The sequence below is a fragment of the Vigna angularis genome, chromosome 4 (genome assembly GCF_016808095.1).
Source record: "Vigna angularis cultivar LongXiaoDou No.4 chromosome 4, ASM1680809v1, whole genome shotgun sequence".
NCBI classification, from domain to species: domain Eukaryota; kingdom Viridiplantae; phylum Streptophyta; class Magnoliopsida; order Fabales; family Fabaceae; genus Vigna; species Vigna angularis.
The window spans coordinates 15,223,983-15,353,895 of record NC_068973.1 but is presented as its reverse complement, the minus strand read 5'-3'; the positions used below and the strand labels follow the sequence as shown (position 1 = coordinate 15,353,895).

At 35.8% G+C, this 129,913-nt stretch overlaps 7 protein-coding genes, 1 non-coding gene and 1 pseudogene across 19 annotated transcripts in view; 3 read left to right on the top strand and 6 right to left on the bottom strand.

The window, feature by feature from the left end:
- The window catches only part of LOC108331464 (uncharacterized), a 13,719-nt gene extending 8,416 nt beyond the window's left edge, over positions 1–5,303 (bottom strand). Inside the window, exons 1-2 of one of the 5 annotated variants that reach the window (XM_017566154.2) lie at positions 4,827–5,299; positions 2,095–2,227 (exon numbers count right to left, since the gene is read on the bottom strand). The gene's annotated coding sequence lies outside the window, so the exon portion shown is untranslated. Of the gene's footprint in view, positions 1–2,094; positions 2,503–4,826 lie in introns of those variants that run through there. The other 4 variants (XM_017566155.2, XM_017566156.2, XM_017566153.2 and 1 more) reach the window with 4 other exon arrangements.
- Positions 5,304–8,844: 3,541 nt separating this feature from the next.
- On the bottom strand, positions 8,845–34,336 carry LOC108332108 (uncharacterized). Of its 6 annotated transcripts, none has more exons than XR_008248187.1 (11): positions 32,897–34,336; positions 30,610–30,725; positions 30,415–30,510; positions 29,715–29,802; positions 28,575–28,662; positions 28,418–28,456; positions 28,222–28,282; positions 27,870–27,959; positions 27,260–27,318; positions 27,064–27,156; positions 8,845–9,186 (listed from the first exon to the last, which is right to left on the bottom strand). XR_008248187.1 is itself a non-coding variant. In XM_017567227.2 (9 exons), exons 1-9 carry the CDS (start codon positions 33,165–33,167, stop codon positions 9,112–9,114), a joined length of 924 nt encoding a protein of 307 aa, XP_017422716.1. In that variant the 5' UTR covers positions 33,168–34,335; the 3' UTR covers positions 8,845–9,111. The 6 variants fall into 6 exon arrangements, 4 of the variants coding, with proteins under 4 accessions (XP_017422716.1, XP_052731607.1, XP_052731605.1 ...); XR_008248186.1 differs by lacking the exon at positions 8,845–9,186 and adding an exon at positions 22,975–24,197; XM_017567227.2 differs by lacking the exons at positions 27,064–27,156; positions 27,260–27,318 and having other exon boundaries at positions 32,897–34,335.
- A 3,215-nt stretch (positions 34,337–37,551) lies between these two features.
- Positions 37,552–56,441, bottom strand: LOC108329852 (uncharacterized). Of its 2 annotated transcripts, XM_017564205.2 has the most exons (12): positions 56,216–56,441; positions 56,028–56,076; positions 55,168–55,283; positions 54,386–54,462; positions 53,590–53,669; positions 53,311–53,371; positions 46,094–46,161; positions 45,926–46,007; positions 39,056–39,139; positions 38,855–38,932; positions 38,384–38,503; positions 37,552–37,858 (listed from the first exon to the last, which is right to left on the bottom strand). In XM_017564205.2, exons 3-12 carry the CDS (start codon positions 55,259–55,261, stop codon positions 37,673–37,675), a joined length of 930 nt encoding a protein of 309 aa, XP_017419694.1. In that variant the 5' UTR covers positions 55,262–55,283; positions 56,028–56,076; positions 56,216–56,441; the 3' UTR covers positions 37,552–37,672. The 2 variants fall into 2 exon arrangements, with proteins under 2 accessions (XP_017419694.1, XP_017419693.1); XM_017564204.2 differs by having other exon boundaries at positions 56,028–56,441.
- Positions 56,442–62,966: 6,525 nt separating this feature from the next.
- On the bottom strand, positions 62,967–65,176 carry LOC128196209 (uncharacterized). Its single transcript, XM_052876444.1, has 4 exons — positions 65,159–65,176; positions 64,635–65,038; positions 64,074–64,142; positions 62,967–63,768 (listed from the first exon to the last, which is right to left on the bottom strand). The coding sequence occupies exons 1-4, from the start codon at positions 65,174–65,176 to the stop codon at positions 63,609–63,611; spliced, it is 651 nt and encodes a 216-aa protein (XP_052732404.1). The 3' UTR covers positions 62,967–63,608.
- Positions 65,109–67,354, top strand: LOC108330408 (uncharacterized). The gene is made up of 3 exons (XM_052875644.1): positions 65,109–65,691; positions 66,760–66,852; positions 66,991–67,354. Exons 1-3 carry the CDS (start codon positions 65,382–65,384, stop codon positions 67,125–67,127), a joined length of 540 nt encoding a protein of 179 aa, XP_052731604.1. The 5' UTR covers positions 65,109–65,381; the 3' UTR covers positions 67,128–67,354.
- Positions 67,355–68,368: 1,014 nt separating this feature from the next.
- On the bottom strand, positions 68,369–72,827 carry LOC108332147 (uncharacterized). Of its 2 annotated transcripts, XM_017567310.2 has the most exons (6): positions 72,388–72,825; positions 70,784–71,804; positions 70,560–70,681; positions 69,580–69,726; positions 69,306–69,486; positions 68,369–68,728 (listed from the first exon to the last, which is right to left on the bottom strand). In XM_017567310.2, the coding sequence occupies exons 1-6, from the start codon at positions 72,625–72,627 to the stop codon at positions 68,541–68,543; spliced, it is 1,899 nt and encodes a 632-aa protein (XP_017422799.2). In that variant the 5' UTR covers positions 72,628–72,825; the 3' UTR covers positions 68,369–68,540. The 2 variants fall into 2 exon arrangements, with proteins under 2 accessions (XP_017422799.2, XP_017422798.2); XM_017567309.2 differs by having other exon boundaries at positions 70,560–71,804; positions 72,388–72,827.
- Positions 72,828–84,132: 11,305 nt separating this feature from the next.
- On the bottom strand, positions 84,133–90,156 carry LOC108331384 (uncharacterized; annotated as a pseudogene).
- A 25,346-nt stretch (positions 90,157–115,502) lies between these two features.
- On the top strand, positions 115,503–116,225 carry LOC108331109 (uncharacterized). The gene has a single exon (XM_017565736.2). The coding sequence runs from the start codon at positions 115,503–115,505 to the stop codon at positions 116,223–116,225; it is 723 nt and encodes a 240-aa protein (XP_017421225.2).
- An 11,428-nt stretch (positions 116,226–127,653) lies between these two features.
- Positions 127,654–127,760, top strand: LOC128196407 (small nucleolar RNA R71). Its single transcript, XR_008248690.1, has one exon. It is a non-coding gene; the product is annotated as a small nucleolar RNA R71 (small nucleolar RNA).
- Positions 127,761–129,913: the final 2,153 nt, after the last annotated feature.

The following is a 129,913-nucleotide window of genomic DNA, read 5'->3' as shown; positions in this document are numbered from 1 at the left end:
CTGAAACGTTGTGAGGCGGATCATTCAGTGTTTTATGGTCACTATTCTCCTGACAAATGTGTTTATCTCATGGTGTATGTTGATGATATTGTTATTACAGGGAATGACATCACTAGAATTAATCAGTTAAAGAATCATCTGTTCAATCACTTTCAAACTAAAGATCTGGGTCGTCTAAAATATTTTCTTGGTATTGAAGTGGCACAGTCAAAAGAAGGTGTCATTATTTCACAAAGGAAATATGCTCTTGACATTTTAGAGGAAACAGGTCTGACAAATTGCAAGCCCATTGACAATCCCATGGACCCAAATCAAAAGTTAATGACAGATCAGGGTGAACCTTTCTCAGACCCAGAGAGATATAGAAGACTAGTTGGAAAACTCATTTATCTTACCATAACAAGACCTGATCTTTCTTATCCAGTTGGAGTTGTGAGTCAATTTATGCAAAATCCACATGTTGATCATTGGAATCCAATACTTCGCATTCTCAGATACATAAAAGGAAGTCCAGGACAGGGACTATTGTATGAGAACAAGGGAAACACTCGGATCGAAGGATATTGTGATGCAGATTGGGCTGGTAGTCCAATTGATCGAAGATCTACTATAGGATATTGTGTTTTACTTGGTGGGAACCTTGTATCTTGGAAAAGTAAGAAACAAAACGTTGTTGCTCGATCTAGTGCTGAAGCTGAATACCGATCTATGGCTCTGACTACATGTGAACTTGTGTGGATTAAACAACTTCTTCAAGAATTGAAGTTTTGTGAAAATGAGCAAATGAAACTGTACTGTGACAATCAAGCAGCTCTACACATTTCCTCCAATCCTGCGTTTCATGAGAGGACGAAACACATAGAAATTGACTGTCATTTTATTAGAGAGAAGTTGTTGTCAAAGGAACTGGTTACTGAATTTGTCAATTCTAATGAACAACTCGGAGACATGTTGACCAAATCTCTAAGGGGGCCTAGAATTCAATTCATATGTTCCAAGCTTGGGGCATATGACTTATATGCTCCAGCTTGAGGGGGAGTGTTGAAATGTAATATGTTTTTAGATATAGGCTCTGTAGGAGCCTATTGTTTACTGTTTATTGTTGATTACTGTTTTTCATTATTGTATAAGTATGTGTTTAGTGTGAAGATAATAATATGAAAAAGAGAGTTTCTTTCTCTTTCCCAAAGCTAACCAGAACCACCTTATATTACTTCTAATCTCTTACTCACTTTCACGTATCTTCAATGGCCCCCCAAGCCTCCCTCACTTACAATCTAAATTTGAACATAACCCCTGCACAAAACCACACTTCTCTTCCTCTTTCTCTTTTCAATAACCCACTACAACTCACACAGCCTCTCTTTCACTCTTTCCAGAAGACCCTTACTCACTACCCTACCACACTTTCACTTAGTACAAAAACCGAGACTCCTAGGTTCCTCTATTACGTCTTTCACGCATCTCTTTTCGCCACCCCACTCCAACTCTTACGTTCACACACTTCCTTCCAGTTAAACCCATTACCATTCTTTTCTTACTCTCCCCTTTTTTTTCATATACCATACTACATGGCACCGTAACCCTCACCCATCCTACTTCTCTACAACCCTTTCAAGTTTCTAAACCCACTTAAATTCTAACCATGTTTCCTCTCCATTCCTTTCATTCTCATTGCTCACAGACCACTCCTCTCAAGCTTTCTTTATTCTCTTCACAACAACCACATTCTCACATCCTCCCTCACATCACTTTTCATGCTCACACACCCCATTTTATTTCAACCCTAATCTCTATCTAAACATCAGGTAACACGTCCCACATAGGAGGTCCATTTCCCACTCCTCCTTCATTTTTGCAGCAACCCTGATTCACGCATCTAACCTTTCCCTCCCAAAAATTTCACGCACACTCTGCATCCCAAGGATACCCTAATGCCCACAGTTCTCAAGGAAAAACTCAATGTAACAGCCACAAAAAAAAAATATAAAGGATGCACCCAAAACAAAACCCCTCATGCATGTATCGAGTACAAAGATAATAGCCTTTTGGACTTCCCCAAACCCAGAGATATACCCTGATTACTCCCCTTACCTGGCTTCCAAGAGTTTGCTCACGATACACTTGCCTCTCTTCACGGTTTCACAGAGTAGATAGACTCCTCCTTGCTCACGGCTGCCGTGTGATCTATGAAGATTTTCTCCAAACGAATGTTTTTCCTAAAACCCTAGATATTAACCTAAATATAGTTTATAAATATACTACTAAAATATCCTCCAAATATCTCCCCCTTATCTCCTAAAATACTTCTGTTAAGATTTGTTTTCCCCCTAGCCTCTCATGTGCGTTTTATTTTTCTCTCGGGCAGTTCTACCGTGAACCCCGGTTAAATTTTTTTTAAACTTTTTTTAATTTAATTTTTTTACTTTTTATTTATAATAATAAATTACAAATTAAAATTTAATATTTCAAATTAAAAAACAAAATAAAAAAATTTAATTAAAAAATTTATTTGTTTTAATTCAATAATAAATAATTTTTTAATAAATATTTAATTAAATTAATATTTTTAATATAATTAAACATATATTAATATTTTAATTTATAAAATATTATTTATTAAACAAAAATAAATAAAACATATTAAAAATTAAAAACAAAAAAAAAAACTTAAAGAAAAATATGTTAATAAATACTGTTAATATATTCAATTTCACTTATTTATATATTAACCGTATTTTCAATCACGATTAACATAATTTTTTTAAGTTTTTTGTTTTTAATTTTATAATATGTTTTATTTATTTTTGGTTAACAAATCATATTTTAAAATTAAAATATTAATATATATTTAATTACATGAAAAATATTAAATTAATTAAATTTTTATTATATTAAAAAAACAATTTTTTGATTATTAAATTTAAATAAATAACTTTATTAATTTAGTTTTTTAATTTAAGATATTAAATTTGTAATATGTTTTATTATTATTATTATTAAATTAAAGTAAAAAAGTAAATTAAAAAAGAAATTTTAATTTATTTAATAGATATTAATTAACGAAGTAAAGACTTATGAACTATTTATATAATTAATATATTTTAAATAAAAAAAAAACTGATTACATGTCAAACCAATGATATAATTTTTATGATTGTAAAAATAATAAAATAATAAAGTTATATAGATATTCAAAGTTAAAATTAATCCTTGCAACATTTTTCCGCTTTTCCTACTTTCTTTAATCTTAATAAACCACTGCCAATGTTATACTAACCAATCAAAATGCTCCCAGTTTTATAACCCTGGACCCATTCTAATTAATATCAATCATACACCAATTATTGTATTCTAAAAGTTAACTTACCAACCCATTCACTTGTAATTTCCCAATGTTTCATACAATTATATCACCTTTATTAAAATAATTCCATACCAACCAATTCAATATCCTTTATGTCAATTCTTAAATTTTATAAGAGAGCATACATCATTTATATAAGCCATCCAATATTAATTCTGGACACTTTCTTCATACGTACACCACTTCCACAACATATTTAACCATTAAAATATAATCAGAATCTAATTCATTTTCTAGACTTGCAACCATTCGTAGCAGCAATTATACAATTCAGTATATCACATATACAATCACGTATAATGTAGGAATTACAAAAAAATCACAATTTCATATAGTCATTTTGACATTCGATACAATTAGACCTTTCATCAATTCAGTGACTTCTCCTATCCTACTATTCCGATCCCACATCAACCTGACATCTACTAACATTCCAACAAAACATAGCATTTCCATTTGCAATAATATATCAGAAAACACAAAACTGATCCTGCACAGAAAAGAACCACCCAATTCCATATAAACCCTACATTGATTAGATATCCCATTAACCCCATCCACACGTTGAAAGCTAAACATATGTTCATATCAGTTTTATTTATCGAAAATAAAATAGTACACATATTTTCATACCCCTAAGCCCAAAACATCCAATCCAGTTAAATCAGATTAATATTTCAGATCATACATACCCCTCTTTACTCTACGACCATATTCCATTTACCTAGTTTCAAGCAATTTTCAATTCTCATCCACTTTAATTAAATCATAATTAACACTGCAGCAAACTAGTTTCACCCATCACATTACACCACACGGATTCAAACACATAAGCTCTCATTCAATTAAAACCAGTTTCTAATAAACAACTCAAACTCATACTTCAACATGCCATTTAATCAACGTTAACTCATACAACAGTAAACGACACAATTTAATCACAATTCCCATCCCATAAATCACTTTCCCGTTCACACACTAATCATATCAAATCTGAACAACCATGTTAGACTTAAATAACCACTTCATATATAGATCACAGTTCATCCAATCCCCCACATTTCATCCCATAACGGAAACTATAAAAATTGACCAGCAGGTACTACTAGCAACAAACTATTTTTGGTCACACTACAACCATTTCACACATATATTCAATCACTGAACAAAACAATCAGAATTAGCATATTTCTATACTACCTCTTCTCAGTGTTACATATTTCCAACGTACCTTTCTATGTTTTGACAGCAAACATAGGTAAGAATTACTCATATTAAAACACCATAACGAATTTGAGAAATGTTAAACATAATCCCAAGCTAACATATACACCTCACCCAAAAACTGAGTTGAACCCCCTGTTATTACCATCAACACAGAGACCAAAACAAGTTTATACATAACAACATCAACACGCACTTAACCATTCACAAGAAGTTAAAGGTCAGCTCCACATACCTACTTCGAAACCTCCCTACAATTAAACCCTCGACCCGAAATTCCTTCAATCGCCCTTTTGTTTTTCACTCAACCTTCGTGCCTTCTCGTTCTTCCGATTTCGCTTCGTCTCACGTCCTCCGCACTCTCCACTTGTTGATTCCTAAGGTTGGTCTCTTTGGCAGAAGAAGAATTAAAACAAAAGGGAAGAGAAGAGAAGAAGGGAGGCTCTCGAATGGTGATGGGAATGAAGCTAGGGTTCCTCGCGTTCTCCCTCTCGCAGGGTTTCTTCCTTCTCCCTTGCCGCCCACTCTCTCCTTTGCCCTAGGGTTTCTAAGGTTTGAAGGAAAAATTAAAAACTGAAAAAGAGCAGATTCGTGATCGAAAAAAGGTTTTCTCCTTCCCCAACTCCTTAGCCCGAAACAGCTTTTAAAAAAAACAAACAAATGCAAATAAAAAAAAAAAACACAAGACATTGGTTTTTGGTTCCCGCCAGATTCGAGAGTACGTCCACCACACAATTTCGTTACTAGTATAGCCATTTAATATCTTTTTAAATTATTCTTATTTTTCAAATACCATATTTTTAATATTTTTAATTCAATCCATTGATATATACTCATCATACAGCACTTGCATACAAAACTTTTACGTAATTAAAATAAACTTTGACTAATTAACCTCGCGACTTTAAAATAAATTTCATCTCACTCATATTTTATTAACTAACTTATACATAAAATAACATTAATTTCCTGGGTTGGTAACAGTAAGAAGAAGAAAATTCGGAGATTTGTTAATATGACAGCAAAAACTGTGGATCGTGTTACCTCTTCTTGGCGAAGAGAGAGGAATTGCAGCTACAACGAGGGAACAGCAACCACGAAGTTGTGCACACATGAACTCTACTTATAGAGAATGTGTATGTAGCTAGTTATTAATTATTAAATTGTTAAATTAATATTTTAATATTTAGTTTCAGAAAATAAATTGGATTGAAATTTAAAAAAAAATTATATTACAGCATCTTATAAGATTATTTTAAAAATACTTTTTGGGTTTTAACTGTTTATGTCGTCAGAATTGAAAATGTTTGGAAAGATTTTATTCGTTTACAAGAGTCGAAATAATTTTAGAGTTTTTTAGAAAAATACTCAAAGTTATACCATGGATATCAAAACCATACAGAATTATAGTATATCATATTTTTGTAACGCATAATTATATTTTGAATTTATGATAAATAATTTATGGTGTGATATTTTTCATATCCATTTTAAAAAAAATTAAATCCATCTTAGCGCTAAACATGTTAAAAATGATAGATTGAGATAGATATTATGTCATGTAATGAATTAAAATTTCTAAAGATAGTTTTGTATAAAAGGTCTTGCAAATTAACGTAGAATTGTTATAATTATATTTTTAAGACTTGTTTGACTTTTAATGGATTTATACTGTAAGAATATAAAATATTTGAAAAGACTATATAAGGTATAACTTATAAGATACGAAAATATTCTACAGATTTTTTTAGAATAATCAAAATTACAAAAATCATTGAAAAAGAATAATATTTTTATAAAAAAAGTAAACTCAATATACTTTTAATCGGTAATTAGTTTTAAACTTATGCCTTCAAGTCCTAGGTATCTTTTCATTTTAACTTCTAGTTTAAACCATGGATTCAAAATTATAGTATTTATTCATTGTTAATATTGAAGATAAAGATTATATTAATTATAAGTCATTTAAAAAGTTATCAAAGAGCAAACACAATAATCAAATCACCTCTAAAGAATTTATCCTATTAAAAATTTACGTCTTAAAATATATTATAATATTTGTACATCACTTGTGATTAGTACATTATTTGTACAACATTATAGAATGTCATGAAATTCATTTGAATACTTCTTAAAAGCAATTCATCAAAAATTCTATGCTTGAAATGTATAAGATTTAATGCTGACAAACTTTTTACAGGATGTGAAAAAACCTAATTAAATGAAACCATATTTCATTGCCCTCCCTAAAAATCATAATTATTCTAATTGATTAACAAAGTTTTTTTTTCAATTATTTAAAAGTTTTGACTGATTAGGATGATAACTTTTAGTATAAATAAAATCTTTTAAACTGCTTTAATGTCACATTTTATCTTTTTATAAGGATTTATATACTGCTTCTGAGCATAGTCCCCTTCGCAATGATTTCCTGTTTAATCTCATTTCTGCTCATACTCCATAGCTTTTCACTGAAGATGAAAATAACTATCTACCAGTTACCCTTCTAATGAAGAGATTAAGAAAGCTGTTTTTTTTTATCTTAATGCTAGTAGTGCTTCTGATCTTGATGACTTTGGTAGTTCTTTTTATCATGCTTGCCGGGATAGTGTTAGTATTGATGTTTGCAATCTTGTCAAGCAATTTTTTTCTCAAAAATTGAATTTTGTCTCATATGAATGCCAATGTGGTTTCTTTTATTCCTATATTTCCAAGGACCGACTCTATTAAAGACTTCAGGTTTAAAATCATATCCAAAATTCTTGCTGATAGGTTGGCCTTGATTGCTAGCAGAATTGCCTCTTTTACTCAGAATGGCTTTATCAAAGGGCAGACAAATTAAATATTGTATCAGCATTGCTTCAGCAAGAAAGTTCAAGGTGGTAATGTATCTTATAAAACTGACATCAAGAAAACCTTTAACACTCAGATGAGATTTTCTTATATAGGTGCTTCAGCGCTTTGGTTTTCATCTTTTCAACTCATGAAAAGATTCTTCAGTCTGCTCTTTTATCAATTAGGATTAATGGTAATCTTGTTGGTTACTTTTCTTACAGTAGAGGGGTTTGTCAGGGGATTCTCTCCCCTCTTCTGTTTTGTGTTGCTGAAGAAGCTTTGAGTAGGATTTCTCGACTTATCAGTTCTCAGAACATGCTCCCAATGGTTGGTCCTAAAAGAACTTAAATGACATCTTTGTTTTCTGCAGAGTTAATTAGAGTACCCTAACTAACCTCATGAAACTACTGCATTCCTATGGTTCAGCCTCTGGCCAATGGATGAATTCAATTAAGAGTCTTTACAGCTGATTGTTCTTCTGCTTTAATAGGAGAGTTAATTGTGTTCTTGGCAGCAATAGAGGTTTTATACCATTTAAGTATTTATGGGTGCCAATTTTTGTGGGGACTCCTAAATCTCGCTTCCTTTAACCTCTTGCTAATAAAGTTAGGCTCAAGCTTGCCTCTTGGAAAGGGAAAACTTTGAATATGATGGGCAAAATTCAGCTGGTAAACTCTGTCATTATAAATGACCAGCAAACTTGCTAAAAGAGGTGGATAAATGGTTAAAAATTTTATATGGACTGGTGATGGTAGTAAGCAAGGTTCTGTCGTTGTTAATTGGAATCAACTCTATGCCAGCAAATATGAAAGGGGGCTGCAAGTTGTTAATTTTTATGTGGAGAATAAAGCTTATCTTCTTCAGTTGGCTTGGTATTTTGCTTGTAGCTCTATGCCTTGGATTTTTCTAATGAGATCATGGATTTTAAGTCCAAATACCCAAAACTTGCTTCATATAAATCCTGTTGAATATGGCCTGGTATTAATAATTGGTATGACACTGTTTTGGAAAACACTTCTTGGACTGTAGGTGATGTAAACCAAATAAAATTTTGGAATGACCCATGGTGTTCCGGAGGTGTATTTCTTTGGTGTTCCATATGAAGAGAGACCTAAACTCTCTGCTAAGGTTTCTGAAGTTTTGCATGGGTTTGGTTTGATCCGCCATATTTTTGTATGTTTTTTTCCTTTTGATATTTTTCATGAGATGGCAGATGGCAAATGAACTCTAGAATGTCAACCGAGCTAAGATGCCATAATTCATTGTGAGGCTTAACATGAATTTTATAAAAAATAAAATAAAATTTGCTTTAAACCCCTTATTAAATACCCAATCCTAAGTCTTTAATTAATCGTGAAATATATAATGCAAGTCATTAAGTCTAGGAAACTTTGTGTGTGTGACTTTAATTATGGATCCCAAAATCAGATGTATAAATTGCATTTCATCCTCCTGCACTGTAGGAATTTAGGACGCTCAATTCAAAGACAAACACTGATTCTATTGAACTAAAATTAAACAGTTTAAAAAGCTAAGTAATTGAACAAAACCTAATCTTCAGGGACATGAGCAACCTAAATCTATCAGACCAAACCAACTTCTAAACCTAATCTTATAGGCTAAACAAAAGACCTAGGAGTGACATCTTCACTTGACCAAAATTTCACCACCTTTTGAACTCACCTTTACTCATCATCAACCTCAATCTCTTCTGCACACCACCAAGAAACAGGGCCTAAACCATCATGATCTAACGAACCCTACAAAATAGAAACCATGATAGGTCACTATTCCATTAATGTGCAATACTAGTTAGGCATAACAATTTATTTTAATACTGCTGATTAAATAGGGTTTCATCCAATCTCTTCCCATAACAATGCCCAGAAGTTCAACTATAACTTTTTAGTCGTGAATAGAAGAGAATAAACTATTTTTCTCCTTCAAGAATTTTATTCCATAATTAAGATGTTGTGATGCGTATGACACAGACAAAACTAAGGTGGAAGCACGAGGATAAATAATAAAGGAAGCCCTGAAAAGAAATCTTTTAAGACGAGGGTATGATCCTCTACAAAAAATATGCCCCCCCTCAAAACAAGATGTTCGCAATGAAGAAATTAATAAGTCATTATCAATTATGCATAACAATACATTATAACATGATATAATAAAAACATCCTAAATACATCAAAATGAAAGAATAAAAGAATGATTTGTACTTATAATAAACCTCCAATCTGAAAAACTATAATAGAAATATCTTAAAAATACAAAAAAAAATAACAAGACAATGTAAAGATGCTTAAATTTCCCATCACAGTAATATAGCACTACTATAATGTTCATATATACATTGCATCTTTTAATATGTAATACAGTTGGACCATGCTTTTCTTTCTAGTTTTAAGCATTCATATATACTTTGCCCCTTTTAATATGTAGTACACTTGGACCACCCTTCTCATCTTTCTCTCTAGTTTTAAGCATTCAAAAAATTCATGGTTGTTAGATGTTAAGTTGTGTGTTTCTGTTTATTGGGCTTAGCCCATTCTGTATTTAGGGTTTAACCCTTATCTTACATTATAAATAAACTACCCTATGTATATGCTAAACACATAAGGGAGATTAATCAAGTGATTCAATATAATTTCATTTCACATGGTATCAGAGCAAGTTCTCTGATCCTCTTTTGGTGATCCTCTTCTGGTGGTCTCTGTTGTCTGCCGGCGGTCAGCCGCCGTGGCCGTCGGCAGCCCCTCAAATTTCAGTGGGCAGTCCTTTCTGTTCTTCTTAAATCTGTGCCAGTCGATGCCAGTCAGTACCAGTGCAGCCAGTTGCCTCTACCGTCGACCATCGCCAGCCACTGTCCGCCGCCAACCTCTGTCTGCGGCCGGCCATCGTCTCTGCCGCTGCTGTCGCCGTCGCCACCGCCGGCCACCGTCACAGTTTCGACGGGTGACCTGCGGATCTGGACCGTCTCTTCGAGCGACGGCCAACCACGCCGGTTTCGAGAGCCACTTCTCAGTCACGCGTCGCCACGCAGCGCTTCTTTCCGGCCAGTCCGTCGTCGCCGCCGCCGCCGAACGTCGTTTGCTCCGGCGAAGTCAAGGGTTAGGTGCGCCTTGAGAAGCGCAACCCAACCCTAGTGGTCCCATCCTCCGAAGCCTCCGCACCAACTGTCACGTGCCGCTTCTTCTTGGCCAGTCTCAGCCACGTGTTCTGCACGCACCGCCTTCCCGGTGTCGGAGTTTCACCGCGTCACTGCAGATCGTCTCGCCGAAACTTCCTGAGTGTGTTTTGGTTCCTGTTTCTCCGTTTTGTTGGCTTGGGCTCATACCTAGGGTTTTCTCCCTCATGTTTTTGGAACTCTAAGTCTCTTTTCTTCTCTAAGTTTAAAATGGCTTCTTCTACTGGAAATCGGTTTCACTGCTAAGGATGTTGATGTGACGGAATGGAAAGGGGACATTCTAGCAATGGGTGTTACGGAGAAAGATTTGGCTAGAGATGAAAAGTCTAGGTTTGAGAATGTGATCTTGAGCAAGATCGACTCAAAATTTGATTGTCCAGGCGCCGTTTGCCGCTGTCCAGGCAACATTTGTCGCTGTTTGACATCGTTTGTCGTTGTTTGGTGCCATTTGTCGTTGTCCATCTAGCACTATTTTGCCACTGTGAGGAGTTGTAGAAGTTTGTCACCATCAACTTCTGTTCCCGACGTCGTTCGTCATTGTCCGCTGTCCGCTGCCGACTACCGTCCGCTGCCAACCACTGTCTATTGTCATCCGTTGCCGTCTACTGCCACAGTTTAGTCCGATGACTAGTGATCTGGATCGCCTCCTTGAGCGAGAGGACTAGTTCTCATCTTGGTGCCGCCATGTGCGCCACATTTGTCCGTCATTCGTCTCCGCCATTGTCACATTATCTCTGGCGAAGTTAGGGGTTTTGTGCGTCTCGAGGAGCGCGGCCCATCCCTAGTCGTTGCCTCATTCTCATCTTGTCACGCACAACTTCTCTTCGATAAGCTTTCGGCGCTTGTTTGTGTTAGGGGTTCTGAGAAGAATTCCTAACCAGCTCTCGCTCTAACTCAAACACCACAATCAAGAATAGGAGAAGACAAAATAGAATGAATGGTATTCACAACAAAGAATCACGAATACAATGTATCTAGGAGCTTAACCTCCTCCACCAGGTACTGAGACCGGTCTACACAAACAAAACTACTCAACAACCTCCTGAAACACTAAGAGTCCTAATATATAGGCCCATTTTCCCGCCCTCTCACTTAACTGATTAGCAGTTAAGTAGTTACGAAGTAGTTACGTGTTATGTTTCCCCTTCCTCCTCTCATATACTCTCCATGTCCTAACATTACTTCCCCCCTGGAGATTAACCTTGTCCCCAAGGTTAAAGTCGGGAAACTGCTCCTGCATCACCACCCTATCCTCCCAAGTAGCGTTCTCCACTCCTTCATTCTGCCATTCAATTAAAACTTGCTCGCGTGGGTTTCCTTCCTGTTGCTAAACCCGGCTACTGATCACCCTGCTTGGCCAACATGTGGGTCCATGTACTTGTAAGTCAGTTGGCAATTCCTTCTCCACTTGCTTCGTTCCTATTGCTAGTTTGAGTTGGGACACGTGGAACACGGGATGTATTCTAGCATTCTCTGGTAACTGTAGCTTAAACGCCACCTCCCCTATCTTCTGAAGTACCTTAAATGGTCCGTAGTACCGTGCTGCCAATTTTGGGTGTAGTCTTACCGGCATAGAAGTTTGTCGGTGTGGTCTAATTTTTAAATGCACCCAATCATCCACCTTGATGGATACTGGTCTCCTTTAACGATTAGCTTGTTTCACCATCATGTCTTGCGCCCTCTCCAAATGAAACCGGAGTTGCTGCAAGGCTTCATCCCTCGTCTGCAACTCTTGCGCAACTGCCTCTACCATGGTCTCCCCTGGGATGAATCTGGTGATTGCTGGTGGTGACCTGCCATAAACTACTTCAAATGGCGTACACTTGGCCGCACCTTGATAACTGGTGTTATACCAATACTCGGCCCAGGGAAGTATGGTGCACCAGTTCTTTGGCTGCTCCGAACAGAAGCAACGTAAATATCCTTCCAGTACACGGTTAAGTGCCTCGGTCTGTCCATCGGTCTCGGGGTGGTATGCGGTACTCATCTGGAGACGGGTTCCCTGCATCTTGAACATTTCTTTCCAAAAGATGCTGAGGAATAAAGGGTCGCGATCACTTACTATCGTTTTCGGCACCCCGTGCAACTTAACAACCTCCTTTACAAATGCTTCAGCTACAGTTCGCGCCGTGTATGGGTGTTTGAGAGGAAGGAAATGACCATATTTGCTTAAACGGTCCACTACCACGAGGATGGCGTCGTTCCCTCTGGACTTCGGTAGTCTCACAATAAAATCCATACTGATGTCTTCCCAAATCGCTTGGGGAATCGGTAATGGTTGCAACAGACCTTGGGGAGACGCTGCAAGGTACTTGTGTTGCTGGCACACTAGGCATCTTGCCACATACTCCGTCACGCTCTTCTTCATCCCAAGCCAGAATAACGATTGGGCCATCCTCCTATACGTTCGGTACACCCCCGAATGCCCGCCCGTCGGGGTCGTATGAAACTCAGCGAGCAGTTTTGGAATCCACTCAGACTTCGCTGCTAGGACCAGCCGACCCTTGTAGTGTAGCCGTCCATGCTCAATCGTATACGCGGGATGCGTGTTCGGGTCCTTGGAGATGTCCTCCTTGATCTTCTGCAGCTCGGCGTCTTCTTCTACCTCCCTGATTACCTCTTGGAAATCTCGCCAGTACGGTCGCACTACTCCCATTAATTCGACCTCCCCCTCTTCTGATGCCGATTCATCCTCTTTCGCTCGTTCCTCCCTTTCTCTTCGTGATAACGCATCAGCTACCTTGTTCGTGGCCCCCGTTCGGTATATGATGTCGAAGTCGTAGCCAAGCAACTTGGCTATCCAGTGCTGTTGGGCCTGCGTCGTCACCCTCTGTTCCAGCAAGAACCGTAAGCTCTTCTGGTCCGTATACACTACAAACTTCCGCCCCAACAGATAGGGTCGCCAGTGCTGTACTGCCATCGCCACCGCCATGAGCTCTTTTTCGTATATTGATTTCCCCATATTCGCACCCGACAACGCTTTGCTATAATACGCTATCGGCCTCCTCCCCTGTGACAGCACCGCTCCAAGTCCTCCGCCAGACGCATCGCATTCCACCGAGAACGGCTGTGTGAAGTCCGGCAATGCTAGCACCGGCACCGTCGTCACTGCAGTCTTCAACTTCTCCAGTGCTTCCTTTGCCGCCTCGGTCCACACAAAGTTTCCCTTTTTCAACATCTCCGTGAGGGGTTTCGCTATCTTCCCATAGTCCCGAACGAACCTTCGATAGTACCCTGTCAAACCCAAAAACCCCCGTAATGCCTTCAGTGTTTTGGGTTCTCCCCATGCGACGACCACCCCGACCTTTTCTTTATCCATCTTGACCCCTTCCTCCATGATGACGTGCCCTAGATAGCGGATTGATCTCTTCCCAAACTCACTCTTCTTCCGATTGGCCACCCATTTCTGTTGTTGTAGTCGGTTCATCACTTGCTGCACATGCTCCAGATGTGCCGCCCACGTCGTGCTGTAAATAAGAATGTCGTCAAAGAAGACGAGCACGAACCTCCGGAGGTATGGTCTGAATAGGTCATTCATGGCGTTTTGGAAAGTGGCGGGGGCATTGGTGAGGCCGAACGGCATCACCAGAAATTCGTAGTGCCCCGAGTGCGTTCGAAATGCTGTTTTCTGAACGTCCGCTTCGCTCATCCGGATCTGGTGGTAACCGGCCTTGAGGTCCACCTTCGAGAAATAACGTGCGCCTTGGAGCTCGTCCAACAATTCTTCAATCACTGGGATCGGAAACTTATTAGGGACGGTGGCCCTGTTCAACGCTCGGTAATCTATACAGAACCGCCAGCTCCCGTCTTTCTTTTTAACGAGTATGACAGGGCTTGAGTAAGGGCTTACGCTCGGCCTTATAACGCCTGCATGCAGCATGTCCGACACCTGTCGCTCAATTTCTGTCTTCATGACGTGTGGATAGCGGTAAGGGCGTACGTTCACCGGGTCCGTGCCTTCTTTTAAGACAATCTGATGCTCCTCCTTTCTATTAGGTGGCAAGCCCTGGGGTTCCTGAAATACCCCTGAATAATGCCCCATAATTCCCTCCAACTCCTCCTGCTGTTCTTCTGTGATCTCGTCTTCCTCTCTCAACTCACTCTCCACACTCCACACCAAGGCCCACCATCTGTCTCGCTCAACTTCAACAATTTCTCAGGTTCGATCACCCTCCGCTCCAACGCCGGATCGCCCTTAACAACCACCCTTCCTCCGGCATGCTTGAACGCCATAGTTGAATCTCGCCAGTTGAGTGTGATTTCACCCAACTTGGCCAGCCATTCGACCCCGAGAATCATGTCAACCCCTCCTACCTCGAAAAGATAAAATCTCTCTTCGATTTCAACGTCCCCCAGGTCCACTTTCACCTTTGGACAACACCCTCGGGTTCCCTTCTTATGGCCGTCTCCCAAGCTCACCTGGTATGGTAGGGTGTCCTCCTGTTCAAGCTTCAGCTCTTCCACCAATTGCTTGCGGACGAAATTATGACTGGCACCGCTGTCAACGTTTCTCCCCTTGACTCTGCCCTGCAGTTTTAGCGTCTTCGGTTGCGTCAGCCCTCCGGCCGAAAACGCTGAAAGCTCCATGCCTCGACCTTCCGTTTCGGCCTCAATCCCCTCTGTATCTCCCTCTTCATCTTCGGCAAGCAGCACCACTCTCAAACTCTTTTCCGGGCATTGGTGGCCCGGACTGAAGGGCCCGCCACAGCGGAAACATCTTCCTTCCTCTCTCCGCTTTAAAAACTCTGGGTAGGGCAGGTTACGAAAATTCCGTCCCCGGTTGTCTCCTCCGCCGAACCCGCCCCTTCTCTCCGATTCATTCCTCGATGCTCCGTCCGGTCTCACCGACCCCACACTCTCTGTCGTAACGGTTCTCCCCGGCACACTCCTTGTCGTCTCGGCTCTTGCCACCACTGCCCCACCGCCGGCGGATCGTCCCCATGATTGCTGGTTCTTGGCTCCCGACCACCCCAACAACCCTAATCCCCGAAGCGCCTCCTCCACGCCGCGTGCGATTCTCACTGCCGACATCAGATCACGTGGGTCATGGGGTCTCAATTGACACCTCAACTCCTCGCGCAATCCCGCCAAAAAGTAACCCAGTAACTGCTTATCGGAGAACTCCTTCGTCTGTCCTGCTAACGCTTCAAACTCCCTCACGTACTCCTCTACAGTGGACGTTTGTTTGATCGCTGCCATTCTTTCAAAAATTCCGCCTCGGTGCCTACTCTCGAAACGGATTAACAACGCCTCCTTGAGGCCATCCCAAGTTCTGTTACTCGCCTTATCCTTCCAGAACTTGAACCAATATCCGGCGCTTCCCTCCATGCTAATGTGCGCCAGTTCAACCTTCTCCTCCTCCGCTACCCTTTGAATCTCGAAAAATTTCTCCGCTCTGCTGATCCAATTCAAGGGGTCGGTACCCTCGAAAATGGGTAATTCCACCCGTCGTCTCCAATTGGGTAAACTTCCCGATCTCTCCCCCTCACCATTCCTATCCCCCTGATCACCGCACTGGTTTTCCCCATTATGGTTTACGGACCCTTGACTTCCAGCGGAGCCTTCCTCGGTTTGCCTGTTGCGCACCCCCATCATCCTTATCAGTTCTTGAATGTCTTTGCGCATGGCCATACATTCTTGCCGATTCGCCGCGGTTTCCGCTTTCATCCCATCCACCGCCATTTCGATGTGCTCCAATCGTCCCTCAACAACGTTCATTCTTCCCTCCATAGCACCCTCGCGCCTCCACACGGATCCGGCAGGTCGGACCACTTTGTTAGGGGTTCTGAGAAGAATTCCTAACCAGCTCTCGCTCTAACTCAAACACCACAATCAAGAATAGGAGAAGACAAAATAGAATGAATGGTATTCACAACAAAGAATCACGAATACAATGTATCTAGGAGCTTAACCTCCTCCACCAGGTACTGAGACCGGTCTACACAAACAAAACTACTCAACAACCTCCTGAAACACTAAGAGTCCTAATATATAGGCCCCTTTTCCCGCCCTCTCACTTAACTGATTAGCAGTTAAGTAGTTACGAAGTAGTTACGTGTTATGTTTCCCTTTCCTCCTCTCATATACTCTCCATGTCCTAACAGTTTGTCACACTTCTTGTTTGTCACTGTCGTTTGATGAATAAAAGAGACCATTAAGATCTTCCACCTTCACGATTTGTCATCGGCGGCTTCATCATTTCCCTCGTTTGTCATGAGGGGGAGTATGCTTCCAACCACTGTAGGTCCCCATCACCTCGTCAGTTAGTGATGGCAGTCCCTGTAGTTTTGTCGCTACCAGCCACTACAGGCCCCATCAGTCAGTGATGGCAATTTAGTCCTTACAGGCTCCATCAGTCAGTGATGGCAATATAGTTCCTACAGGCTCCATCAGTCAGTGATCGCAATTTAGTCCCTACAGTGAGGGGGATTATCGTTTCAAGACAACACTGCAAGTCACATAAATATGGGTGTAGTCCCTGCAGTTTTGTAGATTTCAGCTACTACTGTTGATCCCGTCACCCATCCATCATTGATGAGGATTTAGTGTAGTCCTTACAGTTTTGTAGCTCTTAGCTTTCAGCTACTACTGTTGATCCCGTCACTCATCCATCATTGATTGGGAATCAGTCCTTGCAGTTTGTCATTGTCCACCACTGCTCTCCTTCATCCACTTTTGAAGTTGAAGTTTCACAAGCTGTTGTTAGTCCATCTATGTTTGCCTCACACTCTTGAAGACAAATCATCTGGTTCAACACTGATTTCATCTATTCCAAGCTTAGTACATACAATCTGTATGCTCTAGCTTGAGGGGGAGTGTTAGATGTTAAGTTGTGTGTTTCTGTTTATTGGGCTTAGCCCATTCTGTATTTAGGGTTTAACCCTTATCTTACATTATAAATAAACTACCCTATGTGTATGCTAAACACATAAGGGAGATTAATCAAGTGATTCAATATAATTTCATTTCACAATGGTAAAGGTAGTACAATTCGACTATACCTTGCATCACTCTTATGTGGTTTTAAGTATTCATGAACTAAGACAATTGTTGTAAGTCCTACATTGACTAAAGATAAAACCAAATTAAAGTATATAAGTAGATGCAAACCTCATCTTATAAGTTGGTTTTGTAACATTAGATTAGACTTAAAGTTCACTTGTTAGCATGGTATATGTAACATCCCAAAATACAGTGATAACCATAATCAGAATTAATTACATTTAACAGTAAAACGAGGACAAACGTTCATAAAATTACTAACGTTCACTTGTTTTTTTTTTTTTGTCTTCCAGTACGAGTACATAAAATTACTAACGTTCAGCCCTATTTATAACGAGGACAAACGTGAGGAACGCGACCAAAGAATTTTCCCTCCGTTCCAAAACAGAGTAGGATCGACTATAAGATAGATGGACGACCTGTATTAACATGGGTGCTTCGACATGGTCGGTCGACACAGATGGATGATCTGTATTATCAAGGGTGCTCGACACTGTCGGTCGACACAGATGGATGATCTGATAGCGTCCTCCTCGAGCTAGGTTGGGCCAAAGCACGAAGATGAAGCTATGGAGGTGGAATTTGTGCGGAAGCGATGAATATGGTGGTGGGCTCACAATTTTGGTGAGTATTTGTGGTAGGATGGAGGTGTTTGATGGATCTCCGGAGAGGTTGGGCCAACTCTAGAGAAGGGTGGTTAGAGGGACCTCATGGGATGCTCTAGCCTTGACTTGAGACAAGATATGTTTGCACACATTTTGGCATAATAACATTCAAATTCATCAAGTGATTTTACAAGGAGGGAGACCCTTCTATTTATAGAGAAAGGTGTCTCCTAAGTAGACAAGAAACCCTAAAAACTATCCACTCTTAAAGAGACATGTGGCAATCCTCTTTTACAAAGTTTCTCCACTCTTAGAGTGCCATGTGGCAATCCACTTTTGTAAAGTCTTCTCCACTCATGTGGTAATCCACTTTTGCAAAGTTCCTCCACTCTTAAAGTGCCATGTGACAATCCACTTTTGCAAAAGCTTTCCACTCTTAGAGTGACATGTGGCAATCCACTTTAGGAAGAGTTTCTCCACTTGGAAAGTGACACATGGCCACTTCCTTTTTAAGAAGTGTCTTCACTAAGAGCTTGCCATGTGGCCATCATGTCCCATGGTGGGACACACTCTTTTAAGCTAATATTACAAACCATACAATACTTGGCCCATTATACAAGGCCTAAAAATATACCCTATACTACTTGACCCTTAATACAAGGTCTAGAAATATTTCATGATAGCCCAAGTAAATAAGAGTTTAGCTCCTTCTTTTGGAAATGATTTTAATTCTTCTTGAATTTGTTTGGCCATGCTTCTTGTGATTGGACCCTTAGCTAGGAGTTTGTCATCATCCCCTCCCTCTTGAGAAGGATTTGTCTTCAAATCTTGAGGCTCTTCATCTTCATCTTGCTCCAAATCTCCTACAAAAGGGGTTAGATCACAAACATTGAAAGTAGCACTTACATCATACTCACAAGGCAACTCTAGCCTATATGCATTATTGTTAATCCTTTGAACTACTCTAAAAGGTCCATCACCACGAGAGTTGAGTTTGGACTTCCTTTGTGTTGGAAATCTATTTTTACTTAAGTGGAGCCAAACCCAATCTCCTTCTTCAAAGATCACTTCTCTCTTGCCCTTGTTACTATACTTGGCATATCTCTCAGTTTGATGTTGTATTTGTGACTTTACCCTCTCATGCATTTTCTTCACAAACTCAGACTTAGACACTCCTTCCTTATGAATGAAATCACTAGGATTTGGGAGAGGTATGAGGTCTAAAGGAGTGAGAGGATTAAAACCATACACAACCTCGAAAGGAGACATTTTGGTAGTTTTGTGAACCACCCTATTGTATGCAAACTCAATGTGAGGAAGGTACTCATCCCAAGATTTGTGGTTTCCTTTCAAGATAGCCCTCAACATGGTTCCTAAAGACCTATTCACAACCTCGGTTTGTCCATCAGTTTGTGGGTGACTAGAGGTTGAAAATTGAAGCTTGGTTCCTAGTCTAGACCAAAGTGTTTTCCAAAAGTGACTAAGAAACTTAGGATCTCTATCTGAGACAATGGTCCTAGGCAACCCATGGAATTTTACCACATCTCTAAAGAAGAGTTTTGCTATGTAACTTGCATCATCTACCTTGTGGCATGGTATGAAATGAGCCATTTTGCTAAACCTATCTACAACCACAAAGATAGAGTCAAATCCCCTTTGAGTCTTAGGTAGACCAAGTATAAAGTCCATGCTAATGTCTTCCCATGGGGATGAAGCAATAGGGAAAGGGGTGTACACACCATGAGGCATAGTTTTAGCCTTGGCTTGTAAACAAGCAATGCACTTATGACAATACCTTTGAACTTCCTTTCTCATGTGGGGCCAATAGAATTTCTCTTGAAGAATGTTGAGAGTTTTATCAACTCCAAAATGGCCCATGAGACCTCCTTCATGCGACTCCTTAATGAGGAGTTTCCTATGGGAACCTTGAGGCACACACAACTTACCCTCTTTAAACAAATACCCTTTGGACACATAGTAACCTCCTTGAGCCTTCTTTTGACAATTTGAAAAGATGGAGGAAAAGAAGTCATCTTGTTCATACAACTCTCCCATGTGATCAAAGCCAAGAATTTGTGCTCCAAGTTTTGAAAAGAGATTGCGCCTTCTAGAAAGAGCATCAGCCACAACATTAGATTTTCCTTTCTTGTATTTGATCACATAAGGAAATTGTTCTAGATATTCCATCCATTTTGCATGTCTCTTGTTTAGCTTGTGTTGTCCCCTTAAATATTTAAGTGACTCATGGTCACTATGAATGACAAACTCCTTGGAAACTAGATAATGTTCCCAAGTTTGAAGGGACCTTACAAGAGCATACAACTCCTTATCATAGGTGGGATAGTTGAGAGTGGCACCATTTAGTTTTTCACTAAAATAGGCAATGGGGTGTCCTTCTTGTAACAAAACTCCACCTATTCCTACACCACTTGCATCACATTCTATCTCAAAAGTTTTTGAAAAGTTTGGAAGAGATAAAATGGGTGCATTGGTAAGTTTTTCTTTGAGTTGCTTGAAAGCCAACTCTTGTTTCTCTCCCCACACAAATTTCACATCTTTTTTTACCAGCTCATTGAGAGGTGAAGCTATACTTGAGAAGTTAGGGACAAATCTCCTATAGAAAGATGCTAGACCATGAAAACTCCTAACTTCTCCTATATTTTGGGGAGTTGGCCAATCTTGAATGGCTTGGACTTTGGTGGGATCAACATGCACACCATGCTTGTTCACTATGAATCCTAGAAATACCACACTATCTTCACAAAATGTGCATTTTTCTTTGTTTGCAAAAAGATGGTTGTCCCTCAAGGTGGAGAGAACAACTTGCAAATGTCCTAAATGATCATGAAGACTCTTGCTATATACTAGGATGTCATCAAAGTACACAACCACAAATTTTCCAATGCAATCCCTAAGGACATGGTTCATTAATCTCATGAAGGTGCTAGGTGCATTAGTTAAGCCAAATGGCATCACTAACCATTCATATAGACCAAATTTAGTCTTAAATGCAGTTTTCCACTCATCACCCTCTCTTATTCTTATTTGGTGATAACCACTTTTAAGATCTATTTTGGAAAATATCATGGATCCATGCAACTCATCTAACATGTCATCAAGCCTAGGAATTGGGTGCCTATACTTAATGGTGATGTTGTTGATAGCCCTACAATCACAACACATTCTCCATTTTCCATCTTTCTTAGGAACTAACAACACGGGCACAGCACATGGACTCAAACTCTTTTGAACCCAACCTTTGTCTAATAATTCTTGAACTTGAGTTTCAATCTCCTTAGTTTCTTGAGGATTGGTTCTATAGGCTGACCTATTTGGTAAACTTGCCCCAAGAACAAAATCTATTTGATGTTCTATACCCCTGATTGGTGGAAGATCTTTGGGATCTTCTTTGGGAAACACATCACTAAATTCTTTCAAAAGTTTATCCAAAGGAGATAGACACTTGGGTTCTAGATTTGCAGTAATGCATGAAAGTGCTCCTTTACAAAAAAGGAGATAGGAAGGTTGCTCACAAAGGAGAGTTTTCTTCAATGTTTTCTTAGACAAATTTTTCTCCTTTTGAGTGACCTTGGTAAGAGCACTACTTTCCCCTTCTTCATGAATGCAAGAGTTGGGAATTTGCTCCCTTAAATCCTTATGCATGCTCTCTTCATTTCTCTCTTCATTCCTTAGTTTCTTCATTTGTAATTGATCCTCAAACACTTTAGAAGGTGGTAAGGGATGAAGAATAAACTTCTTTTCCTTATGGTGGAGAGTAATCTCATTAGTATGACCATTGTGTATAGTTTTCTTGTCAAATTGTCATGGTCTTCCTAATAGAATGTGGCAAGCTTCCATAGGAATTATGTCACAAAGTACTTTATCTTCATAGTTTCCTATTGAGAGCTTGACCTCCACTTGTTGGTTCACATTCAAATCCTCTCCTTCATTTAGCCATTGAAGTTTGTAAGGTTTAGGATGGGGTTTGATGGTGAGACCTAACTTTTCCACCAACCTAGTGCTACAACAATTACAACATGAGCCACTATCTACAATGAGAGAACATGTTTTGTTTGAAACTCTACATCTTGTATGAAAGATGTTTTCTCTTTGGGTTAAGACTTGGGGATTGGGTTGATTCTTGAGAACTCTTCTCATCATGAGGAGATCTCCATCACAAGGGTAGGAATCTTCTCCTTCATTCTCCTCCTCACTTGCACCTTTCTCTTCTTCTTCTTCACTACTATATGAGTCAACACCCCTTAAGATTATGATCCTTTTGGTGGGACATTGTGATGCAATATGACCTCTACCTTGACACTTAAAACATTTAATTTCACTAGTGCGCATGGATGATGATGATCCTTGATTGGGCTTCTCTTTCTCTTTCTCAAATTTCCTAGGGGTTTCCTCTCTTCTCACTTGTTTTCCCTCCCTCTTGTAGTCTTTCTTAACATATGAGTTTGAGTGGTCAATTTTCAAACCTTTTCTCAAATGTTGTTGCTCTACCTTTATGCAAATTTGTACCAAATCATTAAGATCTTGATAGGGCAACAATTCCACTCTATCTCTAATATCAAGATTAAGACCACTTAGAAATCTAGAAATTGTGGTTCCTTCTTCTTCCCTAATTCCCGCCCTCATCATGTAGAGTTCCATCTTTTGCCTATACTCTTCCACACTCATGGTTCTTTGTTGGAGCCTTTGGAGTTTATCCATAAGCTCTCTATGGTAGTAGGAAGGTATGTGTCTTCTTCTTAGAGCACTCTTCAAGTCATTCCAATATTGGACTTGAGGGGAATTGGAGAGTCTTCTTTCTCTCACTAGGGCAGTCCACCAATACATGGCATTCCCTTGAAAGCTTAAGGTGGCTAGGGAAACTTTCCTTTCCTCTATTATTTGATGACACTCAAAAAGTTGTTCTACTTTCATTTCCCAATCTAGGTATGCCTCAACATCTTCTTTCCCATGGAAATGAGGAAGGTCTATCCTAATCTCTCTTGGTGGTTGTTCACTCTCCCTTCTATACCTTCTAGGTGGAGGATGTTGGTAGAATTGTGCAGCAGTCCTACTATCTTGTTCAGGGTATGTGTTTTCTGTGGGATTTTTTGAACTTCTCCTTGAGTGACTCCTACTCCTACTTTTCTTTATCTCTTCTTGGACCTTTTCTTGTTTTTGGGCTAGAACTCTAAGTTCTTCTTCTAAGGTTTCAAGATATTGTTCTCTTTCAACTCTTTCTTTTTCTTTCAAAATGGATTCTTGCTTTTGCCAAAGTTTTAGTGATTTTAGTTCCTTGGCCATTTGTTCTAAATTTGGTTGGGCCTCTTCACTATAATCACTATCAATTTGGTAAGAAGGTTCCTTAGACATTCTTAAAAAAAAAATTCAAAATATGTAATGCACACACAAACTTGTATTTCAAAAGTAAATTCCTTTAGAGATTTAAGGAGGCAAAATAATCTCAAGTTCACTTCCAGGAAAGAGAGGAGAATCACTAAGGATCACTTAAAATCCAAGCCTTTCCTAGCCAAAGTTTACCTCAAGTTCTCTTGCACCAAACTTCTCAAATGGAATTAGGTTTGATACACAAGTAGACACACAATAAATTATAAGCAGTTAAAGACAACAATTAAACTAGACTATGCGGCCTAATGGTAAAGTTAGAAGGCACTTTGGAACCTTCAAACTTTAACCAATAAAAAACGTTTTCAATATGGTTTACAAGTCTTTGTTAGGATATGGGATTGAGTATCACAGACTACCCCAAGATACCTAACAAGGTTATGAGTTACAAATCCAAAAGCAATACAATTTTACAACTCAAAAATGCGTAATACAAATAAATAATGTGTGTTCCTCTCTAAAGTGTTTCACTCCTTTTCTTCTTGTCTCTTCCTCAAGGTTTCAAGGTCCAAAGAGGTCTCCGATCACCCGATATACTATGTCCAATTTCGTTTTTCCTCCAAAGAATATCCTACACCAAATATCAAACCAAATCCGAAAGGTAGGAATCCAAAGAGAATGCAAATCAAGGGCCAATTTGAACAATAACTCTTCAAAAGGAGTTATGTTGAGACAAAACAGAGAGTAATAAACAAGACAATCAAGAAAATAAAGCTTAAAAAAAACGAAGGCTAGGCACTCAAAAGAATTACCTAAAGAAAGGCACTAGAATAGATGAACAAAACAAAAAAACAATTAGAATAGAGAATTATTACTTCTTATCTTTACAAACACTGAGCTAATGGTGCACTATAGGCAGAGACAATATTTTGTCAAAAGTGTCATGTCCAAGTCTCATATCCAAGGGTCATGTCCAAGTGTCATGTCAAGGTATTATGTCCAAGTATCATCTCCAAGTGTCATGGTAAAGTCTCATGTCAAAGTCTCAAGTCAAAGTAACTTTTTTTTTTTCACTTTTGCTTTTGCTTGTACTTTTACTTTTTTTTTTTTTTACTTTGGCTTTTTACTTTTGTCTACACTTTTGTTTTTCAACACAAATTAGATCTGGACAATTTGTTTGGGTAGCTCAAAGTTCATGACTCAAAGAAAAAAAAATGGAAGAAATCTTACTAGAATCAAAAATAGAGCATGAAACTCAAAGAAACACAAGAGAAACTTAACTCTAAGAACTTGACAATGATCTAATGACAAGCATGAACTCAAATATGAAATAAAAAAGCACTCAAATGGATGTATATACTGTAATTTCGAAATCCCAATGGGACATATTTTTTTATGATTTTTGCAAAGCCCGAACTAAGAGAAAATGACATAAAAATGACTACACATGACTCTAGACAACATGGATGGAATTAAAAATAAAAAATAACCCAAAAATGACATTAAAACAGAACCAAATATATGAAGAAAGACTCAAAAAAAATATAAAAGCACGCCACACACATGTATATGGAAACTTAGTGGTAAAAACCGAATGGTTCCGCAAAAGAACAAACTAGAACCATAAAAATAACATGTATGAAAGTAGACTATGGAAGACAATAAAGAACAACACAATAACAACAAGAAATACACAAAGATAGGTAAAGGACCAAGATACTTAGCTCTTGTAGACCCAAAGCTCTTGATACCAAATGATAGCGTCCTCCTCGAGCTAGGTTGGGCCAAAGCACGAAGATGAAGCTATGGAGGTGGAATTTGTGCGGAAGCGATGAATATGGTGGTGGGCTCACAATTTTGGTGAGTATTTGTGGTAGGATGGAGGTGTTTGATGGATCTCCGGAGAGGTTGGGCCAACTCTAGAGAAGGGTGGTTAGAGGGACCTCATGGGATGCTCTAGCCTTGACTTGAGACAAGATATGTTTGCACACATTTTGGCATAATAACATTCAAATTCATCAAGTGATTTTACAAGGAGGGAGACCCTTCTATTTATAGAGAAAGGTGTCTCCTAAGTAGACAAGAAACCCTAAAAACTATCCACTCTTAAAGAGACATGTGGCAATCCTCTTTTACAAAGTTTCTCCACTCTTAGAGTGCCATGTGGCAATCCACTTTTGTAAAGTCTTCTCCACTCATGTGGTAATCCACTTTTGCAAAGTTCCTCCACTCTTAAAGTGCCATGTGACAATCCACTTTTGCAAAAGCTTTCCACTCTTAGAGTGACATGTGGCAATCCACTTTAGGAAGAGTTTCTCCACTTGGAAAGTGACACATGGCCACTTCCTTTTTAAGAAGTGTCTTCACTAAGAGCTTGCCATGTGGCCATCATGTCCCATGGTGGGACACACTCTTTTAAGCTAATATTACAAACCATACAATACTTGGCCCATTATACAAGGCCTAAAAATATACCCTATACTACTTGACCCTTAATACAAGGTCTAGAAATACTTCATGATAGCCCAAGTAAATAAGAGTTTAGCTCCTTCTTTTGGAAATGATTTTAATTCTTCTTGAATTTGTTTGGCCATGCTTCTTGTGATTGGACCCTTAGCTAGGAGTTTGTCATCATGATCTGTATTATCAAGGGTGCTCGACACTGTCGGTCGACACAGATGGATGATCTGTATTATCAAGGGTGCTCGACACTGTCGGTCGACACAGATGGATGATCTGTATTTTCAAGGGTGCTCGACACTGTCGGTCGACACAGATGGATGACATGTATTATCAAGGGTGCTCGACACTGTCGGTCGACACAGATGGATGATCTGTATTACAAGGGTGATCAACATGATCGGTCGACACAGATGGATGACCTGAGGTTCGGTTTGTGGAATATCAAGGTTGGTCAACTTGTCGGAAGGACCAGTTGGTAGAGTTTACATACAAGAATTCCAATGCTAGTAAACGACTGAGCACGGTAGAGAACACTATTTTTCATCAAGGGATTTTTCAAGAAAGGAGTAAGAGTGCTTGGTGTAAGACCGAGCACTACTCAATACGATGGTCATGTATAAGATCGACACTGCTCATTATGAGTTCTAAGTAGAAGACCGACATAGCTCATCCTCGACCAGAATTCTTCCCAAATGAAAGTATTCCAATTCAAAGAAATTTACTAGAACACCAAACGGTCAAGAACCGTTTAATGTCGGACGTACGTTATCATAGGGAAGTTTATATTCAAGTTTCACTTACATTCACTCATTTCTAAGCATGTATATTTCATATTTTTAAATACTCATATCATAGTACATTTCATATTCACACGTATCAACCATAACATACATTTCAACCAACATATGTCATATTCATTCAGTACAGCAACGTTCGATCGTGCATACTCAACCAGCATACATCTCATACATTCAGTTCATATCATGTTTACATACAACATACAAGTATAAATTAAATTACTAAGCTTCCCTTACCTGGATAGCAGTGTACGTCTAATGGTATAACTTGGACTTGCCCAACTATGGCTTTCTACCCTCCACGATCTTTCTTACGCTCTTCAACTAAGTCTAACCAAAAGAAACTCAGAGAACTCAGTTTATACCCTTGCATGCAACTGAATCTTAGTTTGCATGTAACACAGAAACAAGCGTCCAGAGTCGAGCGACTTACCGGTTACAGAACTTGGATCGGTTCGGTTCATATTGAAACTCACGGCGCAGGGAACGTTCCTACGGTTATGAATGTTGAACGGAGAAGAAATGAGTGAGTAACAGTAGAGAGAAGTTGAAGGATTTCTAGAGGGAAGGTGGAGAAAATGAAAAGTTAATATCTGAGGAAGAAGAAGAATGCATGCAGAGAGTGACGCGGACTTCAGAAAAGTCATTTTTGTTTAAAAACCAACGTCCGTTCTCTTGCTGCCACTTGTCTTCCACTACTGATTTAGGAACATTCCATCACGACACCTGGCAGGAAGGCAGAGAGTCTGGAAGTGCATTTTTAATGCACGACAGAAGAGTTTCTAGAGCAATTAAAGGGGATGAGACAGGGGATTAATGGTGCTCGTTTTTCTAGGGTCTTACAGTATAAGAGACATGATTTATTGCTTATCCTAGCGAAATTCATTGTTTGTTGGGTCTGACTAAATTAAAATATATAAGTGAGTGCAAACCTTACCTTATAAGCTAGTTTTGTAGGGTTGAGTTAAGTTTAAAATTCACTTCTTAACATTAATGAATAAAGTAAAGGCAAACAATGGTTTGATGATCAACAAAATACTTACAGTAACCAACATAGGTGCAAATGGCTTTGATTCTTTTGGTTGCTCGATCGGAATTTGTGGATAACTAACATTTTGAACACGAAATTTGATCTGCCATATTGGTATAAAAAATTTAGCTTATTTTTTTTCCAATCAGATCTGTCTTAAAAATTTGGAGCCCTATTCTAATCATGAAAATTCAGCCTCTCTGCCCCTAATATTTAAAAGTAAAGATACAATTTTAATAGAAGGCTGGTACAAATTTGAGGACTTTTAAAATCTAGAAACCTCAATTATTTAAGGCCTTATACAGACCATCTACTTTTACATTTCCAATCATATAGTTTAATAAAAAGGGCAAAGAATTGCTAACCACGTCAGTTTCTTGAATAGGATATTCTTGTTCGTTAAAATCCCAAAACCATACGCCTTTCCTGATGTAATTTGAATAAGAACAAATAAGCATAATGTTTATCATAAATAGCAGGGTATGCATTACATAAAAATAATAAATGGTAGTAAGGAATACTACTAATGGGAGATGTCGGCTGTTAGAAAAATCTCAGTACCTCAAAGAATTAGTTGTTGACTCTTCGCTAAAGGATACCCTACATTCAACAAAAAATAATAATAATAATAACAAAACAGCAATAATAACAATAAAAGATTGTTTGCATCCGGTTCACAGATAATCCAAAAAGTCAAACTAGATAGTGGAAACATCACCTTTTTCCTTGTTCATCCTCAACAAAGTGGTTTGGGTAGGGCATATGATGTGCAGGGACAAAAATATCATCAAAGAATCCAAGACTTACTGCCAGCCACAGATTCAGAATTATTAAGCAGGACTATCTTGAATAAATCAATATTTGACAATCAATTAACATTTCAGATAAAGCAGATATTGGATGGTGTTGTTTCATGATAAAAAAAATAGGTTGTTTTCATTGTCACATTACAGATACAGAAATACAAAAACTAGCTCTGGTAACAACTCCATCATAGAAAAGTCACATTATTCTTTTAGAACACACTTTTAGCGTCAATTAAATTCATAGTTATCGATCCTAATAGAATAGCATGATGACTGATTGTCAGGTTCCTAGATAGAGGAAACCAGGAAAAACCCACGGCAACCACCTATAATCACTGAATAGATCTTGTATTATTGATTCTAGGCAACAAATACAGCATGAATGCAGCCAAGGGACAATGTTCCCTTCACAAGATGCCAATGATCCTGCCAACACTTCTCCAAACTTTCAAAAACGCCCCCTGCATACAAAGACCCCCCACTATATATAGAAAGCCTCACTCCACCTAACAATCCCCTAACAACCCAACTAACAATTACTTCTATATATTTTTCTCTCCTAACATACAAATTACATATCCTATCACTGACATTCTGAAATTATTTTATTATTAATATTAATTAATTTATTATATTATTTGTTATCATTTATTTAGCCTTGTTACTAATAATTATTTAGATTATATGTTATATGTTACGCTTTAAATAGTTTATAATATTTGTTTTTCATTTATCTTGTTATTATAATATCATGCTTTAAATTAAAAGAGAAAGACAAACTAAGTTGAACACAAATTAAAGCCCAACCCAACAAACCAAAACATAAAAGGAAGAAAATATAAAAGCTTTAAGGCAATATTGACTATAAACAATTCGCTTCTCTAATCGGTTCTGAAAGTATTGTGCTACGAGTAAAATGTAACAGAGAAATGAAACAAAAGTAAGACATAAAAGTGATTCTTCTCCAGCAATATGCATCATAGAACAGTATTGAGGAACTAAATCATGCATGTCAACAGAAACAAAATCAACTAGCTAAAACAGAGACATACATTGTAAGCCATTAGAATCAGATGAAATAAGCCTTGCAGTGATAATTTCCCCCACAAATGGACGAAACATAATTATATTGAATACGACCTGCCAGAAATATTGGAACTTAGTTATTGCATAGACACAATTAAATATATAATCATTTCTGCCATCATACCGAAAGTAGTGAGTTAAGCACAACTTGGATAAACTTTACAATAAAAGGAAAAAAAAATAAAAAGTATGATGAATCAAACAAACTTCTTCCACAATTCAAAATCAATTTATGCACATTAATTTTGGAGAATTAGATGAGAACTTCTTTATAAGTCAAAGTGCATAAGTTGATTTTAACTTCCTGAAGTTAAATTCATTTTAACTCATTTTCCTTTATAAATACTTACAGAAAATTTTATCTAAGTATGACCTTACAATACGTCATAAATTGTAAATAAGGGATGCTAATAAAGTACAACCGTTTTGCAGGTTCCAGTATGCTGAAAAAGACTCATTACAACTCAATAGAATATCAACAATTTTGTGGCCATTAATCAAAATTTAAGGATTAAACTCTAGGTCAGCCAACAATTCTTTCCTAATAAAGTCAAACTACTTTGTTATGAGAAGCAAACATGACTTTTAAACATAAAAGTTTGGTTCAACTTTGAACTCTCATCACATGCAGGATAACAAGTTCAAAACAAACCCATGAATTCATACCGTATAGGTCGGAGCCCCATCACCTGGAAAGATAAATCCACCGTCAATGGATATGATATCATATACAGAAATGCAAAGGCCCAAGTTTGCTATAACCTGACATGATTATAGAAACCAAAAATGAAGCCAAGGAAATTAAGTCAATTACACAATAATGGTTCAATACGGAAACTGAAAACAGTAGCAACAAAAAACCTTATCTAAGAAAAGTTTTTCAAGCTCCATGTGAATGGCTTCTCGAATGGGACGAACAAGACGAGGAGGAGGCAGGGGCAATTTGTGTTCAATTTTACTGAGATAGAACATTGAGCCTGAACCAAATTACAGAATATTAAGGTCCAGAGTAGATACAACCAAAAAAGAACGAAAGTGTACATTGTGTTAACCAAAAGATCTAAGCTTATAGAAGATCGAAGTTCTTCTTATTCTGATTCTGTAGTAATGTAAGCAAGCTTATATGTGGTTTTAGCATATAACATGGGGGCTAGGGAGAAGAACATGAACCAGAACGTCCATATTGTAATCAAGGATTCAAAGAAAACAAAAACTTTACACATTTTAGTCCTAATACTTCATTGTCCAATCAGTAAGTGATTCCACAATGCCATTGATTATTGATTAAATCCTCTACCAGGATCTTGTAAACAAGTATCAGTGTTTAGTATAGTAGATCATACGAATAATTATAAAGGCAAAAATAAAATATAAAATAACAATAAAATCACAGGCTTGCAGAGAATTGAGGATGCACCAGGCTTTTTTAGGCACCATTGTTGAAACTCTGTTTGGTCGCACAAAAAGCCAACAAAACTTGGTCCCCACTAATGTAGCATAGGGCAACCAAGATATCAATCCTAGGACTCAGCTAAAATCAAGTTTTAAAGTGTAGAGTTAAGGTCTTTTTATTTACTAACTATTACTATTAAACTAGGTGGGGACAATTAAAATGAATGGAACTAAAAAGGATTGAACTATTAAATGCTGATTCAAATGTAAAACTGTATTTAAACTAATCCTATATGATGCATGGGAAATGAGAGAAAATAATTAAAGAATCTGTATTAAAATAAAGAAAATGAAATTTTAATATGAATCCCAAACTAGATTAAGGAATTAATGCTAAAAGAAAGGACCTAAACTAATGTAAATCTACTCATGCAAGCTAATAACAGAATCTGAACCTATATTATAACCTATTAATGTTGTGACTAAACGAACCTGGATATGAACCTGAATATGCAAAGAAAACAATGATGAATAAAAGAAAAATCATATTCCTATACGTGTTATGGAAATTTAGAGGTGAAGGCAAGGACTGTCATATCACATAATCAGAACCTAAAAACTTAAGAGACAATAGAAGAATCATAATCTAAATTCAAGATCAACTCAGTAGAAAACCAATCAAAAATGAAGGAATAAAGCAAAGAATGAATAAAATGAACTTGACACAAAACTGTCCTACATTTATTACAGCAGAAAAAGCAGAATTAAAGGAGAAGAAATGAATGAACATTGGTCAAAAACAAAACTCAAAATCAGTTTCACAAAGGATTTGAGCTAAGAGTTTTGATTACTCTTCAGAAGGAAATTATGTGAAAATAAGCCCACTTTGGGGTCTTTAAGTTCATGTTTCAGAACTTGAATGTGGTAATCTCACTCAATTCCCCAATCCAATGTAAACCTAACTCAGAATTTCGCCCTCAACAAACATCAGAGCCTATTCTAAGACAAATGAAACATCTACTTTTAATATTCTCACTTTTATTAACATGAAAAATCAAAAAGCAGCAGGGATGAAACCTAACAATTCAATTCTAATCTACTATACATTTAAGAACTCAGAAATGCAACCAATATAAACCCAACAACATCTAACTCCTACACATTTCAATCAAAACGAAAATACTAGATCAATAGGAATTATCAGAAACTATCTAAACAGAACTAGTATACTCTAAACTCAGGAAACTAAAACCTAATCTTTACAAATCGCATTAAAAGTAGAATCAATCATCATAACCTAACTACTTCAACCAAAAGCATCAAATACAACTGTAAACTAAATCTCAAAGCATCAATATAAAAGTGGAACTCTTTACTGCTAACAAATGCAATTAAACGAATTAACATCACAATTGAATAAAGAAACATACTGAAATCACATCAAATATTGAAATCAAACCAGAATCGTAATCGGAATAGAACAACTCCAACAAATCAAAGTTTATTACAAGTGCAAAAGAAAAGTACAAGGAGAAATAACCGTAGAAGCAAAGCCGAGCACGGGCTGTCACCACCTTGAGTTAACGCTACTCTACGAAAAGAGTCAAAAAAACCTAACTACGATATCTCGCTCACAGAACTCTCGCGAGTGGAGTGGAGTCTGTCAGCCTCCACCGTACAATACACACAAAAAGCTATTTACAAACCCCTCTTTTATAGGGTGAAAAAAAGAGGGAGAAGGGAAAAGGGAAGAAACCTCTTCGACGCTTCGCGCTCTTCTTCAATCGGACGCTTCTCCCTCCTTCTTGATCTTCAGCCCTTCGATCAACTTCTTTAACTTCGCCGGTTCGAACTCCGCACGTGCCTCCAGTCTTCCTCTGGGTAAGTGGCCCTTGAGCCCTAGAGCTCCACTTTCTCTTTCGTTCTCTCTCGTTTTCCCTTTTGCAAAATCCTAGCTCGAGGGCTCTTTGCCAAAATGAAGTCTCAGTGCAAAATTCCCAGGGAAACAGCAGCCAAAACACTGTCATTCCATTAACAGCAGCCCAATCTCAGCAACCCAATCCTAGCGGCCCAACTTGTGCAATGCAGAAGAGATTTACTCCCTCCACCACCCCATCTTCTCCCAACTTCAAATGGACATTCTCTCTCACCAGAACGACAACAATGCCACCTCGCGCCCCTTCACCTTCTTCGCTCCCACAGACGCATCCCTCTTCGCCCTCGACATGACTCAGACTGCCTCCACTTACATTGACACGCTCCGTTTCCACGTCGTCCCTCGCCGGAATTCTTAGCCCCCGATCCAACGTTTATCCTTCTCATTCTCCTTCGCCTTCGTCGGCGCAGTTGACTCCTCCGATTCGTTCAAGAAGCAGTCCTAACTCGCCGTCGAACCAACCAGTTCTTGCTCCAGTTCTGAATTTCGCTTCGTTGCGCGTTCCCCCGGTTGAGGCTCCGGCATCGACCACTTCGCCTGTTGGTTCTTCAGAAGAGGAATCTGAGTGGAAAGGTTATATTCCGGCAGGTTTGCCTCCGAGATATCCTGGTTCAGCAATATCACAGCCACCAGAAGGTTATTCCGACGCTTTGACTTCAGCTCCGGCGCCCTAAGCATTAGAAGGAATGAGAAAGTGTCTGAATCCCGTTGTGGGGTTGGAAGAATCTGACATGCAATGTCATTCAGCATGAATCGTACAGTTCAATTTGAGTGACACTCACATTGCCACTAAGTGGATATTGACATGCGTTTAAAAAAGCAACTCATATCCACGTCTGTTACAGTCTTACAGACTTATATATTCAAACCTGTGAACCTTCAACTACCACTGAGACGAAGCTTTCCCACCACCTTCTAACCACTACTAAGATTTGCCACTTCCTCCAATCATTGGAGTACCTTCTTGCACCACAACGAAGTTTTGTTATCTCCAACCAAACACACCATAATAACCCCACATTACATCACCACACTTTCAGCAAACAAAAATCACAGGGAGAAGAAGATTGAGAGGAATTTCATTCATATAGTGGTGGGTGGAGACATTAATGAAGTGATTCATTGTTGGGTAAAAAAATAAAAACAGAAATTAAATATTACTGAGAACAAAAAAATGAGAAGGTGCAGGAGTGTGGTGAGAACAAAAAAATGGAAAGGTGCAGGAAGCTGCTGTATGTGGTGGTGGAGGGAGTACAGAATCTGACAGCCTAATTTCAAAACAAGAGGCACTATTTAACTGTTGATCAGATGCAACCAGCCTAATCAATTTTGTTCTTAATTAAAAATGTATTTAATTTGTAAAAAAGAAAAAAAATGGATTAAAATTTCTTAAACGGTTTTAGTTTAAGGTGTTTTCCTGTCTCTCCAATCTTTTTAAGAAAATTCATTTTTAATTTTAATAAATATTTTCTTTTAATTTTTTCACATTCTTATTAAAGTTGTAATGCATCCCATTTTAAAATATGTGAATTTCGAAATCTAATTCATAAATTTTTTTAAAATTTTATTTTTAGATTTAAAACTTAATAATAATATATTTTAATATAAAAATTTAATATTATTTAATATAGGTTTTTATCTTAAAAATTATTAAAATAAAATTTCTACTATTATAATAATTATATTAAAAAAAATTAAAATAAAAATAGCAATAATAAAAATAAAAAAAGAAAAAATAATAATATAATCTGATTTAATATATTTAAATATATTAAATTATATTAAAATATTAAATTAATTTTAATATTTATTGAAATTAAAAAAAATTAAAAAAATTTGTTAATTGAATATGCAAATCCGTTAACATAATTTAAAATTTTAATATAATTTGTTATATTTAAATATATTAAATCTGACTTTAAACTATTATTTTTATTTCTGTTTTAATTTCATTATTACTCATATTTTAATATTTTAATTTTATTTTTTTAATAAAACTAATATAAAATTATAAATCATATTTTAATAATTATTAAAATATAAAAATACTATAAATAATATTAAAATTTTAAATTAAATTAAATAATTATAAAATATTAAATAAAAAGAAATTTAAAATTTCTTTATCGGACATCCGATCAAGAAGGTTTTTTAACGGATTGATATATGATAAGTTCATATGACCAAAGTCCTTCCTGCAATTAAAATCAGGATTCATCAGAAAAAAAAACATGACATTTCAACAATTAAAGAAATTAAAAACAAAATAAAAAAAGATTTTTATTAATTTTTTTTTAAAAAATGTCAATTTTCTAATTATTTACAAACACTAAAAATACATCTAAAAACTTATTTTTAATTAAAATTCTAAAAAACTAAAAAAATTAAAGAAAAAATCTAAAACTATCCTAATTCTAAACAATTAGAAACTAAATTGAACGCACAGGAAAAGACACAGAAAGTTATTATCCATTTTTCATGCGTTTGTACACTAAACTAATATTTGAGTCAATGGGAAATCTGTTTTCTTACTTGTCTTTTGTCTTGAACTTTCATAACATGTTTTTATAAAATCTGATACAATACGAAACCATGGATAGTGAGATATCTTGTCAATTATAAAATTCAAATTTGTTACTATTATAAAATAAACAATTAAAATAATAAACAAAATCAAATAATTTAAAATTTGATATTTTGTCAAATATTTTAATTTATTAATTTAAATATAATTTATTATTATTATTATTATTTAATAACTACTTTTTCATAATTTAAATCTTATTTTAATTTAAATCTTATTTTAATTTATTTCATATTTCTAAAATTATTTACTTATATTAAATTATTTTAAATATTTTTTTATCACATCAATCAAATCATTTAAAAATATTTCCCTCATTTCTCGTCACTTTCTCTTCATCTATTTCTATTTTCTTTTCTTCCTCTTATTTCTTTTCAATTATTCCCTCCATCCAAACAATAGAATTTGCATTTTTTTTATATCTGGCCACCACGGTTTTATTGATTAGGACTCACCTTCTCAATGCAACACTTACAAAATGGTTGTTTTGTTTATGTTCAAGCAATCTTTATAAAATTATTGCTTTATCCATGTTTAGATAATATTTATATATATACGTTGACTAATTTAACATTGTCTAAAGTTAAAAAAAAATTGTGTAATGACGTAAATAGTAAATAATATTTATGTTTTTAGAGAACTTAGGATAACATGATAAAATAAATCTTAAATAAATTTAGGCTTAACTATTAATTTAATTTTTTATACTGAGACTTTGTTTTGATATTTATATTTGTTTTTATCAATTGAATCACAATATTTGTTCAATAAGTTTTAAATTTAATATGATTTTTTTTCAAATTAACTTTAATTTTATTTGAAAGATAATCACATATCATATTAATAAAAGACTTAATTATTTTATATTTTTCTTTATTTAATTAACTTTTTATATTTTTTAAGTGGAGACAATGTAGTCTCTTTTTCACCATCATTGTCCTCCATAAATTCTAAGAATAAACCTAAAAGTCATAATTAAGTTTGTGTTTATCTTTAATAATGTAACATAAGAAAAGATTTTTTATATATGATATTGAATTTAAAAGAGATGATCTCAATGAAAACGTAATCGTATGCTCGCCTGCTAATGCTAATGATGTTAATACTAATTTGATGAAAAAGACCATATTATCTCTATTTAAACAATAATAAGAACTTAATTGAATTAAAAAATTATAAAAACAAAAATAAATTATGAGTTTAAATAAGAACCAAATTACTAATTAAGTCTTTGATTAGACTCATTTTCGAAAGACATTAACATCAATTTAACAAAACATATCACATTGACTCTATTTACTAAATATTGGAACTTAATTAATTAAAAAATAAATATAAAAAACAAAATAAATCAATATACATGTTGATTTGTTAGTGTGGAATTTATTTATATTTTTGCATATTTTGTTCATTGCATTTCAAGTCTTTTTCACTATTCTTGTAGAGATATATCTAGGGCTAAAGGTGCGAGCTTGCAATGACTCAACTTATTACATGCTTAATAACTCACCCTCTTATAAACGAATTGTTGAAATACATTTTAATGATAACTCTTCAGCTTCCGTATTAAAGCTTACAAAATGGACATACAAAAAGAAACAAAGACAAGAAACTCAAGTTCTATCATCAGATTAAGAAGACAAACCAGAATTCAAGACAAACTATTAGGCTCCACCTGTTATGTTCTATAGTTCTAACCAATGTCTATGTGACACATTTTTAAGTTTTTTTTTTATTTAGGATAAAATAATTTATGAATATTTATGTGTCATAAAGTTTGATGGGGACCAAGAATAAGTGGGAATCCACCACCACCTAATAATATTTTTGTTTGATTCAAGACATACAACAATGTACAAAATACTAGAGATGTTTTTTGTTGAGATATTGGTGATGTTAAATCTATAACATAAGTTGCATTATTTTCCATGGTTAAACATTCAACACTATATAAATGTTTTTGGCTTTGGATATCCACTTTTGAAACTAATTGTAACTATGGTCGCTCATACTTAATTGTGAGTAGTGCTTAGAACTCCAAAGAAAGGGTTTGTCATTGCAGAATTTAAGACAAAACCAGCTGAATTCAGCAGTGCCATGTCAACCTTTTCTTGAGAAAGATGCAAGAAGTCACCAGTTCTCTCAAAACCACATAGCTCAAGAAACTCTACACCTCCATTTAAACTTCCAACTCTATCCTGTTAAAAAAGCATGTATGAAAGAATACACTACATAAAAATGAGTTTAATTTCTATACACTATTGTCAACCAAATAAAAAATAACTGAGTATGACCATTGAAATAATTATTATATAAAAAAAAATCTTAGCAAACATGAGTTTATGATTAGATGATAGTATAAAATACTTTTTCTTTGTTAGTAAAGAAACTGTTCCACCAAAATTATATTGACGTCCTCACCTTAATGAGAATGTTGCATTTCTCAAAAGATCACAGTGATTACTAAAATATGAAAATAAAATTTCCAATGACCAATCAGAATGAGTCCAATGCAGGAGAATGGATCTACAAAGTTCATGATCACTGAGTGAAGGACTTGGCTATGTCTCAGATATGTTCTGCATGAATCTTCAAGACTGTATCTAGTATACCCTGAATCTTTAACTTTTCTAGCTAAAATTGTTTGATGAAACACGATGAACCTTACACTCCCAAAAAAAATATATGTTTTGTTTAGAAAAAAAACATGTCTTGATAATTACCAGGAATAATGGATTATTCAGTCGTATTTTCCTGTACTTTTCCTCCTTGGGATTCTTGGCAACATTTCCAACATAGATTAGTAGTGTTTGAAAGGCTCTTCTGACTCTTGCATCCTCACCCTAAAAAAAATTTTAGAATTGATAAAATAAAGACAGAAAAAGTACAAGCTCTTGATAGCAAGTATCATCTCTATCAAAAAATTAAGGTGGTCATTCTAATCTATATCAGAAAATTAAGGTGGTCAGTCTCATCTATGTCAGAAAATTAAGGTGGTCATTCTCATCTATATCAGAAAATTAAGGTAGTCATTCTAATTTTGGAAAGGAAATACAATACTTCCTGTCATTATTTTGAGTGATGTTTTTGAATGTCATGATAAAGTGCAAGAGTTATAGAATGAGCCTCTAATTACATTTTCAGATCAAAGATTAGTAAAATGTTTCATGGGAAAGAAGATATCAGTGTGTCACCTGATGGTTACGCTTCAGATTCCTCAGACATTCTCTTAACTGCTCAGTTTTTGTAGTTGTATAAACTGGATTTAACTTCTGCAATTTGAATTAAAGTCAAAATTATTGATAATTTTTGCCCCACAACAACAAGCTGAAAAGAGTTGCTAAAAAACAAGGAACTAGGCAATCATTGTATAATAAAATAGATCGTAACCATACCTTTTCCTTTTGTAGTTTAGTAGCAGATGATTTGATGGTTCCTTGGCCTTCTAAAGGCAATCCTTGTTTAAATTTTCTATTTAACTGTAAAGTTATACAAATATAGAGCCATTTTAGCATTCACAAATGCCAAGATGTATTTAGAAGAAAATTAGACTGCAACACTTTTCTACTGAACATGGTACTTTCTATTTGAGGATGAACCACCCTTTATTACGAAATTCCTTTATGCCAAAATGTTAAAAAATGGAAGTTTATCATATTATGATGTGTATCATGTAAAATGTTTTCAAAACACTACATCCACTTCTTCACATGCTTTGATGAATACTTAACTAAGAAAAACATCAAGCAAATTGCAAGCAGTTCTATCCAACATGCTTACATCTATGAGTGAAAAATGTGTTCAAATCCACTAAAAAACTACATTAAAATACTACTTCTGAGTTGACTAAGTTGCAAACACAACAACTGCAACCCTTGAACTGAAAAGCTGCACATTTCTTCCTTGAACAATTTTCAACAGGTCAAGTTTTTTGCATCATTACTGACATTTTCTTCTCCCTCGTTTCTCATAAGTCATTACACAAACTATTCCTTGATTGTGTATTTATAAATTACTGGAACTTGGAAAATTTATGATAGGAAACTAATTGTAACTAATTGTCAAAACAGAAATTTGGACAAATTCAACCAATTTCTTTGTCGAAAGATAGTCTCTTCAAAAGTTGTTTGATAAAACAACAACAAAAGTCTTATCCCATTAGCTGATGTTCAGTAAAAACCCTAAACAAAAAAATAAATTGTTGAGTTTGAGCTACATATCTTTCTGTTATATTCATTATAAACCACTAAACTGCTACGTTTCTGTCATTAAGGAAAATCTATTTCTGAAAACTGGTTGTCAGTTCCTCAAAAGCGTTAAAAACCATTTTCTTAAAATGGATGACACCTTGTTCCTGTTTTCTTCTTGGGTTGTACTTGTAGTTAAATCAACAAAATATACTTTTACACAAGAACGTCAGATAGGTTTCTGAATTGAAACCTATCTGATTCGCACAATCACACACTAAACAAACAGTAAAAGAGTATGAACTGTATAATTTTGTATAACTGCACAATCAACAACCACCAAGAGAGCCTAGTTCTCTCTCCACAGGATAGGAATAATCTTGTCTATACACGTATATAATTCAAAAGGTGCCTATTACTCAGATACATCAGCTCTTTTATAGGAGCTTTATTTCCCGCCCAAACTATGATTATAGTTATAACTGCCTAACGCCTCTCCCCCTCTTTATACACGTCCTCCCATGTTGCTCCCTCCTTCCCCCCTTCCTGCCATTCAACCAGTATCTGTCAGCTCCTTGTCCCTTTGTTTCTGCCTTCTGTCCAAAATCCCGAGTGGCCAAAACATTGGGCCCTCTGCTTGCAGTTCATTTGGCAGATTCTTCTCAACTTGTTGGGTGCCCACCACTACCTTCAATTGAGACACATGGAACACAGGATGGATTCTTGATGTTTCGAGTAGCTGCAATTTAAAAGCAACCTTTCCAATCTGCTGTATCACTTTTGTTAGAAGTGGACTTTAAGCCTAACTCAACCCCACAAAACCGGCTTGTAGGGTGAGGTTTGCACCCACTTATAAACTATGAATTAACCTTATCTCTAGTCGATGTGAGACTTCCAACACACCGCCCTCATGCCGAGGTATATACATCTTGAGAGTGGGATTAGACATTTTAATGGGTGGTTCGATAGCGGGTGGAACAATATGCCCAGCAACCAATAAATATCACTAGGTTAGGCTCTAACCATGGCTCTAATACCATGTTAGAAGTGGACTTTAAGCCTAACTCAACCCCACAAAACCGACTTCGATCATCACGTTGGGCAGCCATAACTGAGGAATCATCAGTATAAGGAGATGTCTCAGTGACTGGTTTGCTCAGTATACGCAAAAGAGCAGAACAAGTAGAAGTAAAGTTGGGTATGATAGGAGAACCCAAAATCTGATCACGGACATGAGAGAAATCATCAGAGAGTCCATATAATGCTAACAACATGATGAACTTTGATCGTTGTTCCAGTACTTCAGCAGGAGTGAAAGCAGGAGGTAATAGCTCATTAAAATCATGAAGGAGGGCATGAACTTTACCCAAATATTCTGCCATGGGACCAGGATTGCGTGGACCAATAACAGCGAATAGGTCCTGACAAACACCATAAAGACGCTGAGTGTCATTTCTAAATAACAACTTCGCTTGTGCTCATACTTCTCAACATGTTTCATATGATCAAAACATTTGTTTCAGTGAGGAGTGAATGGTGGACTTAATAACAATGCATAACTGGGCATCAATTTTCATCCAGCGAGAAGTGTCATCTGTGGTAGTAGTAGTCACATTTTGAGTAAGGTGATCTACGTACCCCTGACTGTTCAACCAAAGTTTGATGTCGGACGCCCATGTTGCATAATTTGTGCCATTTAACTTGTCAATGGACAAGTGTACATTCACATAATTGGTGTATATTGAGGGATCAGATGATGAGCCACCAACAGAGGTGTTTGTAGACGAGGAAGACGTAGTGGAGAGGGAGAAACCCTAAAATCCAAAGTGCTCCGATTGATGCAACGACAACAGATCCAGAAAGAGGGCGAGGAGGCGATCACGACGGTCCTGGTCGGCAGCGGAAATCTCCGGCAACGCGCCGGCACGTGCGGCGGGAAGCGGCGATGGTGCCAGCGACTGTTGCGACGGCACGTGGCGGCGCGTGGGTGGTCTGTTCGCCGCGATCTTTGCACCATGTTGGTCGCCCGGCCGAGATGATTCCGAAGGTGTGGTCGTCGGTCGATTTTGGAACTCCGGCGACGGCGGCGACGACGGCGACAACGACAGTGATGTGTGCCGGAGACCGTGGAGCTGGAACTAATCTTAAGCTCTAGATACCATGTGAATAATGGAGAAGATTGGGAGAAATATCGTGCTAATAATTTGGGATGCAACCAGGTAGGCATGGAAGTCTGCCTATGAGGCCTAATTTTTAGGTTCACCCAGTCATCGGCCTTAACCTCGGCTGGTTTCCTCTTCCTGTTAGCATATTTGGCCATCAAATCTTGCGCTCTTGTTAAGTGAAAACGGAGTTGCTTGAGTTCCTCATCTCTTGTCTGGAGATCTTGAGCCACAGCCTCTACTGCAGTTTCCCAGGAATGAAACGGGTGAGTGCAGGAGGTGCCCTTCCATAAACAGTTTCAAATGGGCTACATTTAGCCGCACCTTGATAGCTAGTATTATACCAATACTCAGCCCAGAGAAGAACTGTATTCCAACTTTTAGGTTGTTCTGAACAGAAACACCTCAAATAACCCTCCAATATTCTATTCAGGACCTCAGTTTGCCCATTAGATTCTGGGTGGTATGCAGTACTCATTTGTAGCTGGGTGCCCTGCAATCTAAATAACTCCTTCCAGAATATGCTTAGAAATAAAGGATCTCTATCATTGATGACTGATACTGGCACCCCATGTAATCCGACCACTTCTTTAACAAAAATTTCTGCTATGGTTTTGGCAGTGTAGGGATGCTTTAGGGGAACAAAATGACCATACTTGCTCAAGTGATCTACAACTACCAGAATCGCATCATGGCCCTGTGATTTTGGCAGCTTGACTATGAAGTCCATGCTGACTTCATCCCAAATTGCTTGCGGTATTGGCAAAGGCTGTAACAAGCCTTGAGGAGAGAAGATGCCAAATACTTGTGTTGCTGGCACACCAAGCAACTGGCTACGAAATCAGTAACAACCTTCTTCATTCCTACCCAATACATTGATTGTGCCACCTTACGATAGGTCCTATAGACTCCTGAATGCTTTCCAATGTTGGTGGTATGGAACTCAGCTATAAGCTTAGGAATCCATACAAAGTTGGAAGATAGCACCAACCTTCCCTTGTAGTGAAGTCTATCGTTCTCCAAAGTAAAGGCAGGATGAGAATTTGAATCTGCTCTCACTTCTTCTATTATCTTCTTAAGAACCACATCCTCTTCAACCTCCTTCAACACCTCCTGAAAATCCTGCCAATATGGTCTAGCCATGATAATGATTCTCAATTCCACCTCCTCCTCCTCCTTATCTTCTCCTTTTCTAGACAAAGCATTAGCCACTCTATTAGTCACCCCTAATTTATAAACAATGTCAAAATCATACCCTAGCAACTTTGCCAACCAATTTTGTTGATTTTGAGTTGTTATCTTTTGTTCAAGCAAATACTGGAGGCTCCTCTAATCCGTATGCACTACAAACTTCTAACCCAGTAAATAGGGCCTCTAGTGTTGGATTACCATGACCAAAGCCATGAGCACTTTTTCATAAATTGATTTATTGGGGGATCCATCTGACAGTGCCTTGCTAAAGAAAGCAATAGGCTTTTTGTTTTGAGTTAAAACAGCTCCTACACCACTCCCTGATGCATCATAGTCAATGTGGAATTGTTGCTTGAAATCTGGTAAAGCTAAAACTGGTGCAGTAGTAATGGCTTCCTTTAACCTGACCATAGCTTTTGCTGCTTGTGTCGACCATATAAACTGTCCCTTCTTCAACAATTTTGTCAAGGGCTTTGCAATTTTTCCATAATCCTTCACAAACCTTGTGTAATATTCTGTGAGACCCAAAAACCCGCTCAAGGCTTTAAGGGTCCTGGGTTCTGGCCATTCCTCCATTGCCACCACTTTATCTCTGTCCATCTCCACCCCTTTTTCTGAAATTAAATGGCCCAGGTATCTGATCCACTTCCTCCCGAAGTCACACTTCTTTACATTGGCAACCCATTGAGTTGTCTTAGCATATTCAACACTTGCCCAAGGTGTTTCAAATGCTCCTCTCACTCCTGATTGTATATAAGTATATCATAAAAAAATACTAGCACAAACCTCCTTAAGTATGCCCTCAACAAATCATTGATCATGCTCTGAAATGTAGCTGGCGCGTTTGAGAGGCCAAAAGGCATAACAAGGAACTCGTAATGTCCTTGATGTGTCCTAAAGGCTGTTTTCTGGACATCATCCTCCCTCATACGAATCTGGTGATACCCAGCCTTGAAATCTACCTTGGAGAAGTATTTTGCCCCTCTCAATTCATCCAATAACTCCTCTATGATAGGTATGGGAAATTTTTCTAGGATGGTGGCACGATTCAGGGCTTTGTAATCAATGTAGAAACGCCAGCTGCCATTCTTTTTCTTGACGAATATCACGGGACTTGAATAAGGACTAGTGCTTGGTCGTATGATCCCTGCCTTCAACATCTCAGCCACCTGGTTCTCAATCTCCTCCTTCATCACATGAGGCTATCTATAAGGGCGGACATTAACTAGATCAGTCCCTTCCTTGAGCATGATTCGGTGGACTATATTTCGGATTGGAGGTAAGCCCCTGAGCTCATTAGAAACCTCTCCAAAATTTGACAACACCTGCTGCAACTCCTCTGTCTGGATCCTTGTTAAATCTGGATTGGTTTCTGTGGTCTCTGGGTTTATCTATGCCTTTCCCAGAGTCCAAACCATAGTCACCGCTTCCACCGCTTTCATTTTCATTAATGCTTTCGGTTCCACTATTTTTCGTGCCAAAGTGGGGTCCCCCTTTATTGTTACCACCTTTTCCTCCTGTTTGTAGACCATCTTTAATTCTCCCCAATTAATGGTCACTTTCCCCAATTTAGTTAACCACTCTATCTCAAAAATCAAATCTACTTGTCCTAATTCAAACAAATAAAAATTCTCCAATACCTCTGTTTCACCTATATCCACTACCTAGAACATCCCTGCAACAGCCCCGTGTTTGTTTTTTTCGGCCATCTCCCAAACTCACCCGGTACGATGGGGTCTCTTCTACAGGTAAGCCTAGCTCCTCCACCAATTCTGTTGCTATAAAGTTGTGGCTAGCGCCACTGTCAATGAGGATCATCACTTTCTTCCTCCGAACCCAATCCTGTAACTTCATAGTTTTGTGGTGAGCCCTCTAGTGGAAAACAACGACAACTCCATGCGTTTCTGCTAAACTTCTTCCCCATCTTCTTCCTCTTCGTCACCGTCGACTTCATCTTCCCCCATGATCACCACCCACAAACTTCTCGCTGGGCAGCGATTACCTGGACTATAAGGGTTGCCACAATAGAAACGCAACCCCTCTTCCCTCCTTCTGATATACTCGGGATAAGATAGACTCCTTAATCCTCTTCCGTGGTGGCCGTCGCTCATGGTACTGCTCCTCGCTCTAGACGCTGCCGCTCCCTTCTGGTCGCCGCTGCACTCTCTGCTACCCTCGATCTTCCCGGACCCGGTTTGAACGGTTCCGATCTTGCTACGGAACTTGTCCCCACCTTGATATCACCCCACGACTATCCACTCTTGATACATCAGCTCTTTTATAGGAGCTTTATTTCCCGCCCAAACTATGTTACAGTTATAACTTCCTAACGCCTCTCCCCCTCTTTATTCTTTTTTCTCTTCCTTTTATAAACTCTCCATACTCTATCAACATCATATTTCAATTGAATGTATTGTCAAAAAATGATAGCAAAAGAGACAAAAAAGATTCACTTATTTGTCCATCTGTTATTGATTGTGTAGTTTATAGGAATTTATATAATACAATCTCCCTAAAATCAATGCAAATATAAGGTACTACAGTTCAACTTGTGTCTGTTAACTAACATGATGGAAAGGAATTTTAGCCTCCACATATTGATATAGTGGCATTCTGGGACTGCAGTAGAGACTATATTGATATGTGAAAATGAAATTGTCAACCCCAACATAGTTTATCAAAATTGATCACCCCTGGAGATATTATTAGAAAAGTAACTTTATACCTTATCCTGCTCTAGTTTCTGTAGAACTTTCTCTCTAGCTCTTTTCTCTTCTTCTTTTTCCGCTTTTCTCAGGGATAAATTCCTTATTATAGGATAGGACAACGTAAGTTGGAACAAATAATCTCCTTATGGAAAATGAAATGAAGCAACTAATGAACATTAATATACCGTTGTCTTTCATTTTCTTCAGCAACTCGCTTTGCTTCAAGGAGTCTCTTACCTGCTTGAATCCTCTCCTGCATTCAAAGCTATAAAAAGGTTATAAAAGTCCTATACTGGAAGGTTGGAATCACGCTACCTTTATGATTAGGGAAACCAACTTGTTCAGTGGATATAAATTCTTTTAGATACAATTTGCTCACACAATTAAAATAGATGAAAGAATTAACTATTACTTTTGGGCCAAATAGAAAGACTTATGTTAATCTACATTAGAACTTGAATTCTATTGACATAATATACAAAAGTGAGGAATGATTGACTTATTATCAATGGAATTCGCCCTCGTCGATATTTTATTAGGACAGCTTCGTCACATAAATTGTCAAATTTTTATTGAATGTTATGCTAAAACTAGTGAAGAGAAAGATGTCTCTACTTTTAAGTCAAATAAATGTATTAGATGTATTGCTTTTTATGTTAATTAGGGAAACATGTCTCTATTTTAATTATGTTATTTTTATATGTTCATTTGTATTTGGGCTTAACCCACATTCTTTTTATTATAAATACATTAGAGTATTTTTTACACAAGGGAGATTAATCCTATTGAATATAGTAAAACCTAAATGGGATTAATCTCTCTTGTGTAGAAAATACGAATAAGATACTATATTTATAATAAAGGAAATATGGATTAAGAATAAAATACAAATAAAGAATAATAACAAAGAAACTAAAGATAAAAGATAAAGAGTCAATGATTCCAATCACAATATAATGTCATATATGAATAAAAACTAGTAGAATGACAAGAACAACTTGAACATCATGGAAACAACAAGAAGGAAAGAATAAGAGAATAGGTGTGAACTAGAAACGAAACAAGATTAGAACATGAATTAAAGAACAAAAACTGAATCACCACTTGACTACTAAATATCAAGTTAAGAGTCTTGGAACTTCAATCTCAAAAGAGTTTTAAAATGCTCTGAAGCATTTATATATCAAAAGTGAATTAAAAAAGAGAGGGAATGTATATAGCCATTAAAGGTTTCCATGGTTGAAGTTTACAATAATAAAAAAGAGGAAAATTTCAAAAACTCAAATTCAAATTTGAAAATCCTAGATCAAGATCAAATATCAAGATTAATCCCATGTGTTCCAAACTTGTATCGCATTGGCCTTGCCTCTCCTTGAATGAGATAGAACATTATTATAAGTTTTGGGGCATGAATCGGGTTTGAATTGTTATCACATGCTTATTGCTTCTCTTGCACTCCTTGACCGAAATTGGTAGACTCTTTTTATCTTGATTGAAATGCAAAATAAGGCCAAATTAACCTAGACAACAAAAACTATTTGCACCTAAAAATTATAAGAGAAAGTTAATCCTAAGAATTACAAGTCCAAGAAATACAAAAGATTTGGTGGGCAAGAGCATCTATCGTTGTCATGTTTCTAGTTAATCTTCCAGGATTGATGTTTTCTTGCTCATTTTCTTCTTCCTTATTCACGCAAACTCATTATTCTCATAAGGTTTTGATTTTTTCTAAGGTTATGATCCAATCCTCCTCGCATGGTCGAGATCTATAGACTAGAAGAATACTTGTGCCAACAAAAATGCCTTTACTTCCTAAAATGTTATGCAAGGAGGAGAGGGATGTTCACTATTAAGAAACTCTAATGTAACTAGTTTTCTTGGTAAGCTAAAGGTTAGTTTAAAGCTCACCTATGGGAAAATCCTATTTAAGAATAATGTTTTCCATGTGCCTAATATCTGTTACAATTTGATGTTTTTATTTCAGCAAAGTATGTGTAAAAGATTTGAATGTGATAAAGTTATACTGTCTATATGTGGGGGTAGTAGTACGTGAATGTTATATAGAGTAATGCTAATTTTTCTATCAAAGTTTTTGAAAGGGAGTATCGCTAGCATTATTCATGCTATACATGTGGGTATTATAGTGGTGGTTACCTTTTGTGGAATGCTTTAGGAACTGAAAGAAAACTATAGTGTAAAAGGTGAGTGTGTCTACTCAATAAATTTATAGCTTGTGAGTGGTAGGCTTGGTGATAGTCCTCAATTGATAAATTCATCTTAGTGTTGATGTGAGATGCCTCTATGAGATCCTAAGTAAACTCTCTAAAGGTCAAAAGAAGTCTTTAAGCTCATTGTATGCTTTAGTGATGGCGCAAAATTCTTAAACACAACCTATTGCATGTCTCAATCAATACAAGCCTACACATTTATAAATTTTGTAGCAACAATCACAAATTGGAAAGAACTCATGCTGAGAAAATTATTTCATTTGTCTGTATTCATTTGGAAAGAGCACAACTTGATGGCACATGTATATCATATCATGTATGGCTTTCGAAACAAATGATGTTTCAAGTTAAATAAATGTTATACTTCTATATATATTTGATGGGTCTTTCAAGGGGATTTACCCAAATGATTCAACAACAATGAGACATGAGTCATAACCGACATAAAGGATTAACACCTTGTGCTCAACTTTTTTATATTTATCCATTGTGGAACTTAGACTCATACTTGAATTCCCAATAATCTTTCCCTTAAGGGTGAGTAGACTTATGATAGGATATAATGTGATAGGATATAATGTGATAGGATATAATGGATGCAGGAGAGAAGAAAAAAAATTAGGAATTAGTTGTTAGTTGGTTAGTTGGTTGGGGGGGTCTTTATAAGAAGGCAGGGAGGTCTTGTGTCAGGAGTAGCTTTTGATATTCATTGTATTGACCGGAGGTTGTTCCTGTGGAGGGAGAGTGCTCCCTTGAGAGTTAGATGTTGTACATTTGTATTTTGGTTCATCAAAGTAATATACAATATTGTTTTGTTTTGTATTCTCTGTGTGTGTGTACAGTAATAATCTTCCCCTTAAGGGTGAGTAGACTTATGATAGGATATAATGTGATAGGATATAATGGGTACAAGAGAGAACAAAACAAATTAGGAATTAGTTGTTAGTTGGTTAGTTGGTTGGGGGGGACTTTATAAGAAGGCAGGGAGGTCTTGGTCAGGAGTAGCTTTTGATATTCATTGTATTGACCGGAGGTTGTTCCTATGGAGGGAGAGTGCTCCCTTGAGAGTTGGATGCTGTACATTTGTATTATGGTTCATCAAAGTAATATACAATATTGTTTTGTTCAGTATTCTTTGTGTGTGTGTGTGTTGTTTTGAGTGATAGATAGATTTCCTGATCAAAGAAGTCTATCAAATTGGTCCGACCTGCCGGGTCATTGGGAGATGAGCATGATAGAAGGAAGAATGAAGGCTCTGAAGGGAAGGATGGATGGAAGAATGAATGCTTTGGAAGGAAACAACTATCAGTGTAGAGGACGGGGTTGACCAAGACCAGGAGGGGGATGTTGTTACCATTACATCAGGGAGTAGAGTGTCAAAAGTTGTTGTTTTGAGTGTTGATTGTTTTACAGAGAATTAGAGGGCAAGATAGAAGAGAAGAAAATACATGTGAAAGGGAAGACAAAGACGTAAACTGTGATGGAGACATTGTTGGTGTGGTTGTTGGGATAGATGCAAAAGTTGTTGATTTTAGTGGAGATAGTGTCGTAGGTGTGTGTGTCAAAACAGTGAAGGGGGAAGAATTGTTGAAGCCTGAGGTTAAAACAGTGGTGTCAGGGAGTGACCCAGCTGTGGTTTGGGTGTCCATGGGTGCATCCACTAGGGCTGTTACAAATCCATATCCTGAAATTACTGATGTTATAACACCTACAGATCTAGCTTCTAGCAATGGCCATAAAGGAATTTCCAAGTTTCTTGTAGAATCTTTATTAACTAGCCATCTTATATTACTCACAAGGGTGGAAGGTAAAAAGGGTAGGAAAGCAGTGCAAACAGTTTAAGAGCGAATTGCGATACTTGTGCTTTACAATGTAAGAGGTCACCAGGTCAGAAAGCAGTATAGAACAGTCATATGGTCCATGTGAATCTTGGAAAAGAAGTAGTTCTTATTAATGGAACAGAAGAAGTCAACAATTCTCTCATATCGTCCACCACCTAAGCCTCTAGACTTGAATTTACAAGCAGTAGCCAGTGGGTTCCCTTCATATGATAACACATTGATGAAGATGAGCCATGAGATCAAGTTTCACGATTCCAACCTTGAGGACAAGGTTGTTTTGAAACAGGGTGTAATGATAGGATATAATGTGATAGGATATAATGGGTTCATGAGAGAACGAAACAAATTAGGAATTAGTTGTTAGTTGGTTAGTTGGTTGGGGGGCTTTATAAGAAGGTAGAGAGGTCTTGTGTCAGGGGTAGCTTTTGATATTCATTGTATTGAGAGGATGTTGTTCCTGTGGAGGGAGAGTGCTCCCTTGAGAGTTGGATGTTGTATACATTTGTATTTTGGTTCATCAGAGTAATATACTGATAGGATATAAGGTGATAGGTGATAATGGGTTTAGGATAGAAGGAAGAGAAACTTTATAAATAGGGAGTGGGTTCTGTATAAGGGAGCATCGAATATACTTTGTGTAAAGTCAGGCATTTTAGCTTGTAGAGAGGGGTTATGCCCTCAGCTAGGGAGGTTATGCTCCCAACTCATTCTTGTAAAAAGGTCTTTTTTACTGTAAATAATACAGAAAACCCATTCTTTCTTTCTGTCTCCATCTTTTGATTGTGTTCTTGTCAGGTTCCAAACCCAGGAACCTAACAAATTGGTCTGACCTGCTGGATATGCTTGGGAGGGGACTTCCAGATCGAGACGCCGCCGGAATCGTGTGAGGGTGAAGGAAATTGCGGTTGATAGAATGAAGGCGCAGATAGGGGATTTGCGATCAAATTATGCAGCAATATGCCAAGATTATGCTGCAATACGCCAAGATTATACTACAATACGCCAAGATTTGCAAGAAATCATAAGGATGTTGGGTGGTCGAGGCCACAACCAGGACGACAAACATTGGGACCGGCAAAAGGAAGAGGAAGGGGAGAGAGGGTATGAACGCCATGAAGTGCAACCCAGCGGGGAGAGGAGAGTAGACTTAGCCATTTTCGAAGGGTTTGATGCGATGGGGTGCATCGCTAGGGCAGAGACAGTTTTTGAGACACAGGGGGTGAAGGAGGAAGAAAAGGTGCGTCGGGAATCCATTAGCATGGAGGGAAGCGCGGGCTACTGGATCAGAGCCTGGAAGTTGAAAGCCAAAAATCGTTCTTGGGAAGGTCTGAAGGGGGCAGTGGTGGTGCGATTTGGAGAACGGAACGGGGGTACCAGCTTTGAAAGGGCGGCAGCCAGTAAACAGTCGAGAACCACCAAAGAATATGTCCCAGCATCGAGCGTGAGACAACTGCCGGAACCGAACGGTCGAGGATTGCTGGATCCGAACGGGAAAGGACGGCCATAACCTAACGGGAAAGGACTGCCCGAGCCGAACGTGAGAGGACAGTCGACACCGAACGGACTAGGACTACAGGATGCGAAGGGGAGAGGACAGCCGGAACCGAACGGTTCAGCACTACAGGCTGCGAACCTGAGAGGACTGCAGGAACCGAACGGTATGGGCGGACTGAACGGTACGGTCGGACCAAACTGTATTGGCGAACCGAATGGTATGGGCAGACCGAACGGTAGAGAACCGCCAAATCCGAACGTGAAGGAACGGTCAGAATCGAACGGTATTACAGTTACATTCAGTGGCCGAACAATCTTACAGTCCAAACGGTCTCCCAATAAACTAACGAACGGTCTTACAATTAGAATGAAGACTGGGGAGGGAAAGGTGGATGGAAGAATCAATGCCGGGGAGAGAAGGGGGAGAGAACTTTTTGAATTTGAAAGACATCAAAGACCATTGCCTCAGGGCTTGTGATTCTGGAAAAGAGATGACCAGAGTGCTGGAAGCCATGAGATCGAGTATGGGCAGCATCCAGCGGGTTCCCTTCATATGGTAATAGGTTGATGAAGAGAAGCCATGAGATCGAGTTTTCCGATTCCAACCTTGAGGACAAGGTTGTTCTGAGGGGGGTGTAATGATAGGATATAGGGTGATAGGTGATAATGGGTTTAGGATAGAAGGAAGAGAAACTTTATAAATAGGGAGTGGGTTCTGTATAGGGGAGCATCAAATATACTTTGTGTAAAGTCAGGCGTTTTAGCTTGTAGAGAGGGGTTATGCCCTCAGCCAGGGAGGTTATGCTCCCAACTCATTCTTGTAAAAAGGTCTTTTTTACTATGAATAATACAGAAAACCCATTCTTTCTTTCTGTCTCCATCTTTTGATTGTGTTCTTGTTAGGTTCCAAACCCAGGAACCTAACATATACAATATTGTTTTGTCTAGTATTCTGTGTGTGTGTGTGTTGTTTTGAGGGATAGATAGATTTCCTAACCAAAGAAGTCTATCAACTTACCTAAAATTCCTGTCAGGAAGACTTTCAATACAAGGAATCCCCACATCTAGGATTTTTCACCTATATTGTACTCGCCTGAGACGATCACCAAGATAAATTGTCACATTGATGGGTTTTTCAATTTATCACAATGATTCAACAAAAATGAGACACGAGCCCAAACCCACGTAAGGAATTGACACCACCTTCAACTCAAAACCTTAAAATAATGAATTTATGAGTCTTCTTCCTTATAAGTTGCTTAATTTTCTCATATCTACCCAATGTAGGACTTCAACTCACTTAAATTCCCAACAATATTTCACATTTTTATGAGAAATTAAGCATCTTAAGAAAGGGACTCTAAAAGCTTCATGGATTTCTTTGAGAAAAACTGCAGTAAAATGGTATTTTGGTAAAAAGAAGGTTTAATGTTTGGTGAAGATGTAGTAAGAAAGGGAGGTAAAGGGTAGCACACATAGGAATGTTCATGATTTTGTTTGGAAAAAATATCTATATATGTGGGAAGAATAAGAAGTGTAGGTAGGCAATAATTAGGAGGAAACTGAGTGTTTTTTTGGTTAGAGGTGCAGTGCATCTGCTGAATTATATTTATCTTTTAGTTTATGCAATTATCTGCTCTTGTAAGGAATTAATCTACATTGTATATATCAGTAAAAATCAGTTTCTACCATATAATTTGTTGCATAATTCAGGTCACTGGCAATTGCACCATTTAATTTACATATATTTTTCTTATTTGCAATTTCTGTCCACTGCAATGTAAGGGGTACAAAGCAAAAAGCTAGAAATAAGCAGCTACTGTAGTTGAAAAAGTATACCTTCTCCCTTTCTCTCTCCAATCTTTTCTCTTCCTGCTCTATCCTCTTACGTTCTTGTTCCCTGCAACACCGAAATATTAGTAGAAAAAGGAAGCAGACAGAAGAAAGAGAAATATTTACTGGAATCATCAAATTAAAGCATCATATGAAATAATTGTTATCTTTAGTTCCAACATTTGTTAGACAATTTCAATATGTCAAAAAAAAAACAACTGCTCGCATAATACAAAGAACAAAATTTAACAACTTCTATGAAAATAGTGCGCAAGATCATAAAACCTTAAACTTTGTGCTTTGATTCTGATTTCTTCTGAGATGGGGAAGGACTCAGTTGACTCTACCTCAACATCTACATCTACCTTTAGAAATGTAAACAACCGAATAAAGTTAAACCATGCTTTTAAATTGCAACCCCAATCACAATTATGATTGTCATGAATATCTCCACAGCAATATAAAGCAACATAATCACAATATTGTGGTGTCAACACATGTTTCAACCATTCAAACCACAATATTGCAGTTACAATTGTGAATGCAAATTCTGTGAGGTTAATAATCAATCCTTGACTTGGAAAGCTAATCTGGATGAAACTAGGACATTGCAGAAATCTAGATGAAGCTGGGTTAACAAGTAACTTCTGTCACTCCCAGATCATCAACTTGAGTACAACTTTAATTTAAAAACCAAGGTATAGGTATGTGCTTGTTAGGAACATAACACTCGCATCTTCTTTCCCTGAATGATGCCACACCCTAACCATTTATTATATTAGGAGCATGAGGCCAATATGCATCTGATGAAAAATTAAAAGCTAAATTAAGTTTTTAGCTTCTGAAAATTTACATGAATCTAATGTGATTTCCTAATTTTATAAAAAAAAAAACAGTTTTGGTCAGTCAAATTCAGTATTTAAGGATAAGAATAATTTTTTTTTAATTTGTAGACCCAAAATAACTATTTTGAATTTAAGAAACCCAACCCGAAGTCATTCCAAATTATAGAGACAAAAATTGTCATTAAGCCACAATTAAATAATGAATAGTCCCAAAGAAAAAAGGGTGTATGATTCACCAATGGCATCTCATCAATATCAATGTCATTCTCATGATCAACTATCCAATTTATAGCATCCGCTAAGCTGGTATTACCTGGTAAACGAAAACATCTGTATCAGACAAAATATACTCATGAATGGAAAAATATCAAATCCTCAAGAACTTAAGTGAACCATAATACACAACTTTTCTATGATAGAAATAATGTTACCAAACTGTGTTGCTTTGGAGTAATTACATGGTAAAACTGTTCAGTGTGTACAATACATGTGAATATTTGAACTTTGAATTCAAAACTAAAATCTAACTTGAGCCACATTCTTGAATCTGCTGACTTAATTTTTCTCCTTTACAGTTTATCATTGTGTAGCAAAAAATTCATACAGACAAATGCATTGAACAGAATTGTCTGTATACATGTGCTTTGGAGTTCATATTATTTCAGTTTCCTTAATTGCAAATTTGCAACTGTTTGACACAGTCCAAGGTCAGGATTTAAAAAGCACTAAGTCATGTCACACAAAATTTACAGAAAACTTTGTCATCTTCAGTCAAAGCATTAATTTTTTTTTTCTTGGAAGAGCAAGCCTCGAGTGAATTTACACGGTACACTGTTGTACATCAGTTTCAATAAAGTTTTATATTGATGAAGTTCAGGTATCCCTTCAAACATTTGCCTCTAAGTAAGGAATAAAATAACCTGTAGAATAATACTAAGTAACTTCTAGCACATTAAAGTTAAACACGACACATCATTTTCAATCTACATATCTTAACTTATATAGTGAATCAACATACCAGAACAATGAAGTGCTCTGGTTGCCCGTGCCTTTGGAAATCCCATTACCTCAAGGTCTTCAAGCAGCTTTTCGTTCACTTTTGGAACAAACATTTTTATAAAATAAGATGATGGACTGCAAAGAAAAAAAAAAGTCATTCCTAGTAAAATCTAATGGTGCTTAGTGTGTTTCCTATACTCACTAAGACTTCAAGATTATGAGTAACAATGTGCTGAATGAATAAGAACTAAACACCATCACTTCTAAACAGATAAAGAAAATGAAAACCACCCTCAACCAACACAAATTCCTGGATGCATGGTTTTAATGTGATTCTTGTCGTGGCTGCCATGTGATTATAATATTCTACATCACAGTGGACGAATGTGATATTCAATTGCAATTATAATTTCATAGGATTGCAAAGACATTCAAAACCATGAATCTGTTAGGACAAACTTCTATGAACATTTCTTGAACAGAAAAATAAATAAATCAGATTTTGAGTAGTTATGTAAGAAAATTTCTACAAACTAACTTAAGCACAATGTAGATTTCGTATCAGTTTTATTCTTGATTTTCTCTTTTAGATGTCTTTATGAATAGGTTTTTCCAAACAAACATTATGTTTTGACAGACTAACAGATTTGTAGAACCACAATAGAGCACCAAAAAATCCCCTTTAAGCCATCCGACTTATCAGAAAACAAAAATTCAATGAATATTATTTTCAGTGAACTACACGTACGAAAGAAAATTGGTGAATAGAAGGAGGATTAAAAATCACGGGGAAAATCTTGCAAACTGAACTCTGACTTGTGACATTAAGCAATATTTAAATGAAAAAAAAAAAGCATTAAAGTTTGAGTCTTGAAATACCGTTTTCAAAAGGGTGTTTGGTGATGATGAGAAGGCAACTGAGAAAGCCCTGAAATGGTATAAATCTGCTCACAACTCTTCCAGTAATTTCAGTAAGTTCAGGCAAAACCCACCAACCAAGCAACTAAACAATTGAAATGCAATGGAAGAAGATTCTTGAACTCCAGAACTGGAGGAATGTGAAAAACCTGAAACCAAATTCTGTTTGTTTCTTTTGCCATCAACATTCTCATTCTGATTCTTTTTCCTTTTGGTTTTCTTGTTTTCTGGGAAAAGAACTTTGTGTCATGCATTGTGTTGAAGCACCCCTTTATGGAGTTAACTAGAAAGTCTAGAATAAACTTTCAAACTTCTTGGAGCTAACCGTTTACTTGCAAGAAGCTCTGATCTCTGCAGTGGTGGATTAGGCTGAAGTTAGGATAATTGATTTGGTTATATTTTTTTAGCAGTATTTGGATGCTGATCGAAGAATGGGGTAATTAATGAATTTAAAATATCTTAGGTTGAGTTAAGAGTTTTGGTTAGAAAATTTTGAAAGGAAATTAAAAATTGGTGATTTTTTAGAGTATTTTGATGAATTAAATTAGAAGGAGATTGGGTTTAAAAAGTTAGAACAGTTACTGATCAGGGTAAAACATGAAGTTATTGAATTACCAGTCGAATTAGTGGATGAACCACGTGAATAGGTAATTAGAAAATTATATTTAATAGCTAATATTCGTATTTTTATTATATTAAAACATATATAAATTTTTACTATTATGAGTAAATAATTTAAAACAGAAAAATAATATAATTTAAAATGTATATAATTTTGCAAAAATAGTATTCTAAATTAGCATTAATTTAAGATTGATTTAAAATTTGATTTTTATAGAAATATATTTTTATTGTTATCCCTTAATACAAAAATTAGATACTTCATATGAAAATAATCCATGGCATGAGAAATACATTCTGTTTAGATTATTATATTAAAATGTCATATTACAGTAAAATGTAAATTTTAAGTATACCTTTTAACTTTATAAAATTATATTTGTGTATACAATATCAATACGTTTAAGATAATCACTTCTCTACTTTATTACATTATTGATTTTCTATATAGGAGGACTTTGAATTCTTTTAAATATTTTTTCAACACAATATAATTGGCTTAATTACCTACTTAGTCCCCATGTTAGGAGGTAATTTTCTGTTTAGTACCCGGTTTTAAAAATGTAGGCATTTGATACCTATGTTTTGAAATTTGTATCAATTCAATCTTATCTAGTTAACGGCGTTATAATTGATGCGAGAAATTAAGGACGTTAATGAAGATGCATTCAAACATTTGATAGCTATTCCACCCAGGCTATCATTAACCTCCTTAATTTCTCGCATCAATTATAACGTCGTTAACTGGATAGGATTGAATTGATACAAATTTCAAAACATAGGTACCAAATGCCTACATTTTTAAAACCGGGTACTAAACAGAAAATTACCTCCTAACATGGGAACTAAGTAGGTAATTAAGCCCAATATAATTTAGTTATGTCTCTCTCTTGATGTACCTTTTCTGTATTACGATATCACACAATCAAAATTTATTTTAATAAAATTTATTATGTATTAAATCTCAAAAAATTTCCTATTGGATTGGTACAGAATATAAAATTTATATTTAGTTATATATTATAATTTAGTTAAATATCAATATTTATAAAGTTGTACTAATTTAAAAAAAAATATTTCAAATTTATTATAATAAAGAATCTAGAAAATCGTGTTTTAGATTGATAATGTGTTTAGATCGGTGAGATCAATTACTTTCATAATAAAAATTTAAAATATAAATAGAATTTTTATAAAAGAGTTTAATTATTTTGAAAACATATTATTTTTCTAAATTTTTTCCTTCTAAATTTCTTTCTCTTCTCTTTATATTTTCTTATTGTTTGTTCATCTTTCTGAAGATCGGAAACTGCCAAGAATTATTGAGATGAGTTCTCCACTTTTGTCTAATCAGTTTCTCCAATAGAGTAAGTTGTTATTTGTCCTTTTCTTAGTTTGTTTGTTCTTTCCTCGCATGTGATTCGTTTTGGCTCGCATGTAATATTTGAGTTTTCCTTGATAATCTTTGTTGATCAGTGGTCCTAATGGTGTGTCCTGATTGTGTTTGTGTTGTTCTCATAGGCAAATAGAGCTTCTTATCCGTCTAAGGGTGTTTTAAAGGTTCTTAAGTTGTTTGGTTGTCTTTCCGATAAGAGAAGTTAATTGAAAGTTTGATTTGCACGATTGAATTGTATGATGATATTTGATTTACTGAATTTGGTTGTTTTGGATGTTTGTCACGTGGTTTTCCTTGGTTGAATTTGTGTTGATTGAGGAACTTAGAATCTGCATTTAAGTAAGTTGGTATGTGCTCTAGCATTAAAAGTTATTTTTTACCAATGTACTAAGAAGGGAATACCAATTTGATCATTTGAACAATTTCCTTTTTCCCCAAATCACATAAATTCATCTGTTGATATATTTGATACAGTGTTAGGTCTGGGAGCATTTTAGCTCCAAACTGTTGAACGTCAGTTTTGTACCGTTGAGAGTAAAAAAAATGCAAATGCTATGACACCGAGCAGTAGGGCATCGCTAAGCGCTCACTAAAGGTTTGAGGCATTTTAGTCCTAAGATGTTGAGTGGTAGGAGGGTGTCGGTGAGCACAACTTTTTGTGAAAAGAATAGCATTGAGCGTTCGGACTATCGTTGAGTGCCACCTTACACGAAAGGTTTGGCACTGAGCAGCATGACTACCGTTGAGTGTCACCTTTTACGAGAAGGGGCACCACTTCTAAGTGCTAGTGTGCATGTTTGAAATTTCTTATTCCATGGTTGTTTGAAATATAATTGTGGCGTACTCTATGAATGTTTAAGTGTGTTATAGTGGTTATTAATGTATGATATTGTAATGATTATGAGTATTTTAGTTGTGTCTGACATAATTTCATGAATCTCGTGGGGAGATTTTATGGTGGTGTTTCTCTAGTGTGTATGTATTGATATAATTATTCATTATTGGGAGTTATCCTATCGTTCTAATAATCATCCAATCTCCACTAGATATGAGTAAAGTATGTAGTGAGAGGTGCAGGAAGTCATAATCTAGGGTTTTATCTTGGCCAAAGATGGTTGATAGACTAACCTTGTGTGTGGTAGCTTGAATGGGCGAGGTGTTCCACTACCACGAATGCATAACTCACCAGAGTCTCATATCAATACATGTATTCAAATTGTTGAGTCTAATATAAGTATTTGTATGTGCTATAGTTGTTGATATGAATGATTTATATGTGATAATATCTCTATACCTATTGTATGAATACTCTTTTTGTAATTAACTTACCCTTTCTTTTGTGTTTGTTTTTGTTTTTGTGTTCTTCTTGTTTGCAATTATCACTTTAATGGTGTGACCAGATGAGGATGTAGCAGTTGATTCAATGTTGGATAATCTCGTTATGTTTAAGTTTTCTTTTTGGAAAACCTTATTATGGTTTTTATCAGTGTAATACCTTTTTGTTGTATAAGACCGTTGTGAATATATTTTTGGTATTATGGTTATATTTTAGATAATTGTAATAGCATTATATATGTGTGGGCAAAGTTATGGAACCTAGACCACCCCCCCTCCCCCCTCCAACCTTAGATATGCCCAATCTGGCTACGACAATTGAGTATATGGCAATAGCCCTTCAATAGCAGAGTGTTGTCATGATGCAACAACATCAAATGGCCCTACAACTAATGAAAGCTACTAGGTTATCTTTTAAAGCAATCCAACAATAACATGTGGATGCTTTGAGGTAGTTGGGAAGGTAAGTTTGAATGAAGTTGATCAGTAGATGAAGGGTATGGAGTGGGATTTTTATATGAAGAGGTGTTCGATTAAAAGTAGATTGGCTTTTACATAATATATGTTAGCTAGAGAAGTTGTTCATTGGTGGGCTAGCATGAAGCTGATGCTATAAGAGATGGGATAAGTGATAACCTGGGAACTATTCAAGAAGAAAAGTGGGAGAACCGTCAGGGTCAAGAGTTGGGCAAGATGTGAGGAAGAAACCCTATCTAGACCTTAGTCTCAAGGGTTTAAAGGGAGTTATTCTCAGCAACAGTTTTAGAAAGGTTCTTATGGAGGATTGTTGATGAGTATGCCCTCATTTAGCCTTTAATATTGGATTCTTAATTGGTTTTTGTACTTTAATAGAATATTTTAATTAGGATTTGTTATAATTGGATTTATTTAGCATGAGATACAAAAGCATGTTAAAAATAGCTTTCTAGTTGCATAAATGTTCTTTAGATATTTTGAGACATGTTAGTACAACTATAACTAAGTTGAGCTAATTAAGGTGTGAAAATATATTGGGTAAAGTGTCATGACACTTTAAAGATAAATCCAAGAATAACAATTAATCAAGACCAGAAACGGACAATAAAAATTAGATCTTGCGGTTTTCCATATTTTTTCTACTAAAAGGCCTTTGATAATTGATAAATGTTTATGATTAAAGGCAATTTGGGGAAAATCTATCTTAAGATATTTTATTTGATATTTTTAAATAATTACCTTATTTAACTATATCAATAAATATCAAAAGATAATATTTGTCAAATCTTTTTTAATCAACAAAATATCTTTTCAAATATTTTTAGATCTTCACAACAATAAAATATGTATGAAGATATTTAATTATTTAGAAGATAATTAAAGGAGATTACATTGTCATAAAGAAGATTACAACAACAGAAAAGCCTGAAACAAAGCCTTTTCCAATTTCTATATAAAGAAACTTAGGGAAACACATTAGGAGAGTGATGAATGCATATTTATGCCCACATTTTATATTTAATTTCAAAAGTTTAGTGGAATAATTGTGCTTAAATGATTGATTTGAATAGGATTTGTGATGATTGAGTTTATCAGGTTTGGGAATTAAATAGGCTTAAAATGTAATTTTTAATTGTATAAATTATTTTGGATAATTTAATGTTTTGTTGATGCAGTTGTAATTAAAGTTTAAATTGCAATTTTGAAAAAGAGAGAAAGGGCTAAAGTGTAAATAAGGAAAAAATTTGGGCTTTTCTGCAATTTTAGAAAATTAAGAAGGATGTAAATGGAATTTAGGAGACAATTCAGTTGATATTTTAAAGATAATTAATTAAATATCGAAATATCAACATAAAAGATCTTCTAAATATTTTTATAATTATCTAAATCTTTTAATTATTTGGAACATATAAGATAAAAGATCTTATCAACAGAATATTCAGAACCCAAACCCAATCAAACCCTATATAAAGATAGGGGTGTTTCACCCTAAACTTCCAAACACTTCATCCTACACCTCCAAATATTTTAAAATGACAATTTTACCTATACTTTATTAATATTTAATAAACTAAATGGTCAAAGATTTTTTAGAGTGTCAGTTATTATTCAGAAGATATTTTCCTTTCTGCATATCTCTGCACATTTTGAAACATCTCGCATCTCACTTTCTATCGCATCTGACTTTCTCTCTTGCTTTCTTTTATTCTTCCCTCTCCTTGGTTGCACACAGCACACTCTAGCCACATACAAAAAGGGATCTTTAAGGGTTTAGGAACTCCCGAAGCAGCCTATGCAACAAAAAAGGAAGATCTTGCACTCTCTGCAATCACCATTCATAATCAATTCCACAAAAAAGTACAATGAAAGGAAGAAAGCAAGAAGAAAGAAGATGGGTACCTGAAAAAAAAGAGGAGGGTTGGCCACCGAAGACACAGTTATAAGTATGAATTTTGGAGAGAATCTGAGCAACTTCAGGATCATGACGCTGGCTGAGAGAGTGTTCGGTGGGGATTAAGAGAGTGATGGGTCGACGATAGAGAGGGCATTTGCAAGAGGAACAAGATGCATGCTACCACATGAGCATGATGCAATTTGCTGCAAAATGAAAAGGTTGCAAATTGATGGATGAAAGATTGAAGGGTGAAAAAAGAAAGCAAAGGAGAGGGTTTTGATATCACAAAAACCAGTGAGAGCAATTGACTTGACAAGGAATGTGAAAGTTGGCATGACAGTTCTTCATTAGTTGTGTTTCTCACTCTCCACCTCTTCTTCTTTCTTACTTTGCTTCCGAGATATATCTATCACAATAAATATATATTTAGCACACTACATAAATATCGGATCTCCATATCCAATCCTTCTTCCATCAGATATTGACATCTGATACTCCCTTCTCGAACTTTCATATCCAATAACATTATCACAATTTTATTTTTTCTAAAATATTTATATTAAATTTAAAAAATTCATAAAATTTATTTTTTAACAATTAAATTGGATATTAACATCTGATAACCTCTTTATCGAATTTTCATAACTAATACACATATCTTTAGAATTTTTTTTCTAAAATATTTTTATTAAGTCTAATAAATTCATACAAATTAATTTTTAACATTTATTTTTTTTAATTAAATTATAAATTCATACAAATTGATACATAAATTTAAAAATAATAATAAATAAATAAAAGTAATTAAATAACTAATATAATTAAATTTTATATAATATATCAAACATGAATCATATGGAGATCCGAAAATCAAAACATCGGATATCCACGTTCGACACAGCTAGAATCGTATTTTCATATTCAATACATACATGTTAAGTTTTTTTTTATTCTAAAATAGTTTTATTAATTTTAATAAATTCATAGAAATTAATTTATAATAATTAAAAATTATATAATTAAATTATAAATTCATACATAAATATAAAAATATTTAGGAAGACAAGAGATTATCACAACTGTATTTATTATCAAAAAATATAAATTAATAAATAAATAAATTATTAATTAGAAGTATTTTAAGAAATTGAAGGTGCGGGACGAAACATCCTAAGGCCTGATACATGTCATAGGGCTGAATGACAGATACAGAAAAACCCATACCATTGTGGGTATTATTATAGGAAAATGATACTTGAACAACCATTTTTGACAACATTTAGACACGTCACATGTGTCTAAATTTGAGTGGTCCACGTAGAAAATCAATTTGAAAATGAAATCTGACGTGGAAAGGGGGTGGGCAGGGTTTTCAAGACGTGCCTTTCAAATTCAAATTTGAAATTCATTTTTGGAAGAATTGTAGAGAGAGAAGCGCGAAGGTTGAGAGGGAGAGTGTGACCTAGAGAGAGGCCGAGAGAGTTGGAGAAAGGGCATTCGAGAGAGAGAGAGGTCCGACGGAGTGCTTGCCGGAATGCCGCCGGACAACGTTGAAGGCCGTGTCGGAGCTATTCAACCCCTCCAGCCGGTTCCGATTCACGGTCTTGGACTGGTCACGGTGGAGAGTTACAGTGGTGCAATGGTGATGAAGGAGCTAGACGGTAGTATTGAGGATGGCAATGGTGGCTGAGGGGGCTTGGGATGATGACGGCTGTGACTCAAAGATGGGTTCCTGGTGGTCCCGTGGAGGTGCAACCTGGTGGCTGATGAGTGAAGTGGTCACGGTATTTGGCGGGGGTCAGAGGTGGTGATTGAAGGATTATGCCGTGAAAATGGATAATGATGTTGGTGGTGGAGTTCGGTTTGAAGGAGCAACATGGTATTCTGCTAGAAAGTTCAACTGACCTCGCTCGGTAGGGTGAGACCTTTGACAAGATGAATCCAGCCAATAGCCACATAGACCAGGGTTTCCAATGAAACTGCAAATAAAATGTGACGTCAAACAATCAATGAATCCAAAAGAACATACTAATGGAAAGCTACATTGAGTTGAAAATTACAAGCAATAAAGATAAAAGATTCACCAAGAAATGGCCTAACCTACCAGGAGAAAACCTTGAAAAATTATTGCTTGTGGGAATAACACCAACTAAATTTTTGTAAGATACATTAGTATAGATTTTTAAGTCAATAACCAATCTGTTAGGTAAAAGTTATATGATCTTTCCAGAGAACTATAATGCTAAATTGTTCCAAAAGTAAAATAAAAAAAGATAGAACTTACATCAAAGAAAGACTAAGGCAATTTACAAACGAAGACACATCCTCAGATAATTTGTTCATTTCTAGTCTCCTGTGGAATTTCAAACCAATAGATGTGATTAAAACATGTAAGAACCGAAACAAAATTATCATTGTATCATGATTTGTCAACTCAAATTAACAAAATAAATCCAAGAACGACAAAAATAGTTTTGGGTCTATTCAAGCAATTAAAGAACTTGATCTCAATACTCTATCAAATCTAATGAACATATATTCTAAGCATAGTTTATGAGAAATTCGTCCATAAAAGACAGCATATATTGCAACAAATTTATGTATTTCTACCATCCAATGAATCAGTAGAATTTAAGGAAGTTGGTTTACTGGAAAAAGAGATTTGCAAGTCCATAAAATATCATCAACTTAAATTAACAAGAACTTACAAAGCAAACATTGAATAAGCAAGAAAAGAGCTTGCAAAGATATCATGTTCTGAAGTTGGATCGTGAATAGGGTTCGCGAATAGTTCCACCGGTGGCACTAAATCTTCTACACAACTTCAACCCACACTAAACCATACCTTGAAAGGGTCCGGCAACACTTCGACGACACTCCGGCGATGCTCCGGCGGCCACCGCAAGGGTCCGGCACAGGGAAGGAAGCGGGTGGGAGGAATCGATACTCAAAATGCGCCCTTGGTTGGCTAGGCCGGAGGGAAGACGATGCCGTCTTCGATTCGTCTGCCGACGCCGGAGCTGCGGCGACCCGCAATCCAACTGCCTGGCTGGGTGGAAGACGACGGACACCGACGGCACTACGACGGCACTGGATGGAGCGAAAACGGCAACGACAACGTCTACGGGCGGCGGATATCCGGCGAGAGTTGTGGTGGCTGGCTCGAAGGTTCGAAGGTTCGGTGCTCCGTGAAATGTTCTCCACCTTCTCTCTCTGAAAACATTTCAATCTGAAATTTTCGAAATAACCCTACAATTTGAATCTGCCCCCAATTCTCTCATTACCACGTCATTCTTTCATTTTAAAAAACAATTCCACGTGCACCAGTCACATTTAGACACGCGTCCAGTGTCTAAATGTTGTCAAAACAGGTTGTTCAAGTATCATTTTCCATTATTATAGAAAGCACTCACAGTAATGGTAAGTTCTGGAAATGGAAAGAAAGGGAAAGCTCGTAGGCATGATCATGAGTGATGATTTTGCATCACAGCCTGAACCAAACTTAGAAGCAACAAAGAACAGTACCCTCTGATTCTCTTGCAGAGTCACAAACACTGTTTGCTTTTGTTTGTCATTGTTGTGCTGTGTGTGGATGTCAGGGACAGGAAAGAACCCCAGAGAGATAACCATAAAGCTGCTATGCCCCTCTCTCTCGAAGATGACCCAAGTGGTGTGGGAGGACCAGAGAATGGACTTGGGCTCCATTTCGCGGGCCTTTGGGCTTGACCCATCAACACTGAGGCTGAACGGTCACTTCATCAGCAGAGGGGTGGACCTCATAGCTTCCTCCCTCACTTGGAACTCTCTTCTCTCTTTCTTCTCCTCCAAAGACTTGCCCACTGGCAGAGACCAATGTGATGCTCTTCTCGTCACTGGCAAGCTCTGCAAAGTAGGACTCAAGCGTATGTCTCTTCATTTTCACTTTTTTCTTTTTTTCAATTTTAAGAATTCAAACTATGGTTTCTGCTACTGACGCAAATTACATGTTTTGATTTGAATGTTGGTAATTTATTGTATTTCATTAAGGTATTGTAATTGGGGGTTTTCCTAGTTTCCCATGTCATGTCTTTATGTGTTCCTGAACATGCTTAGTCAATTATATTTTTTCAATTTTATTCCTTTCTGTTATTTATATTTTCTAAATAGGATGTGTGCTTTGTTTAAGAATGATGTAATTCTCCTTAGCTAAATATGGCTGTGATGATCAGGAGGACATGACTCTATATTTTCAAAATGGGATTGGCAAGATGATGGAAAGTAAGAATGCTTTGAACATTAAAGGAATTCAACTGGAAGCTATCTACTTGATCAAGAATAAAAAATTGAAAGAGAGCAGCCCAGGTACATAATTCAGTTCCATGATTATAAGTAGGTTTTATTAATAAATAAGTATATTTTCATTCCTTACTTTAATTGGGAGCCTGAGTGTTATCTTGCTTCTTAATCTTGTTTCCTCATGTTAATGTAAAAGAATATTGAAATAATAAAATTCACCTAATACTATTTTATATTAATCATAAAATTTCATATTATTTAAGACATGGATATATAAATGAGCATAATACTATTTTATATTAATCATAAAGAAGCAAGATGAATCTCATATTTTTAACAATTGAATACAAAGAAACAGTACGGGGAAATAAAATAAGAATTATGTCATCCAATTATGAAAAGATTAAATGACAAAGATTTAATTGAAAAATATAAAAGTTGAATATCTAAAAACTCAATTAAAAATACAAAAATTTATGAGAGACTTAAAACTTAATTAAATATTATAAATATCATTTTACAATTCTGTTAACACCTATCTATCTTCAAGCTTCTGGCTTTCATTAGTTACATCTATAAGTTTGTCAACATTTAATGTTATCTGATGAAAAGATCAGGAAATAGTTTTCAATTTATAAGTAGCTATTCTGTGTGTTGAAATTTTTTACTATACTTTTCTTTGCACTTTTCAAAAGGCGAGATTCTGAAAGGCCAAAGCTGCAAGAGAAAGGAACTATTGGAAGATGTCAACCTATTCAAGAAACTAAAAATAGATGAGGACAAGTCAGGCAAGTTCAGCATTCATTATATGGCATTGCTCTTGATTATGGGGAGTTCTGTCAACTCAAGCCCTCTCCCTTCCTAAGGAAAATCTCTTATATATCTACGACTGCCTCTACTTAACACATTTAATGGACTCTTCTCAGATATTGGAGATAAAATTGATGACCACTCTGGGAGCATTGCACGCAACCAGTTTACGTGCAGCTATGCAAGTAAGAATCTGAAGCGGATACGTGAAGACGAGGCAATTGTGGCAGCTAACTACAAAAGGATTAGATAAATTATGTCTCATTGGGTAGAAAAAAGAACAAAGTATAGTGCACATTTGCCATTTTGTTGTTAGTTAGCTTTTCTCTTCGTTTTGCCCTTTTTGGTAAACAATAACTGTACATTTGTTTATATGTATGATACGCTGTGAAAATATAAAAAGATAACAGATTCTGTAGAGCCAATGCTTCACAGGATGACAAGATTAAACCTTCCGAGTGCTAGGAAAATCAAATTTCTTGCTCAAGAATTGGGAATAAAGAATTATTGGCTACCTAATCTCTTTGAAAAGTTCCATGAACCAAAACTTTAATATCCCTTACGCATAAACATAAAACTTATAATCTTCTGAGTAAAAGTCAATTGATCCTAAATCAATGCATAGCGTTTTGATTCATTTGGGGATCTGAAAATGATGTCATTCTGGTTGGTTACTTTGAAGAGCTAACCAAAATAATATTAAGCTTTCATGCCACATTAACGAGATAGGTGCTCGATGTAGGGTATAAAAGTGCTCTCATGTTGACTCAGTTATTTTGAACTTCCATTTCAAACAAAGAGTAATAATATGTGTATACCTCTTAATTGGCTTGCTAGATCAGGAAAAACATGTTCGATTTATCGCTGCAAATGACAATCGTGAGATAATAGTTATAAAATATGTCTAATGTGCGGTGAAAGACAACAATGGTTTATTTATGGTCTTTACTTGGGAAATTATGACAAATGATGGAATATCCCACCAGTTTGCTTCAAGGATGGTGATCTCTTCAGTCAGTCAAACAAATCGGGATATGCTAAACACAGGTTGAATCCCCTTGTGGACAGACCTTCAATCCGGAATGAACTAGAGGATTCGAGCATTTTCCTATAATTCGTAGAACTTTTTTATGTCATTGACGTATAAGTGTTAACAGCAGCCATGGAGGGTACACCACCTCTTAACATGCCCAGTATGCAAGTTCCATTATATAAGTACGTGCAATACTTTGTGTAGGACAGTTACTGCTACTATGGTAGGAGACTTTTGCAAGATACACTCGTATAAAGAGGTATGATACCACTCCGATCATACCAAGATATCCCTTAAATAGACAGCTTACTGAGGTTTCTTAAATTCCTCTGGGAAAGCAATGTCCACTTACTCCCATCATAAAACTAAATCCCTGACCACAATGACTACCAATCATCAGAGTTACGAGTGCCCTCTAATGTGAAAAAGGGTATTGCACATTTTATTACTTAAAACCAATGGAAAATCAGAGGAATAATTTTTTTTATAATCAATCAATTAGTTCGTGTACATTGCTTTGGCCGACTCATGTATGAATGCAAGTACACAGGAAAGTGGAAGTAAGGTTTGTATTGTACATAAAATATATGCAATTAGACTATAGTACACGGAAAACTACCGGGTTGGAAGATATCATTGAGAGTAGTATTGCCATGCAATTGCAATTCCTGCAACCAGTAATACTCTGAGAATCAATTTTGGACTAACAAAGGATGATGATGATGACGATGAAGGGGACGTAGTTGATTCCAATGGTCTGCCTCTAAGCTTGGCAGATAATTTAGTTAGTACTCGACGAAGGAAAACAGCTTTGCTTGCATCTACAGGTAGAAAAACAAGAAACATTAGCAACATCGATTAGTTTGGTTATAGAAATAAGATATGTTGCCTATTAATCTTGGCATTTGTGAGGGGATGGGGGCTTTTGGACATTGGGCATTGGGAGATCCAGACCTCTGAAGTTCTACAGCTTAGGCACTGTGTTCAGAAAATAACTCCCTTATTCTTTCTAGCGAGATACCAGGTCTCTATCAAAATACACTTTAATAATGACGAAATATAAATATTCATATTAATGGATCACCATAACCAAAAAAGCTCAAGTAGATTAATCTACCAAAATTACTCATTTCTTTAGTTTGCTATTGAATTTGCATGTTTAGTTTGTGATAACAGCATGCAGTCATAAATAACAGAAGGTATTAGCCAATAATCTAGAAAACTGAGACAGAGAGCAAAGGGAAGCTTAAAGGATGAGGATACTTTTGATATTGACGGCTATCAAGGTAGGACTTCTTTTTTAATTACAAAAGCACCACGCTTGAGGATTACTCATTGTTGCAAAAAATTGATTTACTAATGTCTCAAGATGCAGACACGGCAAGAGCAGAGGTTTACCTTTGTTTTTCAAAAGTCTTTCCTCCTCTCCAACTCGTCTTCTGAGAACATTTACCAAAGATCCAAAATACAACGCAAAAACTGTGCATGTAATTGTGATGACATTATATGGCATACTGAAATCAGGAGTCGTCAAGGGTACAAGTAAAACTTCTGTGTAAGAGAGAACAGGACTCTTTTCCTGCAGCATCATAGATTTGGATAGTAAGAGGCATGACAAAGGAATATTATACGTACAAGTGTCATCAGAAGAAAGAGTGTAAATTCAAATAACCTGTAATTTAGACAACAGCGGTGACTTGCTTTGAGATTTATCATAAAATTGCAAAGCAGCATTGAAGTCAGGAAAGCTTATTATTGCGGATGGAATGTCGAATCCTTGATTGGCATCTGGAGGGTATTCATCAATGTGCAAGAAGCCCTATGCAGCCAACAAAAGCAAGTCAAATTCTATTTTGATATGAAGAAACCAATTTCCTATTCATCCATCTTAAAATGATCTTAAGTGAACATAACACAGGTAGTTTCCCATTCCAAATTTATGAAAAAACAATACAGGTATCACTTTTATGCCGTGGTGTCTCATATACTTCATTGTATGCTATAAACGGGTCAGCCATGCCCATTTAAGCACAGCTGCCAAAAATAGAAAGGGTTAACTGCACTTATATTTTACTGTCCTAGCCAATTTAAGTGAAGCCCATAACCTAAATGGGCAATTCACCTATACTCAAGTAGGGTCAGAGTTAAGCATGGCTTACTCACTTTCATCACTACTTCTAAAAGGTTGTATTACCAAATTGATATTTCCTCATTCCTCCTCCTGCTTTCATATACTATTAACAGCAGTCTAACTTTCATGCTCCCTCTGTTCCACAATGACTACAGTTTAAGGTTATCCACACGTGGTAAAAACAATAATAAATATACTTCCTTTTGGAATAGTTTTGCTGAAATAACCTCACTCATTATATAAATGCGTTACTTTCAATAAGAAAGAGAATGTAGATATTGGGAAGAAAAAAAGTAATGATCTATAGAAAAGTGAGACATTTAGTCAATTTGAAACTTCTTATTTTATGTGGCTAAAAACGCAGTCATTTTTGGAATGGAGGAAGTATAACATAATGAGTTCCTTATTAACATTTTGAGATGACTTACAGACATTAACTTAAATAGTCTGATGTCAATAAAAGAAGTTAGGTAAATATTGAGAGGAAGAATTACAAATGTAAGTAAAGAATTTGAGCAAACCTTGTCGAACTCTATACTCAATACAGCTGACTTCATTTCACAAGGAAATTGGAGGACTAGCTCCATCATCCCTGGGGATACTTTGTCTTCAGAAGGTGAAACACGCATTCTCTCAACAAAATCTGTGAGTACTCGAGGTCTTTCATCAATTAATAATTGCAAAGTATGATAATATACTTTAACATACCAAGGCACAACTTGGAGAACATTAACTTGCAACTTACATCTCTCTTCAATATTATTGGTTACAAGTCCCTGAGTCATTTCTGTTGATTTCAAGGATATTGCAATAGCACCCCTTTCGTTTCCACTTCCCATCAAAAATCTACTAGCATAAAAAGGTGCATGTGGACTGGACCAAACAATTGGATGCTCCCACGATAAGCCTAAATCAAATTGTTCAGTATCCTTGTAATCTTTGATTGGGTATTCATACAGAATTGAGGAGTCCTTTCCCAATTCTGTATGCACCCTTTTGGGAGTAACAGACAATTTAAAGCCACTGTTCACTCTATAATCTTCAGGACCTGTGTCATTATCAGCAAATTGAGCAGTAGTCTTATGGAGATTCTCAAGTTGAGCAACTAGACCTTTATCAGCGTGAAGGTAAACAGTACTCAGCTTGGCAAGGACACACCTTCCACTGATTTTTCTTCCAAATATTGAACTCAGGGACCAGCTTGGTTGTATCTTTGCTTTGCTGACATGGTTCGTATCAGCATTCTGATCATTAGGCTGGAGTACAACTGTAAGTGTTTGTTCTAGAATAATTCCTGATCTTGACCCATCTGAAGGAGCAGAGGACATTGTCAAGTGCAACCGCTGGGAGTGGTAAAAGCTTCTGTAAATAGATGGTCTATCCATTAAGGAAGAGAGACCAGCTTTATCTCGACAGGGAAGGAGTTTCAACCAGGGTGTAAGATTCTCAGTGCAGACAGCTTCACGTGGCAGTGTACCATATCTTAAACTACCCAGAGCTGATTGAAATGCCCATTCAGGCGCTGAATACGTTGTAGAAGACTCCAGGAAGTTGATTGAAGCACAAAAGAGACCTGATAGTGAATGGGTTAAATTTTTCCAAGAAGCATCAACCTGATGTGGAGGGACATCAAAAACTGCCCACAATTCAACTCCTGGAGGCTTTGCATTATGACTTGATATTGGATCAAATCCACCCCATCTTTCATAGTTCCATCGACCTTGTGTAAAAGATAACTCCATTGACTTAATATGAAACTTCTGAACCTGTCCGTTAAACACTAATCCTCATGTTACTTAGTATATTCAGAACAAACTCTATATATAAGCAACGAGAATGTAACAAACCTATACAATGTTACTGATACCAGAGTAAAAGCAGCAAAAACTAATGGGTAAGCAAGGAAGAACCACCAATAACTACTTGCAGCAGCAGAGCAGCCATATATGCTTCCCTAAACATATACAAAAATAGCAAAACGCATTTTTCCAAACTCTACACCCACTTTTCTGCATTCTATCACAAACCCTTTTTACTTAAAAAGCAATATTTCTTAGAACCAAAACAATAATTTTTCCTTGATCAGGAAACAATTAAGAAAAGCAGTCATCTCTCCATATTTAGCACAAACGAAAATGTCGACACACAATTAAGCAAATGGTTATGAATCCCCACATCAGACTTCAAATATTTCTCAGAATATTGTTTTGCATCTACATTATTTTCAAAAACTTAACAGCATCCCTTACATCCAAAACCACCGAAACCGAGGCATGTAATCAATTAAAAGCTATTCGTATGTTTTCATTCACAAAAATCACAAAAAAGAAAAAAGAAGAAAGCACGGACCAGCTGAGAAATAGATTTGGGGAAGAGGTGGTGGTGACGAGCGAACGAATCGGCGTCGAGAGGAGCTTCATTTTGGAAGTGGAAATGCGCGAGAATCTTGCGATCGGGTAAGGGCTTCAGCAGCAACTCCTCCGAGAACTCTTCTTGTTGTGTTGTTGTGGCTAAAACCAGAGAGAGTAGAAGAAGAGGAAGAAGAAGGAAAAGAGAGAGAGGGAAAGTGGCTTTGGGAGGAAGAGCCATCGGTTACGTGGTCTCGGTTGGTCTTGGAAATGCTCGGCGAGTGAGTCACTGTGCGTGTCTGTGTTGTGTGCTGGTTACTACAGAGATTCCGCCATGGAAATTGGAATCGCAGTTTCAGAAATGGGGCCTCTACTTACTGCACCCCTGAATTACTATAACTTTTTAAATGGTTTATTTCAGTGATGAATTTTATATTACCTATTATAGAAATCTTTTGAAACGAGATTTTTTAACAAGTTTTCTAGAATAAGCTTTTCCAAAATATATGAGATGTTTTTCATCAACAAGCTTTTGAGAATATATGAGGTCTTTTTCAGAACATTATATAGATGTTCAAAGACCTATTGAAATATACGAAAGTAGTACTCATTCGGGTGCAAGAAGCACAAGACCAGAAGACATGCTCTATCAGTTCTGCTTTAGCTTTGGGCCTACGCTAGCTATGAAGTTGAGTCCTGCTTCTACGTGCCCTAAATTTCAAATTTTCTATTGCATTACATTTTTCATTTAGATTTAATTACTCACTTATTACTTTTGTTGAAATAGTTTATACTTTTATTGAAAATTTTCAAGTCGGTTCCAACTTAATTTTTTTTAACTGCATTCCAATTTTTGTAAAGTTGCCTTAATTAGATTCTTTAAAAAAAATTACAAACGGGTTAATCAAATGTCACGTATTAATTCAAATTTTTTAAATGTTTTTTAATTTTTTTTATTGTCTACTTATCAAATCTCTTGATGCAACATATGGCATTGTAAGTGTCATGTGACATTTCAATATCACTATCAAGTGTCATTATATTATATTTAATTTAGTCTTTATATATTTCCCTATTTAAGTGATTTTTAATTTTTTTAAATAGAATATTGTTTTTTTCTAAATTAAGATCAAATTTATATAAATATTATACTAATATTTTTATTAAAAATTATTTTTTAACTTAATATATATATTATTAATTCATGATTAACATATTTTTTAATAACATTAAAACTAATTAAGTATAAATGTTTTTTTAAAAAAGGGTAAATCTTCCTTAGTGCAAAACCAATAACAAGTATAGGTCATAGTGTAGTAAGTGATAAATATCATTTTCTCTCAAAAAACTTGTTCAACATTCGACAACTCTCACAATTCATAACTTAATTAGATACAAAAACACAAGAAACTGTTTTTATATTTTTATCAAACAGTTGGTGTACAAGGAAATATAACAGATTATTTACCATCGGTTTAGACTAGAGTTCAATCACTTCATTCTCATTCATTAATAATAATCTCAATTCTATATTTTTGTCAAAATCAACTCACAAACATACTCAAATCCTATATGTGTTATCAAGTTTCAATCCCTTGAATCCTCAACAAGCAACCATGCATTAAGTTCAAAAGTATAAGATTACTAATGAGTCATGTTCTACTCCTACATACAAGCCTCCATTAGGCATTCCATTTCAAATCTAGATTCTAGAAATATTTCCCAACACCTCAAGAATAACAAATTAAGCATGGAAACCATCTACATCAAGCATTAAACATGGAAATTGAATGCTAACATGAATTGGAAAAATATATATCATTAATAACACAAAATTATACAAGAGTTTCATGTTCTACAACTAATCTCAACAAATAAGAATAGTCCTCCATGGTGGAGAACTTAGTGTTCTACAAATTGAAAAGATAGGGAAGAAATAGAAATTAAAGAGAAGATGCAAGCCTTCTCCCAAGATTCTTGACAGCTGCTCCGTGATCCAATTACACCCCCCTTCACCTCAACACCTTTAGTTCATAACTTTTCTCCTTATCAACCCTAAAAAGGGAAAAACATCATGGATGATGATTCAAGACTCAAGGAGGAGTGTGAGAGCTTCCTATAACCCCAAACAACCTCCAAGGTCTCTCTTTGTTGCCTTAGGTCGAAAGTAATTGTGGGGGGAAGAGGATTCCTCAAAAGCTTATGCAAAACATGTTTAAATATCCCATTTTGCCATGTCAACGATACTACCGCACAACGCATATAAGTTAAAACGCGAAAGGGGTTCTTTGTCAAACCACATATCAACGCCAGACTCCTTTGCAACATTGGTTGCTCTATGACTTTTCAACTTTGGGCGCAATTTTAATGCTGCTCAACACGGGTATTTGCTCCAAAATGATCAATTATTATCCAAAACATGCTCTCTTAAGTTTTTACTTGTTTCCTTTACTATAATTGTTTTCTATTAATGTATTTTACACTTATAAACAAACATATTAAAGGTAAAATAAGCATAAAACAACTAAAATACAAAACGATACAAAATACATTAAACTTGAGGATAAAATAAGATTAACGCTATGAAGGAGTAATAGACACACAAAAATAGATAAAAATGGACATTATCAAGTATTAAAAATTAATATATTATTAATCCATGTTTTTACATTATTAAAATTAATTAATAACACTTACCAAAATAACAAATTTTAATATGAATATCAAAATAACATCAATACAAATAATAAATTTAGTCTCAATTAAAAAACATTGTTATATTTTGAAAAATAAAAAACACTAAATTTAATCATATATATATATATATATATATATATATATATATATATATATATATTTATATAAACCAAATTGAATATAAAATACTTGACATTGACACATGAATAACAAAAACATTTAACAAAAATTAAATGAAAAAAATTGAATGAATAATTTCAAAATAAAAAAATAATAAATTAAACGTGACATATTATTAATGTTTTTTGTAATTGTTTTTAAATGACCTAATTAAGAAATATTTTCAAAAATTAAGAGGCAATAAAAACAAAAAATTCAACATAAATCAATTAAAAATTTTCCAAAAAAAAAGAAACCAAGAAATAGCTAAGTCTTTCATTTATTTATAATAAGAGAGGTGCATTGCACCAAAAGTAGTTAAAATTTATCGTGAATAGACATTCACTAAGCATTAGAAACAATTCTAGAAAAAGAAGAAGGAAATTTAACATTTTAAAAATGGATTCTAAAACTCATTTTCCCGGATATTTATGATTAATCTTTACTTATTCCATAGTATTCATTTTGAAAACGTGTAACGACACTTATATTATTATACAGTCTTATAAAATGAATTTTCAAATGGTTTAAGATCCATTCAAGAATATATTTTTTCGGATCAGTTTATGTAATCCATCCTAAATTCAATTATATATAATAGGTATTGTTCAGATAACAACACTTCCAAAAGTTAAGAACATAATTTTATATTCTCACACCAATAAAAATTAAATTGCCATATTAATAAAATTTTACTTAGCATCTAAAAGTGAAATCTAGCATTATAAGAATAAAATAAATTTAGCAAATTTTTATATTCCAAGAAATTTATATGAATAAAATAATAAAAAAATTATTTTTTCATAAACTAAAATTGATTTATTTTAGAAGTTGAAATTAGTTTTGGGTACAAGCGAGGAAATAATAACTTAGAAAATGTTTATGATCGAAATTGACTGGAGAAAATCTTTGTCCTACCGAAAAGTGATTGTAAAAAGAATGCGTTCAAACAAATCTTTACACTTTTTATCAATGGGATTAGTAAGAGTTTTGTGAACATCTATTTGGTGATTGTGAACATATCTTTTGTTAAAAAAATTATAAACTTTTGTAAATAAATGAAATACTAACTTTAATTTTGGTGTGAATTGGTGCACTAATGTCTTAGAAAAAGTATAAGACTGATTGAATATTTTAACCCATTAATTCATACAAGTTCGTTTCACACAACTTGTAATTTAGTGATGAATCAAGAAGAGAACAGACTAATTAATAATAAAAAAGTTCACTATATTTTAATTTTTAAGTTAATTAGTCATCTTTTATATTTTTCTTGTTTCAATATTTTTTTATTGGATATCTAAATCCTTAACATTTATAGAAGTTATCTATTGACTAAAAATATGAAAACGACTATTTGTATTGGGTGGAATAATGATTTTTCTTAGGACAATACAGTATTTTTAACTAATTCTATTTTTATTGTATTACTTTTATTTTAAATTCATCTTCTCTCGTTAATGTATGCATATGCTAATGGGAATGATGATAATTATGAAAAAAAATGGGGGAGATGAAAGTTCTTCCAAGATTGTATATAATGTTATGAAAATGAAAAATCATATTTCACTACTACAAAAATAATATATAACGTCACGCGTTCAACGTCCAACCACTAAATAGTCAACGTTAAAAATGAACGGTGACATTTTTGTAAATAAATGCAATTATTAAACGTCGTTTAGAATTATAATTCGACGTAAAAGAATATAAAACGTCGAATGCCCTTTAAATTCGACGTCAAAAGGTTAGTGAATTGAATAAAAATTTGAGCGGGAGATTGAAAATTCATTTACTTTATCTTAGCGCGCGATACCCTCTTCTCTTCTCAAACTTTTCTCGAACGAAGTTTGACGAGCAACACATGTAATCTTTCTTTCATTTGATACAAATGCATGTTAATTAATTACTTTATGTATGATGTTTGTTTATTTTAACCGATTATTTTCGTGTTCTTGTCCTTCATAGGCGCATTCTGTTTTCTCTCTCACTGGTGACAAAACTTTATTTCGATGAACCCACCTTTTGAAGGTTAATTTTCGCTTTCATTTTGAAGAACTTATGTGTTGAACTTGTTTGTTGTTTTTTTTTGTTGAACTTGTTTGTTGTTGTTGTTTGGTTGAACTTGTTTGTTGTTGTTTGATTGAACTTGTTTGTTGTTGGTTATTATTGTTTGTTGTTGATAGGTTTAAACCCTCAAATCGTCCTCATATTTGTTAGGGAATCTCAAGTGGGTCCTTATTTTTTAAAGTGTCAAAATTGGGTCCACATACTTGTAAAATTGAGCCAATTTTGCCCTCTCCGTTAAGTTTTGATAGACGAAGTTAAACTGTGATTTATTACGTGGAATTTGTTTAGGTGATTCACCCAAATTTACTATTATTCGTAAATTTCAACCAGCCAAGCGAGATCGCGAGCCCAGATCGCCTCTACCACGCAATAAATTTTTAGGTCTGTGAGGCTGGTTTAGTGGAGAGACCAAACGACTCAGAAAACGGGCAGCGGTGGAACACTTCGCCGATGAGATACAACCGAGAAATCTTTCCGGCAGTCGAGGTCGGCGGGTATCAGAGGATCTAGGTCCGTTGTGATGAAGGCTTTGGAAGTGGTTGAGATTCGTTCGAGGTCGGGGAGGAGTGTTTGATGGAATCTATTTGGTAGATCTGTGAACTCTGAAACCAAATCGTCATCCTCGTCCAGAATCCAACTCGGCGATGTCTGTTTCATAGGTTTGTTCTTGGATTGTTGTTGTGGAGTCTTTTGTTTCTTGTCTGTTGGCTCGTGAGTTTGATCTGCTTTTGTTGGTTTGATTTTTTGAGGAAATGTTGTCGGATTTGATGGTCTTGGTTTGATTCTTTGAAGATAGAGCAGTGGGTTTGATGAGTTTGGTTTGATTTTTGGTGGATTGAGTGGTGGTTTTCTTTTTGGAAGGATTGTCTAGTACTTCTTTTTCTGTACCCAACATATTTCTTGTAGCAGACAAGTGTGTAGTCTTACATTGAGGTTCCAAAGAAGAACTGATGCAAATGGAGAGAGAAAGCAATAACACATCAAAGAAAAATGATACCTTTCTGAGATTGAGTTGAGCCATTGGTTTTGCTGGTTTTTGCTTCAAGATCTACAAGATAGGTGGCGGTTGGAGAAGAGGCCGCTGCGGCCGATGGGCTAATTCTGGGAAGGTTTCCGGTGGTCGTAGAAGATGTAGAACTTGTTGGGTTTGTTTGCACATCCACGTTTTGTTTGCACATCCACGTGGAATTGTTGATTGTACAACAAATCGCCTATTCAATTTAATAGACAATGTCACGCCATGTAAAAAAAAAACAGCTCAGTATCTGTTTAACGCTGTCTGTGGAAACTTAACGGGGGAGGACCCAATTGGCTCAATTTTACAAATATTTGGACCCAATTGGCTCAAATTTACAAATATATGGACCCAATTTTGACAGTTTAAACTACGAGGACTCACTTGAGATTCCCCAACAAATACGAGGATGATCCGAGGGTTTAAACCTTGTTGATACTACACTACACGTTCATAGTTCATGCTTTATAAAATACCAAAAACTGAAATTTGTTGTTTTTCTGCTTTTCAGGTTTTGTAGAGTTGTAAAAAAGGATCACAATTAATTAAAAAAAAATTGATTAACGTCGAATATTGACAAAATTCGAAGTTAACGTTAACGTCGTATATTGAGAAAATTCTACGTTAATTTAACGTCGAATTTTTTAAATTCAACGTCAATTTAACATCTCCTGATATGACGTCGTTCACGATTTCTCTGTTAAAAGCCCAAAATATTCGACGTTGTACGCGATTTTTGTACTAGTATTTTTAGTAACTTAAACTTTTTTTTTTACAATTATTTGAAGTTGTTAATGTTGTTTTTTTTACTTATTTCAATTTTAATGTTATTTGAAACTTGTAACATCCCAAAATATAGTATAAACTACATAATAGAATATTTACATAAATTGATATGTTAGACCAGTTATCCACTTAGTAATAAAGTGTTACTAATACAGTTATCCCAAAATACCTATAACATTTAAAACTTTGAATCAGAGACCTATTCTACTCAAAACTATGTAGAAGACCGAACGATCTGTACTAAACTATTGGATCTGCTCCTTCCAGAGCTTGCTCCACCGAGACCTCTTCTACTTCTGCTCACATCCATCGGATGATCATTGCAAAGGATAAACCGAATGCTAACCATGGCAAAAACATAAAAGTAGGGTAAGCTAGTGTAATTTAACAATCAGATTAACATACAATTCACTAAACAAATCAAACACTCATACATATGCATAAAACACCTACAGACATATTGACCGACCACTCCACTTTGACTGTTCGGACTGGTATGAATATGTAGCTATGGCCGTTCGTGCACTTGTGGGTGTAGTAACTGGAAACCCATCAGCTGCCACACGAGGTTAGCCTGTTATACCTCACCTAAGGTCTTCTCCCTTAGACTAGGACCTCCTGCTATTCTCATGACATGAATTACCCATCTCTACTTGAGATTTGGTAACCATTAGAATGTCAGGATGAACGCCGTGAATTCCACTAACCATATTCATACCATACTATTACCTTGAAAATCGACCACCAAGACATTCCTCCATGGAATTCTCTTTCATAACTACCTTTAAAAGTCTCATGCCAGATTACAATATCAACATTATTTCTCATGCATAAGACATTTAAGCATTGAAATAAACACTCACAATACAATATAACCATAATCCTTTACAGACCAAACACTTATTATCAATATCAAACCTAACGATGACTACTACCACCCATGAATATGATTGAACAGTCAATTGGAAGAATAAGGCTCAACTTGAGCCAAATATGGTTTTAGATGCAAACACTAGACCAATAGATCACTTAGAGTTTAGACCGAATGCTTATAACTAAAACCAAACACTTAATGTAAAACCGAATGATCTTTCACCGTCTAGGACCGAACGGTCCATATTAGATAATGTTGAAGAAGTAGCCGAACATGCTTACTGACCGACTACTAGAAGTGAGATCTAATACTATACTATTTCGATTCTACAGCAAGGCCAAAATAAATACTATTAAACCAAACACCCCAACGAAAACCGAGTACTAATGTAGACCGAATTCTAAACGGAAGTCGAGCTACACTAAGGGACCGAACTCTAGGGTAGAACCAAACGGTACAGCAGTATGACCGAACGGTATAATAAGACGAACACCAACTCAACCCGAACGGTCTTTAACTGGTAAGGCCCATAAGAGACCGAACATAGTTAAGACCGAATACCAATATTGACATTAGACCGAACACTATTTTTAAAATCAACTACCAGTACAAGACTGATTGGTCATTAACTGAAGTTCCACATAAGCAGAACTTAGTTAAGACCGAACACAAGGAGAAGACCGAACGACCAACGAAGGACCCTCAGCGAACTACATAATTCTGCAGAATAACTACAGAATTATGATCAACACCAAATCTTTACAAATTTCTTTCATTCTTCTCAACTTCTAATCCTCCCAATTTATATTATACAAACCTATACATTTCTAAAGAACATCTAAACATCCCTCATACAGATCAACTCACACCGAACCCAAATTCTCCACTTTTACTACCACAATTCCTTCCAATACTACTCGGTCACTGAACCAGCACTATGCAGAACCACAATCAACATGAATACAACATATAACATTCTTCAATAACCTTATCAAGCACACAATCATTCAGTTTCACACACATGCATCTCCAAGACACATCATTTTCATACATCATAAACTAAGCAATTAAATTAACTAGTTTCCCATACCTTTTTGATCGAACCAAACCAAACTCTAAATGACAGTAGAACCCGATCACCACCAGAATTCCTAAGAACCGAATTTACCGATTCATAAGAATAAACCCACCAAAAGATCAGATTTATGATTAGAAATGGGAAGAGGAAGTGGATGAACACATGAAACTAGAAAATTGACTTGCATGTGTCAAAAGTTTTGGAATTTCACAAGAACTCAAGAAATAGAAACTTACCAGCTCTAAACAGGACTTGGATTGGTGGAAAAAGGTTGTTTTGGACCCCAAGATGACTTAGGCTTGGTCTGATTAGAAAGTAGATGAAGTAAGATGAGAGATTTTTAGAGAGAAGGAGGAGAAAAGAAGATATCATAACTTTGGGGGGAGAGAGAGTGCATGCAGAGAATGGAGCAAAATTTTGAAACTTTCACTTATATACTACTGTCAAAAACCGATCGTCCACTCAATTATATACACATGTCTTCCCACTTTCTCTGAATTTCTCAATTCTGACAATACTCATGTAAAAAAGATATTAAAGAGTAAAAAGTCATATTATTGCAACATTTGTGTGTAGTTTTTCATTTTAAGATTTTGCTTTTGGCCCACAAGTTTATCATTATATAAGACAGATCAACAAACTAGTTTAATAAAATTAGTCCATCATTCTTGTGTAGGTTAATCTGTCCTATTCTGCTTCTTGTGGATCAAATGTGATGTAGAGTAAATCCAAATGTTGTAGATAAACTGTATTGTCATTCATAACTTGAAATTAATGAATACTTTAATTAAAACTATATTCAATCACTATAAATGTTACTTTTTCAATTTTTTTTAACTTTTTATTAAATATAGTAAAAATTATATATGAAATTAATTTTTCTTATATTGAATATATACATAAAATATTTTATTTATAAAAAAAATATGAATAAAGCCAAAAATATAAATAAAGAATAATAAAAAATCTGAAAGATTATTTTATATAAATCTCTTCTTACAAAAAGGAATACATTGTTGACATTGGATAAAAAAATAACAATTAAAAAGTCATCACAACTATAAATGAACAAAAAAAGACATATTTGCCATTAGAAAAAACACATATATGAACGGATCCGGATAACAAAAGAGATGTCATAAAAACAACATAAGAAATCATGAATGAACATGAGATAAATCCTAAAAATCCAAGCAATAATATAATAATATAATATATCTAACAATAACCATAGAATATGAATTCAAATTAGTTGTGATTTGTAAGAGGTATGAGAAAGAGAATAATAACAAAAATTATATTAGTTTTCTCTTACAAGAGAATTACATACAATTACTTCATAATTTAGTCAATTCACTGTTTTCAAGATTTTACAAGCACCCAATAAATAAAAATGCAACATATACAACACACTTCTTACACCTTACAACAACCTTACAAAATCTCCTACTGAAACTTTATTACAAGATAACCTACTTCACATAATGTCTTATAATGTTTGTATGTGATAGGAAGGCTTGAATCCAAGTTAGTGATCTCACTACAACACCATAAAAGAAGAATAGGGAAAACTACTGTGCCATTGAAAAATATGTCTCAAGTAAAGTTTCAATTATGTCTTCAATTATGTCAAGAGGAGTAGACACAACTTGTTCAAGTCGTGGTATTTTTAACTGGGAGTTATGAAGTATCCATTTTATACCAACTGTAGACACATGGGTCATTACAATTAAGTCTAATAAAAAAATTCGGAGTTATTGTTGAATTTCACATACACAAGTACACTTTATATAAATATAGGACTAAGTAAAAAAAATATTTAGGCATTTTATTTGTCATTTTGTCCCTGTACGTGTTTTCAATCTGTTCTACACTTACAACTGCACTAGGAAGTAATCTGACAGTTTTTCACAACATCACCACCACATTGATTACCACGAAATTATTAACAAAATTTTTTGCTCCACAAAATAGAGACTATAAACCCTTGTGTAAAGAAAACAGGAATACTTGATCATAAAAAGAGTAATAGAGCATACACTAATGCAAAAACAGCGTATAATGTCACACGTTCAACGTCTAACCACTCAATAGCCAACATTAAAAATGACCAATGGCAATTTTGTAAATAAATACAATTATTAAACGTCGTTTAGAATTATAATTCGACGTAAAATGATGTAAAGCGTCGAATGCCTCAGCGTTAGACGTCAAAAGGTTAGTGAATTCAATACAAATTTAAGCGGGAGATTGAAAATTCATTCACTTTACCTTAGCGCGCGAGACCCTCTTCTCTACTCAAACTTTTCTTGAACGAAGTTTGACGACCATCACATGTAATCTTTCTTTCATTTGATACAAATGCATGTTAATTAACTACTTTAGGTATGATTTTCGTTTGTTTTTAGCGATTATTTTCGTGTTCTTGTCCTTCATATGTGCATTCTGTTTTCTCTCTCACTGGTGGCAACACTTTATTCTGATGAACCCACCTTTTGAAGGTTAGCTTTCGTTTTCGTTTTGAAGAACTTATTTGTTGTTCTTTTTTTGTTGAACTTGTTTGTTGTTGTTGTTTGGTTGAACTTGTTTGTTGTTGATGTTTAATTGAACTTGTTTGTTGTTTGATTGAACTTGTTTGTTGTTTGTTATTGTTATTTGTTGTTGATCCTATTATTATCGTTCATAGTTCTGCTCTTCAGGTTTCGTAGAGTTGTAAAAAAGGATTACATTTATTTTAAAAAAAATTGATTAACGTCGTATATTGATAAAATTCGACACATCGAATTTTTTAAATTCGACACGTCGAATTTTTTAAATTCGACGTCAATTTAACGTCTCCCAATATAACATTGTTCTCGAATTCGACGTAAAAGGCCAAAAATATTCGACGTTGTACATTGTTTTTGTACTAGTGAGAAACATGAAAAAGGTGCCCTTGGTCTTTGTGCAACAGAAGTTGCTCATCTCGTTCTTTCCATACGATGGTCCACATAAAGGTACCCAGAATGACATTCATCTATCTAACCTTAAACCTATAACTAATCATTAAGCTTACATCCAAAATCAACTAAATTTTCTCATCGTCACTCTCTCCTCCAAAAAATGGAAGCCATTTTAATGGCCAACTTTGCAACCATGTCCCTTCTTTGAAAATCAGGCATCAATCTCAAGCCTGCACGCATATTCCCAATCTCAGACATCAACTGTTCCAAATCCTCTAAGTCAAGATATTTACCATCATCTTCCTTTTCGTCTCCTTCAGAATCCATGGTATTGTGCAACACATTCCCCTCACTTTCATTTTGAGTTGCAACACTTGAAGTTGTGGGCGCAAACTCTTTATCAGGTTTCATTTTGAGGAGCTGACCCCCCTGCATCTAAGGAAGATGCAGAAACCCATACTTGTTCACTTTCATTCCAGGGATCAGCCGAACCAGCTGATAATACTTCATACTCGTTCATAGTCAGATTCTTCTGAAGATAACTCTGGGAAAAGGATAAACCAAAATTAGTGCTTGCATTTATTCTACTTTGACAAAAGTAACGAGTAGCAAGGTTCAAAGAAAAAAAGAAGAAAGAAAATACCTTCTTTCTCAGGAAATGATGGTTGATTTATCCTATCACCAGATTTCAATACCATTCCAGGCCACATATGAGCAAAAAGTGGTGAAATAAATTTGAGTGGAAATCATAATCTGAAATGGTTTTCAACGTTCATGATTCCATCCCTAATGGGGAGCAGAAAAATATATGATGCGTGTTACAATTATCTATCATTAATCATCTTCCACATATATTGTCATCTAAGTCACCACCTTCCTCTCTCATTAATAATGTATTATATGACTCATCTAAATCTAAAACTGAGCATTTGTCAAAGCAAAATTCAGAGTTAAATGCATATGTTATCGACAGGTTCTTTACAACAGGAAGTGAAGTTTTACATTTGTCAAAATCAACATTGGAAGCACATGCCTTGATGAACTCAATATTGTGATTAGTGCACCATTCCAAACAGGACCTTCTGATGTCCCTTGCTGGTGCCTCATCCCCCAATAAACTAGTTCCCTTAGATTCAGATATTCCATACTCTTCTGAATAACGATCTACAACAGAGTCTTCTAGTTTCAGCAACCGCCTTCTGTATTCAGCATGAGCTGGATGCCCAGAAACCAGATCCACTTTGTTTCCAATACACAGTAAGATCTCAAAGTTCTGAATATTAATGTGAGAGACCCATTCTCGAAGTGCAGCTAGGGAAGATGGCTGCACAAAAAGGGTAAATTAAAGATACAAGAATAATTCTTTTGCACAAGTAAAACCAAAACAATAAGCAGTGAATACAAAATTAAACCGTCATCGAAAGCAACCGTTAAGTAATCAAAAACACAAAACAGAATAAATCAAACGACAATCATGAAGTGAAGGAACTAACTTCATTCATGTAAAAAACCATCACCAATGCAGCCATGCGTCGAAACATGGACATGTTACCAGCAGAAAAATCATCACGAAGATGAGCCATCCATATAGAAACATCAGCAATATAATACTTATTATTGATAGTCCACCTGTTTATTCCACAATTAAAACAAACACACCCAAAAATTCAAAAAGATTCATAACCAAAAAGATGGATAAAATAATTCAGGGTGAACATATACCCATGGACATTCACTTCAGAAGCCGAATCAAAAGCATCCTCAACATCAACAAAGGTCTTTCCTATCCTCAACAACAACAACAACATATATCAAATTTCAGTTTCACCCTCAAAATAACAACAATAAACAATTCTGGAAACGATACAACATGCAGAACAAATAATTGAATTCACTACCAGAAACACATTAATTACCGAAGGATTTATACCGACGGCCTTTTGGCCATCGGTAAAGATGTATTACCGAAGGATTTATCGATGGTCAATTAAGATGCTTATTACAGACGGCTTGTACCCCCGACAGTAATGGGCAACGAACTTACCGAAGGCTTTTGGCCGTCGGTATAGACATGGACTTAATGAAATCAGGAATTGGGAATTCCCTCCTCTATTCTCCCAAAATCCCTTTTCGCAAAAGTAAGCTTCCCCCTTTCTCTCGTTCACTCCGCCCTCTCCCCTCTACCCCCACCATAATTTGTCTCCCTTTCTCGTTCAGAGTTCGAAAACAACATTGTCATTGTTTCCCACTCGTCTATTATGGTTTCGCCATCACCATTGACCGTTCTCGAGCTCCTCTCCATTCTCCAAAAGCGTGTGTGGTTGAAGGACGAAGGCATTGACGTGACACCTTCCATTGTGGACGATGCTTCTCTTAGGGTTTGTTAATGACGATCCTTTGGCGGTGTGAGGAGGTGCATCTCCAGGTCAGTGGGTGGTGTTGTGGCGTGAGCACAACTTCGAGTTCGCGAAGGAGGCTAATCCAGGGGCTGCGTGATGATTTGGCTTTCTGTGCGTGAGAAGGGCTTCGCAAGAGAGGCTATTGGAAGTGCTAATACACCTAGGGTTGTCGCTGCCGTAGAGGTAAGTTATTGCTTCAAATTATGTACCTTTTGGTGGCTGCCCTGTTTGTTAATATTTTTTTTTCCCTATGTGATGTTTTAATATTTCTGAACTGGAATTGTTGTATGAGTCCGGAACGAGTGGGTATAGTAATATTGATTGAATAGTCATACAATAATGAAAAGAAGTGGGACTATTTTGATCAGTTCTTGTTTGGATGTTAACTAAAAAAAGTTGGGTTGGAAAGTAAACTGAAGAAGATAATGTTATGTTCGGTGGAAATGAAATTAAGTTGTTGATGTTTTGTGTTGATATGAGAGGGGTTGTGGAGTTTTGGAAAGGATATATGTGTTGGATGCTTTGTTCAGTTAATAAATCTGATATAGAGATTAAGAGTTCTTATTGTATGGAATTAGTGTATTATTGTTTGATTCAACATGATTAAGTTGGATTGAATGTGATAGTTTTTGTAAATGTTTCTGGTTAGTCTGGGTTGCCATGATGAGGACTACCTGCAACTGAAGTTCCTCTGCTCCGAACATAGGAAGTGTGAGTTTTGAAAATATCTCCTAATTAGAGAAGATTTTGATGAGTTGGAAAAATTATGAAACCTTTTTTAATTTTATAGGAATGAAAGGTGAATAGGCAAAATAGGTAGCATGATAAGTGTGTGGAGGATTGAGCGAAATCACAAGCAAAGAGTGAAGGAGAAAGAATGCTTTATGTAGTGGTTGCTGTTGAAAAATGAAGGGTACAAATATTTTTCAAACCCACTCACTTTCCTATGTACTTTTGGAAGGAGTTTACACCATTTTCTAGATTATTTCAAGTTGATATAAGCATGTACAAAATAGTTGCTGCTGAGATATTGCTTCCTTTAAAATTAGGTAAGTTCATTGTGGTTTGAATTCTAAGTCTTGGCATCTCCATTGTAGACTTATAGTTGCAGTAAAACTTTCTCTTAAATTTTTTGTTGTTATATTAGATTGTAAATACTGAATACATTTAGTAAATAAATAAGGAAAATTATTATCATGGAGAACAACTCTACATGAGAAAAATTCAATAATATAATAACTTTTGTAATTTAAATTATGTATAAATTTTGAAAACTGATTTTAACTATTTTTTTTCTATAGATACTAATAAGAAAAAGTCTCAGGTGTAAGAAAAATTGTGCCAATTATTACCTCACATAAGCTATTATAGAAGTGAGTGATTCATGTGCTCTTTTATATACCACACCTTATATTTGATGAACTTTGTATCTTTATACAAGTGCTTCTCATTCTTTTGTATATTAAATTCTCTCTATTTAGTGTTCATTCTTGTTTTGAAGATACTATATCAATATATAATAGAAATTATATAGATATATTTAAGCACATCTTCCTGTGGAACTGTATATATAATTTTGTATCAAATAACATTATTATAGCCAAATTATAAAAATATGGAACAAAATAAGAGAGAAGTTTTTTTGTTAGAGGGAACACAGAGGTATGACCTCCTAAGATGAACTAAGAATGGATTTTTGAGATGTGAAAATGCACACAAGTTGCTCTAAGGTTAATTAATCAATTCCAGCAACTTTATATTATGAAATTAGATTTGTTTAAGCTGGGAATTGGTATAGAAACAACATAGATCATAACATGACCTCCTAACAGCCCATTATGCAGGAAAATAAGCAACCTGACACCTCAAACTGAGTTTTAGTGAAACAAAGGACCAAACAACAATGCAAACAACTTTGAAATAAGTATTAACACTGAATCAAGCTGGAAAATATCAACTAGGTGAAATTAAACTGGAATTAGTGATTCAAAGCAAAGCTAGCATGGTGATAAGTTGAAAACTGTGCAGTCATATGGTTTAAGCAGTCAAGCTGTGGAAATGCACTTCATAGCTTATTTGATGTGCTTTCCTTGATGCAAAAGTATCCACAACTGATTTGGAATAACAAGGGTTGATTTTGGGTTTATGCTTTCTAAACCATCACTTTTTGAGTTATAATAGAAGTGGAGTAGTGATTTTGAGTTGCAGGCTGTTTATAACTCATTTTAGAGTTTAAAGACAATTAAAATCATCAAATAAAGTTACTTGAACATTCAGTTGTGTGTTTAAATCACTTGCATATGTTTTTTAGTGTCAAACCACCAAACTAGGGACTTTTTCTAGTGCAGAATTTGTTTTCCAGCTAAGGTTTGATTCTTTTCTCTAGTTGCAGTGCATTTGTAGTCATATATGAATCATATAAGGCAAAGAGACAATGTTTAGCCTTGATTATATGTGCTACATCAGTTAAGAACTTCCTGCTAGACATTTGTAGTGCATTTGTCCTGTTTAGAACTTCCTGCTGGACATCTTTTAATTCATTCCTAGAGTCTTGTTCAACTTTTAATCATTATCCTAGAGTCATATTAATAGTTTCCAAATCAGTTTGATTCATCTATTGAATTTTGGTTGGTGAATTAGCTTAAATTTTGGTGTTAAGAGGAACTCAAACAGTGAAATTCTAATTTGCAAGTATTTAGCCTTTGATGGCAGCTTAAACAGGTCTTACTTGGTAAAACAAAGTTGCTCAAATCATAAAATTAAGTGTCCAAACTCGTTTGAGCAAAATTTCCATTCAAACCATCAATTTTTCAACAGTTTTCTGATATGAGTTGCAGAATTTTTTGAATCTGTGTTGCTGTGATTATTGCACTGAATTTCATCTTAAATTAGTAGCAAAAGCTTGGTTCAATTGATTAAAAAGAAGTGCACAATTCAAAATTAACAAATAGCCTGCATTGTAAAAAGCGAGTGAACTAGTGCTAAGCCAACTTTTCAAAATCTGATGCACATTTTACAGTAGCTCTCTTAGGCATTTCATCAAACACTTTTGCCTATTTTAAAATTGAGTTCAAATTAGCTATATCTGCAACTTATAATTGTTTCTTGCTTTTTAAATCCACTTTAGAGTCTCTCATAAGTTCATTTTGAGTGCCACCTTTTGTTGCAAGCCTATTAATTGCTTTATTTAATTTGTTGGAAAATCATGCAACTAAATTGTTTGATGAAAGTCCAGTGGTGCATGACAGGACTAGGTTCAGAATGCCCTTCGGTAAATGTTAGCGACAAGGGATTTACCGAGGGCTCTTTGACCGTCAATAAGCCGTCTGTAATTACCTTTTACCAACGGTTTCGGGCTGTTTCCGAGGGCTCCTGGCCTTCGGTAATGCCCTTCTTTTTTGTAGTGAATTATGTAACGACAAAACATCTTGACAAAAATCCAAAACATTAAAATTGAAAAAAACTCCTATGTTTAAAATTAAAAAGATGTATAATAATATATCTAAGCACGAAATATGTTGAAGATGTGATTTAAAACAGTTGCAGGAGATAGGATAATGAAAACTAGAACTAATTAAAGATTAGTTAAGTAGAATAAGTTGAAGCAAGGTGAAGGGGTAAAGATTTTAGAGAAGAAAAAGGATAGAGAGAGTTACAAGATATGATGGTGTGTTTGCCAACGTTTGAGGATCCTATGATGAAGATTCCGGGTCGGTTCTGCAGATCCGTTTGGGATTCGGTAGCATCCATGGGAAGTTCCGGGTTTGGATTGTTCCGTTTTACTCTGCTGTTTCCTCTTCTTTTTCGGTCTCTGTACTTGTTGGCGTCACCCTTTGGCATTAATTTGGACCCTTAGAGACCCTTGGATGTATCTAACGGATCACGTCTTAAATGCCAAGATCTCTATTAAGTATTAATATTTACTTTTTATAATATATAATTATAAGCACTAATAAAGAAGATTACTTTTTATATTGGTTTTCATGTAAACACATTTTTATCGTTTTTTATATTTTTTGTATTATAATATTTGTCAATTTTTTATAATTATTAATAGAAGGATTGTATTTTATAATTATTTTCTTTTATATTCTTGCAAGTTCTAAGTTTAAACTCCAGCTTGGATAAAATCCATTTAACTAAGGTAAGTAGGTTATGTCGTATCTTAAAGTGTTGCTTGAAGAAGAGAAATGCAATTAATTTTATATGTATCTCTATGTTTGTATCTAGACAAGCACAACTTGAAAAGAACTTCCTCAACACTCAAAATGGCTAGAAAAAATTTGCCATAACTCTTCTCAATCTCTATATAAAGTTTCTATGGAAGAAGAAAGGTTGACAACACTCTTTCATCTCATTCTTCATATATAAGTTATTAGCGTTTTTGCAATCCTTAAGCAATCCTCAAGCTTTAGTTTGTAAGAAAGAACATAGTCTATCGAAATCCTAGTGAATTATTTCTTTATTTCATTTAGCGGATACATTCTAATTTGATTGTACCCAAAATAGGCATATAGGAAGCTAAGAAGCTTATATCTGGTCATCTTATCAGCCAACCAATTTATGTTCAATAGAGGTTTTATCTTTTAGGCATATTTTTACTTAAATTTGTATAATTAGTGCACATCCTCCATTGGTTGTTAGATTTCTTGACCATGACCACATTAACGAACCATGTAGTGTACATGATCTTTCTTGCGAAATGGACTTTCAAGAACTTTGTTAGGATGTTTATCCTATTTTATCATCATTATAGTGTGTCAAGGGTTACCCTATTTATCATGATTATATTGTGTCTAGGATTACCCTATTTATCATGATTATATTGTGTCTAGGGTTACCCTATTTATCATGTACTTGTGTATCAATTTATTCTTATAAATAGAAGATTGTGAGAGGGATCAATTAAGCCCTCTAGAATTATTTTACAGTTTCAATCTTAAGTTGGTATCAGAACGGGTCGATCCCGCTCTGATTTCTGTCTCGTAATATATATCTGTCTGGCGCCACAATTCTTCGTCGCCCACCACCATTCGCCGCTGCCCGCCGTTTCCGGCCACCGTCGTCCATCACTGTCACAGTTTCCTTCGTCTAAACCCTTAGGGTTTTCTTGTTCCTCGCTAGTACTATTCGTCTTCTTCAGAAATGGCGTCTGGCAGTACTCTTTCCTTCTCCGGAAGTCCATCAATTACCTCCGAGAAGCTAAATGGAAAAAATTATCTATCATGGTCTGCTGCCGTTGAAATGTGGTTCCTTGGCCAAGGGCATTATGACCACCTTGAGCGAGATGGAAGCCATGTGCCTATTGAAAAAGCTGATCAATGGAAACAAGTAGATTTCCAATTGTGTGCCATGTTATGGCAATCAGTGGAACCCATACTTCTTGTATCTTTGAGGGCTTTCAAAACTTGTCACTCCTTTTGGAAGAAAGCCCAAAGCATTTATGCCAACGATATTCAACGTCTCTATGACACTACGAACAAGCTTGCATCACTTAAAATGGCAGACTATGATATGGCGTCCTTCATGGCTGAAGCCCAATCTGCTGTCGAAGAACTTAGGATGTTTTTGGAAGTAGATCCATTAGAGGATATAAAAAAGAAACTAGACAAATTTTACATGGTGTTGATCCTTCGTGCCCTACATCCCGATTTTGATAATCTCAGAGATCAACTTCTAACTAGTCATGAGGTTGTTACCAATAAGGAGTATTGGTAAATCTTGAAGAAATTTGTTTTGATGATGCTACAAGAAGTTTTAGTTGAAGAAGATATTATAATTAGTTAAAAGCAATTTGTAGAAATTAAATGTAGTAGGAAATTCTTGTAAACCTTGTAAACTTGCATTTTTAACTGCAATAATCGATTATGATTAAGCAATAATCGATTATCACAAGTCTTACTTGAATAATCGATTATCACTTCATATAATTGATTATCACATTTTTGAAAACCTGTAACGGACTTGAATAATCGATTATCACTTACAATAATCGATTATTCATGGCAGTTGGGAGCTGATCTTTGACACTCAGTGTACTTGGCTATATATTTTGTTTTGGAGAAATTAGAAAACAACGTTGTTGAACAGAAGCTCTAGCAGAATACTGTTTGTCAGAGGAAGTTCTCAGAAGCTATAGTTCAAGTTCCCTTGCTTGGTCTCGTGAACAGGAGAGGCTCGCGTTTCGTGTGTCGATTGTCGGAGCAAGCTCTCTTCGAGTTAGCAAGGTGCTCTGCCTGGTCTCGTGAATAGGAGAAGCTCGCGTTTCGTTTGTCGATAGTCGGAGCGGTTCTCTTCGAGTTGGCAGAGTGTTCTTCTTCCGGTTCGTTCGTCGAAGGAAGGTTTATTTATCTGCTTTATTAACTATTTGTTGTAATCTGTGAAACATCTTTTTAGTGGAATTGTTAATCACTTTTTATAGTGATTAACGACTGGACGTAGATTCTGTTGAATCGAACCAGTATAAAAATTACTCGTGTGATTTTCTATTCCCTACACTCTTTATTTTTTTACGCATATCAACTGTTCGATAAATTTTCTGAAAGAAAATTATTTTTACAAATTTATCTTAAAAAGGTGACCGAACACGCTTTCCACTCTCTTTCAAGTTTTTAATTCCGCTGCGCGACTCTATAACGGTACCGATTGTTCCAACAATTGGTATCAGAGCTTGCTTTGATAATTTTTCAAAATTTGCGAAAATGGCCGTTCACAATCAAAACCATGTATATGCTGAGGGTGCTTCCATTAACAGACCTCCATTGTTTACTGGTGATAACTATGCTTTTTGGAAAGTGAGAATGGAGATTTTTATGGGGTCTGTTGATAGAGGTATCTGGGAAGCTGTACAAAATGGCCCTTATATTCCTAAGAATACTGTTAATGGTGTAGAGACTAAAAAACCTTATTTTAATTGGACTGCTGAAGAAAATAGACGAGCTCAGTTTGATATTAAAGCTCGCAATATAATTTCATCTGCTGTTGTACTTGATGAATTTTATAGAATTTCAGTGTGTAAGACAGCACAGGAGATGTGGGAAGTCCTCAGAGTCACTCATGAAGGAACAGAGGACGTGAAGCGCGCTAGGAAGAACACTCTCATTCAGGAATATGAGATGTTCAGAATGCAACCTGGAGAAACGATCTCTGACGTTCAAAAACGATTCACTCATATTGTGAATTATTTAACAGGGTTGGGTAAGACTTTTGATACTGATGAACTTAATGTGAAAATTCTGAAATCTCTGGACGGTCTTGGCAACCAAAGGTGACTGCCATCTCGGAGTCTCAAAATCTTACTCAAATGTCAATGGCAATCTTGTTTGGAAAGCTCCGTGAGCATGAACTTGAGCTGAGGAGATTGACTGCTGAAGAGGATCAAGGCAAAAGGAAAACTCTAGCTTTCAAGTCTGAAATCTCAAAAGGAAAAAGTTCTAAGAGAATTGAGGACGATGATTCCGATGACGATGAGGAGAACATGAGCCTCATGATAAAGAAATTTGCCAAGTTTATGAAGGCAAAAGGAAAGGACAAATTTCGTAAAGAAAGGAGAGAAAATCAAGAATCTCCTTCAAGTGTTAAATGCTATGGATGTGGAGAAAGAGGGCACATGAAAACTGAATGTCCAAAGAACAAGAAAAGTGAAGAAAAGAAAAAAAGGAAATTCCCAAAGAAGAAGAAAGCTTACATAGCTTGGGAAGACAATGCATCTAGCTCAACAAGCTCAAGTGATTCAGATGAAGAAGTCAATATTTGTCTAATGGCTGACTTAGAAGATACTGGAAGCCAAGTAAGTGATTCTAGCTTAGAGTCAAATGATGAATTTGATTTACAAAAGGCATTTCTTGATTTGTTAAATGAATCTGAAAAACTTGATGTTGCTCATAAAAAGTTAAAGAAAGAGCATAATGAATTGAAATTGAATTATGAAAAGTTGCTTGATGATGAAGTTGTCTTAAGAAATAAAGTTAGTACTTTAGAAACAAAATTATCTGATGCAAATGCTACTGTTGAACCTGTTGAATGCTTATCTTGTAAGAGTCATATGTTTGATATTGACATACTTGAAAACTTACTTGCAAAGGCAACCAAGACAAATTCACCTGCTAAGACAAACCTTAATAGAAGCAATATTGAAAATAGAAATATGCATCAAATAAATAAGTCCAAAGTAAGAAGAACTCGTAGAGTTTGGGTTGAAAAAGGGACTTTTGTTCAAAACAAAGTAAGTAATGCTTGTTGTTTTTACTGTATGAAGCATGGACACACATCAAACAAATGCAACATTAAACATTTTGGTATTCCAAATGGTAAATATGCATGGGTTAAAGTTGTGAAATGATTTATATTCTCATGAACTAACCCCAAGGACCCATAATTAGATTGGGGACCTAAAACTCTTGCTAACTTGTTTTGTAGGATCAATATAAGTCCAAGAAGTCACTGTGGTATCTTGACAGTGGTTGCTCAAGACACATGACTGGTGATAAGAAAAGATTCATCTCTTTTGAGAAAAAGAAGCAAGGATTTGTAACGTATGGGGATAACAACAAAGGCAGAATAATGGGCACTGGAAACATTGGAGGAGGAAACACTTTGACAATAAAAGACGTCTTATACGTTGAAGGCCTCAAACATAATCTTCTAAGCATAAGCCAACTATGCGACAAAGGTTTCAAGACCTTGAGGTAAATCCTCTTGAGTCAAATAGACCCATTGCAGGTGATGAGAATTACTTAAGAGAAACCCTTGAGGAGATGTATCTAAATGAAAATTATCCTCCGGAGCTTCAAGAAACACCCCAAGTCATTGATTCCAAAAGCTATCAACAACCAAGAGGACTATCTTTGGACAACATCATAGGAGATATATCAAAAGGGGTAACTACTAGACATAATTTAATTAATTTTTGTCTAACTGTTGCTTTTGTGTCTCAGGTAGAACCTAAAAATATAAAGGAAGCTCTTCAAGATGACAAGTGGTGCATTGCTATGCAAGAAGAGCTAAATCAATTTGAAAGGAATGAAGTTTGGGAACTTATTCCAAAACAAGAAGAATTCCAAGTCATAGGAACAAAATGGGTATTCAGGAACAAGCTTGATGAGGATGGAAACATCACAAAGAATAAAGCAAGGCTAGTTGCTAAGGGATACTGTCAAGAGGAAGGTATAGATTATGATGAAACGTATGCACCGGTAGCCAGGTTAGAAGCAATTAGATTATTACTTGCATATGCATCTTTGATGAAATTTAAACTATATCAAATGGATGTAAAAAGTGCTTTCTTAAATGGTTTTATAAAAGAAGAAGTGTATGTTAGTCAACCTCCTGGCTTTGAAGATTTTAAATTTCCTGATCATGTTTACAAGTTGAAAAAGGCCCTTTATGGTCTTAAACAAGCACCTAGGTCTTGGTATGAAAGACTTAGTACCTTTTTAATTGAAAATGAATTTTCTAGAGGAAAGGTTGATTCAACCTTATTCATTAAGAAAGTAGGAAAACACATTTTAATCGTGCAAGTTTATGTAGATGATATCATTTTTGGGTCAACTGATAATTCTTTGTGTGAAGAGTTTGCAAAAATAATGCAAGGTGAATTCGAGATGTCCATGATGGGTGAGTTAAACTTTTTCTTAGGACTACAGATAAAACAAATGAATGGTGGAACATTCATCTCCCAAACTAAATACTGTAGAGAAATTCTTAGAAAATTTGGTATGGATAGCTGCAAGGAAGCTAGTACACCCATGGGTACTTCATGTTATTTAGATAAGGATGAAATTGGAAAAGGAGTGAATGAAACCATGTTTAGAGGCATGATAGGATCCTTGCTATACTTAACTGCTAGTAGACCAGATATTATGCAGAGTGTTTGTGTATGTGCTAGATACCAAGCCAATCCTAAAGAATCTCATTTGACTGCAGTTAAGAGAATTCTAAAATATCTTAAGGGAACTACTTCATTTGGACTTTGGTATCCCTCTGATGCCTCACCTAGTTTAATAGGATACTCTGATGCAGATTATGGTGGTTGTAAAATTGATAGAAAAAGTACTAGTAGAACCTGTCATTTCTTGGGATGTTCTTTAGTGTCATGGCACTCAAAGAAACAAGCATGTGTAGCTTTGTCTACCACCGAAGCTGAATATATTGCAGCTGGAAACTGTTGTGCCCAAATTTTGTGGATGAAACAACAATTGGAAGACTTTGATATCTTCCTTGACATAATTCCTCTAAAATGTGACAATACTAGTGCAATAAATTTGACCAAGAACCCCATAATGCATTCAAGAACTAAGCATATAGAAATTAGGCACCATTTCTTAAGAGATCATATACAAAAGGGGGATTGTCAAATTGAATATGTTGATACCTTACATCAATTAGCTGATATCTTTACCAAGGCTCTACCTAAAGATAGATTTTTTGAACTTAGAAGAGAGTTAGGAGTGTTAGACATATCTTAGAATCAAAATCTATGCAAATTTTTGCATTTTTCGTAAACTTAACGCTTCATAATCGATTATCACTAAGTTATAATCGATTATGCATGTTTAAAATTCAATTCTGGAAAATCTTGAGCAGATAATCGATTATCATTATGCATAATCGATTATCATGCAATTCTGGGCAGTAATTATTGAACGGATAATCGATTATCACGAGCCATAATCGATTATCGCGCTGACAGTTTCAAAAATAGAGCCGTTGGAGCATCCCATAACGGCTATAAACGGCCATAAACGGCTAACTTTTCCATTTTTCTTATAAATAGCCCCCCATAATCGATTATTAGACACTCCTTTGCACCTAAATATTGCTGAAATCAAATCTAGAGCTCAAATCTTCTTCATTTCTCTTTATCTTCTCAAAATCTCATTTTCCCATTCTTCCTCCATGGCTGACTCAAGAAGGCACCGTCGCAGAACAGCTGGAGCCTCCTCTTCTTCTCAACCACGTCTTGCAAACATAGATGGATGGATTTCAGATCAAGGGAAACACGCAGACTTTGTTAATTCTTGGCAAGAAAGGAAGATCATGGCGGTAAAGTTTATTCGTCTTGACTTTTTCCGCTTCTATGGCTTTCAATTTCCAAACACTTTTGCTGAGCAGGGGTTAACGCATCTGTTAGAACAAAAAGGCTGCATTTATCCTGATCTGATAAGAGTCTTCTACTTCAACTTGCGCTATCGAGATGGGATAATATCTACTAAGGTCAAGGGAGTACGCATCATTTTAGATGATGACATATGGACCAATGTTGCTCAACTTCCCATCTGGGATGATGCTGTCAAAGTCCACTTAGGACTTGAAGATTTCAACAGGATGATGACTTTTCAATCCTTCCTACGTCATCCTGAACGACAAACAAATCGAAGGCAATTACTGGTTGGAGGTTTTAAAGTTGAAGAAAGGATGATCCACTACTTGATTGTCTGGATTTTATGTCCTAGAGCAACCAACCATGCTCAATGCTCTGAGCAGGATTTACTTCTATTGTATGGGATTCTAAATCACATACACATCGACTAGCCTGCTCTCATTGCTGACACAATGGTAAAAGCCAAGAAATCCCATTCATATCAACTTCCCTATGCTCTTCTTATCTCTAGGATTTTAAAATTCAAAGGTGTACCTGTTGAAGGAGAACTCGTTCAAAATATTGAAACTGTGGGATCAGAAATTGGAGATACAACCTTTCGTCAAATGGGATTCATTACTAGAGGAAGAGTCCTTATTCACAAAGATGATGACATGGACACTCATATGGCTGACCCAGTAAGTGCTGCTGCTCCGTCTGATGCTGGACCATCCAACATACCCTCCTCTTCCTCAACTTCTATGGAAGAACATTTTGCAAGGTTATCTAAACAATTGGAGGATATGAGTCTTGCACAAAAGACTCACTTTGAGGAGATTTATGAGTGGCAACGATCTGTTGATGAGTACATGGTTGATCAATTTCTTGATCTTGATGTTCGCCTATCTAACATCGAGAATCATCTCAACATTCAACCTCCCGAGAGATCTCCTAGTCCTGAGTTTTAGATATAGGTTCTATGTTAGACTGTTTTGTTGTTTACTTGCCATTTCATCTATGTTATAATTCTGTCTGTTATGTGTCTTCTTATAATGTAATATTTATTTTCATAAATAAAATGATCTCTTGATTATATGCATCCTTTGACTAATTGAGGGGGAGATCATTTTTAGGGGGAGCCTTTCACATCCGATCTTTTTGCTTCTGATCAAAAAGGGGGAGAAGAATAATACAAGGGGAGAAGTATAAATTATTACAGGTATTGCTAACCTTGTTGTTTTTTGTTAGCTTGTATGTTTTGCAGGTAAGCCAAACTTGCTTTTAAAATTGAATTTTTGATCATCATCAAAAAGGGGGAGATTGTTACCAATAAGGAGTATTGGTAAATCTTGAAGAAATTTGTTTTGATGATGCTACAAGAAGTTTTAGTTGAAGAAGATATTAGAATTAGTTAAAAGCAATTTGTAGAAATTAAATGTAGTAGGAAATTCTTGTAAACCTTGTAAACTTGCATTTTTAACTGCAATAATCGATTATGATTAAGCAATAATCGATTATCACAAGTCTTACTTGAATAATCGATTATCACTTCATATAATCGATTATCACATTTTTGAAAACCTGTAACGGACTTGAATAATCGATTATCACTTACAATAATCGATTATTCATGGCAGTTGGGAGCTGATCTTTGACACTCAGTGTACTTGGCTATATATTTTGTTTTGGAGAAATTAGAAAACAACGTTGTTGAACAGAAGCTCTAGCAGAATACTGTTTGTCAGAGGAAGTTCTCAGAAGCTATAGTTCAAGTTCCCTTGCTTGGTCTCGTGAACAGGAGAGGCTCGCGTTTCGTGTGTCGATTGTCGGAGCAAGCTCTCTTCGAGTTAGCAAGGTGCTCTGCCTGGTCTCGTGAATAGGAGAAGCTCGCGTTTCGTTTGTCGATAGTCGGAGCGGTTCTCTTCGAGTTGGCAGAGTGTTCTTCTTCCGGTTCGTTCGTCGAAGGAAGGTTTATTTATCTGCTTTATTAACTATTTGTTGTAATCTGTGAAACATCTTTTTAGTGGAATTGTTAATCACTTTTTATAGTGATTAACGACTGGACGTAGATTCTGTTGAATCGAACCAGTATAAAAATTACTCGTGTGATTTTCTATTCCCTACACTCTTTATTTTTTTACGCATATCAACTGTTCGATAAATTTTCTGAAAGAAAATTATTTTTACAAATTTATCTTAAAAAGGTGACCGAACACGCTTTCCACTCTCTTTCAAGTTTTTAATTCCGCTGCGCGACTCTATAACGGTACCGATTGTTCCAACAGAGGTCCCCTCTATGGAAACATTGACCACTCGCCTTCTGCGTGTCCCGGTACCTCAAACTCAAGAAGCGCATGAACTAGTGGAACCATCTGTCATGGTTGCCACACGAGGAAGAAGAGGACGTGGCACTAGAGGAGGAGGACGAGGAGGTCGGGGACATCCTCAATGCACATACTGTAAAAGGATGGGTCATACTCAAGAGAATTGCTACTCCTTACATGGTTTCCCTTCCAAAACCGCCAATATTTCGAAGACTGAAACTTCTAATTCAAAGACTGAAACTTCCACTTCTATGTTTTCTGAGGATGGATATCAAGAGTATTTAAGGTTAAAGTCTAACAGCTTGGCACAACCATCTCACTCTCCCAATACATCAACAGCCTACGTTTCTCAATCTATGGAAGGTCAAAATTCATGGGTAATTGACTCAGGTGCTTCTGATCACATTTATGGTAATACCTCTTTGTTCTCATCTATTTACTTTTGAGAAAAGCCTCATTTCATAACCCTTGCAAATGGATCTAAAACTTCTTCCAAAGGAGTCGGTCATGTTTCTTTGTCTCCCTCCCTCAATCTCAACTCAGTCCTTTTTGTCCATAGTTGTCCTTTTAATTTAATTTCCTTAAGCCAGTTGACTAAAATGTTAAATTGTTCAATAACCTTTGATCATAAATCTTTTGTTATACAGGAGCGTGGTTCGGGGAGACAGATTGGAGAAGGATATGAAGCTGGCGGATTATACCATTTTGGATCTCGTCCAAGGGTGTCCTGTGTTGCTGCTCCTAATCCTAAAGTGCTACATGATCGACTTGGCCATCCTCATTTGTCCAAATTAAGAAAGATGTGTCCTGAACTCAGTGGTCTCCAAACCTTAGAATGCGAGTCATGTCAATTAGGAAAACATGTTAGATCTTCCTTTCCTAAAAGGTCTCAATCAATATGTAATTCTAGTTTTTCCATCATCAATTCTGATATATGGGGACCTAGTCGTATCTCCTCCTCTGGTTTTAGATATTTTGTTACCTTTATTGATGAATATTCAAGAAGTACTTGGGTTTATCTTATGAAAAATCGTTCTGAATTGTTAGCTATCTTTACATCCTTTTTTAATGAAATCAAGAATCAATTTGGTCAAGTAATCAAAATATTAAGAAGTGATAATGCAAAAGAGTATTTCTCATCCTCCTTTTCTGCCATCTTGAGTTTCCATGGTATCTTACATCAATCTACTTTTCCTCATACACCATAGCAAAATGGTATAGCAGAACGAAAAAATAGACACTTGGTTGAAACTGCTCGTACCCTTTTGCTTGGTGCCCATATTGTTGTCCATCACTGGGGGGATGCCATCTTAACTGCATGTTATCTTATTAATAGGATGCCCTCCTCCTCTCTTGATAATAAAGTCCCTTTCTCCATTTTGTTTCTTAATGATCCTCTCTTTCATACATCTCCCCGAGTGTTTGGCTGTGTATGTTTTGTTCATGACATGTCTCCAGGTCTAGACAAACTCTCCGCTCGCGCTCTCAAATGTGTCTTCTTAGGCTATTCTCGATTTCAAAAAGGATATCGGTGTTACTCTCCTGAAACTAAGAAGTATTACATGTCTGCCAATGTCACATTCTTTGAACAAACTCCTTACTTCTCTCCATCTGTTCAGGATGTTTCTATCCTCCAACAGGTCCTTCCTATTCCAATGGCTGAGTCAAATAGCTCCACTATCTCTGTCATTCCAAGTCTTGATCACAATCCTTCTACACCTGTTTCTCCACATACTGAGATCATCCCACACAGGGCCCCAATGGATAGTCCACCTCCCCAAGACAATGGTGAATCTCCTACTTCAGATTCTTCTCCCTCGTCACCTCCTCCCACGCCTCCTGGTGCAAATGATCCAGCATGGAACGCAGTGAAGTAGACCATTCAGTTTTTTATTGTCATTCTTCTCTCGGGAAATGTGTTTACTTAATAATATATGTTGATGATATTGTCATTACAAGAAATGATGCTGTTGGAATATCTCAACTAAAAGAGTACTTGTGTAGACATTTTCAAACCAAGGATCTTGGAAGTCTCAAATACTTCTTAGGCATTGAAGTAGCGCAATCAAAAGATGGAGTTGTAATCTCCCAAAGGAAGTATGCTCTTGATATATTACAAGAAACAAGCATGATTGATTGTAGACCGGTAGACAGTCCCATGGACCCAAACCAGAAATTAAGGACAGAAGAAGGTGAATTATTCTCCGAACCAGAGAGGTATAGGAGGCTGGTTGGAAAACTGATTTATCTCACTATTACAAGGCCAGATCTATCCTTTGCAGTTGGAGTGGTTAGTCAGTTCATGCAGGCTCCATGTGTTGACCATTGGAATGCTCTCATTCGCATTCTAAGGTATGTAAAGAAGGCTCCCGGGCAATGATTGTTATATGAAGATAAAGGAAGCATTCAGGTCTCTGGGTATTGTGATGCAGATTGGGCAGGTTCACCTATTGATAGACGGTCTACTACAGGATATTGTGTTTTTCTGGGAGGAAACATTATTTCATGGAAAAGTAAGAAACATAATGTAGTAGCTCGATCAACCGCGGAAGCCGAGTATAGGGCAATGGCATCACTAACATGTGAACTTATATGGGTGAAACAATTCCTTCAAGAGGTTAAATTTTGTGACATCCATACTATGAAGATGTATTGCGACAATCAAGCTGCTCTTCACATTGCATCAAATCCAGTGTTTCACGAGAGGACTAAACATATAGAAATTGATTGTCATTTTGTTCGTGAAAAGTTGTTGACCAAAGAAATATGTATTGAGTTTATTGGGTCAAACGATCAACTCGCAGATGTATTGACCAAGTCATTAAGGGGTCCTTGGATTGAGTTTATTTGTTCCAAGCTTGGTACATACAATTTGTATGCTCCAGCTTGAGGGGGAGTGTTAGGATATTTATCCTATTTTATCATCATTATAGTGTGTCAAGGGTTACCCTATTTATCATGATTATATTGTGTCTAGGATTACCCTATTTATCATGATTATATTGTGTCTAGGGTTACCCTATTTATCATGTACTTGTGTATCAATATATTCTTATAAATAGAAGATTGTGAGAGGGATCAATTAAGCCGTCTAGAATTATTTTACAGTTTCAATCTTAACTAACTTGTTAACCTCTAGGTCAAATACTTGGCAATGTTCTTCTTTAGGATTTCTCTTCCTCTTATCTGGTGGTTTTGCTTAAAGAAGAATAATGAGCTTATGACACATAATTATGGGATAATATCAAATGTATCTATCGAACTTTAGAAAAACACATAAGAGTTTCAAGTCAACACTTCCTCAATTTGTTGTGAAGTGTGCAACTTTGTGTTTGTCCTACTATAATTCAATAAGTGGGGTGTAAACCCAACTAAAGTTTGTCTGATTGAAAGTAGGGAGACCCTGTTTAAATTTGGGTCTAAGGTCAAACTTTCTTCTTCTAACAAACATGGATCAACCAACATGAATAGGGTAACAAATATAATGTTAAGGGTCATTGCAAAGTCTTAGAAAACCTTTAAGAACTAAGAATCTTTCCAGGAATGAGGTTTTCTTATGAATGATTAATTGTGTATAGTGTGTGAAATAAAACATCAAAAGACCTATCGTCTAAAGACGTCATACTTAATTGCATAGTCTAAGACAAATCCTTTAAGAGACACCTCAATTTGAGAGATGAGAGCTTTGGTAAGAGGCTTGTGATACGATCTTGTTCTCACGTGCTCAATGATCTTTTTTGAAAGATTGATCGAGGTCGTACCCAAATCAAATTAATATGAAATTAAGTGCAGTATAATACTAGGAAGTGACTTCTAGGTCGTCTCTCAAGGACCAAATGTGGTTTAGGAAAAAGGTCAAACACATAGTGGGGGGAACTTTGTGGACAACTTACAAATTTCAATTAACAACTAATACACTAATTAAAACACGAATTAAAGACAGTTGTTCATTAGCTCAGTTACAATGCTTCCCATCCTTGATTAGCAATAAATTGTTCGCTCCTCTCACCCCTAATCCAATGGAATTAATCAACTAAGCGAAGACTACTTTCATTTTCATAAAAAAAAAAATTAAGCAAACACAATGCACCTTATTCAATCGATTCTACACCGAACAATTAATTAACTAAGCGATAATTAAACCAAATTACACCACTAAGCATGTTTTAATCACAAGTGCAAAATAGATTGAATGTGATGCAAGACAAGGCAGTAGAATTACATTAATAGTGCGGAAACCTCAAGGAAACACTGCAACAACAAATTAAGCTCCAATTAAAGTTAGTTTGACACAACAAAATGCAATTGGAACATTAGAGCAACACCAATGTAGAAAACGAAGCCAATGCACAAAACGGAAACCCAATGCAAGAACGAAAACCCTAGCACTAAAATGAACCTCTGAAAATGGAATTTGAAACCAAATGCTAGAATCGAAACAGAAAATGAAATTAAATACAACAACCAACTCAGAAAACGAAATTAAACATATAAATGCAACTTAGAAAACGAAATGGAATTGAAATTGGGAATAGGGTAAACTACAGAGATTGAACATGTTAGCAAATTGATGAAGATGAAGTTTTGATGATGTCCAAATCAAGTCAAGAACAAACAAGACTCATGAAGAATGATCTTTGAAGACTTGTAATCTTTTGTAATAATTGTATGAACATAGGAAAATTAGTAGTTTTATGTATGCATTCAAAAGTGATGTAAAAATAAGCCATAAGCAAAATTCTGTGCAGTGCTAATCGATTAACAAGAGGTGTTAATCGATTAGCGTTAATCGATTAACAAGGGCTGTTAATCGATTGTTCCAGTGCGCCATGGAGAAGCCCAGCAATGCAGTGCTAATCGATTAACAGAGGGTGTTAATCGATTAGCGTTAATCGATTAACAAGGGCTGTTAATCGATTAACAAGGTGAACGTTTGAAAAACTAGCCGTTTTTAGAGCCGTTGAAGTATCCGTTGGGTTGTTAATCGATTAACCACTGTAGCTAATCGATTAACACAGTCAGAAAGTCTAAAAGCGAAAATGGAGGAGCCTTTGGATGAGTCTATAAATAGACTCTCATTTTCTCTCAACTCGAACTCTTCCCTTGTGCTCAAGTACTCTGAACTCTTTTGAGAACTCTGTGAAATTGCTGAAGCTAAGGAAACTCTTGTCTGCAAAGTCCTGAAGTGGTACTGCGGTGACAGAGGAATAGCTTGATCATCCTTGGTGTGTCTGAGGAAGTGTCTGGAAGAGAATCATCCTTCGTGAAGCATTCGAAGGAGGTGATCATCCTTTGTGAAGATTCAAAGGAGGTGTAAGTTCATCTCTTGTGGTTTCAAGAGCGGTGGTAATTTCTAAACTGTTACAAATTGTTTTTCTGTGTGACTAATATTTGTAATAGTTTTGTGATAGTGAAAAAGGTTTATCTTGTTTGAGATAAGCGACTGGACGTAGGATCCTAGTGATCTGAACCAGGATAAAATACCTGTGTAATTTTTCTCTTTCCCTTACTCTGTTATTTAAGTTTAATTATCTGGTTAGTAAGAAATTAAGAGAAAAATAATAAAAAGGGATAATATTTAAATATAACCAATTCACCCCCCCTCTTGGTTTGTTCCCACGCTAACCATTCCGCTGCAGCCGCTCTGACAATTGGTATCAGAGCTTGCTTTGATAGTCATTCAAATGGCGGGATCACATCAAACCTTTGCAGAGTGTGCTTCTATCAATAGACCACCACTATTCACAGGTGAAAATTACGCATTCTGGAAGGTAAGAATGCAAATTTTTATGGAATCTATTGATATAGATATTTGGGATGCTGTTGTATCTGGTCCTTTTGTTCCAATTAACGATATGCAGGAACCAAAGCCCCGTGACCAATGGACTGTTGAAGATAAGAAAAAATTTGGTAATGATGTAAAAGCTCGTAATATTATTTCATCTGCTTTAACTGTTGACGAGTTTTACAGGATTTCTATTTGTAAAACTGCACAAGAAATGTGGGAAGTACTTAGAGTAACCCACGAAGGTACAGATGATGTTAAGAGAGCAAGAAAGAATACATTAATCCAGGAATACGAAATGTTCAGGATGAAGCAAGGGGAAACAATAGTAGATGTTCAGAAACGCTTCACCAACATCGTAAATCATCTTATTGGATTAGGTAAGTCTTTCGATACTGATGAGCTTAACATTAAAATTTTGAAATCTTTAGACAGGTCTTGGCAACCAAAAGTGACTGCAATTTCTGAGTCACAAAATCTCAACACAATGACAATGGCTGCATTATTTGGAAAGTTGAGAGAGCATGAACTTGACCTCGGAAGACTAGATGAAGAAGAAGCAAAAACTAAGAAAAAGACTCTAGCCTTCAAATCTGAGGTAGAAAAGAACAAAAGCAAAATGGAAGATGAAGACTCAGAAGAAGATGAAAATTTGAGTTTACTCATCAAGAGGTTCAATAGGTTCATGAAATCAAAAGGTAAAGGGAGATTCAGAAATGAAAAGAGAGAAAATCAAGGATCTTCCTCAAACTATAGATGCTATGGTTGCGGAGAAAAAGGACACTTAAAAGCAGACTGCCCAAATCAAAAGAAGGGTGAAGAAAAGAAAGAAAAGAAGTTCTTCAAGAAAAAGAAAGCAAACATCGCATGGGACGATGACAACGAATCAATTTCTGACTCGAGCAGTTCTGATGAAGAAGCAAACATATGTCTAATGGCGGATGACGATGACTCTGGAAGCCAAGTAAGTACATCTAACGATTCAGATAATTCTAGTCAATATGATAGTGAAACTGAATTGCATGATACTTATGCTGCTTTATTAGTAGAATCCGAAAAATTAGATATAGCTCATAAGAAATTGAAAAAGGATTTCAAAGAGGTAAAATTAAATTTTGAAAATGTTCTTGAAGAAAATAAAAATTTGAAAATTACTTCTGAAAATTTCTCTAAAATAAATGATAATTTGAAAACTGAATTTACAAATTTATCTGAAGAAAACAGAAGTTTGAAAAATAAATTTTTATATCAAGCGGAAGAAATTAGAAATTTAAAAAGTAAAGTTTTATATTATGAAAAAGAAAAATATGTTGCTAATAATGAATGTGAATCTTGCATAAAATTCAAATATTTTTCTGAAAATACAACCACTGGAGAATGTAGTAAAACTAATGAAAATAAGGTTGTTAAAAATAAGTATGTTCCTAAAATTAAACATAATCATAGAACCCGTAGAACTTGGGTACAAAAAGGAACAACTTATAGGAACACAAATGTTGCATCATGCTTTTATTGTATGAAAAAGGGTCATACTTCAAACAAATGTAAAATTAAGCATTATGGTGTTCCAAGTGGTAGATATGCTTGGGTTGTAAAATGATTTTAATCTTCTTAAATCTAACCCAAAGGACCCATACAAAGTAGTTGGGTACCTAAATAGCTTGTTCTTTTTATGTTGTAGGAATTATCAAAACCAAGGAAGTATATGTGGTGTCTTGACAGTGGATGTTCAAAACACATGACCGGAGATAAAAAGAAATTTACAAGCTTCCGGAAAAAGGAACGAGGCTTTGTCACCTATGGTGATAACAACAAAGGAAAAATCCTTGGAATTGGAGATATTGGAAGTGAAGATACCTTGATGATCAAAGACGTGCTATATGTGGAAGGATTAAAGCATAACTTAATTAGCATTAGTCAATTATGCGATAAAGGATTCAAGGTAACCTTCGAACAAAATTCTTGCACTATTTATAAAAATGATTCTTCTGAAATTGCTTTGAAAGGAATTAGGCATAACAATATTTATTTGATTGATTTAGAAAATGCATCAAATAGGAATATTTCATGTTTAGTAGTAAAAGAAGAAAATCCATGGTTATGGCATAAAAGAGCTGCACATATTCATATGCAACAATTGAATAAACTCATTTCTAAAGACTTAGTAATTGGTTTACCAAAACTAAAATATGTGAAAAATAAATTGTGTGATGCATGTCAAAAGGGAAAACAAGTGAAATCATCTTTTCATTCGAAAAATGTTGTTTCTAGTTTAAAACCCTTAGAACTTTTGCACATGGATTTATTTGGTCCCTCTAGGATAAAAAGTTTTGGAGGAAATTATTATGCTTTAGTTATTGTGGATGATTATTCAAGATATACTTGGACTTTCTTTCTTACTCTTAAAAGTGAAGCTTTCAAAGAATTTAAAAAGTTTGCAAATTTAGTTCAAAATGAAAAGGACTTGAAAATAAAGGCTATTAGAAGTGACCATGGAGGTGAATTTCAAAATGAATCTTTTGAAATTTTTTGTGAAGAATATGGCATTTCTCATAATTTTTCTGCACCTAGAACTCCTCAACAAAATGGAGTTGTAGAAAGAAAGAATAGATCCTTAGAGGAACTTGCTAGAACTATGTTAAATGAATATAGTGTTCCTAAACAATTTTGGGCTGATGCTGTGAGTACTGCATGTTATGTATTGAATAGAATGCTTATTAGACCAATTTTGAAATGTACTCCTTATGAACTTTTTAAAGGTAGAAAACCAAATGTTTCACATTTAAGAATTTTTGGATGCAAATGTTTTGTCTTAAATAATGGAAAACAAAATTTAGGAAAATTTGATTCCAAATCCGATGAAGCTATTTTTCTAGGATATTCTCTAACTAGCAAAGCTTATAGAGTTTTTAATCGGAAAACACTTGACATAGAAGAATCTGTGCATGTTGTCTTTGATGAAATTGTGGACCTTGAGGTAAAACCTCTTGAGTCAGATGAATCAGATGCATGTGAAAATGAAGACTTGCAAAAGACAACAAATGAAGAGAAAATAAATAATCCTCAAGATGATGAAGATCTAAACAAAATATGGCAACAACCTAGAGGATTATCATTGGACAACATCATTGGCGACATATCAAAAGGGGTAAACACTAGAAGAAATTTAGTAAATTTTTGTATGAATGTAGCTTTTATGTCGCAGATAGAACCTAAGAACATTAAGGAAGCTCTTCAAGATGAACAATGGTGTATAGCAATGCAAGAAGAACTCAACCAGTTTGAAAGAAATCAAGTTTGGGAACTGATTCCTAGAGAAGATACTCATCAAGTAATTGGAACAAAATGGGTATTCAGAAACAAACTGGATGAAGATGGAAACATCACCAAGAATAAAGCTAGGCTTGTGGCTCAAGGATATAGTCAAGAAGAAGGTATAGATTATGATGAGACATATGCTCCAGTTGCCAGGTTAGAGGCAATACGCCTACTTCTTGCTTATGCATCTATAATGAAATTTAAATTATTTCAAATGGATGTTAAAAGTGCATTTCTAAATGGTTTTATAAAAGAAGATGTGTATGTTGAACAACCACCCGGTTTTGAAGATTTTAAATTTCCAAATCACATCTATAAATTAAAGAAAGCACTTTATGGTTTAAAACAAGCACCTAGATCTTGGTATGAAAGACTTAGCAATTTTCTTTTAGAAAATGACTTTAATAGAGGAAAAGTTGATTCCACTTTGTTTATTAAAAGAGTCGGAAAACATATTTTGATTATTCAAGTATATGTTGATGATATTATTTTTGGATCAACTAATAAATCTCTTTGTGAGGAATTTGCTAAGACTATGCAGGGTGAATTTGAAATGTCTATGATGGGAGAATTAACATTCTTCCTTGGTCTTCAAATTAAGCAAACGAAAGAAGGTACGTTCATTTCTCAAACTAAGTATTGTAGAGAAATTCTTAAGAAGTTTGAAATGGACAAAGCAAAGGAAGCATCTACACCTATGGGAACCTCATGCTATCTTGACAAAGATGAGTCAGGTAAAGAGGTAAATCAAACCAAATATAGATGTATGATAGGTTCTTTGTTATATCTCACTGCTAGTAGACCAGATATTATGCAAAGTGTTTGTGTGTGTGCTAGGTATCAATCTAGTCCTAGAGAATCTCACCTTACTGCAGTTAAAAGAATATTGAAATATCTTAAGGGAACTGCATCCTTTGGTTTATGGTATCCATCTGGAACGGAACCTAGTCTTGTAGGATTTTCAGATGTTGATTATGGAGGTTGTAAGATAGATAGAAAAAGCACTAGTGGAACATGTCATCTTCTAGGTAGTTCCTTAGTTTCTTGGCATTCTAAGAAACAAGCCTGTGTAGCCTTATCTACCACTGAGGCTGAATATATTGCTGCGGGAAATTGCTGTGCACAAATTTTATGGATGAAACAGCAATTAGAAGATTATGACATTCACTTAGATCATATACCACTTAAGTGTGATAATACAAGTGCAATAAACCTTACAAAGAATCCCATAATGCACTCTAGAACCAAGCACATTGAGATTAGGCATCACTTTCTTAGAGATCATGTGCAAAAAGGAGATTGTGAAATAGAATATATTGATACCCAACATCAATTAGCTGATATTTTTGCCAAAGCATTGCCTAAAGATAGATTCTATGAGCTTAGAAGAGACTTAGGAATATTAAAAATATCTTAAAATTGGACAAAGGGACAAATTTGCTGATTTTCGGAAATCAGCGTCTGTTAATCGATTAACACGTCCTGTTAATCGATTAACGTTAATCGATTAACACACCCTGTTAATCGATTAACAACGGTTACCTGCAGTAAATTCTGCCCAAAAATAGCCGTTGTAACGGCTATAAACGGTCATTTTTTAAATTTGAACGTTAGGAGGGTCCTTTTTCAGCCTATTTAAACCCATACCATCCCTCATTTTTACCCACTCACTTTACCCATCCCTCTACAACTCAAATTCACTTCATTTCTTCTCTCAAAATTCAAATCTCTTGCTCTCATGGCTGAACCATCAAGAAGAAGAAGAAGAAGAAGCTATGGATTGGAAAGCACACCTATTGCACGTGGTCCAAATATTCAAGGGTGGATTTCCGATGATGGAAAGCATGAAGAATATCTACAAATGTGGAAAGAACGCAAGATTCTTCGTCAAAAATTTGTAGATCTCAATTGGTTTACCACACATCAATTTCAATTTTCTTAGCAATTGATTGAGCAAGGTGTCCAGCATCTACTGCAACTTCAAGGGAATTACTATCCAGATTTGGTAAGAGTATTCTACTACAATCTAAAATCCCAAAACGGTATTATTTACACTCGTGTCAAAGGGATAGATATCATTCTGGATAATGACATTTGGACCAATGTTGCTCATCTTCCCATCTTAGAAAATACCATGCATGTGCCAAATGACTTTGGTGATTTTAACAAAATTTTGGCATATCGTTCTTTCATGCGCAACCCTCAACAACCTCTACCAAATAGGCGATATCTTCTTGTAGGAAATCTTAGAATGGAGGAAAGGGTTCTTCATTATCTTATTGTATGGTTGTTGTGTCCAAGAGGCTCAAACCTAGCCCAATGCTTTGAAATTGATCTCATGATCATGTCTGCCATTACTCAAAATATCAAAATCAATTGGGTAGATCTTATCTCCGACACTATTGTCCGGGCAAAGAGGTATGATAGAAGTCATCTTCCATATCCCCTCCTTATTTCCTTAATATGTGTGTATAAAGGAGTTGATGTTACCGGAGAGAAACATCTCTCCGTCTTAAGAAGTCATGAAATTGAGGAATCAGCTTTGCATCAAATGGGATTTATACGCCAAGGAAATATGTTTGTCCGTGCTGAAGATGATATTGCACCAGAAGATGATGCATCAGCTGAAGAAGATCAAGATATACCTATGCCTCATCCAACCAATGTTGCTGGACCATCCCATCCTCCCCAAGAATATAGTCTAGAGAGTATATCTAGACAAATTGCAGATATGGCTTCTATGCAACAATCACGGATGGATGATATGATGGCTTATCATGCTCTTAGATATGATGCAATTGATAATCATCTTAAGGAGATTGATGACAAACTGGCAAAACTCTATGTACCCGATAGCGATGATGAGCCCTAGGAAATTTATGTTTCTATGTTTTTATTAGTGTGTGCCCTTTATATTTCCTTGTATGCTTGCATCTTAATATTCAATAAAATGTATGTTGTCTTTTCTTATTCTTTCTATGCCTACATGCTTTTATTAAGGGGGAGTATAATTTCTAATCAAATTAGGGGGAGCACTTATTCATCACTTTTTAATAATGATCAAAAAGGGGGAGAAATATTTAAAGCCTTAAACTTATTTCTAAGTACCCTAACAATTATTTCTTCCTTAAGTTGTGTTTCAAATACAGATTATTACCAAAAGCTTTAAATCAAGAAAGTTTTGATCATCATCAAAAAGGGGGAGATTGTTAGCAAATTGATGAAGATGAAGTTTTGATGATGTCCAAATCAAGTCAAGAACAAACAAGACTCATGAAGAATGATCTTTGAAGACTTGTAATCTTTTGTAATAATTGTATGAACATAGGAAAATTAGTAGTTTTATGTATGCATTCAAAAGTGATGTAAAAATAAGCCATAAGCAAAATTCTGTGCAGTGCTAATCGATTAACAAGAGGTGCTAATCGATTAGCGTTAATCGATTAACAAGGGCTGTTAATCGATTGTTCCAGTGCGCCATGGAGAAGCCCAGCAATGCAGTGCTAATCGATTAACAGAGGGTGTTAATCGATTAGCGTTAATCGATTAACAAGGGTTGTTAATCGATTAACAAGGTGAACGTTTGAAAAACTAGCCGTTTTTAGAGCCGTTGAAGTATCCGTTGGGTTGTTAATCGATTAACCACTGTAGCTAATCGATTAACACAGTCAGAAAGTCTAAAAGCGAAAATGGAGGAGCCTTTGGATGAGTCTATAAATAGACTCTCATTTTCTCTCAACTCGAACTCTTCCCTTGTGCTCAAGTACTCTGAACTCTTTTGAGAACTCTGTGAAATTGCTGAAGCTAAGGAAACTCTTGTCTGCAAAGTCCTGAAGTGGTACTGCGGTGACAGAGGAATAGCTTGATCATCCTTGGTGTGTCTGAGGAAGTGTCTGGAAGAGAATCATCCTTCGTGAAGCATTCGAAGGAGGTGATCATCCTTTGTGAAGATTCAAAGGAGGTGTAAGTTCATCTCTTGTGGTTTCAAGAGAGGTGGTAATTTCTAAACTGTTACAAATTGTTTTTCTATGTGACTAATATTTGAAATAGTTTTGTGATAGTGAAAAAGGTTTATCTTGTTTGAGATAAGCGACTGGACGTAGGATCCTAGTGATCTGAACCAGGATAAAATACCTGTGTAATTTTTCTCTTTCCCTTACTCTGTTATTTAAGTTTAATTATCTGGTTAGTAAGAAATTAAGAGAAAAATAATAAAAAGGGATAATATTTAAATATAACCAATTCACCCCCCCCTCTTGGTTTGTTCCCACGCTAACCATTCCGCTGCAGCCGCTCTGACAGAACAGAGATAGAAAACGAAATTTAAAAGACGAAAATGGAATTACTATTAAAAATGAAATTACAAACCCTCAAGGTGCAGCACTGTTCACGTAGCTTCTAAGAAAAACTTAAAATGAGAGAGTGAAGAGAGACCCTAAGGGTGGTGGCTACTAGCTCTAAAACCTAGGTCAACCTTCCTTAGTGGGCCTTTTCTAATTTGACCAAAATAGGCCCAAATGTGCAAGTATGGTCCAACATACACTAAAAACCAAATAAAAAACGAAAATGAAATTTAATGTTGTTGTGGATGAACGAAAATGACGTGAGAGCCCTCTCGGAGTCCCAAAATATTATCCTAAAATTTCCTTTGAAAATAATAACAAAAATAATGAACCTTAGATAATTCAAATTAAATAAAATAAGAATTACTAGTCAAATTAAACCCAAATATCAAAATTGAGGAAATATTGGACAATTAAGCACAATTCCCTAATTAAATCTAGTACAAGAAGCTAAGTGAATGGGAGAAAATATCGATTCATCAAGGTTCTAAGATGAACCATCGGTCCCTCCAATAAAGATAACCAAACATTTACCTTAGACTTCGATTAATAAGAGGCTTATGTTCCTACCATGCCTAATAGTCTCACATCATTTAGGAGTTGAGGCCAAAGATAATTTAAATACTTCTTCCAGCTTTCGAAGTGTCTTTTAAAGATAAAATCGTGACGAAACACAAATTCCAAAGCGAACAATATCTCAATTATCATAAAACAATTATGTAACTCTTAAGAGTCACATAATCTACCTTAAAAACATCTCGATCAAATCTAGTAAAAACAAGCATAATTTTATTCTACTTCTCTTCAAATTTGTGTCAATTCTTATTCTTTCTTTGCTTAAGATTATCATTTATATGAAGGGTTTTTTTTTTGTTTAATTTTCGGGATTAGTTTATCTGGATTTAGCTTTTTCAAATACATAATTGATCTTACCAAGATCTTGAACGTGAATTTGCGGACAAGTGACAAAATCCTAACGATGACTTTGAGAGCACTTACTGGTGGGAATGAAATCCCTTGCTACTCCAAAGGGGGAGATCCACCTATAAAAGACTTTTTGACGCTCAAGTCAGTAAGAGAGTTTAAGATATTTATGAATATAATAAGTATGAATGGTTATCAAGTGTATGAATTGAGTCTTCCTTAAAGAATATTAGTTATATTTATAAGACCAACATAGACCGTTGACCTATGTTTCTATTAAAATAATACTTACTTCAAATATATAATAAAAATATAATAACAATGATAAATAGTAACCGTAATATAAAATTGTCGAATATTATCCAAATACACTTAAGTTCAACTATTCCTTAATAGAAAAACTTAATAATAGATAATGCTCTTTAGAATATTTATTATACGGGACAGAAATAATAATCTTGAATACAACTACTTTCTCAAAAATATATATGGGAGAAAAAATAAGGCTAAATTATTTAAAGTCTTTAAATTTGTGACATTTTATTTAGTTCGTTTTCTCAGTTTTTTAAAATATTTATTTTAATATTATTTTTCTTTAAATAGAGTAATTTTAGTCTTTCTTTTTTTCATAAATATAACGTCTGTTGATGGCTGTTCATAAACATAATTGGTAGAGCGTTGTGTTGACGACAGTTTTGTTTCCACAGTGAACTTAAGTTGAAGGAAGAACTTCTAAAATTTGTGGCTCTGAAATAATTTGCTCCACACTCGCAACAATTTGAGATGTAGGAGAAATTTGGAATCTGACTTTTGAGATGTGGGAAGAATGCCAAAAATGAATTTTAAAATTAAGAGAAATAGTAATATATAATAAAGGGATATATTTTTGATAAATGAAGTGTGACGTAGGTATTTGAAGCGAGAAGGGTGTCGTAATCAAACCGTCCACTTGGCGATAATCTCTTGTTTCTAATTAGGGAAATCCAACAGTCATTTTCGCAATCTCTATTGGCACACGTGGTCCATGCACTTCCCCCACACTTACCCAACACTTTACTGCTACGTGCCCACCGCCACGTCTCTGTCTCGCTCGCACGTGTATCGTCACTCGTGTCGTCTCTCCCCACTATTCCTATAAACCCAACCTCCACTCCCTGCATTTCCCTCTGTGTTTCTCCAAACTCTTTCACGGTCACTCTCTCTTTCTCTCCAAACCATAAACACAGAAAACCCTAAACACACAAATGGAAACTAAGGGAGGCTGCTGCATGACCAAGTGTCAAACACCTGCTGCACACCGCATCTCCAAGGTCCACACAATAATGTTAGGCTTTCGCCCTATAGCCCCCAAACCCCTTCCCGCCGCTGCTCTTTCCGACGCTTCTTCCTCCGAAACCACTGCCGACGTCTTCTCCAGATCCGTCGCATCTAAGCGAAAGCGCGCAAAAGGTAACACCAACTCCAACTCCAACACCAACACCAAGCGCTGCACTCGGAGCAGAATCGCGCCTCCTCCACCACCTCCGCCTACAACGCTCCCGCTGCTGCCGGAGACTCCGGTTCTGAAGAAAACAACCACCAGAGAAAGCCACAAGGACGCGCCGGTGTGGCTGAGCTTCGGGAACCGCGGCGGTGCAGGTGCGTCGGTGGATCCGTTCTGGTTCCCGGCGGCGGGATCGGTGGTGACGGTGGAGTGCGTGACGAAGATGTGGCGGGAGGAGGAGGGGCCGGGGTTGGGGAGTGGAGACGAGGAGAGGAAGGCTAAACTAGAAGAGGACACGTGTCCGGGGTTTATATCAGACGGTTACGGGAGGGTGACGTGGACGAATGGTGCGTACAGGGAGGCAGTTGGTGAGGGAGGAGTATGGCTGGCGATGAAAGCGAGCGTATCGTATCCGTACCGAGGGTTCACGGGCTGGGTTAGGCTGCAGTACGCTTCGGGGAAAGAGAGAACTGTGCCATGTGACGTTTGGAGTATGGATTGTGGAGGTTTTGCGTGGAGGTTGGACGTTAAAGCCGCTCTTACCTTGACCTTAGCTATGTGATATGATATATAATATACTACTACTAACTGCTCTTCAGGTTCTTCACCAAACAAACAAAACAAACTCCCTTTGAAACGATACCGTTTCCTCCCTGGCACCTCCACCTACTTAGGACTGCAATAACTGTGAATTTATATATATATATATATATATATATATATCATCCTCTTAGCCTTTTGATCGTGAAGTGTAAATTAATATGGACGTGCTTTTTGTGAGATCGGAACGTTAATTTCAAACTGTAAACCAAATATGAATATATTACCTTATGTTCATTGGGTCAAGTTTTGTAAATTCCACTGGCGAACCTTTGTATGGTTTTTGATGGTTGTTGTATATGGGATCATATGTTTTGCAGATTTGATGCTTGGTTACGGTGTTGATCATACGAGAGGGGATGCAGGAAACTAATAAAAAGTTGATTAGGAGTTGAAGTTGATGTGAAAGTTAATTATTTTTAAAAAAGTTAGAAATTTTGATTTGATTGGATTGGCGTGAGGATAGATCTGATTAAAGTGTAGAGTAAATAAATAGTATGAAAAAGAGGATGTGATGGGTGGGACAGATGGTGGAGTAGGATTGGGTGGAGAAGAAGTAACAGTGTTGGTTAGTGTTTTTGGTTGGGTGGGGTAAGGGTGATGGTCATGGTGGTGAAAAGATTGAAAGAAAGATATGGCTTTATTTACTTAACATTCCAATATGCCATTATAAGCTCCTCGGAAGTTCCTCATTGCACCACGTCGCTGCATCTCACTACCATGCATACTTTTCCACCTTTTTCCTTATCTGTATTACCTTTCTTTCTTTCTTTCGTTTTTTCTCTTTCCCCTTAAGAATAACCTCTTCTAACTCTTCCAGGACTGCTAATTTCGTTTTCGCTGCCAAGACCTATCCTTATCTTCAAATTACGTACACTAGCCGTCACGCACCCAATGGAACGCTCGCATTGCAACCCAATATGGTATTTTCTCATAACTTTTGGAGAAGAAATATCAAAAGAATATAATACTAAAAGTGTGTGACACTAGAAACCATACCTGAAATATTAGGCAGATGTAGTGTACTGGAAAAGGAAAATGCTTGGTACAGACGATGCGCAAAACACTGTGACAATAGTACTGAGAGGACTTCATAATACTTGAAAAAGAAAAAAAGTAAGATGCATAACATGGATCGTGGAAACAACATCGAAGAGAGTGAGGGATGTGGGACATGCTTATTCATAATATTTTTGGGATAAAATATGATTTGGTTCTTTGAAAACGGCAAAAGTATTAAGTACATTTTAAAATGTTTTCGTATTAGACTGAAACATGACACGGTTAACTAAAAATGTGGATTAGTGTGGAATTTCGAACTTAATCTGCAGTTAACAGTTCGAGAATCTTTTTTGTACAATATAGAGTTGAAGGTTTCCAAAATTTTGAGCATGACTAAGTGGTTCATCTAGGAGTGTGCCATGTTGTGAACCGATGGTATTCTGGAAGAATGGTTGGATTTTGGGTAGCCACAAAGTAAACTTCGTCTCTCCTCAGATTGCTCCTACACCAGAAGTAGCCTCTGCACGATCCCCTCGTATTTGATATCATCATCATCATGAGTATCGTGGACATGTACAACAGCCACATTGTTTAAAGCTACTTCAAATTTATATTCATTATATCTTGACACTCACTCCATTAAATTTGTGCAACTAGATCTACATTCAGTAATCTCCAACGTATAAATATATTATCCAACTTTTTATTTAACACTACAAGAAATATTTCTTAATATATTTCATATCAATTCTATAAATTTTTCAACTATAGGCTAATATCAGTTTTTCTTCATCTATCTTTATGGGAGAAAACTATTTTAGAGATTACAACCAATAATAACAAATAATAGTTTGTAGGTTATAGAGCTTATAACCTATACTTACAAGAATCTTCTTTTAATGAAGTCAAGAGATTATAGAGTTTACAACTTATAAATAAAGAAGCTCATCATATGTATATAGCGTTGAAATTGATGAAAATGCCACTTGAAATTAGGAAGATGGAAAAATCAGAAAAGAAAAAACATTTTTATTTCAGCATAACAATATCAAGAAGTTCAAAGACGTGATACTCTTTATTTATACAAGCACTAGTACAAAATAGGATTTTTATAATAATTTTATAATAGTTAAAATCCACTATATATATATATATTTATTGTGGTGCTAGAAAGTGACGCGGTGGCAAAATTATAATAAATTACAAAACTTTTCTAAACCAATTGTACCTAGAATCGGTATAGAAAATGGTGCGATGACAAAATTGCAATAAATTACAAAGTTTTTCTATACCGATTGTACCTAGAACTAGTATAGAAAGTGACGCGGTAACATAATTATAATAAATTACAAATATTTTTTATTTTGGTTGCACTTTTTTTATTTTGGTTGCACTCATAACCAGTATAGTGTAGCACTCCATTCCAGATGTCACATGTGAAATATAAAATAAGTCCATTATTTACAAAAACTTTGACTCTGATGCCGACGTAGAAAACATATTTATCAAAAACTTTATTTAGTTATCACACAACTTAATTAAACTAAGCGTAATTCACATTAAAATAAGTTTTAAATCCAAATAATTCAAAAACATTACAATGATTCTCTTAAATTATAAAGTTCCCTAAAGACTCCCACGCCTCTCCTTGCGCTGCTCGACACCAACAACATCTGTATTATCATCTGCTCTTATATAACAAAATAAGTTATATGATCATCGAACAAACACAAAGAAGCAAGGGTGAGTTAACATAAACGTCATCACATATAAGACAAACATTTATTTCAACATCAACATATTATCATACAATAACCAAAGGAAAGTCCAAGTCACATCCATCAACATCACTTAACCTATGTCCTTCTCTCGTACCCTACCATACACACCTTGTTTACCAAAACAAGGTGGTTCGAGTCATCCTCCACCACAATTTCCGACTTGTTTCCCCTGCTCTTCAAAGACTTATGAGTAAAAACTTCGATGCGACCTCACATCAAGCATTATACTCAGCCTAAGTTGGAAATGTACAGGCGAAACATCCTTTCTTTTCTACCACTTCTCATAGATGAAAGGTACAATACGAAAAGCTTGTCTCTTCTACTGCCCTTCATAGGCGAGGAGACATATGTAACACCCCTAGTAGGATGCCACCTGTAAAAGAAAATAACAGTTTCGCAACACAATTTATATTCAAACATTATCTTCGTATACTCAAAATTCTTTATTAATATATCATTGCAAAAGAAAAAACACAAACTCAAACGATGTCCTTACAACGAATGAAAAACTCAAATCATGTTCTTTACAAAAACACTAAGTCTGAAAAGAAAATCAAAACATCAAAATAAATAAAATCCCAGAAGTAATTATAATCCCTTCTGTCGTCAATCTACAACACTCAAGCCTCATATGCAACACCATCTACTCTCGTACAAGTACGATAATTGCAGGTGAAAACCACAACCACAATAAGCAAGGGTGAGCAACCAGAAAAACCTTGTATCATATAACATAGTGTAACATTGTTAAACATGGACTATAACAAGTCACAACATTATATCTTAACGCAAAAATAGTATCACAACCAAACCATTCATAAACCAATGTTGTTTCCTTGCACCTTGTCGTACCAATCTTTTTGCAAAATAAAGTGATTCGAGTCGTCCTCCATTGCGACTTCAGACCTATCTCTCCGACTTCTCAAGGTCTTATGAGTAAAACCACCAACACTGCGCATACTGGTGTACTAGAGCCATTAAGCGAGACATCCAACCCTTTTGTTTCCTCTCTCAAGAGGAAGGGTGACACTCGAATCTCTGTCTCCATGCGAGACTCAAACTCCTTAACGCATCGCAATACGAAAAACTCAACCAACTGACAACATTACAAGGAAATAACATAGTTTTATGTTTACATCACAATTCAATACACATTCTCAATAACATGCATTAATCAATCACTCACTTAGATTAAACATCATTACTATTTTCTTTTATTATTTAGATCAAAATAGAATACAATTTTATTTATAAATAGCCTCAAATGGACACTACTTGGTCCACCAACTTACCAAATCACCCAACCTATATATAATTTAGGTTTAATCATTTCGAAGGTCCCTATTTGTGTAGATTCGTGTCAATTAGGTCCCCGTATTTTGAAAGAGCTCAATTGGGTCCCTTTTTATGTAAAATTGAATTAATAAAGCCCTTGTCGTTAAATTTTGTGGACGGCGTTAAATGTGTTGCCTGGTGGCATGGTGACGTGGCATTTCATAATCACGTGGCACATAAATCAAATTGAACCAAATTTTGCCAAGTGTCCCAGATCCTAACACACCATAATGAACCAGATAAATTCTGACACATCATCCTTCTTGCCACGTCAACTACCACATCATCATCCTCTCAACAAAAATCCTAATTCTCTGACCCTTGCCGCCGTGCCGCAACCATCATCGTCCTGCGTTACCGCAAGGCCACCGCCTAACCCTAATTCGCGCAGCAAAGCTGTCGTAACATCCATCCTAGCGCCACCAAACCCTATCTCCACCACCTCAACCTCACCGTCAACCGCGAGCCTCCATGGCCACCACCATCAAAACCACAAATCACCGTCATCTTCAACCATCACCGCAAATCCTCCATTGACGTCGCCAAATCCTAGCATCGCCACCATCCTCACCACCAGTCCTAAACAAGTTGCCTCTGCCACTATTTGCACCAGGCCGCACCACGAGAACCAATTTGTCGTCGTCATAGCACCATTTACAACAATGAGATCGTCTTCTTCACCATCAATAACCAGAAAACCAAAAACAGATCTGCAGAAAACCAAGATCTGACCACACCCTAAATGTTGTCGTTGCTGCAGATTGCAAACGTCTTCTTCCACCTCGCGCAACTCCAATCGCGCGAATCGCTTGCAGATTAACCCAAAAGCAACCCACATATCTTCGTCTTCTCCATTGACGCACCAGAAACGAAACTCGCGAGTTCTTTCGTTCTCCATTACTTGCGAATCAAACGAAACAATGTATCAAATCATAGGGTCAACTTCCTTAAAGCCAAAATCCCAAATCCTTCATCCTTCCTTGAAAGGAGGTCATGGCACATAATTCTCGCTCATGACAGTGCAGGAAGCCTTCCCCCTTCCCTCCAATCTGAAACCTTGATTTTGGGTGGGGAAGGGGCTGACACGTGGCAAGGCCTCAGTGGCCACGTCCATCTGGTCATTATGTGGACCTCTTTATGTGCCACGTTGTAATGAAATGCCACTTCACCTTGCCACCAAGCAACACATTTAATGTCGTCCATAGAATTTAACGGTAGAGGCTTTATTGATTCAATTTTACATAAAAAGGGACCCAATTGAGCTTTTTCAAAATACGGAGATCTAATTGACACGAATCTACACAAATATGGACCTCTGAAATGATTAAACCTATAATTTACGTGAACAAACCAATACCTGCATTATACTAAAAATATATTAATTTAATAGGCAAGGTCCCATTACCAATTTGATTTTAATATTGTTGAGAGGGGGAGTAATATAATTCTAAATCCAATCCCTGATGTGTTTGGTTTTTGATTATGACAACACATTGATTGTAACAACACATATATGTTTTCATAACAACAAAAAAAAAAGTGTATTTGTGATTGACACATATGTTGGTATGTAAATTTTCTTTATGATTGATACATATGATATGTTGTTTGGTCTGCATACTTCTATGATCATAATTGGGTTTATATCTACTGTATGCATACTGAATGTATTTTGTGTGATAAAACCACAAACACAAAGCAACTCTGTATGAAATAATCAATTAGGTTCATCAGATAACTTATGTTTCAAACTGTGGCAAAACAACAACTTTTAACCGATTACATTAAGGGTAAAATCAATTAAAACTCGTGTCTTTGCAGACATCTTTTTGAAATGTGTTGTGATGAGTTTTGAAGTAAAAGTGTTTTCAAAAGGCCTAAGTGTTGTACTTAATCGATTACACATTTTATGTAATCAATTAAGTTTGTTATACTTTGAAAACTATTTGTTGATAAGTCTTAACTGTCACAACGGTCATATTTTTATATGTTTTGACTCACATGATATATTCAATCGATATTCTGTGCTTAATCTGTTAAATTTGTTTGAATGGTTTTAAGGTGTAACTCTGTTACTAATGTAACCAATTACATTAATATAGTAATCGATTAGATTGCATCTTTTATGAGAAAACTATAAATTGACACATTGCGCACTGCTTTATTGACTTTTGATCGTTCTAAACTTTCATATCTGATATTTGGTGAATTGAGAAAAGAGATATAGGTGTGCTGAGACGCTCGAAGAATCAAGATACACAAGAGTTTATTATCTTGAAGGTTTCTTAAAGAACATATTTGGGTTTTCAGTGCTGATCAACTACAACACTGCTAAGGTGTACTCTTGACTGATCAGATCTCATTTTAGCAATCTTGGATTGTGTTGTTCCCTGTGTGAGTGGCCAAGAAGAAGAGCGTGGTGTTCTTTGGACTTTGAGAGGTGTCTCAAAGGGTGACAGCAGAAAATGATTGTTCTTGCTGTAGGGTGTTAGAGAGGTGGTTACACTTGAGAAGTGGTCTTTGTAAAGCCTTGTTGTAAAAACTCATATTGTTGCAACCGAGATCGCGACGGGATGGCGAGCCGAAAAACAAACGAGTTTGAGAAAAGGTTTTGGGAGTCGCCACCATAGTTTATTATGGACAAACTATGGAAAACCAAAAAATAAGACATGGTCTGCGAAAACTAGATTTTAAGTTCGGGAATCGGTTATGCATAAGGAAGGTGTTAGCACCCTATCGCGTCTGCCCAAAGGCAGTACCTTTAATTAAATGTATAAAGTTGACGTGGTATTTTTCAAAATTGTTTAATTTTCATTAAAAAAAATAATATAAAGAAACTATTAAGAAACAAAAAAAAATATTTTTTTGTTTTATGAACCCGACAAGGATTGACCTTGCTCCTACGTATATCCATTTATGATGGACAATCAGGGATCGCGTAGTTCTTTATGTAGAAAAAGGTTTGTGAGTTTGTTTGAAAATCATTATGGATTGATTTAGATTTTTGAAAAGCGAACCCGACAAAGATTTAATTTAACAAGATTGACATTTGTTTGGTTTTAATGATCTTGTATTTTTTTTATTTAAGAATGGTGGGAAAAAGAAAGAAATCGGCCATAGGCCAACACATACTTATAAAAAATTTATGATTTAAAAAAAATATTATTTGTATGTAAGAAAAATAATACCTTTAGGAAAAACTTCAGAGTACAATAAAAAAAGAAAAAGAATGGTGTAGAGGTGACATACCTTTTTAGCTTTCAGTACTCTCGTATTTCTTCTTTGATGATTGTCGTTGACAGAACCCTTATGGGTGAGAACTTATTTTTCTCTATACTCTCTTTCTCTCTTTTTATTATTTCTGCATGTTTCTCCTTCTCTTTTTTTTCGTCCCCTTTTTCATGACAGTGTGCGTATTTATATGCACACATTGTAATATTATGGTAATTTTGCCCTTAATTGTGAATTAATTGACAACGAACAAAATAGGGAAAGAAAATGTCTTGGTTCCAAGAAAAAGAAATCAAATAATATTCAAGACATTGATTATAGTTATTGTGAGAAAATTTGTCCATTTTTAAAATCATATTTTCCTCTTATATACTATTTTAATTATTGTTTATAATTATTAGCATAATATTGATTCAAATTATTACCATATTAAACTAACATTTCAAAAATATTGTGTCTGGTATTATAGTTATTATTTTATCCTTTTTACCCACCATTAATTATTATTCTCTTATTTTTTATTTTTATTTATTTACTTACCCGGACGAAATTGGGTGTTGACACATATCTTTATAGTGCAATTGACTTTCAATATCAGGTTGACTAAAAGGACACTAGATGTAGGCATTGAGGCCGAACCAGTATAAACCTTGTGTTTGTATTTTTTCTCTTATCTCTTTTACTTTCATTGCATGCGCTTTATTGCTTGGATTTCAAGATAGATTAAAGATCATTCTAAGTTTGTGAAAAGATTGAAAAAGTAATTGGTAAGAGAAACTAGTCATATCTTTTCTTACAAATATTACTATATAAATACAAGCATACCAAGCAAGGTACACACTTTCACGTTAATATTCATTATACGAAACATGGAAAGGAAGATACACATTCAATAAACTTACCTCTCACTCTTCAATAAAGCCACGAGTCTCACCAGGAATTACTTGCCAACATTTATTTCAATTTTAAAGTAAACCCAAGAGACTTGTTTTGTTCTGCACTGGATTTTCCAAACCACTCCAAAACCAAAAGGAGTGGGTGTCGGCTGAACATCAGAAGCACCAGAGAAGGGAGAAGAATGAGCTCCATAACCTGCAAGTCAAATTTATGTGTACTTCCTGCAACAGGGTTAGTGCATTCTGACTCTAAAGAATTAATATCCAGAGGTACAACACCCAATACATTAAACTTATCATCAGAAATAATCTCAGAACATAAATCATGTTCGGATTCAAAATCAATATCAATAACAGATTCAGATTCATATTCAATGCATGTAAGAGAAGTATACAGATGGGATAGAAAAAAAATGTTTCTTATGATGCCAAGAGTCAAAATTAGAAGCATACTCATCAACAACATCATCAAGTATATTAAGACGAAAAACAAAATGGTCCTCAGTTGAATGTTTCATGGTAACAAGAATATTGAAATCTACAACAACGTCACCAAATTCCATGGATAAGGTACCATTATACACATCAATCTTAGTTCGGGTTGTTTTCAAAAATGGTCTGCCTAAAATGATTGGGGTAGATCCCTGGGAGAATCCCTCCTCCATTTCAAGAACATAAAAATCAGCACAGAAAATAAGTTCACCAACCTGAACTAAGACATCCTCTGTGAAACCTATGGGGTGGACAACACTCTTATTAGCCAACTATATCACCACACCCGTAGGTTGAATAAGTCCAAGAGAAAGAGATTTGTAAATAGGCAGAGGCATGACATTAATTGAAGCACCCAAATCATGCATGACATTTTCAAATTTGTTGTTTCCAATAATACAAAATATGTAGAATATACATGGGTCCTTACATTTCTCAAGAATGTGAGGAACAAATTTACCTATCAATGCAGATACATTTTTGCCCATGTTGATCCTCTCATTGCCCTTCATCTTTCTCTTATGAGTGCACAACTCCTTCAATAATTTTGCATATTTAGGAATATGTTTGATTGCATCAAGCAGATGTATGTTTACCTCTATTTTCCTGAAGGTTTCCAAAATCTCCTTATCCACCTCTTCCATCTTTTTGCTCTAAATCAATTTGGGAGGGAACGAAAAAGGGACAAGAGGCTGCTACAAGTCAAAAGTACTAGTGGAAGAAGAGGATCCATCTGCTTGAAATTTCCTGCTTTCACCTGCCTACACCTCTTGCTCAGGAAGTTTTCTCTTAGATGTCGCAAGCTCATCCTCTTCTTTATCAGGCTTAGGTGCAGGTATAGATGAAGGTGGTACTATGGTTGTATCAATTTGCTTCCCAAATCTTAGGGTGATGGCAGTAACATTTTTAGGATTCTGTACAGTCTCAGATGGTAGTTTGTTTGAATTTTGTGTTTGTGCCTGATTTAGTTGAGTAGTCATCTGCCCTATCTAATTTGTCAAGCTCTGTATGAAAGTTCTAGTTTCTTGTTGGAACTGCATATTCTAGATGGTCATCTGCCTCACTAACTCTTCTAATGAAGGCTCAGAAGTGGAAAGTTGAGGTATAAAATGTTGTTGCTGTCTCTGATACTCCTAGATTGATGGAGGTACATAAGGCCTACTTGGGCCCGCAAAACTCTGAATTTGTGGTGGTTGTTGTTATTGTGGAGAATTAGAGCATATGAGATTAGGGTGATTCCTCCATCCTATATTGTATTTGTTACTAGACATATCGTAATTCTATTGTTGTTGTGGCCTATTGTTATAAACATTTGCAGCATAGGCTAGAAGGGCATATGGGCTAACAGGTTGCTGCAAAGATGGACAAGAATCTATATGATGATCACTGGACGTGCAAATGACACAAACACCTGTAACATATGCATATTTCTGATTGTCAGCAAGTTGAGTCATCAAATTCACAAGAGTATCAAGCTTACTCTCCAACTTTCTATATGCAGATGAAGAAGAATCAACAACCACATCATGAACTCCTCTAATAACAATAACATCATTTCTTGCACTGAACTACTAGTACAAAAACACCGTATAACGTCGGTGTTTTTCGGCCTTTTGAGTCGAATTCGAGGTCGACGTCATATCTGGAGACGTTAAATTGACGTCGAACATAGAACAATTCGACGTAAAGCAAATTAACATCGAATTTTGTCAATATTCGATGTTAATAATTTTTTTTTGTTTTTTTAATTAATTGTGATACTTTTCATAACTCTACGAGACCTAAAAAGCAAAAAAAGAACAAATTCCAGTTTTTCTATTTTATAGTGCATGAACTGTGAACGTGTAGTGTAGTATCAACAACAAAAAACAATAACAAACAACAAACAGGTTCAATCAAACAACAAAAACAATTAGGTTCAACCAAACAACAACAACAAGTTCAACAAAAAAAAACAAACAAGTTCAACAAATAAGTTCTTCAAAACGAAAACGAAAACTAACCTTCAAAATGTGGGTTCGTCTGAATAAAGTGTTGCCACCAGTGAGAGAGAAAGCAGAATGCACCTATGAAGGACAAGAACATGAAAATAATCGGTCAAAACAAACGAAAATCATATCTAAAGTAGTTAATTAACTTGCATTTGTAACAAATGAAAGAAAGATTACATGTGATGGTTGTCAAACTTCGTTCCAGGAAAGCTGGAGCAGAGAAGAGAGTATTGCGCGCTAAGATAAAGGGAATGAATTTTCAATCTCCTGCTCAAATTTTTATTGAATTTGCTAACCTTTTAACGTCTAACGTTGGGGCATTCGATGTTTTATATCTTTTTGATGTCTAATTGTAGGAAATTCGACGTTTTACGCCAAACATTTTTGCAAAATTTACCCAATATAACAAATTTGACGTCGCATTACAATTCTAAAAGACGTCTAATAATTGCATTTATTTACAAAAATGCCACCAGTCATTTTTAACGTTGGCTATTCAATGGTTGAAAGTTGAACGCGTGACGTTATACGCTTTTTTTGCACTAGTGTAGGAGTTAGACGCCATCTTTTCAATCAAATCCCTAGCCTCAGCAGGGGTCATATCACCCAGGGCTTCACTACCCAGACCCTCGTAAAATTGTTAAAGAAGGAGTTGTTTAAGAAGTCGATGGTGGGGACAACTTGCACATAACTTCTTGAATCTCTCCCAATAGTCATACACGCTCTCTCCACCAAGCTGTCTGATCCCAGAAATATCTTTTCTGATGGTCGTGGTCCTAGATGCAGGGAAGAATTTCTTCAAAAACATTCTCTTAAGATCATCCCAACTCTTGGTGGACTTGGGAGCAAGATAATACAACCAGTCCTTTGCCACTCCCTCGAATGAATGTGGAAATGCCTTTAAAAAAATGTGATCTTTAGGGACATTTGGAGGTTTCATTGTGGAACAAACTATGTGGGACTCTTTTAGATGTTTATGAGGGCATTCACCTGTAAGACAATGGAACTTGGGCAGCAAATATATTAGTTCAGTCTTGAGAACATATGGAACATCCTCATCAGGATATTGGATGCACAAGCTCTCATAAGGAAATCAGGTGCAACCATCTCCCTAAGAGTCCTGTCACGAGGTGGAGGTTGAGCCATATTATTCTCAGTATAAAAACTAGAAGAATCAAACTCAGAAGGAGTAGCAAAAGTAGAAATTGGTAGACGTAGAAGGAGAATTCTCAGAATTATTCAAACTAGTGTTATCTAATGGTACATACTCTAAAGATAAATTCCTAGAATGCCTAACTAATATATGAAAAGTCCTATCTACTTTAGGATCAAAGGGTGGTGGTCCCAAATTGCCTCTAGTCATGCACTATGTCAACACATATCATGCAAATTCAACACAAGCATACATAGGGTTAAAAATGGAAGTATACTCAAATATTATCCAAATGAGCTGAAAATTTGTGAGTAACACCCTAAAATCATGAAAAAATGGCACCTAAATTTCAAAGGATAATTAATGAGTCAATATGTTTTTCTATTCACTTAGCTTCTTGTACTAGATTTAATTTGAGAATTGTAATTAATTTGACCAATATTTTCTCAATTTTGATATTTAGGCTTAATTTAATTAGTAACTCACATTTTAATTAATTTGAATTGTTTGAGCTTATTTATTTCCATTATCATTTTCAGGGCAAACTTTGGAATTATATTTTGGGACATTAAGAGAGCTATCACATCATTCTCCACTCCCCACATCAGCATTTTAGTTTAAATTAAGGTTTAATCCTTTTCGACATCCCTATTTATGTACGAATGTCTCAATTGGGTCCTCGTTTTTTAAAGTGTATCAAAATGGTCCCTAATTTTGAAAATTGATATCAATTGAGTCCTTTCCGTTAAGTTGGCTGGACGGCGTTAAAAAAATTGATGAGTGGATGCTGAGATGACGAACGAACGCTCGTCCACCAGCGAACGAACGCTCGTCCATCAGCGAACGAACGCTCGTCGACCACCGAACGAACGGTCATCCAGTGTGGAACAAACGGTCGTCCAGCAGTAAGAGGTCGACGAGCGTTCGTTCTCTGGTGGACGAGCGTTCGTTCGCTGGTGGACGAGCGTTCGTCGCTGGTGGACGAGCGTTCGTTCGTCATCTCAGCATCCACTCATAAATTTTTTTAACGCCGTCCAGCCAACTTAACGGAAAGGACTCAATTGATATCAATTTTCAAAATTAGGGACCATTTTGATACACTTTAAAAAACGAGGACCCAATTGAGACATTCGTACATAAATAGGGATGTCGAAAAGGATTAAACCTTAAATTAAATTGTAATTTTGTTTTTAGTGTATTTTTAGACTAGATTTAGCTATTGGGCCATTTTTTGTCATTTTGGGTAGAAGCTCATTTTAGGGGCTGACTTAATTTAGTTGCCCATGCAACAGCCACAAGGGGGCACTTCTTATTCTATCATTTTCATTTTTTAGGAGCTTGGCACGTGAACAATAGGTTTCTTTGGTTTTAGATTTGATTTTTCGTTTTCCACCTCTATATTTGAATTCCATTTTCGTTTCATTTAAAGATTATGTGTTTTTACTCCTCCTACACCTTTGCAGTGTGATTTTCGTTTCTGATTGAAATTTCGAATTGTATTTCATTTTCTGGTTGAGTATCAATTCTAGTTCGAATTTCGTTGTTATGTTTGAGTTCATTTAAGGTTTTGTTTTTTGTTGTACTATGCATTCTTGTGTTTCTACTACTGCATTGTGTTCTTCGTTTTGTAATTAATGGCAGCTTAATTGTGATGGATTGGTGATTAGTGAGGTTGCATTCCTTTCATGAGATTTCTGCATTATTTTTGCATATCTGCTACCTTGCCCTTGCATCATGTTCAATCTGTTTTTGTGCTTGCAATTAAGACA

Bases quoted from the DNA above. Each gene is read 5' to 3' on its own strand.
- LOC108330408 (XM_052875644.1), top strand. From the start codon at position 65,382: ATGTCAGGGACAGGAAAGAACCCCAGAGAGATAACCATAAAGCTGCTA. The intron at 65,692-66,759 runs GTATGTCTCTTC...ACTTTTCAAAAG, and splicing joins CTGCAAAGTAGGACTCAAGC to GCGAGATTCTGAAAGGCCAA. The intron at 66,853-66,990 runs GCAAGTTCAGCA...GACTCTTCTCAG, and splicing joins AATAGATGAGGACAAGTCAG to ATATTGGAGATAAAATTGAT.
- LOC128196209 (XM_052876444.1), bottom strand. The intron at 64,143-64,634 runs GTATGGTTTAGT...GAAATTCCACAG, and splicing joins TGTTGCCGGACCCTTTCAAG to GAGACTAGAAATGAACAAAT. The intron at 63,769-64,073 runs GTAAGTTCTATC...TTTTATTTGCAG, and splicing joins TGCCTTAGTCTTTCTTTGAT to TTTCATTGGAAACCCTGGTC.
- LOC108331109 (XM_017565736.2), top strand. From the start codon at position 115,503: ATGTTAGGCTTTCGCCCTATAGCCCCCAAACCCCTTCCCGCCGCTGCT.
- LOC108329852 (XM_017564204.2), bottom strand. From the start codon at position 55,261: ATGTTTGTTCCAAAAGTGAACGAAAAGCTGCTTGAAGACCTTGAGGTA. The intron at 54,463-55,167 runs GTATGTTGATTC...TTCGTTTACCAG, and splicing joins CAGAGCACTTCATTGTTCTG to GTAATACCAGCTTAGCGGAT. The intron at 38,933-39,055 runs GTATGGTTACGA...TTCAAATTGCAG, and splicing joins CTAAACTACAAAAGGAAAAG to AAGTTAAATCCAGTTTATAC.
- LOC108332147 (XM_017567309.2), bottom strand. From the start codon at position 72,627: ATGGCTCTTCCTCCCAAAGCCACTTTCCCTCTCTCTCTTTTCCTTCTT. The intron at 71,805-72,387 runs GTCCGTGCTTTC...TTTAACGGACAG, and splicing joins CCAAATCTATTTCTCAGCTG to GTTCAGAAGTTTCATATTAA. The intron at 69,727-70,559 runs GTTTGCTCAAAT...TTGGCTGCATAG, and splicing joins TGAGTATAGAGTTCGACAAG to GGCTTCTTGCACATTGATGA.
- LOC108332108 (XM_052875645.1), bottom strand. From the start codon at position 23,593: ATGTCTAAGGAACCTTCTTACCAAATTGATAGTGATTATAGTGAAGAG.